Below are 119,496 nucleotides of genomic sequence, written 5' to 3' on the forward strand. Positions count from 1 at the left end.
AGTCATAATTTCAGAAAGTTGTGGGATTGAGAAAGCATTATTTAAAATTCTGAAATTGGACCTATTTGTAACCTTTTCTAACGTTTTGGGCCATACTACAATTTTATAAAATTTTGGGGTCAAACTATAAATTTTAGGAAATATTTTACTGTAGCAAGCGGCTTACCGGATACTGATAAACGGTAGGCCGAATTCGGGGCAGTAAGCACCAGAACGAATCCGGCTTACCGGATTCCTAAATCCAGCAAACCGGTTAGGCAAAATTTGAATTTTGCCTTAACGGTAACATAAATCCGGCTTACCGGATTCCATAAAACGGCAAATCGGATAGCCCAAAATGTGAGTAACGGCTAGTTTTCGAGCTCAAGCTATAAGAACTCAAATCCAACTCATTTTGAAGTTCTCCAACAAGCAAAAACAAAGAGCACACGTGATATCTTGAGCCTTCAACTTGTCAAACACAAAACATTGAATCATTCATTGTTCTTCATCATTGTATATCTACTCATTGAATGAGATTTATTGTAATCTTCATTTCTTCATTTCACTTGTAAGAATTTGAGTGTGTGAAACACTTGAGTGAAGAGATTGGGAGATAATCTCTTCGTTGTAAAGGTTTATTGACACCTCGAAGTCAATTGTAATCGGTTGAAGCCTCAGAAAGGCTTGGATAGTGAAATCCTCAAGCTTGGATTGCTTGGAGGCGTGGACGTAGGCGGAGATTGCCGAACCACGTAAAAATCCGTGTGTTTGTTTCTCTTCTTCCTTACTCTTTAATTATTGTGCCTTTATTAAACTTATCGCTTTCAATTTTTATTAAGGCATTAGATTGTTTGTTGTGTGGATTTGCTAGAATAATTTTTAAATTTCCAATTCACCCCCCCTTTTGGGTTGTACACTTATATTTCATTTGGTATCAGAGCGAGGTGCTCTTATTTAGATTTAACCATCTAGAGCTAAAGATCAATGGCAACTCAAAATGATTCCACATTTAGGGAAGGGCAGTCCACCACTAGACCACCTTACTTTGATGGAAATGATTACCCATATTGAAAAACTAGGATGAGAATTTACTTCCAAGCCTTAGATTATGAGATTTGGGAAATTGTTAATGATGGTTCTTTCATGCCTTTGACTAAAAATAAAGTAGGAGAAGATATTCCAAAACCTTCACGGGATTGGAATGAATTCGAAAAGAGAAAAGCTTCTCTAAATTCCAAGGCCATGAATGCCTTGTTTTGTGCACTAGATAAGAAAGAGTTTCATAGAGTGTCTAGTTGCGAAAGTGCTAATGAGATTTGGCACAAACTTGAGGTTGTCTATGAAGGCACGAACCAAGTGAAAGAATCTAAAATAAGTAGGTACACTTGACAATACGAATTGTTCCAAATGGAACAAAATGAAAATGTGTACTCTATGTATACTAAATTCACAGACATAGTGAACACTCTAGGAGCACTAGGAAAGACTTTTTCAAATAGCGAAAAAGTCAAGAAAATCATTAGGTCTTTACCTAAGGAGTGGAGACAAAAAAGGACTGCCATTGAGGAAGCCAGGGATTTAAATGTGTTACCTATTGATGATTTAATTGGCTCTCTTATTTCATATGAAGAAGATTTGGCAGCTGAAAAAGGGCATGAGGAAAAGAAGAAGAACACTGCTCTCAAGGCTTCAAAACGTGAGAGTGATGAGAAAAGCGAAATGGATGATGAGGAGCTGGCTATGTTGGCTAGAAGATTCAGAAAATTTTACAAAAAGAACAATGAGCAGAGAAAGTTCAGAGCCTACAAGAATAAGAAGGAAAAGAAGGAGCTGATCACTTGTTATGAATGCAAGAAGCCCGGAGACATACGACTGGAATGTCTTCTTCTCAACAAATCCAAGAAGAAGGCTATGGTGGCCACATGGGATGATAGTGATGAGGAAACAAGTGACGATGATGAGCAACAAGAAATAACAAACTTAGCTCTCATGGTCATTGGGGAAGAATCATGTGATGAACTTGATGAGGTAAGTGTTCTTCCTACACATGATGAATTGCATGATGCGTTTAATGATTTGCATGATGAGCTAATGAAGATTGCTAAAAAGAATATAAGTCTTAAAAAGAAGATGATAGAGCTTAAGAATGAAAATGATTCATTTAGTGCAAAGATTACATGCCTAGAATTAGAAAATAAGACATTGCATGATAGTATTGCATTACTTGAGAATTCTAGCACTTCACATGAGCACTTAGAGTCACACATGAATGACTTGAAAAATGAGAATGAAATGCTTAGAAAGAAGAGTAATGAGTTAAATAAAATTGTGTTAAGATTCACAAATGGGCAAAAGATGTTGGACAATTTGCTAAACTCACAAAAATGTGTATTTGACAAAAGTGGCATAGGTTATAAACCGAATTTGAAACAAAAATTTTACAAGAGTTATTTTGTGAAGAATACATCTATTAACAATAAAATTGTATGTCATTATTGCAATCAAGATGGCCATATGAAAAATAGATGTGCAGTGAAGAGAAATGCATATTATGGTATGAAATGTGTTTGGGTTCCGAAAGAAACCATTGCTAACTCTCAAGGACCCAAAAAGATTTGGGTACCTAAAGCTTGAGATTTTCTCTACAGGGCTCAAAGAAGAAGAAGAATAAGTGGTACTTGGACAGTGGCTGTTCAAGACACATGACAGGGAATTATTCTTGGTTTTCAAGCTTTACCAAGATTGAAAATGGTGGAGATGTTTCGTTTGGGGATAATTCAAAAGGAAAAATCATTGGGATTGGAAATGTCGGTAATGTATCCTCTACTCTCATTGAAAATGTGTGTTTGGTTGAAAACTTGAAACACAATTTGCTTAGTATTAGTCAATTATGTGATAAAGGATATAGAGTTATCTTTGATGAATCAAAGTGTGTTATTGAGAATGCATGTGATGGGAAAGTCTTGTTTGTAGGAAATAGATGTGTTAATGTCTATACCATTAATATAGATTGTGCATCAACAAATGAGAAATGTCTTTTCGCATTGCATGATGATGGTTGGTTATGGCATAGAAGATTAGGTCATGCAAGCATGGATTTGATTTCAAAAATCGTAAAAAATGATTTAGTAAAAGGTCTTCCAAAAATCAATTTTCAAAAAGATAGAACTTGTAAAGCATGCCAATTTGGAAAACAAATCAAAACTTCCTTCAAAAGCAAAAATCATGTTTCCACTTCAAAACCACTTCAATTGCTTCATATAGATTTATTTGGACCTTCTAGATATGCTAGTTTAAGTGGCAAGTTTTATGCATTTGTAATTGTGGATGATTATTCGAGATACACATGGGTATTGTTCTTAGCTAATAAGGATGATGCCATTGATGCATTTCGAATTTTCTGTAAAAAGGTTCAAAATGAAAAAGGTTACTCCATCACTTGTATTAGAAGTGATCATGGTGGAGAATTTGAAAATCATGCATTTGAAAATTTTTGTAATGATTTTGGCATTGAACATCAATTTTCATCACCTAGGACTCCACAACAAAATGGAGTAGTAGAGAGAAAGAATAGGTCTATTCAAGAAATGGCAAGGACCATGTTGAATGAAAATTCTTTGCCTAAGTATTTTTGGGCCGAAGCCGTCAACACCGCTTGTTATGTCTTAAACCGGGTGTTGATTAGACCTAATCTTAATAAAACTCCATATGAGCTTTGGAAAGATAGAAAACCCAACATTGGTTATTTTAAAGTTTTTGGATGCAAATGTTTTGTTTTAAACACAAAAGATAATCTTGGTAAATTTGATCCAAAATCTGATGTTGGTATCTTTCTTGGTTATTCAAATTCAAGCAAAGCTTATAGAGTTTATAATAAAAGAACTTTAGTTGTGGAAGAATCTATGCATGTTACATTTGATGAGTCTAACTCCTCATCTATGGAGAAAGTTGTTGTTGATGATAATGCAGAAGAAGAACAACAAGAAGAAGCATCGAATGACAACCAAGAAGTCGCGCCACATGGAATTCAAGAGGAACATCATGAAGAAACAAATGCAGAGCAAAATGAAGGTACTTCACAAACACTCCCCAAGGAGTGGAGTTATGTGTCCTCTCATCCTAAGGATGTAATTTTAGGAGATCCCTCACGAGGTGTTACCACTAGATAATCTCTTAGAAACACATGTGAGTATGCTGCATTTATTTCTCAAATTGAACCAAAATCCTTTGCGGATGCGAAAAATGATGAATCTTGGATTATGGCAATGCAAGAGGAGTTGAATCAATTTGAGAGAAACAATGTGTGGGAGTTAGTTCCTAATCCGGAACATCAATCCATTATAGGTACTAAATGGGTATTTAGAAACAAAATGGATGAATCCGGTGTGGTTGTAAGAAATAAAGCTAGATTAGTGGCTCAAGGTTACAACCAAGAAGAAGGAATTGATTTTGATGAAACTTTTGCACCTGTAGCAAGGCTAGAATCCATTAGGATGTTGTTAGCATATGCATGTCATAAGGATTTTATTTTGTATCAAATGGATGTCAAAAGTGCTTTCTTAAATGGATACATTATGGAGGAAGTTTATGTGAAACAACCTCCTGGTTTTGAAAATGAAAAATTTCCAGATCATGTGTATAAGTTATCCAAGGCTTTGTATGGTTTAAAACAAGCACCTAGAGCTTGGTATGATAGGCTTAAAAATTTCTTGTTGGATAACGATTTTTCAATAGGAAAAGCGGACACAACTCTTTTTGTTAAGCATAAGAACCAAGACATACTTATTGTTCAAATTTATGTTGATGACATTATTTTTGGTTCTACTAATGAGTTGTTGTGTAAAGATTTTTCATCATGTATGAGTCAAGAGTTTGAGATGAGTATGATGGGAGAGTTGAAGTACTTCCTTGGACTTCAAATCAAACAAAATGAGGAAGGAATTTTCATAAATCAAGCCAAGAACGTGAAAGATCTACTCAAAAGATTTGGCTATGAAAATGGAACGGCAAAAAGCACTCCTATGAGCACTACCATCAAGCTGGACAAAGATGAGAAAGGTAAGGAAGTTGATATCAAGACATATCGAGGTATGATCGGATCCTTACTCTACTTGACTGCTAGTAGGCCTGATATTATGTTTAGTGTTTGCTTGTGTGCTAGATTTCAATCTTGCCCTAAAGAGTCTCACATGCTTGCTGTCAAACACATTTTTCGATATTTAATTTGCACTATTAATCTTGGCCTTTGGTATCCTAGAGGAACTCATATTGATTTAACTTGTTATTCAGATGCCGATTTTGCTGGGTATAAGGTTGATAGAAAAAGTACTAGTGGAACATGTCACTTCCTAGGCCATTCACTTGTCTCTTGGGTTAGTAAGAAACAAAACTCGGTTGCGCTTTCAACCACCGAGGAAGAATATATTGCCGCAGGTAGTTGTTGTGCACAAATTCTATGGATGAAACAAGCCCTTAGAGACTATGGTATTAAGCTTGATCAAATACCTATCTTATGTGACAATACTAGTGCTATAAATCTTTCCAAGAATCCCATTCAACATTCTAGGACTAAGCATATAGAAATTAGACATCATTTCCTTATAGATCATGTTCAAAAAGGGGATGTTGTAATTAAATTTGTTTCCACTGAAAATCAACTTGCGGATATCTTTACAAAACCCCTTAGTGAAGAGCTTTTTATAAAGATAAGGCATGAGCTTGGAATGATGAATGTTGAATCTTAATTCATGTTTTAATTCATGGCTTGATATGCTTGTTATCATATGGTTTTATGCTACATGAATTAGATAACTTGATGTGCTTATAAATTTATGATTTTATGATTTTGTGTTTCATGCATTAATGGCCTAGTGAAAAGTTTTAAATCTAAAAAATGATTTAAAATTAATCAAATTTTAAGGCCATAAATAAAATGGTGTGAGTAGTACAAGCATAGGCGCTAGCAAACATTTCATTTCTATTCATCCGGAAAAACATTCTTTCTTATTGATTTCTCTTGGAACAAATTCCGGACAATCGGATTTTCAATCCGGAAAGCCGGATTAGCTTTGGTCGGTCTCTGGACAGCATTCGGATGACCGAATTTTGAATTCGAAAAACCAGATTTGCTAAGCTTCATCTTTACCTCATAACCGGTCTACCGGTTCATCAAATCCCGAAAACCGAATTCACGTGTATGATTTGCTGGAACAAAACCGGATTTCCGGTTCAAGACATCCGGAAACTCGAATTGCTTTTGAATGCCCTCGAAACCGGCCAGCCGGTTAAGGAAACCGGCAAGCCGAATTTCCAATTGCTGGTCTCGAGTTCATTTTCGGCTAACTGATTCTCCAAAACCGGGAAGCTGTTTTCGCAATATGGGTCTCGGGCTCACATCCGGTCAACCGGATTCAAAATCGGCAGACCGGTTTCGCGTGTGTTTGTTGCTGCCCATTAACCGGCAAGCCGGTTAGCAAGATCCGGCAAGTCGGATTCGTGACCCTTTTAAGCTATTCATCCTCTTCATCATGCATTCAGAAAACCGGTTCTTCATCTCTCTAAAACCCGTTTTCTCCTTTCTTGATTTCACTCTAAAATCCATTCTTTTCTTTCATTTTCACATCAAATTGAATCAATAAAATCATTCCCCATCTCATTAAGAACACAAAACCATCCTTGAAACCCGTTTTCAACATCTAAATCCTTAGATCCCAATTCCAACCTAGGTTTTGAGCTGAATTTTCTCTCTCTAGATTTCTCACTCTCAAGCCGTTTTTGATCAAATTTGTTTCACCAAATCACTTCCAATCTTCATCATCTTCATTCTCTTTGGTGTTTTTATCTTCAAATCTATCAAAATCAATATGTCAAGCTCTCGGTCGGCTCGTAGAAAAGGCAAGGAACCGGTTCAACCATCCACACAGCCACGGGAAGCAAGGGGCTCCTCCAATCAATCCACCTTTGAGTCCATTCATTTTCAGAACAAGCAACACTTGATCAAAAGGTTCCATCAAAACTTTCGGACTCGTGAGGTACTTAACACTTTCTTTGTTTTACTGGATGTTTTACATTCTCTCCAGATTAGTCATAGAACTTTATTTCAATTGTTGGAAGATGTTGGTTGGATTGATGCATTGTTGATTGAGGAGAATGTGTATCCCGACTTGGTGAAAGTATTTTACTCGAACATGGATTGTTCCGCGGAGAAAGAGAATCGAGTAATCACCACAGTTGGAGGAGTTTTGATTGAATTTGATGATTCGGACTTGGACAACATCCTAGGATCTTCCGATGATGGCTTGGACATTTTTTCACTTAGGAAACCTCCTGAAATTGATGATTATGTTCATGTTGATGCCGTTCGTAATATTTGTCGGCGTAATGATCTTTCTGTTGAAGACTGTACCATTCATTTCCGTACTCAGTGTCTTTGTCTTCAAACTCGTCTTTTGCTTCGTATCATCCAGTCCATTGTACTTCCTAGATCAGGACATTTGGATGAGGTGTCTCACATGGATGTCGCCATGATTGACTGTATTCTTAGAGGTCGCCCGGTTGACTTGGGCTATTTCATTGTTCATACCATGTTGAGTATTCCAGCCTTGATTACCCGCTCTCTTCCTTATGGTCACTTCATTACCCGAATTCTTAAATTCTTTGAATTGCCAATTCTAAAACCATCTTGTAGGCCTTCCAAGGGTATTGGGGATGAGGTTATTGTTGGGTTAGGCTTTGAGTGGAAGGATGACACTTGGGTCAAATACAACAATAACAAGTTTACCTTTCTAGCCCCAAGTGATGATCGGCCACTTAATGCCGTGATTCCCGCTGATTAGCTTCCAGTATTCTCACTCTCATTTCGAGGGCAGCGTAGACGCCGAGTTTCTTCCACGGTTGCTTCAGCTCCTAGTGCATCTGCATCCGCTTCATCACCTCCGCGACCTCCTACCTCTGGAGATGTTACTCTTCAGTAGCTTATGGATGAGGTGCGGACACTTTCGGTGCGGCAGACCGAGTTTCAGCAGGAGCAGCAGCAGCAGCAGCTCATTCATGGACAGCGCCTCCTCTTCGAGCACTTCGGCATTCCATATCCGTTTCCACCTCCATCCTCACCACCTGAGTAGTATCTTGTGCTTGTACTTGGACACACCTACATTTCATTTACTGCATTGTGTGTTCTTTTATTTTCGACTCTATGGATGGTTATTATGCTTTTCGGTTTATGTATTTGTTTTGGATGATATGGATTTGTTGTGACTATTTATGATTGGATGTTATGGATTTGCTTTTTGAGTGATTATTATGGATTATATGGATTTTCTTCTGCTTATGGATATTTCTTTGTTTTTACTAATGAGCTTATGTTGCTACTTTGATGATTGATAGGGGGAGCTTTTATTCCTTTATTCTTTTTGATGATGAAGGGGGAGAATGATTTAATTTGTGTTAAGAAAATATAAGCATGTATGCAGGGGGAGTTTTTATTAAACTATTTTCAAATCATTTTTTAAACTTGCATTGATTAAGGGGGAGCTTTTTCATAACAAGATTAAAGTTTTGAATGTGCTTTGTCATCATAAAAAAGGGGGAGATTGTTAGCCTATATGGCTATAAATATTTATTTTGATGATAACAAATCACATGTATTTATTGAGTCAAGATTTATGAATTGTGCTTTTATTATAAGAAAATGATGTTATGGAATTAAAGCATTTTGGACTAAAATGAAAGTATTTTTAAAATCTTTGATAGTATTTTAAATTTCAGATTTGGACCTATTTGAAACTATTTAAATGTTTTTGGGCTATTCTATAATTTCATAAAGTTTGGGCAAAGTCATAATTTCAGAAAGTTGTGGGATTGAGAAAGCATTATTTAAAATTCTGAAATTGGACCTATTTATAAATTTTTCTAACGTTTTGGGCCATACTATAGTTTTATAACGTTTTGGGGTCAAACTATAAATTTTAGGAAATATTTTACTGTAGCAGTTACTGTAGCAAGCGGCTTACCGGATACTGATAAACGGTAGGCCGAATTCGGGGTAGTAAGCACCAGAACGAATCCGGCTTACCGGATTCCTAAATCCGGCTTACCGGATTCCTAAATCCGGCAAACCGGTTAGGCAAAATTTAAATTTTGCCTTAACGGTAACATAAATCCGGCTTACCGGATTCTATAAAATGGCAAACCGGATAGCCCAAAATGTGAGTAACGGCTAGTTTTCGAGCTCAAGCTATAAGAACTCAAATCCAACTCATTTTGAAGTTCTCCAACAAGCAAAAACAAAGAGCACACGTGATATCTTGAGCCTTCAACTTGTCAAACACAAAACATTGAATCATTCATTGTTCTTCATCATTGTATATCTACTCATTGAATGAGATTTATTGTAATCTTCATTTCTTCATTTCATTTGTAAGAATTTGAGTGTGTGAAACACTTGAGTGAAGAGATTGGGAGATAATCTCTTCGTTGTAAAGGTTTATTGACACCTCGAAGTCAATTGTAATCGGTTGAAGCCTCGGAAAGGCTTGGATAGTGAAATCCTCAAGCTTGGATTGCTTGGAGGCGTGGACGTAGGCGGGGATTGCTGAACCACGTAAAAATCCGTGTGTTTGTTTCTCTTCTTCCTTACTCTTTAATTATTGTGCCTTTATTAAACTTATTGCTTTCAATTTTTATTAAGGCATTAGATTGTTTGTTGTGTGGATTTACTAGAATAATTTTTAAATTTCCAATTTACCCCCCGTCTTGGGTTGCACACTTATATTTCAATGAGGTGAGAGTGTTTTTTTTTTTTTTGTAAACATTGTAAGCTATTCTTCCCTTAGTAAAAGATTTGTAGTAGCTCCGAAGACGTAGGCATAATTGGCCAAACTCCGTTATCAATTTATGTGTTATTATTACACTTTTATTTTGCTTTCTTGCAATTATGGTTATACGAAAATCTGGTGCTCAACGATTTCCCAACAACTAGTATAAGAGCATTTAGTGGTAAATTTTGTCAAAAGAATTTGTTAGAAACAATCTAGAGGAAACGATATTTAAGTGAGAGCAATGGCTGTAGATGAAGGGAATATAAAAATTGAAAAGTTTGATAATGTGGACTCTGGCTTTTGGGAAATACAGATTGAACATTATCTGTACCAGAAAAAAGCTATATCAACCTTTTTTAGGAAGGCAACTAGAGGGCGTGAAGGATGAAGACTAAGCTCTTCTTGACAGACAAGCCCTCAGAGTTATCTGACTAACATTATCACACAATGTTGCTTTTAACAGAGCAAAGGAAAGTACTACGACGTGTCTTATGGCAGCTTTGTCTAGTATGTATAAGAAGCAATCGACCTCAAACAAAGTTCACTTGATAAGACGATTATTTAATTTGCTAATGGCGAAAAAGATACCAGTGGATCAACATTTAAATGAACTCAACATAATCACAACCCAGTCGAATTCAATGGAAATTGGATTCAATTATGAAATTCGAGCTTTGATTCTCTTATCACATCTATTAGATGGTTGGAATGCGACCATTGGGAAATAATAAATTGAAATTCAATTATGTTTGAGACTTGGTATTGAGTAAAGAAATTTGACAGAGAGAATCGGGTAAAACATTAAACTCCTCGGCTTTACACATGGAATCTAAAAGAAGAAGCTCAGAAAGAAATTCAAATTGTAGTAGATCAAAATCTAAACGAGGCAAATCTAGATAGAGAAAGAAAGATTTTAACTGTTATAATTACGGCGAAAAGGGTCACTTCAAGAAGGTTTGTCGAGCACCAAAGAAAGATATCTACACATAGGAATCTGCCAGCATGATCGAGGAAACAAGTGATGCCATGATTCTAAGTGTTAACAATGCTATTGAATCATGGATTTTGGATTTAGGGGCATTTTTTTATGCCATCCTATGCCCGAAAATCATAGAGAACTACATCAGTGGGGATTTTCAGGAGATTCATCTAGCTGATGATAAAGCCTTAAAGATCATCGGAAAGAGAGACATCTGATTAAAATTTTCAAATCAGACTATTTAAAAGCTACAAAGAGTGAGACACATTTCTGGCCTTAAAAGGAATTTGATCTTTGTGGGACAACTCGATGGAGAGAGTTATTGTACAACCTTCTGGGATCATGAATGAAAGATTACCAAATAAGCACTCGTCATTGTTCGTGGTAAGAAGACTAGTACTCTCTATATAACATCAAACTTAGGGAATATAGTTACAAGTGTAGCTATATGAGTAAAAAAGGGTCAAGACACTTATGTCAAAAAAGGAAGCTGCCAGATCTGAAGAGTGTGTATGATGGACTATGTGAGGATTCAATCTTTGGCAAATGGGAAAAAGTCAGTTTTGCAAAAACTGACAAGACACCCAGAGCAAAAAAATTAAAGTTAGTTCATACTGATATATGGAGACTATCTTTAGTTCTATTTCTTGTAGGCTAACTATATTGTGTCACATTCATTATAAATCTACAAGAAAGGTGTGGGTATATTTTTTGAAGAAGAAATCAAAAGTCATTGATACCTTTAGAAAATGGAAGGTTATGGTAGAAAAAGAGACTAGTTTGAAAGTCAAGCGTGAAATGCAAGTAACGCAACCCAAGAGGGGGGGTGAATAGGGTTTTTAAAATTAATGCAATACGATTCGCACAATAAATCAATCTAACGCCTTAATGAAATAAAGAACAATAAATTCAAGCAAGCGTAAAGATAAAAGAGTAAGGGAAGAGAAAAACAAATACGTGAATTTTTACGTGGTTCGGCAATCTCCGCCTACGTCTATGCCTCCAAGCCAATCGAACTCGAGGATTTCACTATTCAAGTCTCCCAAGGCTTCAAGTTTTTACAATTGACTTCCAAGGTGTCAATGAACCTTTACAACCAAGAGATTATCTCCCCAATAATAATGTTCACTGAAATTACACTTTGGCTTAAAACTTTCTATAATTATACTATGGCCCAAAACATTATAAAACTTGACAAATAGGTCCAATTTCAGAACTTCCTAAGAATAGTTGTCTTTCCCAAACTTTATAAAATTATGATATGGCCCCAAAGATTTTATTATTTTGCACAAAGGTCCTTTTCAACATAATACCCATATTTTTCAAAGTTCTCAAAACCTTTAACTTTAGTCCAAAATATTCATGAATAATAGTATGGCCCAAAACATTTAAAATATTTGTAAAAACGTCCAACTCTGAAATTTAATACTTATTTAAAATCAAAGATTTCAAATCTTAGCATTTAAGTCCAAATTACTTAAATTCACAAAATACTTTTCTTTATAAAAACAAAAAATTTTAGTTTATGAAAAGTATTTAACTAAATTAATTTCTTGAGCTTCTCAAATGCTAAATCAAACATAAATTAAATCATACCGGCTTTACAAGAATTTATCGCACTAATTTGTTCGATGAGCTCTAGACTATTTTTGATGTCGTCGTTGTCCGTTGAATGTCTTTAATCTTCATTTCACTTGATTCACTTGCATAAATATTATCCTTAAAAAACTAGTAAAAATGTGAAATACAATATTTATTAAATCGCTCAATACATATGTTTGTTATCATCAAAATTACATTATGTATAGCCCTTTAGGCTAACAAAGCGATTGCGATCTGACAGTAGAGGAGAGTACAGGGATAGTAAATTCAGAGAATTTTACACAAACAATAAGATCAAGATGGAGAAAACAGTTCCCATGACACCGCAGTAGAATGGAGTAACATAATGCAAAAATCAAACTCTGAATAAAGGTGCCAAAATCATAAGAATACATGTCAGCTTGCCCAGGATGTTGAAGACTAAAGCTGTCAACACTATAGCCTACCTAATCAACCATAGACCCTTAGTTCCCTTGGATGGTGGAATACCGAAGGAAGTTTAGAATGAAAATGAGGTAAACCTTTCGCATTTAAGAGTGTTTGGTTAGTATTTCTTATATACATATAGATTCTGGCAAAAGAAGTAAACTTGATGCTAAGTCTAAAAATGTATCTTTGTTGGTTATAGTATAGATGAGTTCGGTTATCGATTTTGGGATTATGAAAATTGAAAGATCATTAGAAACAGAGATGTCATATTCAATGAGAACATGATGTAAAAAGACAGGTCAACCGCAGAATCAAGCAGCTATAATATTATGCTGAAACAAATGAATTTATTGATTTCTAGGAAATTTTTGAAAATGATGTTTAGATTAGTCCTAAAGAAGTTCAAGAAGAACCAACATGCCATAATTGAGATGCTTTTCTAGAATTCCTAAAGCAATCCAACATTATTCACCTTTTTTGCACTATTTGTTGCTGACTGATGATGAAGAACTAGAGTCTTATGATGAAGCAATGCAATTAGAGGGTTCAGTTAAATGGGAGTCTACTGTGAAAGATAAGATGGACTCACTCGTGTCAAATCCGACATAAGAATTAGTTGAATTACCACATGGCAAGAAAACACTCTATAACAAGTAGGTTTTCAAGATATAAACAAAGCATGATGAGAGCAAGCGCTGCAAGGGAAGATTGGTTGTCAAAGGTTTTCAATAAAAAAAAAAGGGTGTTGACTGCAATGAAAATTTCTCTTTGGTCGTAAAGTTGACTACAATTTGACTGGTGTTAAAAATTGTAGCTGCAGAGAATTATATCTTGAACAATTAGATATAAAGATAGTCTTTCTTTATGGAGGCTTAGAGGAAGAGATTTATATGAGGTAGCTAAAAGGCTTCATAGAGGTAGGCAAGGAAAACATAGTATGCAAGTTGAAGAAGAGCTTGTATGGTTTAAAACAAGCTCCTAAACAATGGCACAAGAAATTTGACAGTTTTACAGGTAGCCGTGATTTCACTAGAAGCCAAGCAGATCATTGTTGCTACATCAAGAAGTTTGACAGTAACTTTATTATTATTTTTTATTGTATATAAATCACTTGTTCGTTGCAGGTTCAAATATGCAAAAGACAAAAATTTGAGGCAAAATTTGTTGAAGCAGTTTGCAAAGAAAGATGTAGGTACTGCAAAGTAAATTCTTGGAATGAGGATCAAAAGAGACAATAAGTCGAGGACTTTGTTATGATCTCAAGCTAAATACATCAACCAAGTATTGTCCAAGTTCAACATGCAAGATGCTAAGCTAGTGAGTACACCTTTTGGTGTTCATTTCAGACTCTCTAAAAAATAGTCACCACAGACAGAGGAAGAAAGTGCACACATGGTGAAGGTTTTGTATACCTCAACAATTGTAAGCTTGATGTATGCCATGTTTTGTTCCAAACTAGATATTGTCAAAGAAGTGGGAGCTGTTAGCAGGTACATGAATAATTCAGGCAAGGTATACTTAAAGATGGCCAGTGAGCGGGCAGGACAGGGCCCATCAAACCAAGGTCCACTAAGGCCCATGGTGGGCCTTGCCGTACCATGCCCAATTTTTTTTTAGGCTTGACATAGCCCACAACACGAGCCTATGCTTGGACCATGTTAGGCGTACTTTTTTAAGCTCACGTGCCTGTTGTGCTTTTCAAGCTCATTAGCCCATGCACTTACAACAACATCATCAACAACAACAACAACAACAATAATTTTTATTCATGGAACAATTAATATTTCATTATCAGTTTATCACAATTTCATAACTATATATTTAATTTTATAATAACCAATTATAATACAATAATATATAAATTTAACTCCATAGATTATAGTAATGATTAATATAAATCTATAAACTCAAGTAGGCAAAATATAAAAATACTTAAAGAAATTATTCAAATTTCATTTTTTTATTTAATAAATTATAAACATAAAACAATTAGGATATTTTTTTTAAACTAAGACTTAAATTAACTTTTAAAAAGCCTATGCTAATAAAATATATTAAAAAAATTTAATTTCAAGATATTTGTAAAATCATAGTATTTTACATTTACTTTTCATTAAAAAAAATTTACTTTGGTATAATTTGGCCCACATACTATTAATGACCCACGGGCTGCGTGTTGGCCCACTAATGAAGCGTACTTTTAAAGTCCACGAGTCTAAAACTCGAAGTCTGACTCAGCCCACATGTTGTGTCATGTCGTGCCGTGCCACGAGCCTTACCGAAACGTGCTTGTATTGTGCCATGCTGTGCCACCTGCCGCCTGGCCCATTGGCCATTTAGGTATACTGGTAAGCAGTCAAATAGATCCTCAGATATCTACAGGATACTACATAGAGATGGCAAAAAAGCCTAGGCTGGCCCAAACCCTAGGCCGACCCGACCCATTCTTGTAGGCTTTAGCTTGAGCTTCCTACATGAGTGTCTGGACAAAGGCTTAAAAGAAAAAGCTCGAGCCAAGTATAAGCCCTCTATATTTTTTTTAAAAATAAATTTATAAATTAGAATAATGAATTAAAATTTAAAAAATAATGGAAAAAAAAGCCAAAGTCCCTAATTCATATATTAATAAGGAATCAAAAAACTTAAAATTATAATATTAAACTCTCTTTCAAGTGTTAATTAATTAAGAGAGTACTTAAATTAGAGAATTTAGCACTAAAAAGTTAAATCTCTAAAGTTTTATTTGCTTCATTTTCTTTATTTATTATTTTATTTTGAAAAAAATATTTTTTTAATTCATTGTTGATTATAATAACTTGATTATTATTAACTCATTTCAAGTTTATAACAATTAAATTTTTTTTTTAAAAAAGTGAAAGCCCAAACTCTGCCCCCAGGCCCATAGTGGGCCCGACCCTTACACTTTCACTCTAGTAAGCTTAGGTCTGGGCTTGAAAAAGTCTAGCTTAATCCCGCATTTTACCATCCCTGGTGCCAAATGCAAGGCACTTTGTTTTAAAGGTGGAAATATGACATTAACAAGCTATGTAAATGCTGACTTAGCTGGAAATGTTGGCATTAGAAGGAGCACTATAGGTATGTCTATACTCTAGGAGGTACTCAATAAGTTGGGTTTCTCAACTGTAGAAGATAGTTGTTCTCTCCACAAGAAGCAGAATATGTTGCTATTACAGAAGCCAATAAGGAGATGGTTTGGCTCCAGCGTTTCTTGGAGAAATCAGACAAGAAACAAAAATAATAATATTTTATATTGTAACAGTCAGAATGCTATTCATCTAGCAAAGAATCCATCTGTTTATTCCAAAACAAAGCACATCCAGTTGGGATATCATTTTATCTGGTCTGTTCTAAAAAATGAGATTTTGAAACTTGAAAAGATCAGTGAAGCTCAAAGTCTAGCAGACATGTCGAAAAGACAGTGACTACTGATAAATTGAAGCCGTGTTCAGCTTTAGTTGCTCTGCAATAGTGGCAAAACCATAGAAGAGTTATTGCATAGATTAAAGTGTGAAGACAAATTTTGATTGGTCTTCAAGTGGGTGACTGTAATTGGTCTTCAAGTGGGTGACTAATGAGCATAATTTATATACATATTTTACCCTTTATTATATATTTGCTAGTTATTTTTATTTTTTATTTTTAATTAATTGTATTATTTTATTGAATAGGGAATTAATTGGAGATTGTGGATAAAAAGGGCATGAAGAAGTTCAAATTGAGAAGGAGTAAAGATTAAATTGGAAGACAAAAATACAGTCAAGAATTGATAGAACCAAGTGGAAGAAATCAAAGCAATTAATCCAATTGAGAAATGTTGAATAATTAAAAGATTTAATTTTTCCAATTGGCAATTGGAGTGCACATGCATGGCATTGCAATATGTGGAAAGCAATTTAAATGGGCTCGCAATTAACTTTCAAAAGTTGGAATTAATGGCTTATGGTGGCGTTAAATTGGAATTAGAATTGTTGGAGAAGAATTCGGTCAACTAGCATTATAAAAGGAGGGCCGCCAGAGGACAAAAAAAGAAAAAGGGCAGACGCAAGGCTGGGCAGAGAAGAAGAATAGCGAGAGCAGCAACAATTCGGCTTCTCCATGGCTGTTTTTATTTGTTTTGTTTCTCCCAATTTAAGTATGTCTAGCTAATTTTCTTATACTAAGGTTAAAGATGAAACCCTGTTCAATAAAATAATTATCTTTTTATTTATTTAATTCCCTATATATGTTCTTTAATGAATATGATTTTTATTTCACATGATTAATTGGATGTTATTAAAATATTTTCATCAATTCTGTCATGCATTATTGATTGTTAGGATTAATATTCGATTAAATCTATACTTGGATCTATAAAGTTTATTCATGATTATCTTTGATTCTATGTCTTTCATTAAATTGTTTACACAGAGTACTTAGGAAAATTTTGACTCTTTGTTATTCAATATGTTTACATGAGACACTTAGATATCATATTGTTAAGCAGAAAAAGAACCTACACAAGATTAATTTTATTTGGGCTTAATTGTTATATCCATGAGATGACATAGATTGATTTCGAGTTGTCACTCTAAAATTGGGGGTTAATGAATATTTAGATAATTATTAGTTGAATAGTGGTGGATTCTGAAACCTTGGTAATTTTTATCTTATTGAATTCTCCTTTATTTTAACTGCTTCCTTAGTTTAATTGGTTTAATTTTCTTAGAAACTCAATTTGGTCAACTAGGTTAGAATTAATATTAATTTTAGATTTAAATTAGACTTTTCAATTTATAACAATCCCTGTGGGATCGACCTCGTTACCACTATTCTATTTCTAGATTCGTGCGCTTGCGAGTATATTAAAAATTTTCACAAGAAGTTTTTGACGCCGTTGCTGGGGATTGTGCCAGAAAGTCAGTCTAATCTTGGTTTATTTGATTCTTCCACTAGTTATAATTTAGGTTGTCTTTTATTTTTTATTTTTTAATTAAAAAAACACAAAAAAAACTTTTATTTGTCTTTAAATTCATTATTTGGTTGTTTGATTTCTTTGATTTTTAAATTTCGTTTATTCTCATTATTGTTGGTTTATTTTATTTTTCTTTCTTTCTTGTCTAGTTAGTTTATGAGTGTTTGGGAACGTGATTTAACAAATCATTTGGTTAAAAGAGAGTCGAAAATTGATAGTAGTCAAGCTAGTTCTTTAGAAGTGATGGATGACCCAAATAGACTATTGCCAATACTTCCACCAGTGCAAGCAGAGAAAACCCTTAGAGAATATTTTTCACCACTTGCAGCCAACCAACCATCTTGTATTGTGTTGCCATAAAATACATCAACGCACTTTGAACTTAAGCCCTCTGTCATTCAACTTTTACCATCTTTCCATGGGTTAGAGAGAGAGAGGTGTTGAGTGTTAGAAAATGCATATTTATAAAGGAGAAAATCGTCATTTTACATTTCAAGTCTTACTAACAACCCTTACTTTTATGTATTTAAGTTTCTTGTAATTTAATTATGTGTGTTTTATTTTAATTAAGTATTTTATGTATTTTAGGGGCATCATGGTCATTTCATAATAAACGAGAGATCAGACGGCAAAACAGACATTACTTTTGAACTCAGGACGGTCGAAAACCTTAGGAGGAGCATAAAAGGAAAAATGACACTATTCACATGTACGGTACTATTCACGTGTACGGTACTGTCTACGTTACTGTTCATGACACTGTTCACATAGACGGATCGATGACATGGCATTGACCGATGATGTGGCATTGACTGATGAGGTGTCACGATCCTGTTGGGCTAAAATTCTTATGTACTGTTGATGATGACGTGGCAGCATATCAGTGGACGAAAAATCTTGCGTACGGTACATGCATCACACAGGATTATTTTCAACCAAACTGCGTCACTGTTCAACCTAGGTCAAACCGTGTTACTGTTCATTCGCGTGGTCAAACTGCGTACTGTTGACTGATGATGTGGCGCAATCCTGAGCGTCCAAATTGTTTTTAATCTGATGGCCATGATTTACTCCATGTCTCTATAAAAAAGGGGGCCTCTCCCCCTTAATTTGATATCTCTGAATCCATTTTTGGGATTCATTTTCTGTAATTCCTTCTCCATCTTGTATTTTCTATGTAATTTAATAAATTTTCATTTTGCCCCTAGTTCAATTATGAGTAGCTAATTTTCTTTCAAGCTTGGGTTGAAGGTGAAGTCTGAACACGTGTCATGGGCTTTATTTGATAAATTTATTTTCTTTTCCCCTCTAATTTTTGTGGATGATTTAACTTTTCGTCGACAAATAATAATAATCTTGTCTAGATACCGCCTTGGTTACACCGGCTCCCTAGTACAAAGTTATTATTATTTGGCACGATAAGCCCTTAGCACCATATTGATTAGAGTGTGGTTCATGAGGTGTGGATTCCCCCCTCATGATTTAATTGGTATTAATAAGGAATATTTAGCCCATGGTGCATGTTAATACGGATCCAGATACCCAAGTACGTCATTTCAATAGACTTTTATTCAACTTATTCTCGCCATTTAAATTCCAATTTTAGGATAATTTAAATAACTTTCACCACAAATCCAACCACCCATTTACAAAATTAATTCTACACACAATTAAAATCCACCTCCTCGTGAGATCGACACTCGTCTCCATTAATCTATTCTACAATAGATTCGTGCACTTGCGAGTTTAATAAAATTTGCACAACAAGTTTTTGGTGCCGTTGCCGGGGAGGTAAGTAATTTTAATTTGTAAAATTAATTTTTATGAATAATTTCTTTTAATTATTTTCTTGTAATATTTTTTTATTAAAAAAAAGAAAAAAAAGTGAATCTACATTTAAAGGTTAATATTTCCTTTTTTTCTCTTCTTTAAAATTCTGTAATTTAATTTTCAATTTATTTTTATTTGTAATTTTTTTAATCTTATTAATTTATTTTTAGTTAATTTATTTCACGTATTTGTTTTTGTGTATTTTTATAGTAAGGTTGTAATAGCGTAATAATGTTAGTATCGTAATTTCTCCCTCTTCTTTATTTTTATTTGTTTTGTTCCCATCTTTATTTTTATTTTATTTGTTTTGCATGCATGGTCGAAGGTCATTATTACCTAATCTTGAACCTATAGACCTTGAACTCGAGAAAACACTTTGCACACACAAACAAGTTAAAAATAAAATGGATTTGCAACCACATGAGAGGCCATTTAAGGACTACTTCAGTCCTTTAGCTAATTTGATCACATTATGCATAAGATACCAAAATGTAGCTGCTAGGAGTTTTGAACTAAAACCTAGTGTGCTAAATTGTCTCCCCACATTCTATGACTTAGAAAATGAGGACCCATATAATCATCTAAATGATTTTCATGCTATTTGTCAAACATTTAAATATGAGAATTTTTCAGATGATAATGTAAAACTTAGACTATTCCCATTTTCTTTAAAGGATAGAGCTCGTTCATGGCTTAATACATTGCCTGCTAAGAGCATTGCATCATGGGAACAAATGGTAACAAATTTTTGAATAAATATTTCCCAGTACATAAAACCAATGCTATTCGTAGGGAAATTTCAGAGTTTACTCAGAGAGAAGACCAGCAGTTTTTCGAAACATGGGAGAAATGGCACCAATACCAATACTTTTTGGAGGGATTACTACCAAATGTGCAAGAATGGCTAATGGCAACAAGTGGAGGAGAGCTAATGTCAAAAAGTGCATCAGAAATTTGGGAATCCTTCCAGCGACAAGCGGATAATTCCCAACAACGGAGTCGATCACTCAGGAATACTAGAAGAATTAAGGGAGTGAATGAGGTTCACATTGGCGAGTCAACTTCAGAAATTAAAGAAGTTAAAGTGATAATTGAAGGTTTCTCTCGACAAATAGTATCGTTATCGACTGCTAAATCAACAGAGCCACATAACCATGACTCATACTCAGATCAAGCCAATGCCATAGGTGTAATGAGAAAACCATCGAATTAAAACCCATACTCCAACACATATAACCATGGATAGAGAGACCACCCCAATTTTTCATGGTCTCAAGGATTCCAACAGAATGGACCAGCAGCTCCAGCTCCACCAATGCAACCAATTCCTCAAAATCCTCAAGCCTTTCAGCCCCCATTTAGACCATACAATCAGAACCAGAATTACTCTCAACACAGACCATTGGAGGATGCATTCCAGAATTTCAAGAATGTAACTCACTCTACGATTGAGCAACAGAATCGCACCATTGATGGACTACGAAATGAGTTAAGAGCAGGCTTCAACTCACAAGCCCAATCAGTTTCAAGCCTCGAGAAGATGGTGGGACAACTTGCTTCTTCAGTTCAGACCTTGGCAATGACTGTTGAGAAAGGCAAGTTTCCAAGTCAACCAGTGCCTAATTTTAAAGGAGTACATGAAGCAAGTACCAGTTCACCACAGCAGCATGGAGAAGTCAAAGTAGTCATGACCTTGCGAAAAGGAAAAGAAGTCGACAACAAAGTGGAGATGCCGGTGACAAAAGAAAATCAAATTGTACCTGTGAATGTTGAGGACTCACCACCGGAGGAGAAAGAAGAAACCAACCCACGAGAATATGTTCCCAAAGGTCCATTCCCCCAGAGGTTAGCTAAAGGAAAGAAGGGAAAATCCACAGGTGAGATTCTTGAAATCTTCAAACAGGTAAGTGTTAACATCCCTTTGCTTGATGCTATTAAACAAGTTTCATCTTATGCTAAGTTTCTTAAAGATCTTTGTACTAAAAAGAGAAATATTTATGTTAAAAAAAAGGCATTTTTAACAGAAAATGTTAGTTCTATACTCCAACATAAAATTCCTCTAAAATACAAAGACCCAGGCTCCTTCACTATCTCATGTAGTATAGGGAACTATACAATTGAGAATGCTTTGTTGGATTTAGGAGCTAGTGTAAATTTGTTACCTTACTCTGTTTTCGTGAAACTTGGACTTGGAGAATTACACCCAACTCCAGTGGTGTTACAGCTTGCAGATTGGTCCACGAAAATACCTCGTGGTATTGTGGAGGACGTGCTTATCCAGGTAGATAAGTTTTATTTTCCTGTTGATTTCATTGTAATTGACACTCAACCAATACAGGATTCAAGGAAGCATATCCCCATTATTCTAAGCCGACTTTTCTTGGCAACTGCAGATGCTTACATTCAATGCAGGACTGGAAATATGCAGTTGTCCTTCGGCAACATGACTATAGAGCTAAACATTTTCAACATTGCCAAACAACCTCACAGTGCAGATGATGAAATTGTTGATGTGGATTTAATAGAAACAATAGTTGATAATACTTTTCTTTCAAACCTTAGTGATGATCCTTTACAAACATGTTTAACTCACTTTGGTTTAGATTTTGATATTGACAGATCGGTCGATGAGGTCAACGCCCTACTTGACTCAGCACCATCCATGGACACTAATAAATGGAAGTCAAGAGTTGAACAAGTAGCACCATCAGAAAAGAAACTCATCACATCATCAGAATCACCACCAAAACTCGAGCTCAAACCATTGCCCAACACATTGGAATATGCATTTTTGGGAGAAGAAAGTACTCTACCGGTAATCATTTCATCATTCCTAAATGACGAACAAAAAAGTAAGTTGTTGGATGTTTTAAAAGAGCACAAAGGAGCATTATGATGGATCATAGCAGACATCAAAGGTATAAACCCAGTAGACTGTATGCATTACATTCACCTCGATGAAAATGCTAAATCTACTAGGGAAATGCAACGTCGGTTAAATCCTAATATGAAAGAAGTTGTTAGAACTGAAGTCCTTAAGCTATTAGATGCAGGTATCATTTACTCAATTTCTGATAGTTCATGGGTCAGTCATGTACAAGTTGTCCCCAAAAAGTTAGCAGTCACAGTAGTTACGAATGCCGATAATGAATTGATACCCACTAGAGTGACTACAGGATGGCGTGTATGCATTGATTATAGAAAGTTGAATTCTGTCACATGTAAAGACCATTTTCCTTTACCATTTATTGATCAAATGCTTGATAGATTGGCAGGCCGTGAATTTTATTGCTTTCTAGATGGCTACTCAGGATATAATCAGATTCCCATAGCACCAAAAGATCAAGAAAAAATCACTTTCACTTGCCCTTTTGGCACTTTTCCATATAAGAGAATGCCATTTGGATTATGTAATGCACTTGCTACATTTCAACGATGCATGCTAAGTATTTTTTCTGATATGGTTGAACGATTTCTTAAAGTCTTTATGGATGACTTTTCTGTCTTTGGTGATTCATTTGATCAATGTTTACATCATCTAACACTAGTTCTACAGAGATGTGTCAAGAAGAACTTAGTCTTAAATTGAGAGAAGTGCCATTTTATGGTAAAACAAGGTATTGTTCTCGGTCACATCATTTCGAGCAAAGGTATTAAGGTTGATAAAGCCAAGGTGGATCTCATTTCTAATCTTCTTCCAACCAAAACAGTCAGAGAAGTAAGATCTTTCCTTGGGCATGCTGGTTTTTATAGACGTTTCATTAAAGATTTTAGCAAAGTTTCTAGACCCTTATGCAATCTACTTGCTAAAGATGTACCTTTTGTCTTTGATGATTCATGTCTTGTGGCATTTGAAAAATTAAAGCAGTTGTTGACATCATCACCCATCATTCAGCCCCCAAATTGGAGTTTACCATTTGAACTCATGTGTGACGCATCTGATTATGTAGTAGGAGCAGTATTAGGACAAAGAGTTGATCGAATTCCTCATGTTATTTACTATACTAGTATGACATTGAATGATGCACAGTTGAACTATTCAACTATTGAAAAAGAAATGCTAGCAGTAGTGTTTGCATTGGAAAAATTTCGATCTTATCTCATTGGTTGTAAAATAATTGTATTCACAGATCATGCTGCTCTTAAATATCTTCTCACAAAGAAAGATGCAAAAGCTAGATTAATTCGTTGGGTGTTACTTTTGCAGGAATTTGACTTGGAATTCAAAGATAAGAAAGGCACAGAAAATGTTGTGGCAGACCAACTCTCTCGTCTCCATTTTGACACAATTACAGAATCATTACCATTGAATGAGTCATTTCCAGATGAACAATTAATTAATGTGGAAGTATTACCTTGGTATGCTGATATCATTAATTATCTTGTTACATGTCAACTTCCAGAGCATTGTACCAAGCAAGACAAGGCTAAATTCTTTGCAGAAATAAAGAATTTCTTTTGGGATGACCCGTATTTATTCAAGTATTGTGCAGATCAAATTATTAGACGATGTGTCCCAGAAAATAAAATTCAGAATATTCTTTCATTCTGCCATGAACAAGCTTGTGGAGGCCATTTCAGTGCTAAGAAAACAGCAACTAAAGTTTTACAATGTGGTTTTTATTGGCCAACTATATTTCGAGACGCTTACACTTTCTGTTCTTCATGTGATAGGTGTCAACGAATGGGGAGCATTACGCGAAGGAACATGATGCCACTAAATCCAATTTTAGTGGTTGAGATTTTTTACGTATGGGGTATCGACTTCATGGGACCATTTCCCCCTTCTTTTGGCCATCAATACATATTGGTTACTGTTGACTACGTCTCAAAATGGGTAAAAGCAATTCCATGTAGAACCAATGATCACAAGGTGGTGATAGGATTTTTGAAAAGCAACATTGTTTCACGCTTTGGATTCCCACGAGCAATAATCAGTGATGGTGGTGCCCACTTTTGTAACAAAGCTTTCAAAGCTCTTTTGACAAAGTATTCAATCACACACAAAGTGGCGACCCCATATCATCCACAAACCAGTGGCCAGGTTAAGATCTCCAATCGAGAAATAAAGCACATATTAGAAAAGACGGTGAGGCCAGACAGAAAAAATTGGTCATTAAGACTTGATGATGCCTTATGGGCATATAGAATGGCTTTCAAGACACCGATTGGGATGTCGCCTTACAGGTTAGTGTATGGAAAAGCTTGCCACCTACCTGTAGAACTCGAGCATCGTGCGTATTGGGCCATCAAGAAATTTAACTTTGACATGCAGCAAGCCAGCTCAGAAAGAAGATTACAACTAGTAGAACTTAAAGAAATTCGCAATGATGCATACGGAAATGCCAAGATTTACAAGCAACGAATGAAAGTCTTCCACGACAAACAAATTATGAGAAAATCTTTCACTCCAGGTCAGAAAGTGCTTTTATTCAATTTTTGCTTGCACCTATTCCTAGGTAAGTTACGCTCTCGTTGGTCTGGCCCATTTATTATACATACTGTTTTTCCACATGGGGCAATTGAAATTAAGGACCCAAAGAACGGTGTCACGTTTAAATTTAATGGTCAAAAATTAAAGCCATATCTAGAGTACCAACCACATGGAAAAAACACTGAAATAAATTTGAGTGACCCACCAGATTTGAATTGATTTTTTTTTTCTTTTCGTTGATTTGATTTTTCTTTCTTTCTTTTTATTATTCTTTTGCTAATTAAAATTATTTTTGCATAAGTGTGTTTGTTTAACTATTAAGTTTTCTCTTATCATTTTTAATCATGAGTACCTTACTTAGACCGTTCCTCCTGAACATTCTTAAACCACTTCAATGTGTCAAAACTCATCTCAAAAGGCAAATTCAATTTTGTAAAACACATCGCATTTGGGCTCTACAGCCACCAGAGTTAGTAGCCTATGTTGAGGGTTTAAAAAGCCAACTCAGAGACATTGAGAGAAATGTTTACGACATCCAATTGGAGCTTGAGGTAAATTCAATAAGAGGACGATTTTAATTTTCTTTGTGTGTTTTAATTTGTTTTTCTGTTTGTGTGCTTTAGTTTGTTATCCCGGTGAAGTGGCGGATAACGATACTCCGTGACAATCAAGGCGGTTACTTCAGTTTCCCATAATAACTGATATTCTGAAGCGAAGGTATGGACAGAAACGAGACTCTAGCGAAGCTTCACAAGTGATTCCCTTCACTTCCTCAGAATACCCACCTTATGATCTATAAAGCTCGATCCGAACGCATGCGATTACTCATGAGGAATAACATACCTGATGACATTCGTTGGTTAATCGATGCTAAAGTACGATCGGCAGGTGAGTTACCTCCAAAATTTATTGCATACATGACTGGTTGTGGTAAAGGAAATTATACAAGAAAACGACGAGCTCGAAGAATTTCTGTTGCTTGTCATAAGTGTGCCAGAATGAGTTGCGATAAAAAACCATGTTCTTTAGGAATGATGTCTGAGAACAGAGAAGATAAGATTCAATTCATTAGGGATGACTTGAATAAAGAGTTATTGGATGATATCCTTCTGTCTCTTGAAACGCATCCCGGTGGATATGTGCAAGGAGCGATTCTCCAGTTATGGCCATTATTCCAGAAAGAGTATGCACGATATAGTCTCGGGAATCTGACTATAAACGACCATGTTTGCCAGTTTATAAGAAAACTGGATAGGAAGCCTATCCTCGACCCATAGAGGGTGTTCAAGCAATTTTTGGACGTAAAACCAGAGGAAGATGTGAGCCACAGTCGCAACTACTTGTAAATATCCTTTTATTTCACTGTTATTTTATCTTTTGCATTATTGTCTTTAATAATTTTATTTTATTATTATTTCTTTTTCTTTTTACTGTTTCCTTTTTGACTCGCGAGCCATGTGCTTTACGCGTTATTTGACACTGACATGCCACCTCATACACAGTTGTGACCCACTGTCACCAAGATTTTTAAATATGAACTTTTTGTTAAGCACTCACAAATTATTTTTGAGAAATATTCCAATGGCAGCTACTCCCAATAGACAATTCAAGAACATTTGTATGCTTTCTGGATTTACCTATGGCAAACATAAAGAGTTCGTTGAGGCAGCCATCGATCTTAGTCGAAGTATAACAGAGAGAAAATTATACTTGGTGTATAGAGGAGGTAACCGAGGGTTATAAAAAATGGTCTCAGAAGCAGCTTTTGTCAGAGGAAGGCAGGTGTTAGGCATCATCCCAAGAGTTCTAAAACCATTGGGCAGTTCGTCTGACTCATCAACTGGAGAAGAGTTAGTCGTTCAGGTATGCAAGAAAGAATAACTGAAATGTTGAATCATGCTGATGCTTTTATTTTTCTTCCAGGAGATCTTGCAACACTAGAGGCACTTATCACACTAGCATCTTGGGCCCATCTGCACATTCACCAGAAACCCATCGGTTTGTTAAATGTCAATAATTTTTATGATGGCTTTATCACATTTCTTAACCATGCAATAAAAAACTATTTCATTCCTTCCAATGCGAAAAAACTTTTTATTTGTGCTCACACTGCTAATAAGCTACTTGATCTGTTACAAGCTTATAGACTGGAACCAGACCCCTGGACCTTTATGTTGGAGCATCCAAATAATAATGGTAACAGTAGCTGCAGTAAGAAGTACAAATTAGATTTAACTCTCCGCCTGTAAGAAATGTGATGACAATGTTTCGTTCTTGTTGGGGGGAGGGAATAGTCGATAATTGTAGAATCTTGGTTAAGTTTTTACTGATTTTTTGTTGTAGAAACTAACTATTGCTAACGTTTTGTGTTGAAGATGGCTGAATATGGAGTGTAGTGACTCTAGAAACGCATCTTCATCGTTTGAAAAAAATATAATAAAAAAAAAATAAAAACAATAAAATAAAATAAAAAAACAAAAAAATAAAAAAAATTCAGACATTTTCTTTTTCTTTATTAAGTTTTTATATTCATTTTTCTTCTTTCTCCTCTATAAATATACATTTTCAAACTTTTTAGCCTTTAAAAAAAAAAAACCATTTTCTTTTTCTATCATTTTAAGTGTAACTTTTCTAATTAGTTTTTCTGCATCATATTCACATTTCTGCATGCATATTTTCCTTTCATGCTTAGAATAGGTTGGGGGGTAGAATGTTGTTTAAAAAAAAAATTGTGTGATTTATTTTAACATTGGATGACATGATTAATTTTAAATTTTAGTATTTGTATTATCTTTGGTCTTAAGTGATGTTACGCTATGTTTGCTACTTTACATGTTGATGTCGGAGACAAATATGAGTTGCTTGAAGGAATGAACATGTCATAAATAAGTGCCAAGTGAGTTGTTGAGCCTATCATTTTCTTGGAGAGTAACCATTTTGCCCATTCTCTATACAGCTTAGCAGTTTATTATTTTATACACGATCTCTAGATTTCTTTTGAGTTAACCCTATAAAAAAAATTGCAAAAGAAAAAAAAAAGTGTGTTGCTACATTGGGAGGCCCATCTAACTAGTAGATATGGATGATTATTTAGAGCCCTAAAAGACGATGGAAATGCCATCTTTGATCCGTTTGAGCCTTTTTAGCCATCTTTTTTATTAAATATCCATAGTTAACCCTTTTGAGCGTTTAAAAAAAAAACCTTTTCTTTGTCAACTTATCATCTTGACCTACTCTAATTTAGAGTATTACCCGATGTCTTATAAGTTCCATTACCTATTTATGTTTGAGAAAATGTAAATAATTATTTTGTTCAGTGAAATTATGCCAAATAAAAGCAAAAAAAAAAAATTCTTTGCATTTTTCTCAAACATACACTTTGTTTTCCTTATTTCCCTTCTTTGTTAGCCATGTCCCTAGCCTACGTTACATCCTAATAAAAGTCCTTCTTGATTTTAGGGAACTATAGTTTGAAGTTGAAGCTAGTTATATGGGCTAAAAAGATGTAGTGGTGCATAATAATAAAAAAAAAAGAGACATAAATAAAATGGGTTGACTAGCATTTTTGTTTGACTTGAGATCGTATTATTTCTAAGCTGAGGGCATATTTCTTTCATCTTGGTGAGAGCGTGTGATATCACTTCTTTATTAGTTTCGCTCAATTACTATTCATTGGAGTGACTATTTTTATTGGGTTTAATTTCTTTGTGAGAGTATCACTACTTCCAGTGAGATTTTGGGGTTTGACATGTCATTCTTGAAAGTAGCTATAACAAAGTCTACTGGGCTGATTCATGTGGATGGTTGATGTGGGTGTGATGTTTCTTTAGACTGGAGATAATGATTATACTTTTATTTGATTGCTATCATTAATCTGATTAAATAAACACGAGTGTTTCTATTAAAAAAAAAATTATTTTGGATTTGAATTTTGTTTTCTCTTTATTTGCTAGGGACTAGTAATAAGCTGGTTGGGGGTGTGTTGAGTGTTAGAAAATGCATATTTATAAAAGAGAAAATCGTCATTTTACATTTTAAGTCTTACTAACAACCCTTACTTTTATGTATTTAAGCTTCTTGTAATTTAATTATGTGTGTTTTATTTTAATTAAGTATTTTATATATTTTAGGGGCATCATGGTCATTTCACAATAAACGAGAGATCAGACGGCAAAACAGACATCACTTTTGAACTCAGGACGGTCGAAAACCTTAGGAGGAGCATAAAAGGAAAAATAGCACTATTCACATGTACGGTACTATTCACGTGTACGGTATTGTCTACGTTACTGTTCATAACACTGTTCACATAGAAGGATCAATGACGTGGCATTGACCGATGATGTGGCATTGACTGATGAGGTGTCACAATCCTGTTGGGCTAAAGTTTTTATGTACTGTTAATGATGACGTGGCAACATATCAGTGGACGAAAAATCTTGCGTACGGTACATGCATCACACAGGACTATTTTCAACCAAACCGCATCACTGTTCAACCCGGGTCAAACCGTGTTACTGTTCATCCGCGTGGTCAAACCGCGTACTGTTGACTGATGACGTGGCGCAATCCTGAGCGTCCAAACTATTTTTAATCTGATGGCCATGATTTACTCTATGTATCTATAAAAAAGAGGCATCTCCCCCCTCTAATTTTTGTGGATGATTTAACTTTTCGTCGACAAATAATAATAATCTTGTCTAGATACCGCCCTGGTTACACCGGCTCCCTAGTACAAGGTTATTATTATTTGGCACGATATGCCCTTAGCACCATATTGATTAGAGTGTGATTCATGAGGTGTGGATTCCCCCCTCATGATTTAATTGGTATTAATAAGGAATATTTAGCCCATGGTGCATGTTGATACGGATCCAGATACCCAAGTACGTCATTTCAATAGACTTTTATTCAATTTATTCTCGCCATTTAAATTCTAATTTTAGGATAATTTAAATCACTTTCACCACAAATCCAACCACCCATTTACAAAATTAATTCTACACACAATTAAAATCCACCTCCTCGTGGGATCGACACTCGTCTCCATTAATCTATTCTACAATAGATTCGTGCACTTGCGAGTTCAATAAAATTTGCACAACAAGAGGATCCATATTTGCACATTAAGGAATTCCTTGACATATGCTCTACATTCCGTTTTCAAAATTTTAATGATGAGTCAATTAGGTTTCGTATGTTCCCTTTCTCATTAAAAGACAAAGCGAAAGCTTGGTTGAATTCACTTCCTGCTGGGTCTATTACTACGTGGGATGAATTGAGTAATAAGTTCCTTACCAAGTTTTTTCCTATGTCTAAAACAAATGCCCTTAGGAAAGAAATAAGTGATTTTTATTAAAGAGAGCGTGAGCAATTTTATGAGTGTTGGGAAAGATTCAATGATTTACTCCTCAAGTGTCTCCACTATGATTTTGAAAAATGGAGACTTATACAATGCTTTTATAACGGTTTAACCATGTCAAATTGTCACATAGTAGAGTCTATGAATGGTGGAAGATTTTTGAACTTACATGAAGGGGCCGCATGAGATTTCTTTAATTCACTTTCTGAGAATTCTCAACAGTGGGATTTTTCAAATCAAAGGGAAAAATCATCTCAAGTTTCTAGAAAGGGGTTATATGAAGTTAAGGATAATTTTGATGTGAAATCCACTCTAGCTACACTTTCTAGGAAAGTAGATGCCTTAGCTCTGAACCAATCAATGAATCATCATCCTAGTGTAGCTAATAAAGTTTGTGCTCTTTGTTCTAACTTGTCTCATACAGCACAGAATTGTCCATCATTACCAGCCTATCCAGAGGCTTATTCTGAGCAAGTACATGCCTTACAATCGTATGAAAAATCCTTCAATAGTCCATATTCATCCACATATAATTCTAATTGGAGAAATCACCCTAATTTTTCTTGGAAACAAAATCAACATTTGTCAAACTAAGGAGGGCAACAATTTAACATGCCCAATCAACAATTTGTCCCTTCTAACTAAGTATATCCTCCTGCCCAACAACCTATGTCTCAATTTGTTGCACCCCAACAAAGAAAGCCTTCTTTAGAGGATACACTTCAAAGTTTCATTCAGTCAACCCAACAAGCTTTTCAGTCAAACACTCAAGCTATTTTAAAGCTTGAACATCAATTGGGTCAATTAGCAACTACTGTAGCGGAGAGAGAAAAAAGAAAATTTTCAAGTCAACCAGTTCCTAATCCTAAAGAAGTGCATAAAGTTGGATCGAGTTCAAGCCATCAGCATGAAGAAGCAAAATTTGTTATGACCTTGAGAAGAGGAAAATTATTTGACAACAAAGTGGAGGTTCAAACAAGAAAGACATCTGAGCCTACTTCTTCAGATCCAGTTCCATCACAAGATCCATCACCAAATGATCCAGAAGAAAGTGGCCCGCCAGCTTACATTCCTAAGGCTCATTTTCCTCAAAGGTTAACAAAGGTAAAGAAATGGACTTCAACAGGTGAGATTATGGAAATCTTTAAGCATGTAAGTATAAACATCCATTTACTCGATGCTATTAAGCAAGTTCCTTCATATGCCAAGTTTTTAAAAGATTTATGCACTAAAAAAAGAAATTTGCATGTCACAAAAAAGGCATTTTTAACTGAACAAACTAGCAATTTACTCCAATGTAAAATGCCACCAAAATTTAAGGATCCTGGTTCTCCTATTATCTCATGTGTTATAGGGAATCAATTAATTGATAAGGCATTATTGGACTTGGGTGCCAGTGTTAATCTCTTGCCTTATTCTGTTTACAGGCAGCTTGGACTAGGTGAGTTAAAATCAACTCCTATTATTTTGCAACTTGCTGATAGGTCAATGAAAATACCTCGTGGTATTATAGAGGATGTGTTGATACAGATTGATAAATTTTATTATCCTGTTAATTTTATAGTTATTGATACTCAGCATGTACGGGATCCTAAGAAACACACTCCAGTTATTCTAGGTCGTCATTTCTTAGCTACAGCTTATGGTCTTATTAATTGCAGAAATGGAAACATGCAGCTATCTTTTGGTAATATGACCATGGAATTGAATATTTTTAATGTTACCAAGCAGCCACAGGAAGAAGATGAATTTTTCAAAGCAAATATGATAGAGGAATTAGTAGAAAATTTATTCATTTATAACCACACTGATGATCCATTAGAGGCATGTTTAACTCATTCAGGTTTATCATTTAATGATGATAGTGCAATTGCAGGAGTCAACGCCTTACTTGATGCACCTCCAATTATGGACACAACTAAATGGAAGACAAAGTCAGAACTACTGCCTCATTCTGAGGCATGTTTAACTCATTCAGGTTTATCATTTAATGATGATAGTGCAATTGCAGGAGTCAACGCCTTACTTGATGCACCTCCAATTATGGGCACAACTAAATGGAAGACAAAGTCAGAACTACTGCCTCATTCTGAGAAGAAAATTGGCCCATCTGCGAAGGCACCACCAAAATTAGAACTCAAAGCACTGCCCGACAGTCTGGAATATGCATTCTTGGGAGAATCTGACACTCTACCTGTTATTATTTCTTCTTCCCTCGATCTTGAGCAAAAAAGTAAGTTGTTAGGTATTCTAAAATAGCATAAGGAGGCAATAGGATGGACCATCGTTAATATTAAAGGTATTAATCCAGTAGATTGCATGCATCGTATTCATCTTGAAGAAAATGCTAAACCTATTAGGGAGATGCAACATAGGCTAAATCCTAACATGAAAGAAGTAGTAAGAGCTGAAGTAATCAAATTATTAGATGCATGAATTATTTATCTATTTAAGATAGCTCTTGGGTTAGCCCTGTGCAAGTTGTTCCTAAGAAATCTGGTGTTACAATAGTTACTAATGCTAATAATGAATTAATTCCCACTAGAGTAACTACAGGTTGACGTGTTTGCATTGATTATAGAAAATTGAATTCATTCACAAGAAAAGATCATTTTCCTCTTTTATTTATTAATCAAATGCTTGATAGACTTGCAGGTCATGATTTTTATTATTTTCTATATGGATATTTAGGTTATAATCAGATCCCTATAGCTCCAGAGGACCATGAGAAAACTACTTTTACTTGTCTCTTTGAAACTTTTGCATATAGGAGAATGTCATTTGGTTTATGCAATGCACCTGCTACCTTTCAAATATACATGGTTAGTATTTTTTCTGATATGTTTGAGAGATTTCTTGAAGTATTCATGGATGATTTTTCTGTTTATGGAGATTCTTTTGATGAATGTCTGCAGCATCTAACGTTAGTTTTGCAGAGATGTAAGGAAAAGAACTTGGTTCTAAATTGAGAAAAGTGTCATTTCATGGTAAAACAAGGTATTGTTCTTGGTCATATAATTTCCAGCAAAGGAATAGAAGTCGACAAAGCTAAGGTGGATTTAATTTCTAATCTTCCATATCCCAAATCCGTAAAAGAAGTAAGATCTTTCCTTGGACATGCTGGCTTTTATAAAAGATTCATTCAAGATTTTAGTAAAATTTCTAGACCCTTATGCAATTTACTTGTTAAGGATGCACCTTTTATCTTTGATGAATCTTGTCTTGATGCTTTTGCAAAGCTTAAGAAATTGTTGACTTCGTCACCTATCATTCAGCCACCTAATTGGGATTTGCCTTTTGAAATTATGTGTAATGCATCTGATTATGTTGTAGGAGCAGTTTTAGGACAAAGATTAGATTGTGTGCCTTATGTGATTTATTATGCTAGTATGACACTCAATGATGCATAGTTGAATTATTCAACTACAGAAAAAGAAATGCTAGCTGTGGTGTTTGCACTTGATAAATTCAGATCTTATCTTATAGGTTATAAAGTGATTATTTTTACTGATCATGCTGCCTTAAAATATTTGCTTACTAAGAAAGATGCTAAGGCAAGATTGATTCATTGGGTGTTGCTTTTACAGGAATTTGACATTGAATTTATATGTAAAAAAAGGTTCTGAAAATATTATGGCGGATCATTTGTCTCGCCTTGATTTTAAATTTATTCCAAAATCTTTACCTTTGAACGAGTCTTTCCCAAATGAGCAGCTTATGAGTGTAAATGTTGTACCATGGTTTGCTGATATAGTTAATTACCTTGCTACAGGTCAAATCTCAGAGCACTGGACTAAGCAAGATAGATCAAAGTTCTTATCTAAAGTGAAGGACTTCTTTTGGGATGATCCCTATTTATTTAAATATTGTGCTGATCAGATTATTAGGCGATGTGTTCCTGATGATGAAATTCAAAGTGTTATCTCATTTTGCCATGAAAAAACTTGTGGAGGCCACTTTAATACTAAAAAGACAGCAACAAAAATTTTACAGTGTGATTTTTATTGGCCTACTCTTTTTTATGACGCTTATGTTTTCTGTTCTTTATGTGATAGGTGCCAACGTATGGGTAGCATTTCAAAGAGGAACATGATGCCACTCAATCCTATTCTTGTGGTTGAGATCTTCGACGTATGGGGTATTGATTTCATGGGACCTTTTCCTCCATCTTTTGGTTATCAATATATATTGGTTGCAGTGGACTATGTGTCGAAGTGGGTTGAAGCTATTCCATGCAAAACCAATGATCATAGGGTTGTAGTGAAATTCTTGAAGAGTAATATTCTGTCTCGTTTTGGTTTTCCTAGAACAATCATTAGTGATGGCGGTACCCATTTTTGCAATAAACCTTTCAAAACTCTTTTGAACAAATATTCCATTACACATAAGGTTGCCACCCCATACTGTTGAGTGTTAAAAAATGCATATTTATAAAGGAGAAAACCGTCATTTTACATTTCAAGTCTTACTAACAACCCTTACTTTTATGTATTTAACCTTCTTGTGATTTAATTACATGTGTTTTATTTTAATTAAGTATTTTATGTATTTTAGGGGCATTATAGTCATTTCACAATAAAGGAGAGATCAAACGGCAAAACGGACATCGTTTTTTAACTCAGGACGGTCGAAAACCTTAGGAGGAGCACAAAAGGAAAAATGACACTATTCACGTGTACGGTACTGTTCACAACACTGTTCACATAGACGAATTGATGATGTGGCATTGACCGATGATGTGGCATTGACTGATGAGGTGTCACGATCCTGTTGGGCTAAAATTCTTATGTACTGTTGATGGTGACTGGCAGCATATCAGTGGATGAAAAATCTCGCGTACGGTACATGCATCACACAGGATTATTTTCAACCAAACCGCGTTACTGTTCATCCAAGTCAAACCGTGTTACTGTTCATCCGCGTGGTCAAACCGTGGACTGTTGACTGATGACGTGGCGCAATCCTGAGCGTCCAAACTGTTTTTAATCCGATGGCCATGATTTACTCCATGTATCTATAAAACGGGGGCCTCCCCCCCTAATTTGATATCTCTGAATCCATTTTTAGGATCCATTTTCTGTAATTCCTTCTCCATCTTGTATTTTCTTCGTATTTTAATAAATTCCCATTTTACCCCTAGTTCAACTATGAGTGGCTAATTTTCTTTCAAGCTTGGGTTGATGGTGAAGTCTCAACATGTGTCATGGGCTTAATTTGGTAAATTTATTTTTTCTTCCCCTCTAGTTTTTGTGGATGTTTTGACTTCTCGTCGACAAATAATAATAATCTTGTCTATATACCGCCTTGGTTACACCGGCTCTCTAGTATAAGGTTATTATTATTTGGCACGATAAGCCCTTAGCACCATATTGATTAGAGTGTGGTTCATGAGGTGTGGATTCCCCCCTCATGATTTAATTGGCATTAATACGGATTATTTAGCCCATGATGCATGTTGATACGGATCCAGATACCCAAGTACGTCAATTTAATAGATTTTCTCTTCAATTTATTCTCTCCATTGCAATTCCAATTTTAGAATTTATTCTCGCCATTTTAATTTAAGTCTTAACATATTCCAAATCATTTCCACCATAAATCCAATAACCCATTTACAAAATTAATTCTATACACATAAATAAAATCTACCTCCTCGTGGGATTAACACTCGTCACCATTAGTCTATACTACAATAGATTCATGCGCTTGCGAATACATTAAAATTTACACAACAAGTTTTTGGCGCCGTTGCCGGGGAGGTAAGTAATTTTAATTCATAGAATTAATTTTTGTGAATAATTTCTTTTATTTGTTTTCTTGTATTTTTTTATTATTAAAAAAAAGAAAAAGAAAAAAAAAGTGAATCTACATTTAAAGGTTAGTATTTCTTTTCTTTTTCTCTTCTTTAAAATTCTGTAATTTAATTTTCAATTTATTTTTCTTTGTAATTTTTTTTGTTTATCTTATTAATTTATTTTTAGTTAATTTATTTCACGTATTTGTTTTTGTGTATTTTTATAAAAAGTTTGTAATAGCGCAATAAGGTTAGTATTGTAATTTCTCCCTCTTCTTTATTTTTATTTATTTTGTTCCCATCTTTATTTTTTATTTTATTTGTTTTGCATGCATGGTCGAAGGTCATTATTACCCAATCTTGAACCTATAGACCTTGAACTTGAGAAAACACTTCGCACACACAAACAAGTAAAAAATTAAATGGATTTGCAACCACAGGAGAAGCCATTTAAGGATTATTTCAGTCCTTTAGATTATTTGAGCACATCATGTATAAGATACCCAAATGTAGCTGCTAGGAGCTTTGAATTAAAACCTAGTGTGCTAAATTGTCTCCCCACATTTTATGGCCTAGAAAATGAGGACCCATATAATCATCTGAATGATTTTCATGCCATTTGTCAAACTTTTAAATATGAAAAATTTTCAGACGATGATGTTAAACTCAGATTATTCCCATTTTCTTTAAAGGATAGAGCTCGTTCATGGCTTAATACATTGCCTGCCAATAGCATTTCATCATGGGAACAAATGGTAACTAAATTTTTGAATAAATATTTCTCAGTGCATAAAACCAATGCTATTCGCAGGGAAATCTCGGAGTTTACCCAGAGAGAGGACGAGCAATTTTTCGAAACATGGGAGAGATTCAATGGATTACTCTTGAAGTGTCCACATCATGGGTATGAGAAATGGCACCAATGCCAATACGTTTTAGAGGGATTACTACCAAATGTGCAAGAATGGCTAATGGCAACAAGTGGAGGAGAGCTAATATCAAAAAGTGCATCAGAGATTTGGGAATTCTTCCAGCGACAAGCGGATAATTCCCAACAACAGAGTCGATCACTCAGGAATACTAGAAGAATTAAGGGAGTAAATGAGGTTCACATTGGCGAGTCAAGTTCAGAAATTAAAGAAGTCAAAGCGATAATTGAAGGTCTCTCTCGACAAATAGCATCATTATCGACTGCTAAATCAACAGAGCCACATGACCATGACTCATACTCAGATCAAGCCAACGCCATAGGTGTAATGAGAAAACCATCTAATTACAACCCATACTCCAACACATATAACCCTGGATGGAGAGACCACCCCAATTTTTCATGGTCTCAAGGACTCCAACAGAATGGACCAGCAGCTCCACCAATGCAACAAATTCCTCAAAATCCTCAAGCCTCTCAGCCACCATTCATACCATACAATCAGAACCAGAACTACTCTCAACCTAGACCATTGGAGGATTCATTCCAGAATCTCAAGAATCTTACTCACTCTACGATTGAGCAACAGAACCGCACCATTGATGGACTACGAAATGAATTGAGAGCGGGCTTCAACTCACAAGCCCAATCAGTTTCAAGCCTCGAGAAGATGGTAGGACAACTTGCTTCTTCAGTTCAGACTTTGGCAATGATCGTTGAGAAAGGTAAGTTTCCAAGTCAACCAGTGCCTAACCCTAAAGGAGTGCATGAAGCAAGTACCAGTTCACCACAGCAGCATAGAGAGGTCAAAGCCGTCATGACCTTGTGAAAAGGAAAAGAAGTCGACAACAAAGTGGAGATGCCGGTGACAAAAGAAAATCAAATTGTACCTGTGAATGTTGATGACTCATCACCGGAGGAGAAAGAAGAAACCAACCCACGAGAATATGTTCCGAAAGCTCCATTTCCTCAGAGGTTAGCTAAAGGAAAAAAGGAAAAATCCACAGGTGAGATTCTTGAAATCTTCAAACAGGTAAGTGTTAACATCCCTTTGCTTGATGCTATTAAACAAGTTCCATCTTATGCCAAGTTTCTTAAAGACCTTTGTACTAAAAAGAGAAATATGCATGTTCAAAAGAAGGCATTCTTAACAGAAAATGTTAGTTCTATACTCCAACATAAAATTCCTTTAAAATGCAAAGACCCAGGCTCCCCCACTATCTCATGTAGTATAGGGAACCACACAATTGAGAATGCTTTGTTGGATTTAGGAGCTAGTGTAAATCTGTTGCCTTATTCAGTATTCGTGAAACTTGGACTGGGAGAATTACACCCAACTCCAGTGGTGTTACAGCTTGCAGATCGGTCCACGAAAATACCTCGTGGTATTGTGGAGGACGTGCTTATCCAGGTAGACAAGTTTTATTTTCCTGTTGATTTCATTGTAATTGACACTCAACCAATACAGGATTCAAGGAAGCACATCCCAATTATCCTAGGCCGACCTTTCTTGGCAACTGCGGATGCTCACATTCAATGCAAGACTGGAAATATGCAGTTGTCTTTCGGCAACATGACTATGGAGCTGAACATCTTCAACATTGCCAAACAACCTCACAGTGCAGATGATGGAATTGTTGATGTGGATTTAATTGAAACAATAGTTGATAACACTTATCTTTCAAACCTTAGTGATGATCCTTTACAAACCTGTTTAACTCACTTTGGTTTGGATTTTGATATTGACAGATCGGTCGATGAGGTCAACGCCCTACTTGACTCAACACCATCCATGGACACTAATAAATGGAAGCCAAGAGTTGAACAACTAGCACCATCAGAGAAGAAACTCATCCCATCATCAGAATCACCACCGAAACTCGAGCTCAAACCATTGCCCAACACATTGGAATATGCATTTTTGGGAGAAGAAAGTACTCTGCCGGTAATCATCTCATCATCCCTAAATGATGAACAAAAGGGTAAGTTGTTGGATGTTTTAAAAGAGCACAAAGGAGCATTATGATGGATCATAGCAGACATCAAAGGTATAAACCCAGTAGACTGTATGCATTACATTCACCTCGATGAAAATGCTAAATCTACTAGGGAAATGCAACGTCGGTTAAATCCTAAAATGAAAGAAGTTGTTAGAACTGAAGTCCTTAAGCTATTAGATGCAGGTATCATTTACTCAATTTCTGATAGTTCATGGGTCAGTCATGTACAAGTTGTCCCCAAAAAGTTAGGAGTCACAGTAGTTACAAATGCTGATAATTAATTGATACCCACTAGAGTAACTACAGGATGGCGTGTATGTATTGATTATAGGAAGTTGAATTCTGTCACACGTAAAGACCATTTTCCTTTACCATTTATTGATCAAATGCTTGATAGATTAGCAGGCCATGAATTTTATTGCTTTCTAGATGGCTACTCAGGATATAATTAGATTCCCATAGCACCAAAAGATCAGGAGAAAACTACTTTCACTTGCCCTTTTGGCACATTTACATATATGAGAATGCCATTTGGATTATATAATGCACCTGCTACATTTCAACGATGCATGTTGAGCATTTTTTCTGATATGGTGGAACAATTCCTTGAAGTCTTTATGGATGATTTTTCTGTCTTTGGTGACTCGTTTGATTAATGTTTACATCATCTAACACTAGTTCTGCAGAGATGTATCGAGAAGAACTTGATCTTAAATTGGGAGAAATGCCATTTTATGGTAAAACAAGGTATTGTTCTCGGTCACATCATTTCGAGCAAAGGTATTGAGGTTGACAAAGCCAAGGTAGATCTCATTTCTAATCTTCCTCCACCCAAAACAGTCAGAGAAGTAAGATCTTTCCTTGGGCATGCTGGTTTCTATAGACGTTTCATTAAAGATTTTAGCAAAGTTTCTATACCCTTATGCAATTTACTTGCTAAGGATGTACCTTTTATCTTTAATGATTCATGTCTTATGGCGTTTGAAAAATTAAAACAGTTGTTGACATCATCACCCATCATTCAGGCCCCAAACTGGAGCTTACCATTTGAGCTAATGTGTGATGCATCTGATTATGCAGTAGGAGCAGTATTAGGACAAAGAGTTGATCGAATTCCCCACGTTATTTACTATGCTAGTATGACATTAAATGATGCACAGTTGAACTATTCAACTACTGAAAAAGAAATGCTATTCAACCATATCTCATTGGTTGTAAAATAATTATATTCACGGATCATGCTGCTCTTAAGTATCTTTTCACAAAGAAAGATGCAAAAGCCAGACTAATTCGTTGGGTGTTACTTTTGCAGGAGTTTGACTTGCAATTCAAAGATAAGAAAGGCACAGAGAATGTTGTGGCGGACCACCTCTCTCGTCTCCATTTTGACACAATTACAGAGCCATTAATATTGAATAAGTCATTTCCAGATGAACAATTAATGAATGTGGAAGTATTACCTTGGTATGCTGATATAGTTAATTATCTTGTTACAAGTAAACTTCCAGAGCATTGGACAAAGCAAGATAATGCTAAATTCTTTGCAGAGATAAAGACTTTCTTTTGGGATGACCCGTATTTGTTCAAGTATTGTGCTGATCAAATTGTTAGATGATGTGTCCCAGAAAATGAAATTCAGAATATTCTTTCATTCTGCCATGAACAAGCTTGTGGAGGCCATTTCAGTGCTAAGAAAACAGCAACTAAAGTTTTACAATGTGGTTTTTATTGGCCAACTATATTTCGAGATGCTTACACTCTTTGTTCTTCATGTGATAGGTGTCAACGAATGGGAAGCATTACACGAAGGAACATGATGCCACTAAATCCAATTTTAGTGGTTGAGATTTTTGACGTATGGGGTATCGACTTCATGGGACCCTTTCCCTCTTCTTTTGGCCATCAATACATATTGGTTGCTGTTGACTACGTATCAAAATGGGTAGAAGTAATTCCATGTAGGACCAATGATCACAAGGTGGTGATAGGATTTTTGAAAAGCAACATTGTCTCGCGCTTTGGATTCCCTCGAGCAATAATCAGTGATGGTGGTGCCCACTTTTGTAACAAAGTATTCAAAGCTCTTTTGACAAAGTATTCAATCACACACAAAGTGGCGACTCCGTATCATCCGCAAACCAGTGGCCAAGTTGAGATATCCAATCGAGAAATAAAGCACATATTAGAAAAAAACGGTGAGGCCGGACAGAAAAGATTGGTCATTAAGACTTGATGATGCCTTATGGGCATATAGAACGGCTTTCAAGACCCCGATTGGGATGTCACCCTACAGGCTAGTATATGGAAAAGCTTGCCACCTACCTGTGGAACTCGAGCATCGTGCATATTGGGCCATCAAGAAATTCAATTTTGACATGCAGCAAGCCAGCTCAGAAAGAAGATTACAGCTAGCAGAACTTGAAGAAATTCGCAATGATGCATACAAAAATGCCAAGATTTACAAGCAACGAATGAAAGTCTTCCATGATAAGCAAATTATGAGAAAATCATTCACTCCAGGTCAGAAAGTGCTTTTATTCAATTCTCGCTTGCACCTATTCCCAGGTAAGTTACGCTCCCGTTGGTCTGGCCCATTTATTGTTCATACTGTTTTTCCACATGGGGCAATTGAAATTAAGGACCCAAAGAACGGTGTCACGTTTAAAGTTAATGGTCAAAGATTAAAGCCATATCTAGAATACCAACCACATGGAGAAGACACCGAAATAAATTTGAGTGACCCACCAGATTTGAATTGATTTTTTTTCTTTTCGTTGATTTGATTTTTTTTCTTTCTTTATATTATTCTTCTGCTAATTGAAATTATTTTTGCATAAGTGTGTTTGTTTAACTATTAAGTTTTCTTTTATCATTTTTAATCATGAGTACCTTACTTAGACCGTTCCTCCTGAACATTCTTAAACCACTTCAACGTGTCAAAACTCATCTCAAAAGGCAGATTCAATTTTGTAAAACACATCACATTTGGGCTCTACAACCACCAGAGTTAGTAGCCTATGTTTAGGGTTTAGAAAGCCAACTCAGAGACATTGAGAGAAGTGTTTACGACATCCAGTTGGAGCTTGAGGTAAATTCAATAAGAGGACGATTTTAATTTTCTTTGTGTGTTTTAATTTGTTTTTCTGTTTGTGTGCTTTAGTTTGTTACCCCGGTGAAGTGGCGGATAACGGTACTCCGTGACAATCAAGTCGGTTACTTCAGTTTCCCATAATAACTGATATTCTGAGGCGAAAGTATGGACAGAAACGAGATTCTAGCGAAGCTTCACAAGCGATTCCCTTCACTTCCTCAGAATGCCCTCCTTACGATCTATAAAGCTCGGTCCGAACGCATGCGATTACTCATGAGGAATAACATACCTGCTGACATCCGTTGGTTAATCGAGGCTAAAGTACGATCGGCAGGTGAGTTACCTCCAAAATTTATTGCATTCATGCCTGGTTGTGGTAAAGGAAATTATGCAAGAAAATGACGAGCTCGAAGAATTTCTGTTGCTTGTCATAAGTGTGCCAGAATGAGTTGCAATAAAAACACATGTTCTTTAGGAATGGTGTCTGATAACAGGGAAGATAAGATTCAATTCATTAGGGATGGCTTGAATAAGGAGTCATTGGATGATATCCTTTTGTCTCTTGAAACGCATCCCAGTGGATATGTGCAAGGAGCGATTCTCTAGTTATGGCCATTATTCCAGAAAGAGCATGCACGATATAGTCTCGGGAATCTGACTATAAACGACCCTGTTTGCCAGTTTATAAGAAAACTGGATAGGAAGCCTATCCTCGACCCATAGAGGGCGTTCAAGCCGTTTCTGGACGTAAAACCAGATGAAGATGTGAGCCACAGTCGCAACTACCTGTAAATATCCTTTTACTTTATTGTTATTTTATTTCACTATTGTCTTATTGTTTGCATTATTGTCTTTAATAATTTTATTATTGTTTGCTTTTTCCTTTTTACTGTTTTCTTTTTTACTTGCGAGCCACGTGCTTTACGCGTTATTTGACACTGACATATTACCTCATACACAACCATGACCCACTATCACCGAGACTCTTAAATGTGATTTCTTTTTTGTCAAGCACTCACAAATTATTTTTGAGAAGTATCACAATGTCAGCTACTCCTAATAGACAATTCAAGAACATTTGTGTGCTTTCTAGATTTACATATGGCAAACATAAAGAGTTCGTTGAGGCAGCCATAGATCTTGGTCGAAGCATAGCAGCGAGAATGAGGTGGAATCCCCAACTTTTTATTCGGGGAGGGGACGGGGATGAGGTGGAATCCCCATCCCCTACCCATTTCCCCATTTTAATTTTTAATTTTATTTTTATTTTTAAAATTACTAATAAATAAATAACAAAATTATAAATATTGTTAAAAATAATAAATATCAAAATAGTTGTATGTTGGGAAAGTGGTCACCCTTTGCCGGGAATTAGTTGAAGAGTATTAATTGAAGTTTTCACCAACTGTTTATTGCTTTGATTATACTGGTAGTAGTTCTTCTACTAGATCTACAGGGGATTCTTATAAGAAAGCAACCAAATGGATGACAGGTTTTAATGATTATGTAAACAATGGAGATTGTGCAGTTGTTGCAGATGAATTAGATTCATATTTGGATGAGAAAGTTATATCTCGGATGGAAGATTTTAATATTTTGAGTTGGTGGAAGACAAATGCTAATAGGTATCCTACATTAGCTCGAATTGCTAGAGATATTTTGGCAATTCCAATTACAACAGTTGCTTCTGAATCAGCTTTTAACACTAGTGGTAGAGTTGTGAGCTCATACCATAACAAACTTCATCCAAGCACATTGGAGGCCTTAATGTGCTGTCAAAGTTGGTTACGAGCTTACAATAGCGGTATGAGTTTATTTTAATATGATTAATTTAAAATCGAAAATAAAAAATGTATTAGACTATTAATTATTCGGGGACCGGGGACCCTCGGGGATCCCCTGTTATTATTCGGGGAGGGGATGGGGATTCTCTCAAGCAATTTTGACGGGGACGGGGAGGGGACGGGGACATATGCAAAACATCGGGGATGGGTATGGGGAGATTGGTCCCCTCCCCTCCCCTCCCCATTGCCATCCCTACTGAATATGGAGTGTAGTGACTCTAGAAACGCATCTTCATCGTAAAAAAAAAATTAAAAAACTAAAAAAAAAATTTCAGACATTTTCTTTTTCTTTATTATGTTTTTATGTTTATTTTTCTTCTTTTTAATTTCTCCTCTATAAATATACATTTTCCAACTTGTGAGTCGAAGATGACTGAATATGGAGTGTAGTTCCTCTAGAAACGCATCTTCTTTAAAAAAAAAAATATTTTCGTTTTCTATCATTTTACGTGTAACTTTTCTAATTAGTTTTTATGCATCATTTTCACATTTTTGCATGCATATTTTCCTTTCATGTTTAGAATAGGTTGGGGGGTAGAATGTTGTTTAAAAAAAAAATTGTGTGATTTGTTTTAACATTGGATGACATGATTAATTTCAAATTTTAGTATTTGTATTATCTTTAGTCTTAAGTGATGTTACATTATGTTTGCTACTCTACATGTTGATGTCGGAGACAAATGTGATTTGTTTGAAGGAATGAACATGTCATAATAAGTACCAAGTGAGTTTTTGAGCCTATTATTTTTCTTGGAGAATAACCATTTTGCCCACTCTTTATACAGCTTAGTAGTTTATTATTTTACACACGATCTCTAAATTGCTTTTGAGTTAACCCTTAAAAAAAATTGTAAAATAAAAAAAAAGAAAAAAAAAGAAAAAGAAAAAAGAGTGTGTTGCTACATTTGGAGGCCCATCTGACTAGTAGATATGGAAGATTATTTAGAGCCCTAAAAGACGATGGAAAGGCCATCTTTGATCCGTTTGAGCCTTTCTAGCCATCCCTTTTATCAAATATCCATAGTTAACCCTTTTGAGCCTTTTAAAAAAAAAATCTTTTTCTTTGTCAACTTATCATCTTAACCCACTCCGATTTGGAGTATTACCCAATGTCTTATAAGTTCCATCACCTATTTATGTTTGAGAAAATGTAAATAATTATGTTGTTCAGTAAAGTTATGCCAAAAAAAAAAAAGTTGTTGTTTCAAAAAATAAAAAATAAAAATAATAGTGAAATCCACCTTGCAACTTCCAAAAAAAAAAAATCTTTGCATTTTTCTCAAACATACACTTTGTTTTCTTTATTTTCCTTCTTTGTTAGCCATGTCCCTAGCCTACGTTACGTCCTAATAAAAGTCCTTCTTGATTTTAGGGAACTATAGTTTGAAGTAGAAGCTAGTTATATGGGCTAAAAAGATGTAGTGATGCATAATAAAAAAAAAGAAGATAAATAAAGTGGGTTGACTAGCATTTTTGTTTGATTTGAGTTCGTATTATTTATAAGCTGAGGGCATATTTATTTCATCTTGGTGAGAGCATGTGATATCATTTCTTTATTATTTTCTCTCTCAATTACCATTCATTGGAGTGACTATTTTTATTGGTTTTAATTTCTTTGTGAGAGTGTCACTACTTCCAGTGAGATTTTGGGGTTTGACATGTCATTCTTAAAAGTAGCTATGACAAAGTCTACTGGGCTGATTCATGTGGATGGTTGATGTGGGTGTGATGTTGCTTTAGACTGGAGATAATGCTTATACTTTTATTTGATTGCTATAATTAATCTGACGGAATAAATACGAGTGTTTCTATTAAAAAAAATATTTTGAATTTGAATTTTGTTTTCGCTTTATTTGCTAGGGACTAGCAATAAGCTGGTTGGGGGGTGTGTTGAGTGTTAGAAAATGCATATTTATAAAGGAGAAAACCATCATTTTACATTTCAAGTCTTACTAACAACCTTTACTTTTATGTATTTAACCTTCTTGTGATTTAATTACATGTGTTTTATTTTAATTAAGTATTTTATGTATTTTGGGCATTATAGTCATTTCATAATAAAGGAGAGATCAGACGGCAAAACGGACATCGTTTTTGAACTCAGGACGGTCGAAAACCTTAGGAGGAGCATAAAAGGAAAAATGGCAGTATTCATATGTACGGTACTATTCACGTGTACGGTACTAACTACGTTACTGTTCACAACACTGTTCACATAGACGGATCGATGATGTGGCATTGACTGATGAGGTGTCACGATCCTGTTGGGCTAAAATTCTTATGTACTATTGATGGTGACGTGGCAGCATATCAGTGGATGAAAAATCTCGCGTACGGTACATGCATCACACAGGATTATTTTCAACCAAACCGCATTACTGTTCATCCGAATCAAACCGCGTTACTGTTCATCCGAGTCAAACCGCGTTACTGTTCATCCGAGTCAAACCGTGTTACTGTTCATCCGAGTCAAACCGTGGACTGTTGACTGATGACATGGCGCAATCCTGAGCGTCCAAACTGTTTTTAATCTGATGGCCATGATTTACTCCATGTATCTATAAAAAGGGGGCCTCCCCCCCTAATTTGATATCTCTGAATCCATTTTTGGGATCCATTTTCTGTAATTCCTTCTCCATCTTGTATTTTCTTCGTATTTTAATAAATTCCCATTTTACCCCTAGTTCAACTATGAGTGACTAATTTTCTTTCAAGCTTGGGTTGAAGGTGAAGTCTCAACATGTGTCATGGGCTTAATTTGGTAAATTTATTTTCTCTTCCCCTTTAGTTTTTGTGGATGTTTTGACTTCTCATCGACAAATAATAATAATCTTGTCTAGATACCGCCTTGGTTTCACCGACTCTCTAGTATAAGGTTATTATTATTTGGCACGATAAACCCTTAGCACCATATTAATTAGAGCGTGGTTCATGAGGTGTGGGATTCCCCCCTCATGATTTAATTGGCATTAATACGGATTATTTAGCCCATCATGCATGTTGATACGGATCCAGATACCCAAGTACGTCAATTTAATAGATTTTCTCTTCAATTTATTCTCTCCATTGCAATTCCAATTTTAGAATTTATTCTCGCCATTTTAATTTAAGTCTTAACATATTCCAAATCATTTCCACCATAAATCCAACAGCCCATTTACAAAATTAATTCTATACACATAATTAAAATCCACCTCCTCGTGGGATCGACACTCGTCACCATTAGTCTATACTACAATAGATTTGTGCGCTTGCGAGTACATTAAAATTTGCACAACACATACCATCCTCAAACCAGTGGCCAAGTAGAGATTTCTAATAAAGAGATCAAGCAGATTCTAGAGAAAACAGTTAGGCTAGATAGAAAGGATCGGTCTTTGAGACTTGATGATGCATTGTGGGCATATATGGCTGCTTTTAAAACACTAATTGGGATGTCACCTTATAAACTTGTGTATGGAAAAGCATGTCATCTGCCAGTAGAGTTGGAGCATCGTGCATATTGGGCTATCAAGAAATTCAATTTTGACATGCAGCAGGCTGGTTCCAAGAGAAGATTACAACTAACAAAACTTGAAGAGATCAGGAATGATGTATATGATAATGCCAAGATTTACAAGCATCGTATGAAAGTCTGTCATGACAAGCACATTTTGAGAAAATCCTTTACACCAGGTCAGAAAGTACTTTTGTATAATTCTCGATTGCATCTCTTTCCAGGTAAGTTACGTTCTCGATGGTCTGATCCTTTTATAGTTCATACTGTCTTCCCTTTTGGATCAATTGAGATTGAAAATCCTGAAAATGGTGATTCATTTAAGGTCAATGGTCAAAGATTAAAACCATTTTTAGAGTTACGAACACCAGAAGTTGAGGAGATGCTTTTAGATGATCCTGTTTATCAGGATTAATTAAGTCCATCTTTGCATTCTTGTTTTATGTTAATAATAGGTTTTTCTTTTCATTGTTTGTTTTGCTTTTCTAGTATTTTTCTTTTCTAATGTTTTCTTTTCATTTGACATTTTCTTTTAAGCTTTTTCAGCCCATCCAGGTGTGTTATCTCCAACTTTCTTTTTTATTATTTATGTTTTTTTTTCTTCTTTCAGTTGTTTGCATGCATATATTTTATTTTTGAAACATTAAGGAAAATGTTCCGAATAAGTTTGGGGGTGGGAATAGTGTTGCTTTGTTAAAAAAAACAAAAAAAATTCAAAAATTCAAAAAAAAATTGTTGTTTTTTGTTTTTATGTGAAAAGCCAATAATAAGAACTTGATTGACAATGAATATAGATCTTAGAAAGGGTTGAATATTGTCTTAGTTTATACTTGATTCTTGTGTTAGTTCCTCTTGATTGAGATTCTTTAAAATATGAGCACTAATATCAATTCTTTCATAATTTTGACTTGAAATTTGAGATTGACGCAACCTGAGTTGAGAATTTTAGATAGAGTAAATGACTGTTTGTCTTGATTCTTATCTCCACAAGAAATAAATACCTATAACCCTTAAGAGTGAAGCTATCCTTGAGTAATTTGGGCTTATGTACCACAAGTATGTAGAGGATAATCTACCATGAGAAGAAGACTACCTTAAGGGGTAGAGTGAAAGCTCCTGACTATGATTAAAAAAAAAGAGAGAAAAAAATGAAAAAAATCAAGTGCATGTGCTAAAAAAAATCAAAAGAAAATGCACATAAAAGCCTGTGAAAAAAAAAATAAAATTGGAGATCAAGACGATAAGATTAGTTTGACCTGCTATTTTCTTTGTTTGAGGCGAAGGCTGTTGATATTGAGGATTTTGGGAATGAATTTGATTGAATTGATTTCACACACACACTACAAGAACTAAAAGAGAGATGGGATTGACTATTAAATTAAAGTTAGAACTTTGCCAATATTTGAAATTTTCTTTGAGCTATATAATTTTTGCAATCTTTGAGACTATTTTTCATGTTTTATTTAAAGTTTTTTGTTCTTTTAATTTAATTTAATTTTTTTTAAAAATGATGTTTGTGGGTATCATCACTGAAGCCCTCACGAGACAACAACTCGTCCACTAGGGCCGCCTATGGGTTTAAAGGCTTATTGCATACGCTAAATGCAATCGCGATTATCTGCGATAGTGGTTTAGTTAGGATTTACTTTTTGTTTTTTTTTTTTGTTTTTTTTTAAGTTTTAGTTTTGCTCGAGGACTAGCAAAATCTAAGTTTGGGGGTATTTGATGAGCATAATTTATATACATATTTTACCCTTTATTATATATTTGCTAGTTATTTTCATTTCTTATTTTTAATTAATTGTATTATTTTATTGAATAGGGAATTAATTGGAGATTGTGGATAAAAAGGGCATGAAGAAGTTCAAATTGAGAAGGAATAAAGATTAAATTGGAAGACAAAAATACAGTCAAGAATTGATAGAACCGAGTGGAAAAAATCAAAGCAATTAATCCAATTGAGAAATGTTGAATAATTAAAAGATTTAATTTTTCCAATTGGCAATTGGAGTGCATGTGCATGGCATTGCAATATGTGGAAAGCAATTTAAATGGGCCCGCAATTAATTTTCAAAAGTTGGAATTAATGGCTTATGGTGGCGTTAAATTGGAAAAGGATTTCAATTAGAATTGAAAAAGGATTTCTTTAGAATTTTTGGAGAAGAATTCGGTCAACTAGCATTATAAAAAGAGGGCCGCCAGAGGACAAAAAAGGAAAAAGGGCAGACACAAGGCTGGGCAGAGAAGAAGAATAGCGAGAGCAGCAACAATTCAGCTTCTCCATGGCTGTTTTTATTTGTTTTGTTTCTCCCAATTTAAGTATGTCTAGCTAATTTTCTTATACTGAGGTTAAAGATGATACCCTGTTCAATAAAATAATTATCTTTTTATTTATTTAATTCCCTATATATGTTCTTCAATGATTATGATTTTTATTTCACATGATTAATTGGATGTTATTAAAATATTTTCATCAATTCTGTCATGCATTATTGATTGTTAGGATTAATATTCGATTAAATCTATGCTTGAATCTATAAAGTTTATACATGATTATCTTTGATTCTATGTCTTTCATTAAATTGTTTACACAGAGTACTTAGGAAAACTTTGACTCTTTGTTATTCAATATATTTACATAGGACACTTAGATATCATATTATTAATTAGAAAAAAGAACCTGCACAAGATTAATTTTATTTGGGCTTAATTGTTATATCCATGAGATAACATAGATTGATTTCGAGTTGTCACTCTAAAATTGGGGGTTAATGAATATTTAGATAATTACTAGTTGAATAGTGGTGGATTCTGAAACCTTGGTAATTCTTATCTTATTGAATTCTCATTTATTTTAATTGCTTCCTTAGTTTAATTGGTTTAGTTTTCTTAGAAACTCAATTTGGTCAACTAGGTTAGAATTAATATTAATTTTAGATTTAAATTAGACTTTTCAATTTATAACAATCCTTGTGGGATCGACCTCGTTACCACTATTCTATTTCTAAATTCGTGGCTTGTGAGTATATTAAAAATTTTCACAACAGTGACTGTTGATTAAACAATTCATTCTTTATTGTGGGAAATGACTTGGCATCAACACAAAGAATTTAATATTGATTTTGGGCGAAAAAATTAGGCCAGAAGTTAGGTCATTGTTTTGGGCAAGGTTTTTGTTATATTACATAATCATGTAACATACATGATTATGTAACAGCTGTTGGATGAACATCTAAAGATTGTGAAAATTTAAGATAAAAAATCATGTTATTTTCACAACCGTTGGATTTTCATCCAACGGCTGTTGCATAATCATGTATGTTATATGATTATGTAACATAACAATCTTCTTTAGGCAATGATGAGGAATCCACAACAAAGAATTTAATATTATTTTTTCGGGTGGAGAAATTAGCCATTGTCTTGGGTATGGCGCTCAGCAGATGAAGGAAATTTTGTAGCTATAAATTGTTTTCTTAGCCTATAAATAGACTTGTTCATAGCAATGGAAATCATCCCCAAACCTCAGCAATCCGAGAGAGTGAATAAAGAAAAGGATTTTGAGATTTTTTTTTTATATGAAAACTTTTGAGTGAAATTCTTGTGAGGTGTGAATGTTTTTTTGTAAACATTGTAAACTATTCCTCCTTAATAAAATATTTGTAACAACTTTAGAGATGTAGGCATAATTAGCTTAACTCAACCAACAAAGTGTTGGCTCCACTGGCAATAGAGTCCCCTTAAGCGGCTTGATTGGGTTTACTCCCCAGTTCGAGTCGCAGGGAAGTCGCCTTTGTTGGAACAATCTGTGTCTCCCAGTTCGAGCGGGGACTTCTAATATGGGTTGTGGTACGGACTTAAAGGTGCCTCCCACAGTTGGGGCCCTTCCCAGGATATCTCGTGGTTAAGACAAAATAATAATAATAATAATTGGCTGAACTCTATTATCAATTTATGTGTGTTATTATTACACTTTTATTTTGCTTTCATGCAAATATGGTTATAAGGAAATCTTGTGCTCAACAATTTCCCAACATCCAGGAAGGAAGCTGCCTCGATTATAAGAAAATTTACAAAATTATTTGCAACACTACCTTACGTATCACATATGATACCCCGCTTTCAAGCTGGATTTCTTGTCTAAATCTTAAGATGAAATTAGGAAAATGTCATTTTCCTTAAGGAACGAAAAAACAAAAAAGATTATGTTGAGTTTAAGTTTTACATAGCCCAGAACGAGTTTGAAATCACACATCAAGTACGAGGATGTACTATTGGAGATTCTTTCGTCGGAGGCATTTCATGCTCTTTCTTGGCTTCTCCTTCATCCCAAACCTTGATATCTTCACAACTCCCATAAGCCCAACTACAAGCTATAAAGTAGAAGAAATTGACGACACTCAAAATGCAGAGAATCCAATAATAATAATCATAGTGAGCCCTGTTAACATTAGTCGAAACCCAACTCACTTTTCCTCCACTTCCAGTCACACGATTAAGAATTGTCACAATTAAACTCCCAACTAAGTTCCCAACGGCCATCCCAAGCGACAACAGAGCTACACCAATGCTGGACATAGTCTTAGGAAATTGAGAATAATAAAATTCAATTTGCCCAATTGCGTTAAAAGCCTCGGCTAAACCAATGAGGCAATTCTGTGGCACTAGCCACATTGCTGTCAATGCCACAACCCCCTCAGGATTATCAGCTAATCCTTCTCTGATTGCTGCGCTTCGTCGCTTCCTCTCAACCAAAGCTGCAACTGCCATGGCCACACATGAAATTGCTAGGCCAATTCCGATACGTTGCCTGTAGCTGAGTCCTCTTGGTCTGTTGGTAAACTTTGAAAGCAGGGGAACTACAACTCGATCGTAGATTGCTACCCATATGGTCAAAGTGAGTATTGCAAACACACCGAAAGAGCCTGGTGGGATTTTCAGCTTCTCACTGAAGATGTGCCTGTCCATGCTTTTAGCTTGTAGCTGAGGGAATGTATATTGGCTTATGGTTACTGCAATCATGATGCCACTAGACCAAATGGGTAGAACTTTAATTATTGCTTTTAGCTCTTCAACTTGTTTAACTGTGCAAAGTTTCCATGGCTCTATAGCCTTTCCATCTAAGTCCAACTCTTTCTCTCGATTTTGGACTACGCAAGCTCTGTTCAGGAACCTGATGGACCAAACACACACTTAACGATATGATCTAGGGTCGTTTATTACTATGCATATGATATAAAAATTCCATCATAGAGTTGTCTACAAAATGATACCCATAGATAAACACTACCGAATTATAATATAGTCAGCTCACCAATTATAAGTTATATGCTACACAAAACTTTTATTTTGTGCGGAAATTAGCATTTTTTAAAAATGCAAATCTTCACCACGTTGTACAAAGAATTAAGAAAAAAATATTATATGTCAAGTTGTATATGTCCAAAATTGCCTGGTAAGGGAATCATTTGAGCTTTTAAATAGAATATAGGTCCCTTCATTTAATAAGATTATATTTATGGATTGAATAACAAAATATTCTAGGTCAAGTCTTGTGACAAGTGGTATTAGAGTCAAACTCTAATAGTCATAATATGGTGGAACAATTAGGTGTGTTGAACGAAAGAACCAAAGCCGGATAGTGGCTTCATATGAGGAGAAAATATCGAGTCATCCCCTAAATCGATTAATAAAAAGGGATCAGGGTTACTTTAGTCTTTTAAGTTTGGTACCAAAACATCCTAGGCCCAGACACTAACATCATCTGTTAACAATAAGATAAGTGGATTACATGCTGCACAATGTTGATATGAAATTACTGAATTATATACCTCAGTTTCTCTGTTGGTGCAGTAAGCTTTGAACCTTTGTAATAGTACCATCTATCAGCATCCGTAGGTGGGAGAGGCAGGTGTCTGTTCTTCCAGGCTGCGGATATAACTTGGCCAAATCCAGTGAATAAGACCTTGTTTGCTTTTGGTTTAATATATAGTGAAGAACCCAGAAGGAACATTAGTGTAGAAAATAACATGAGGCCTACAGGAACTCCAAAACCTACAACCCAACCAGCTTTGTCCTGAATGTAAACTATGAGTGTGATCGAAGCCATATAGGAGAGTCCAACCGAAGCATAATACCAATTGAAGAAGGTCTGCAATATCCTCTCATTATTGGGATTATCAGGATTGTGAAATTGGTCCGCACCAAAGGCTAATGAGCAGGGCCTAATGCCACCAGCTCCAATTGACATAAGCACAAATGAAGAAAAGAGAAACCCCAGTTGCCGTGGCTTTGCAGCCGGACAAATTTCTATAAACGGGTTGCATTTCGGCGGTCTGGCCGCTGGAATAATGGCTGTTAACCATAGCAGAATCATGCCCTGTGGGAAGGAAAGTACGATTGGTTAATTATATGCATCACTAATCACATTAAAATGGAGAAAGCTGTTGAACAAAATAAAATGGCTTACAAGAAGGGCGGTGAATGTTCCGAGTGCAATGACACGGAAGCGACCCAAGAAAGAATCAGAAATAGAAGCTCCAATAATGGGCAGGAAATTTGATATGGCGCCCCACAAGAATAGAACGTTAGCTCCTTCAGGACCACTCATATGATACTCTAGTATCAAGTAGAATATCATATTAGCATGAAGCCCGACGCCTGCAACCTTCTCAAACGCCTCATTTGCTGCAATTTAAGCTCAAATTTACAGAATTTAGCATCACGAATACCATAAAAAAATTTACTGTTAGCACTCCTCTGTTGGCAGAACCCTATACACTGACTTCAGAATAATAATTAGAACTTACCTATTATAAAAGGCATGGTCCTAAGGCCACCCTTTTTGCTTTTGGTCATCTCTTGATTGGTATTCGTCTCCATCTTCAGCTGCAATGAGCACGGGATCAGCACTGAGAGTTACAATAGCTAAGATAGCCAAAATATGGGCAAGTTCAGAAATAGTTTAGGAATTGTAAAGTTTCGCGGTCTCTCTTTTCCTCAGCCTTAGGACGGCTATTTGGCGTTATATAGCGAAATGAGAATTCTAGGTAACATCACTTCAATTTTACAAATCTTGGAATCAAAAGTAATTAAAGTAGGAAAGTTGTGGGTAAGGTGGCAAAACGGGTCTGACAGGGCGGCTGCATTTCTTGTAAGTGTCGCATGATTATGACAAATTTTAGCTTGATACCGACATGATTCGATTAATAATCTTGTTGGAAGTTCGACTAATTTAATAATATATATTCGAAAACATTATTGAACAATATATAAAGGTTCTAAAATGATTAAAATGGACTTATTTAAGTAACTAGTCACATCAATATATATGAAGAAACATCAACGTACCATACATTTTATGTCATCAAAGTTTAAGTTATAATAAAAATATCTTAGCTTTTGACTTTTAACTCTTGGCTTCTTATTATATTTTATTTAAACTACAAAACTATCCTTAAATATTTAAATATACCAAAATCTCACCCCCCCCCCTTTTTTTTTATCGGAGGTACATGTCCTAAATGAATTATCTTGACAACACAACATGAACATGTGAATAAGAAAATCATATCATAAACAGTTGCTGGGGGTCCAGAAATTGAAACCCAAACACAATAAATTTATATTAATTGACTAATATGATTGACTTGATAAGATCTTATCAATTTAAAAAAAAATAGAGCCATTATTTTGTATCACAATCTAGATCGTGAAAAAAAATAACTTAAAAAAAATTAACAAATCATGATAAGATCAGACGATAAAAATACACTGAATTGGAAAGTAACTAAAGCTCTATTATTTAGTGATTGTTCATACCTACAATCTCTAAGATACCTCTGAGTGTAAAATTAACAGTTAAATGGTCGATGTGCGTTCTTCTTAAATCAATTATAAAAGTTTCAATCTGTCCTATGTGAATTGATTCGACAACATGTTTTGTGCCGTTCACCTATGACTAAAACATGCTAAATTGCCCCTCCGCTCAAAAAACATGCTAAATGCATTGTCAAATAAAAGTTCATTTTTTCACATCTTTTAATTTATAACCGTTAAAACTCTCTCATATATCTACATTTCCATCTACATTGCCTCCATTTAGACTGCCGCTTATTGGTAGATCAATTGGTGGCCTCAACAATTGAGGGGATGAGTTCAAGTTCACTCACATGAGACCCTAAAAAATCCCCCAATCATAATTTATAGACTATAAATGGAGATGTCTTTTCAAATATTATAGATGCACACAATCTCTTGTGGGCGCAAATCGTTATGCTATGCTTTTAATAGAGTCTTAATTTATTTAAGATTAATTGTTGGATGTGGTTCTGGAGATGCAACAAGGCATTTTAAACCACATAAGAATTATCTATGCTTTTTATTTTCTTAATTATAATGGTGGATTAGTAATAATTAATTTGTTTAGATGTAAAATCAAATTTTATCTATAAGGGGAAAAAAATCTTTGAAGTTATTCAAACAGTAAATAAATTAAAGAATCTTCTCCGATGAATGAAATATAAAATTAAAACGATGTACATACCAAGAGTTTTGTTGGCACAGTATGCATATTCAGAACAGACCCAAAAATTAGGTTACATAGTGATTATGACCGTTTGGGATTACTTTAAAGTTTAAACAAATAAAAAAATAATTTTAAAACTTTTAAAATTAATTTTAGTATTTAAGAATTTTTTTAAAAAAATTATTTTTGATAAAGTTATTTCGTCTTACCACAGATTTTGAGAAATATCATGGATTTTAAAAAGCAAGAAGGAGTTGCTTTTTAAAATCTAATTTTAAGAATTATTCTTATAATTTACAATTATATATATATATATATATATATATATATATATCTCAAATTATTTTTATTCAATTAAGAAATAAAATCATTAAATTTATTATTGTTATTACTAATTATATTGAGATAACAAAATAAAAATATATAATTAATAAAAATTATTTATTTTAGTTATCAATTGTTATATACACACACACAAAAATTATATACATATTTGCATGTGTAAATAAATTTTATTGAATATTTTGTCTATTTTAGTCATTTATATTCTTATAATATTTTAACAATGAGAAATTATTAAGTACATTCAATTATTTTTTAAATAAATAATACTTTTAAAAATAAATTTAATAAGTATTTAACCGATTCTTTTAACAGCTGATTATTTCTGTTATACAACTAATAACAATTATTTTACAAAGTATTGCATTACCAAACTGCCCGGCATAGAATTAGAAGATAAGAGGGCCAGCCACTTGATAAAAGTTCAGGCACAGTTCATAGACACGATGAGTCATGTATTTGATAAATAACTTAATCTAATTAATTAAGCTCTTATACATAATAAAGTTTCAGCCCCACAAAATTGATAATATAAATTATTAATTATGCGTACCGTTTTTGAACTAGCCGGCTGGAAAAATGGTCGGACTCGGCGATGGTGGGTTGCTGTTCAAAGCTCAAAATTTTTCCTTTGTTTTCAAGTTATTGGGCTGGCCGCTCTCAGCGACTGTGGTTTTGATGAGTACATAGAGGTGGTGACAGGTGAGTTGGTGGTTTTAAACTCTTTGGCCTACAAATGGAACAAGTAATCAAGTGTGCTGAGATGAAAGGCCAAAAAATTCCTCATGCCATTTCTAGACAAAAAATTCCTCATGCCATTTCTAGCCACACATTAATTAACGAAATCAAAACTCACTTGCTTTTATGGCAACCTTAATTCCTCATTAGTACATTTGGAATGTATAAATTATTTTAAATTCCAACTTGGTTGTGAAATTGTAGTTGACGTAACAAGTCCGAGATGCAACCAAAAGGAGGAAAAAAAATGAATGATTTAGATATTATTAGAGGTGAAATAAATAAATAAATAAATAATGTTTTATGTGTTCATTAGGTCTTCGTATTATTGTAGTAAAGTGAAAGAATGAAATCTTAAATGGCATGGGAGTAAAACATAGCTTCACTTGACCAATTTTTTATTTTTTATTTTTTCACAATACAATTTTTTAATATACTTCCTTGATATTATAGCTATCACTTATGACATGCATGGTCGGGATATTTGGACTTAAAACAAACTGAAATATGTAAAATATTAAAAAAAAAAATCAACTTTCACATACCACGATGAATAAACTAGAAACATAAATGTCTTTAATAAAAATAATAATAATATAATGAACATTGACAAAAGGATGGGGTTATATTGACCCATTAAAATACTATATAAATTTTTGAAAAAAAAATTTATAGAATAATTTCACTCTTATAAAGTTGAGATTGCAAATGATACCACATATGATACTGAGTAAATTATTTAAAATATTAATTAATTAAATGAATATCTAATTAACTAATATTTTTAAATGATTTTAATAGTTAAAATATTGTTACAATGAATGTTATGCTAAACGATTAATGATATTAAGTATTAGTTCAATTTAGTCCAATCTAATCGAGCATGGTATCACTTGGATGCGAATGGATATTCTGTTACAAATTCTCTCGATCCAATTACAAAACTACAAATTCTCAACAAAAACAAGGCAATTCAAACCGTTGGTGGCTCTCTAATTCCAGATGTATCTTCATTTCTTTCTGGCATTTTATCCGTCGGCATTTCTGCCACATCCACAGAAGGTCCATAAGCCCAACAACAAACAAGAAAATATCCGAAATTAACCAAACACATGGCCATTAGAAGCCAGTAGAAATAATCAAGATGACCCTTGTTCAAATTGCTTGGTAGCCAACTCTCCTTGCCATGTTTCCTTGTAATCCTATCAACAATCTTCACCAAAAGGCCTCCTAGTAAGTTTGCAACAGCCATTCCAAGAGTAAAAATAGCCATAGCCATGCTAGACATGCTCTTGGGAAGCTGAGAGTAGTAAAATTCAATCTGTCCAATTGCATTAAAAGCCTCGGCCAAACCAATCAAGCTAAATTGCGGTATTAGCCACATAGCTGACATATCCATCACTTTCTGAGGCTCATCAACCAACCCTTGATCAATTGCAAATTTCCTCCTCTTGTTCTCCACAACTGCAGCCGAAGCCATTGACACTGCGGATAGCAGCAAACCAATTCCCATGCGCATTTTTGGACTAAGTCCCCGGGGATGTCCAGTAAATTTAACTAGAATTGGAACGACTGCTCGGTCATATATGGCAATCCAAAGTGTTACTGTAATAATAGTGAATACTGTGAATGATCCTGCTGGGATTTGGAAGCTTGGAGAGATGTGTCTGTCCATAGTTTTAGCTTGGAGTGTAGCAAATGTCTGTTGGTTTAAGCTAAGTAGAATTATGATCCCAGTAGAGCACATTGGGGTGATCCTTAGCAGTGCTTTCAGTGATTCTACTTGGCCTATGCTGCAGAGTTTCCACGGATTTGATGCTGTCCCATCAGGGTTTAAGTCTTCTTCAGGATTTTCGATCATGCATGCTTTGTTAAGAAACCTGCATACGTAGCAGAACATTAACTTCATTCTGTAATAATGAATTAACTAAAAATTAATCACACCTTAGGTTGTCAGTTGGAGTGACATAGTTTGAATCTTTGGCATGATAGTAATTCACAGTATTTGACGAGGGATAAAGGCTTATTTTTCTAAGGGAAGCAACAATGACTTGAATGAAACTGGTGAACAAGCTCTTGTCAGGCTGCACTTTAATGTAAAGATGAGAACCAAACAAGAACATTAGAGTTGAAAGCACCATTAGAATTGCAGGGACACCGAATCCGATTTTCCATCCTAAATGGTCTTGAATGTAGACAATAATTGTAAATGCGAGCATCCCGGATACACTTGTTGAGGCATAGTACCAGTTGAAGAAAGTCTCCAGTACTCTTTTATTTTTGGGATTGTCTTTGTTGTCTAATTGGTCAGCACCAAAGGCAATGGAACAAGGTCTCACGCAGCCAGCACCAATTGATATGAGAGCAAAAGAGGAAAGCAAGATTGCGAATTGAGCTGGTGTTGCGGAGCTGCAATTGCTGCTAACAAGCTGGTTGCATGGAGCAGGCTTTAGCTGCGGGATCATGGCTGTCGACCATAGAGTAGTCGTGCCCTGTGTGTGACGCCAAATTTAGATGAACAATAATAATAACTGATCATAAAAATTAAGAAAGTAAATAATAATAATACACTTACAAGAAGACTAGAGAAGGAACCAAGAAGAATGACCCAAAAGCGACCCATATAAGAGTCAGCAAGAAAAGCACCCACAATAGCCAAAAAATTGGAAATAGAAGACCAAATGGACAACATGCTTGCTCCATTTGCAGCTTCAACATGGTAACCATTCATCAAGTAGAATATCATATTTGGCAACAGCCCGTAGCTCGCAACCTTCTCAAATGATTCATTCACTGAAACGTTTGTTGTATTGGACAAATTAATTATTATCAAATTATATATAAATGAACCTGTATAAAACTTGCGTACATGCATGTAGAGATCATATTTTAATAGTAATATTTTTACCTATGATGAAGGGCATGGTTCTGAGGCCACCCCCTTCAGGTTTTGAAGGTGGTTGTTTTATCTGTTGATGTGGGGAAGCTTCCATTTTCTTCTCTGAATCTCTTTGCGGCTTCATTTCTTCCATTTTATATGCACTTGTCTTATCTTACTACAAACTAACACTTAGCTACCTGCAGCTTTGAGCATGACGGTATTTAAAGAATATATACGCTTGTCTATCTTATAGCACTAGTGCTGCAATTATTTTAATATAGTTTATGACCCGCGAATACAATTTGATGTAAGTGTTGATTATATTTGAAAATGTTTCACTTTAATGTGTGTGGTGTAAATTATACCTCATAATAGAGTCAACAAATGACAGCCTTTGTTTATTAGCACTAAGACCTTTATATCTATGATTAGCTATTTTATATTCCAGAATATATCTGCCTTATAAATTCATGCACATTTTTATTAGCACACGACTAAAAATAAATAAATAAATAAACTAAATTAAAAATTCATGCGCCCTTCCAAAGCATAAGTTGAAAATTGCTCATTCCGTATCTTCTGATTTTATTGCTACACATCAGGAAGAATTACAATGCTTTCACATAGCCTGATATTACAATGGTCCTATACAATGCTACAATATATGTACACTTTACAATACTGCTCCTGAATTAATACAAAGAATGTTATTTGAACAAGGCAAAAAATTTCTGTTAAATTTGTTCTGCTTTCTGTTGTTCCTCCAGCTAAATTCGCTGTCTCAAGTTTAAAAGCATCATGCTCTTTTTAGCTCAGTCCCCATGCCTGAATAAGAAGATAGTATTTGGTACATTTTAATATCTAGAACCAACGTTAAACTCATTGGAATTATAAACATAAAAGAAGACAAAATATAATTACCTGAATCCTGCCATCAGAAGTTCCAATCACCAAAAATTCTTCATTGTCATCAAGAGCCATGCATTGCACCTTGCCGCTTGTACCAGTTTGGAGTGTTTCAATTCTAATTTGCCTTTTCTGATCCCATATTTCCACGGTTCCTCCCTTGCACCCCAAGTAAACCAGTTCTGAGCTTACAACCATGGCCCGAACTTCTGACAACGTTGGGAGTGATCCAACCATATTGTAATTTGAAGTGCTCCACATCTTTGCAGAACAGAATTAGAAATTGTTGGTTCAAAAAATTCCAAGCAGAAGAAATCCGAATTGAAGTAAATGATTCATTTACTTATGCTATAATTGTTTTAGTTTGGCTACATTTTGTGATGATTCAATGTTTCGAAAAACAAAAGATAATTGCTTTGCACGTAGAAATACCTTCACTGCTGCACCATCTAAGCTAGTGCTAGCTGTATATACGAGACCATTGTGAACTTGCAGTGCATGGACAGGATTTGCCTTGCCTAGTAATTTTCTATGACCAGTTTGAATGGTAGCGAATGTCCCTGTTGCTAAATCAATTTCCTGAACACCAAAGTTTATGTTAATTAAAATTTAAATATTAAGGGGGACATTGTTTGTGACAAAGAGCTTTTATCGCATACAAAGAAAATCTCATACCTGAATAGCACCATCCTGGCAGCCGCAGTACACTTTTCCCTGTACAAGAGCCAAACACTTTGGATACTTGCTGGAGTTCAACAATTTTGTTTTTCCATTCCGTAAGTGAACCTAATGGGAAATTGAGAAGGTCAGATTCATATACATCTTCATGCAAGTCGTTTGTCCATATATGGACATAATGAGAGCGCACACAAGTAACCATAAATCTTAATGACGGTTAGAAAGACAAGCTATGAACAAATTAAAACACTGGCTCAATTTACAGAAACGATACACAGCTAAAACTGGAGATAAGATGATGATAATTAAAACTGAAGAAATTCCAACTTCTGTAAACTTTCAAATTCAGACAGAGATGCGTTTGATGGGTGGTAGCATTAGTTGATGGCAGAAAAAAGGATGGAATATTTTATTAGATACCTTGATACCGGCTCCTTGTGGAATGAAGCATAAAATGCTATTAGAAACCGCTAGATTTTGAATTTGATCTTTTATATCATGGACTTGTACGCAATGTATCTCTTCATTGCCAATGGACCAAACCTATTATCAGGAGTAAAAACTACTTTAGTCTACAACTTGAATAAATATAGCATAAGTAAATGAATCATTTGAGCGCACCCTTGCAGTTTTATCCAACGAACCACTATATAGCATTTCCCCTGACTGCAAAATGGCCAGGCCAGTTACTGCCTTCGTATGTTCTCGAATTTGTTGGATGAGATGAAGAATGCTACCTCTACCAGTCCAGACCTTCAGAATTTGAGAAACAAAAGAAAAACTCAAATTTCATAAATTTCACTCCTGCGGCTTCAGAAAAGTTAAAACTCTTTTCTTAAAGTCACAAATGGCTCACTTTAGTTAATTTTTTATTCAAGATTCCTTTTGGCTTAGGAATGAAGAGACTCACCTTTATAGTTCCATCTGAATGGCCAGAAAATATCTTGTCTCTGAAGCAGGCTATAGAAAGCACTTTCCCATTTTCACTGGAATCTACATGAACCAATTCTCTATGATTCCAGAAGTCCTGCTACCAAATAAGCATAAGTACAATACTTTATTCTGTTTGGGGAGTATAACATATAGAAGTGCACTGACTTACAGCGCTGGAGTCGTGTCCATTGGAAAGAACTTTCACCATTTCAAATGCCAAGGGAGAGTATTTCCTTAATTCTCTAAGTCCTTTCATTATATCCTTCATATGGATATTTATATCACGCAACCCCTCTGAAATAAACAATGTCAAGATTCATCTCATTCAGAACTAATTCTGAAAGAAGAACAGGAGTTGAAATGCCGGTAGTGTATAGACCACTAATATCCTCACAGAAAACCTTGCCAATAGGTAAAATGATTCTACAGTATGGAGATATTACAGTGAATAATAGCATAGGGACTGCAAATAGAATCTTTTGTAATTCATAACATCTGAAAATTAGTTAGTTTAATATTAAGTGGCATCGGTTACATGATTCACGAATAATCTGTATAATAGCCGCTTTTTCTGTTTTTGTTTACTCTGCAATATTTCCCACTGTTTGACCTTGTGTTTCTATTACTGCAACCGACAAGAAAGTGGCATGATTTTGGGTTAAGCAGAAATAATAGACAAAAATAATCATTAAAATTGCAACTTACGAGGGTCTTGGGCGAAGCTGTTGAGAGCGAGCAGTGATAGGGCTCTGTCATCAATGTCGTTTGCAGATTTGAATGCTGATATGAAGCGCTTAAGTAAGGAGACCCTTGCTGCTCCAAGTATACCAGTGTCTGGAAGAAAATTGAGCATGTATATGAGCCATGTTGCTGACTCAAAGCATGCAGAATACAACTCTGCGAATCTACTGTTTAAGCCTTCTTCTAAAGCCTCAAACAGCAGACCAAAATCATGGCTTACTAGAACCAACGCCATTTTTCTTTCCCAATCATCTGCTGTTTTCTCTTCTTCCTGGAGAAGAGAAATAAAAATTAATTGTGACAAATGATAAATAGCACAAATATCTTAGTATCAGCTAGTCCATAAAATATGCAGAAACTATAAAACAGTAAGCATGAGTTTTAATCTTGAGACAATGTCGAAAATTTTTCAAACGACTCACAGAAGTATCATCATCCTCTCCACAAATATTGCCAATCTGCTCCGTTCGAGTTAGATTTTTGTAACTTTTACCAACCCCTGCACGTTTTAGAAGCATAGCCCTTGTAAGGGACTTCCCGGAGGTAGTGAATCTCCCTTGCAGTGACACAATTGTCTTTGCAGCTGCTAGTTGGGTAGCTGGGTAGTCAGAATTTCTGAGGCAAGAAATAAGAGTATCTATTGCCTCTTCACGGTATATACTCATCTTTCTGGGCTCAGCCTACAAACCAAGATACCAGTCATTAACTATAAGTACCACAGATGAACTTAACCATCCAAGCAATTGTCGAGAAGTAAGCAATAGCATCATTCAGTAAATTTGATATCTCGCTATTCAGATATCAAGACAAAGATAGATCCAAACCAGCAAATCAAGCTGAAGCAGAAGACCCGCGACAACAGGGCATTGGTCATGGTTAGCTGTTTGTAGATAAACAAGGAGGGTGTGCATTGAACTGTAAGTGCCTTCATCCTTAATAATGTGGAGAATTTGCTCATTAAATGTTCTCCTGGAGAAAACGAAACACATTAATCAACCATAAAATTGGAAATATACGAGGTATGAAGGCATTCACATACTGATAAATAAATACCTGTTTAATTTTACTAACTCAGAGAGAAAACAAACAATCTCAAACCGTTCTCCATCGCTTGCCGCCATGAAGCTTTCCATAACAGGAGCCAACTCAGCTTTATCAGCAATGGAGTTTCTGCACTTCCCATCCTCCTGCATGCATCTCAATAGGATTCCAACTGCTGCAATCCTTTCCTCCGCCCATTCGGCTTCCAAGCTGCTAATAACGCTTTCAAACACCTTTGATGAAACAATTGTATTAGCAATTGAAGACACGATGCTTTCTTCACTGTCCCCAATCATCTGCCCCAACAAAAGTACTGAAATTGATTTGGGCTTCAAACACATCTTGAGAAAATCCTCTTCTTTCTTCTTAATAACCGTCATTAAGGATTCCATCATGTCCATCTCTATTAAGGTCCTAGTGGATGGTCTCAATAGATATATCAACACAACTGCCTCAAGCAAACCTTTCTTGAAAAGAGCCACAATACACTCAACATCGGATTCAACTCTTGTAAGTGTGTGAATCACAGATTTATCCCTCGACCCCAGCTCAGATAAGAGAAATATTGTCGCTTCCAGTACCCGAGGATCAACAGAATTGAAAAGAATCTCCACGAATCCATTGATAACCGCGGGCTTGGAGAGCATAATTTGAATATCCAGTTCCATACTTGCTTCCAGCCAGCACCTTTCAATTTGAAGCACAGCCATTTCAGACTCATTCAGAATCTCCGACATACAAAGACTAGTAATCGCATGCTTTAGCTCAGTGATTGTCCCATCAATCGTGGCTTGGCTTATGACACTGTTAGGAGAATTCGAAGGCACAATTGACTTCGACATTGGCTCAGAGTGAGACAAGTCTAAACCTCCAGGGTTCTGTTCTTGCCAACTTGCAATTAGCCTTTTAAGTACATAGTTAGTTTTTGGTAGCTGAGTACTACTCAGCTTCTGGCGTGTAATTGGGCAACTTGAGTTTCCCCTTTCAATCCATTCTTGTATTGCTCTACGCTCATAGGTCTGCCCTGTCTCTAGAGTTACAGGATCATCAAAGATGTGTGTAGTTATGGGACAAACAAAGTCCTTAGGAGGTGTATGCTTTCCAATGCCAGGAGGGTTATCAGCATCTGCCATTATTAGATGATCTGGAGAACTAATAATAATACAAAGAATAATCCAAATATCAGAAACATAAAAATACACAAATATAAAAGATGAGGATGAGTTGTTCTCAATGACATATACCAACTCGATTCTACAAAAATGGGCTGTTTTTGTTTCCGAATTTGTCTCTGTCTAGGCTCCAACGATGCCATTCTTATGTTCTTTTGCTACATGACAAGAAAGACATCATTTTAAATTAAGATTACAGCATAGTTAAATCAGTCTAGAAATGAAATAATTTTTTTCTTCTTGTTACTACCGACTAATTACCTCGTCAGTTGCTTCGGCGTCAGAATCTGAAGAAGAATAAGAAGAATTATTCAAATGCTTGTCCAATGAAGACTCAATTTCAGAATCAAAATGTAAACCTGGCGATGTTTTCAATTCCTCAGCAGCTGCAGCAGTATTATGGGACTCTGCGTGGCTGCTATTTAGAGGCACTCTTTGTGGATAAAATGAATGAGAGTGAGACTTGGATTTGATGCTGCCACCGTTGAACGTGAACTGAACTGATGACTTTTCTCTTTCAGACCATATTGGCTGCACCATTGAATTCAGAGACACCACCACGTCAAACGTTTCTGTCAAGTAAGAACGAAGACTTTTGGAGCAATTATTTTCACGTGGAGTTTGAATGATTCAAAGAATGTAATTGACACAATAATTATGTTCAAGGTGAAATACAGGCGTTTAGTTTGACCTCATTGACTTCTTGTGTCGTTAGCCTATTGCTTATAATATATTCATTATAAAATCATGCAAGTTGGAGGAGAGAATCCAATCGCATTTTTCGTGCAAATTTATTTTCTGGCGTTAACGAATACGACACTTGTTGGAACTAAAAGCCAAAGAGCTCTAAGGAACCCACTAGTCAAAAAGTCCAAAAAAGGATTAATCACATCAACTCAAATAATTATTTAATTATTTTTAATATGAAAAAAAAGTTAACAGGTTCAAATTAACTTTAGTGAAAATTGAGGAATGCGCAATAGAAAAATACTAAAATTTAATGCCAAAAATGAATATTTAGATATTGAAATTACAAATTTATCTTAATAAGAAAATCATGGGAGGAAAAAAGGGTTAAATAATTTGTTTAAAAAAAAAACACTAAAGCATTACATTATACCGTCCGTTTTCCAATTGGAGTTCCTCCGATTTGATATTTTCATCTTGTTTCTGATGCAATTGATCAGCACCGCCAACTTTCTCAATCTTCCTTAAAACTACTGATGGTGGAGTAACAATAATCAATCCGCTATCATCACTATTTTCCAAGACTTGTTTAAAGTAACTAGCAAAAACCCTACAATTCTCGTCAAGAAGCTCCTCATAATTTCTCTCCAACTCTTTCAACTCCGAAGCTTGACTCCCACTCATTTTTGACAGTAGCTTTGCGCACGGAACAACCACAGAAACATCATCACTCATCGAATTCTCATCATTGCTTTCATCATCATCATGATCATATGATGACTGCAAGGACGACAAAGAAGATGATAAAATACTTGATCGTTGTTCATTGTGCCAGTAAAGAACAGGAAGAAGATGGACAAGAAACAACTCCTCGAAAAGCACCGGCGCAATCTCTGATCGAGCGAGGGAAGGTTCTAGAGAGAATAGGTTTAGTAAAGTGAGGGATGCGTTGATGGGTTGGTTGCAAAGATGGTGAATGAGGGATACGAGGAAAGAGGAGAAGGGGTTTTGTGGGGGGTTTGATGATGATGATGAGAGGAGGAGGCGTTTGGCGAGGAGGAGAGCGGAGGATTGGATGGATGGGCTTGCGGTGATGGTGGTGGTGCTGATGGCGGTTTCAAGAGTTTCAGCTGCCAATATAATGTTAGATTGGTTTGAGGGTGGGATTTTGCTGCGGAGAGTGGAAAGAAGTCTGTGGCAGAGCTCGGGCTGGGCAAGGGTTTTGGAGATAAACGTTGCGGTGTGCTGGAGGATTTCTGATGAGGTGGTGGCGGCGGCAAAGGCATCCATGGTGGTGGTGAAAGTTTTAGGAGGATTACGGTGATGGGGCAGGCAGTGTGGAATTGGTGAGTTTTGGGAGTGATTTTACAGATATTATTGCACCTATTTTTTATGCTGGCGCGAAAACTGTGGGACGGCGCTTGTGAAATGACTAATTTGACCATTTCAGCTTTTGTTGTTAGGTCTAAGAGTCCTCTTCTAATAATAATTAGGGTTCCTACCAACGTTACAAACTTCAAAACACGAAATTATGGCATCCAAGTGTTTAATTCTCTTGTCTTTTAATATTATTATTTAACTCTTTGTAGTTTGGTCAATTGATTTTTAAGTAATTTTATTTAACTGATCACATAAACTCTAATTTAAAAAATGTAAAGAGTTAAACAATAATTTTTAATATAAATTAAATAATCTATTAAAATGAAGGGATCTTTCATTGAAAAATCTTTTTATTTTTCATTCTAATTTTTAACAAAATAATCGGAAAATGAAGAGGGCAAAACTGTAATTATACTGCTTTGAATTTTCACTGCAAAGTGAATCCAGATAAGCAAGAAGAATGGGGCCTGTTGCCGCTCAGGCCGGATTGACTTTACGTGCGTCCTTAAGTCGTGACACGTGGAATACTCTATGGACTACTATGCATTAATTAACTCGGTCTGCTAAATAATTAAGTTGAATTGGTTATGCCTGAGAAATTTAAACAAAAACGTAAAATTCCTTGCTTGCTTCTTTTGTCTGAATTCATTTTTTATTATAACAAAAGCTCACCTAATGTCGATTGGATTTAGAGCTATAACAAAAGTTCTGTTTCAAAATCACAACATTGTTGATCAATTTGTTTTATTGCACGTATTCATTCAATCAAATTCATTAAAATCATCAATAATTAAGATTATCATCAAATTTATTTGAAGATTGAAGCTTTAACTTTAGTGTTGAGCAAAAGTTTTTTTATTGAGATTTTTATATTATTGTTATAACAGGAATAAAATAAATTGTAATTAAATCTTAACTATATACTTATATAAATGCACTCATATTTCATTATGAAAAGCTCAACTCAATTCTAGATGCAATTCTTGGCGTGAATTAACTAGTTCGAACTGACTCATTTGAGATATAAATAGTTCTGCTTTTGCTAGTCTTTGTAATGTTGATTATATTCACATGGAAAGCCGCAATCACAACACAAGTGTTAGACTATTGAGCTTACCAGCAACATCATACATTAATTGACTAAAAGTTCGTAATAGGGATTTGTATAAACTGTTAGCAAACATGTCTCTTTTCTTAATAAAGATTTGTAAATTATAAGTCATAGGGTATTTTCTTGATTTTTTTTAATAATTTTCTTATTCAAGAGGATTTTTATTTAAAGAATAAATAATTTTTTCTTTAGGATTTAACTTATTAAATGAGCAACACAACTAGTATAAGAAAAGAGGTATTTCTCCTACAAGAAATAATCATTATCAATAAGAAAGTTGGATTTATTTCTTTATATAGGATAACACAACAATCAATTCTGTGTGAGTAGATAATTTCAATGTAAGAAAAATTGAAAGTCTATTGAGAGATTGAATGTTATTAAAGTTTTGAGTGTGAGGAAAAGTACTAAAGTGGTTTTAATAATTTTTTACATTGTGAATTTTTCTCTAGTCATCTTTTGTAGCTGTGGTTTTTTATCAATAAAGGAATTCTCCAAGTAAATTCTTATGTTATATGATTAATTTTATTCTCTATTTTTTTATTTATTATTTGTTTGATATTTTTTATTGCAAAATCTTGGGTGGAATTAAAATGCTCTCACATAAACAAATAATATCTCACAGCTCGCAATAAGCTGGATCACAGAACAATGATGACGAAGAGAATAAGGTGAGAATCCAAGCATAGCAGCAACTCAAAACCCCCCCAAAAAAAAAAGGGGGGGGGGGGGGGGGGGGGGGGGTTGGGGGTTGAACACGGCAGCAGAGCCTCCACAACCTAACTCAAACAGTGAACGAAACGCAATAAAGGGGACGTTTTGCTGGTGACATAGAAGAGCAACTGCTGCAGTTTCCATGTTAACTGCAGTAGGATTTCAAGAATTTTCGACATGCTTTATTGTCAAGAAAGACATTAGCACTAATTCCCCTTTCGACACTCACCACATGAGGTGGTCTTGCCAAGCAAGTTTTATTCACTAGACACTAATTTAGGATTGGGAAAATTTGGGTCCGGGTCTGGGTATCGCAATGTCCGGAACTAGTCCAAATGTAATTTTTAGATACACGGACCGGATTTTAATCCGGGTACCCGGATTTTTTATTTTTTAATATTTTTTTTTGTAATTTTATAAGTCTAAAATTTATTTCAATAAATTTGCCATGAAAATATAAACTTTAAGTGTTTAAAAATTTAGATATGTGTAATATATGAGTCAAATAAATATAAATATTTAAAATAATAAATATTTTTTAATTTTTTTAATAAAATCCAGGTTCTGATCCAGGTTTCGAGTTTATCAAGTGATGCCTAAGAACCAGCCCGGCTTCATACTCGGGCCAAGTATTACCCAGCCCACAATGCCCGGGCTAGCTCATTGTCAGGCCCATCTCCATTCCTCTGCTTATATTACATATTAAGGATCGAGAAGTCTAAGAGGAGAGAATTTTAGCATTTGAAACAAGGAAATTTATACTATTTTTATTGTAAATTTCTAAGTGGTTTTTTTTGTGATTTAATTGTTAGGAGTATTCAGAATCTAATATGATCCGTTCAATCCGTCAGATCCGTAGAAATTCGATCCATAAAAATCCAATCTGTGGATTGGTGGATTGGATTGGAATGAAAATTTAAAAATCCGCAGTTGGTGGTAAAATCCGCAAAAAAAAAAAATATTTATTTAATAAAAAAATAAAACTTGTAAATATGGTATTATACTTGCTAATAAACAAATAAGTTAAAATATAGTTATATTAACACCATATTATATCTTATTTGATAATAATATAAAATTAAATTAAATAAATAAATAAAATAGCTTCCTACGCAGTTAATTTTCATGCACTGATCTAAACAAATGAATTTTTTTCTTTTTAGTGCGTTATATTTTAAAAATTTGAATGTATTTTCTAGATTTATTTAAACAATTAATTTATTTAAATCTTATTTAATTTTGAATTTGATCGGTAGTAAAATTATTTTTATATAATTTTTTTATTTAGTTAGTTTGTGGAGTTTTAGCCTGCAAATCAATCCGCAAAATGGTGGATTGGATATGGATTGGGTTAAATCCGCATCCGCTCTACAAATGTATGGATTAGATTTGGATTGAATTTCACCAATCCATGGATTAAATTAGATTAAAAGTTTATAATTCACAAAGTCATAAATCGGATATGAATTGATATTCAATCTGTAAAATCCGATCCACAAACACCCCTATTGATTGTTAAAGTAATAAAACTACATAAGAGATGCCACTCCCCAATGCAACCAAGCTGGTGCAAGTTCGAGTCTTTAACTTATGATTGAAATTTTATTTTCCTTCTCATTTAGTAGGGGTGGAGCAGATAAATCCCAGAATATAAGTGGAGTTAATAGATTTAATTTAGTTTAGTTTTGTATATTCTAGATTGTAAAATATATGCAAATTTTTAATTGTAGAAACATATTACTATTTAAAAATAATAATAAAATACAAAAGAAAAGTTATAAAATTTAGGTATCTGCCAAGTCCAAAGTCTTGTATGGGCCCACTATTGGGGGATAGTTACGTCTCCAATTTGAAGCTGAGGATTTTAGGGTGGGCAAAAAAGCTCAGGACAGTCCATGCTCGTTCAGGTCTGCAGGCTTCAGCGACAAGGGCCCAAGAAAAAAAGCTCGGGCCAGGTCCAGACCTACTATTTAAATTTTTTTTAATAAATTAGAATAATATAATTAAAATTGAAAAATAATTTAAATATAAAAAATAAAACTTAAATTCTTAACTTATAAATCAATGATGATTCAAAAAAATTAAAATTATGACATTAAACTCTCTCTTTTGTGTTAATTAATTAAGAGAGCGTTTGAATTAATTAAAAAATTCAGAATAAAAAAAAATTAAAGTTATGAGCTTTTATTTGCTTTATTTATTATTTTACTTTGAAATATTCATTTTCTTTAATTTAACTATGATTATAATAACTTATTGATCATTAATCTATTTCAAATTTATAATAATTTAAAACTTTTTAAAAATAAATAAAGCTTATGTTCAGCCCAGACCCTCTCGCTAACTTGGGCTTGGGCCTGGGCTTGAAAAAGCTCAGCCCAAGCCCACTATTTGCCATCCCTAGAGGATTTGCATTTCCAGCAATTCCATGTTCCTTTCACCTATAAATAAGCTTAGCATTAACTGTGTAGCTGTGCTTACATTAAGCTATTCATAATTCCAATGACAATCTTTATAATTGGTGTTAAGAGTAGGGTTATTTACATTCTAAAAATTAATTTAAATATTATTATTTAATAAAAAAATTATTATAACAATACTCATCAGCCGAATTATTATTAAGGACAATTTATTATAACTTAATAGTACATAATTATTTTCAACATCGGTATAACACACGCATTATTGAATGTACAATTCTCATATCTTAATCAATACCTAAATGAACAATGAGGAAATCAATATTAAAAAAAACTTGACTAAAAAGTATGCGTAATAATACTCTTGTTTTTCAAAAATAAAATAAATATCCATTCAAAATTTTGAAATAAATGAAAATAAATATAAGTACAATTCTCTTCTTCTTCTTTTGATTTTTATTTTTTCTGATAGTATTTATACAATTATTATTATTATTGTTATTATTATTATTATTATTATTATTATTATTATTATTATTATTATTATTATTATTATTATTATTATTATTATTATGTTGATGTTGTCATCGTCGTCGTTGTTCTCATTGTAAGTTATTTGGTGTGCAAAATTTCAATATTGAACATAAACGAATAAAATTCATAACTATAATTGTGTTGGTAATTTTTTCACAATTTGACTTGATTATGTTGTTGTAAGTATGGTTAAATCTATTAAAATTAGGTTATTGAATAGTTTTATTGGTGTCCTAAGTGATTAAAGTTAATTAATTTAAATAGTTTAAGTAAGAAATTTGTATAGAATTCTAAAGAGTGTATTAAGTGAAACTTATTTTTTTAAAACTAGTATAAAAGTATATAAAGTAATAAAGTATTCAAAATAAATTTATAGTGCAAAATAGCCCCACCTTCAGTGTTAATAGTCATAATTATGAGGAATTAAGGATTATCCATATAATGCACACAAACCATGCTTAGTCCTATCATGACAATAGATAAAAATCATCTCATGATCTGAGCTCTCATAAGTTTTTAAAAATCTTATGTCATGTGTCTTTAAGTGATAGTGTATAGATATGATTTAACTTCTTTATTTTCTTTATTTATTAACTACCAATTACCTACATGTATTTTTGCTCAGGAAGAGATCATATCAGAAGATAATCTTGATCCCATGACAATAATGATTGTCACATTACCCAAACGTCAAATTCGAAACCTTCCTCTCGTAAAATAAAATTAAAAAAAAATCTTATACCAGGGGCAGACTCAAAACTATTTAATACTTGGTCTAATTTATAAAAAAAGTAAAATGAATGTCAGTGTATATAAAAAAAGTAAAAAAAATCACATGTCAAATAACGTAAAATTAAAATACTTAGTACAATACATATATTTAATAAAAGATTGATAATAATACAATAAATAAGTTTAAATATAAATTATTAGAATTGTACGATAAAAAATTATTTTTGAAATCCTTTTTAATTTTATTAATTAAGAATGTGAAATTTTTAAATAATTTGATATAATAAAAAAAATGAGCAAGTATGACTGTAAAGGAAATAAATTATGAAATTATGAAAGTGATAATTTTTAAACGAAAATCAAAGCGTCTCGTTCCTGAAATCTCAATCACCGGAATGTTGCACGCTATAAGCTTGCTCATGGCTTGATCTAAGGAATGGAATCCGACTTAAGCAAGTTAATAATAATGCAGGCAATCCTTGAACGCTGCTTTTAATCCCACATATTAAAAGACTTTAAGAAAGAATCCCAACAAACCTAATACAATAAGAATAATTACTATTGACGCCTAATTTTTTCCCACCTAGGGTTGAACCAAGTGTAATAGATGGAGGTATACATGCACACATAATAATAAACAAAAAGTAGTGAAATAGAACTGAAAGAGGGGGTTCTCGGTAATTTCACTACGATGTTAGTGAATTTGAGTTAAATCATAAAATATTAGAATTCAATTTTAGTGAACCCACCTTTCTTTGAGGGAGTAATGTATTATTTATAACATACCACATATTTAGGAGTGTGGCCCCCTTATTTTGGTGAATGTGAGCAGTTATTGACAAAAAAAAGTATTCCTAGCCCGAATCGGCATATTCTTTTTTGTGTTTTATGCCTCGTAGCTCGTCCTCAGCCGGGCTTATGAAGAATAAGAGAGCAAGTATCAGTAGCATAGCAAAAATGCGTTCCTCGTCGACACTACTGGAAGGATTCCCTTTGGATAATAGGAACTGTAACTAGTTGTGATTGGTTTAATAGACATTTTTTTTATGGTTCATATTCTGGATCAAATTCATCCTTGTAGTAATCGAATGAACTGCATTATAGATGTTGAGTGTTAGAAAATGCATATTTATAAAGGAGAAAACCGTCATTTTACATTTCAAGTCTTACTAACAACCCTTACTTTTATGTATTTAACCTTCTTGTGATTTAATTACATGTGTTTTATTTTAATTAAGTATTTTATGTATTTTAGGGGCATTATAGTCATTTCACAATAAAGGAGAAATCAGACGGCAAAACGGACATCACTTTTGAACTCAGGACGGTCAAAAACCTTAGGAGGAGCATAAAAGGAAAAATGGCACTATTCATGTGTACGGTACTGTATACGTTACTGTTCACGACACTGTTCACATAGACGGATGATGACGTGGCATTGACCGATGATGTGGCATTGACTGATGAGGTGTCACGATCCTGTTGGACTAAAATTCTTATGTACTGTTGATGGTGACGTGGCAGCATATCAGTGGACGAAAAATCTCGCGTACGGTTCATGCATCACACAGGATTATTTTCAACCAAACCGCGTTACTGTTCATCCGGGTCAAACCGCGTTACTGTTCAAAGTCGGGTCAAACCGTGTTACTGTTCATCCGCATGGTCAAACCGTGGACTGTTGACTGATGACGTGGCGCAATCCTGAGCGTCCAAACTGTTTTTAATCCGATGGCCATGATTTACTCCATGTATCTATAAAAAGGGGGCCTCTCCCCCCTAATTTGATATCTCTGAATCCATTTTTGGGATTCATTTTCTGTAATTCCCTCTCCATTTTGTATTTTCTTCATATTTTAATAAATTCCCATTTTGCCCCTAGTTCAACTATGAGTGGCTAATTTTCTTTCAAGCTTGGGTTGAAGGTGAAGTCTCAACATGTGTCATGGGCTTAATTTGGTAAATTTACTTTCTCTTCCCCTCTAATTTTTGTGGATGTTTTGACTTCTCGTCGACAAATAATACTAATCTTGTCTAGATACCGCCTTGGTTACACCGGCTCTCTAGTATAAGGTTATTATTATTTGGCACGATAAGCCCTTAGCACCATATTGATTAGAGCGTGGTTCATGAGGTGTGGATTCCCCCCTCATGATTTAATTGGCATTAATACGGATTATTTAGCCCATGATGCATGTTGATACGGATCTAGATACTCAAGTACGTCAATTTAATAGATTTTCTCTTCAATTTATTCTCGCCATTTCAATTCCAATTTTAGAATTTATTCTTGCCATTTTAATTTAAGTTTTTGCATATTTCAAATCATTTCCACCATAAATCCAACCACCCATTTACAAAATTAATTCTATATATAATTAAAATCCACCTCCTCGTGGGATCGACACTCAACACCATTGATCTATACTACAATAGATTCGTGCGCTTGCGAGTACATTAAAATTTGCACAACAAGTTTTTGGCGCCGTTGCCGGGGAGGTAAGTAATTTTAATTCATAGAATTAAATTTTTTTTAATAATTTCTTTTATTTGTTTTCTTCTATTTTTTTTAATTAAAAAAAGAAAAAAGAAAAAAAAGTGAATCTACATCTAAAGGTTAGTATTTCTTTTCTTTTTCTCTTCTTTAAAATTCTGTGATTTAATTTTCAATTTATTTTTCTTTGTAATTTTTTTTTTTATTTTTTTTATTTTATTAATTTAATTTTTAGTTAATTTATTTCACATATTTGTTTTTGTGTATTTTTTTTAGTAAGGTTATAATAGCGCAATAAGGTTAGTATTGTAATTTCTCCCTCTTCTTTATTTTTACTTGTTTTGTTCCTATCTTTATTTTTATTTTATTTGTTTTGCATGCATGGTCGTAGGTCATTATTACCTAATCTTGAACCTATAGACCTTGAACTAGAAAGAACACTTCGCACACACAAACAAATTAAAAATAAAATGGATTTGCAACCACAGGAGAGGTCATTTAAGGATTACTTCAGTCCCTTAGCTAATTTGAGCACATCATGCATAAGATACCCAAATGTAACTGATAGGAGCTTTGAACTAAAACCTAGTGTGCTAAATTGTCTCCCTACATTCTATGGCTTAGAAAATGAGGACCCATATAATCATCTGAATGATTTTCATGCTATTTGTCAAACTTTTAAATACGAGAATTTTTCAGACGATGATGTTAAACTCAGATTATTCCCATTTTCTTTAAAGGATAGAGCTCGTTCATGGCTTAATACATTGCCTGCCAATAGCATTGCATCATGGGAACAAATGGTAACTAAATTTTTGAATAAATATTTCCCAGTGCATAAAACCAATGCTATTCGCAGGGAAATCTCGGAGTTTACCCAGAGAGAGGACGAGCAATTTTTTGAAACATGGGAGCGATTCAATGGGCTACTCTTGAAGTGTCCACATCATGGGTACGAGAAATGGCACCAATGCCAATACTTTTTGGAGGGATTACTACCAAATGTGCAAGAATGGCTAATGGCAACAAGTGGAGGAGAGCTAATGTCAAAAAGTGCATCAGAGATTTGGGAATTCTTCCAGCGACAAGCGGATAATTCCCAACAACGGAGTCGATCACTCAGGAATACTAGAAGAATTAAGGGAGTAAATGAGGTTCACATTGGCGAATCAAGTTCAGAAATTAAAGAAGTCAAAGCGATAATTGAAGGTCTCTCTCGACAAATAGCATCATTATCGACTGCTAAATCAACAGAGCCACATGACCATGACTCATACTCAGATCAAGCCAATGCCATAGGTGTAGTGAGAAAACCATCGAGTTACAACCCATACTCCAACACATATAACCCTGGATGGAGAGACCACCCCAATTTTTCATGGTCTCAAGGATTCCAACAGAACGGACTAGCAGCTCCAGCTCCACCAATTCCACAAAATCCTCAAGCCTCTCAGCCACCATTTAGACCATACAATCAGAACCAGAACCACTCTCAACCTAAACCATGGGAGGATGCATTCCAGAATTTCAGGAATGTTACTCACTCCACGATTGAGCAACAGAACCGCACCATTGATGGACTACGAAATGAGTTGAGAGCAGGCTTCAACTCACAAACTCAATCAGTTTCAAGCCTCGAGAAGATGGTGGGACAACTTGCTTCTTCAGTTCAGACCTTGGCAATGACCGTTGAGAAAGGCAAATTTCCAAGTCAACCAGTGCCTAATCCTAAAGGAGTGCATGAAGCAAGTACCAGTTCACCACAGCAGCATGGAGAGGTCAAAGCAGTAATGACCTTGCGAAAAGGAAAGGAAGTCGACAACAAAGTGGAGATGCCGGTGACAAAAGAAAATCAAATTGTACCTGTGAATGTTGAGGACTCATCACCGGAGGAGAAAGAAGAAACCAACCCACGGGAATATGTTCCCAAAGCTCCATTTCCTCAGAGGTTAGCTAAAGGAAAAAAGGGAAAATCCACAGGTGAGATTCTTGAAATCTTCAAACAGGTAAGTGTTAACATCCCTTTACTTGATGCTATTAAGCAAGTTCCATCTTATGCCAAGTTTCTTAAAGACCTTTGTACTAAAAAGAGAAACATGCATGTTCAAAAGAAGGCATTTTTAACAGAAAACGTTAGTTCTATCCTCCAACATAAAATTCCTCTAAAATGCAAAGACCCAGGCTCCCCTACTATCTCATGTAGTATAAGGAACCACACAATTGAGAATGCTTTGTTGGATTTAGGAGCTAGTGTAAATTTGTTGCCTTATTCTGTATTCGTGAAACTTGGACTGAGAGAATTACACCCAACTCCAGTGGTGTTACAGCTTGCAAATCGGTCCACAAAAATACCTCGCGGTATTGTGGAGGACGTGCTTATCCAGGTAGACAAGTTTTATTTTCCTGTTGATTTCATTGTAATTGACACTCAACCAATACAGGATTCAAGGAAGCACATCCCCATTATTCTAGGCCGACCTTTCTTGGCAACTGCGGATGCTCACATTCAATGCAGGACTGGAAATATGCAGTTGTCCTTCGGCAACATGACTATAGAGCTGAACATCTTCAACATTGCCAAACAACCTCACAGTGCAGATGATGGAATTGTTGATGTGGATTTAATTGAAACAATAGTTGATAACACTTTTCTTTCAAACCTTAGTGATGATCCTTTACAAACATGTTTAACTCACTTTGGTTTGGATTTTGATATTGACAGATCGGTCGATGAGGTCAACGCCCTGCTTGACTCAGCATCATCTATGGACACTAATAAATGGAAGTCAAGAGTTGAGCAACTAGCACCATCAGAGAAGCAACTCATTCCATCATTAGAATCACCACCGAAACTCGAGCTCAAACCATTGCCCAACACTTTGGAATATGCGTTTTTGGGAGAAGAAAGTACTCTGCCGGTAATCATCTCATCATCCCTAAATGACGAACAAAAAGGTAAGTTGTTGGATGTTTTAAAAGAGCACAAAGAAGCATTAGGATGGACCATAGCAGATATAAAAGGTATAAATCCAGTAGACTGCATGCATTACATTCAGCTCGATGAAAATGCTAAAACTACTAGGGAGATGCAACGTCGGTTAAATCCTAATATGAAAGATGTTGTTAGAACTGAAGTCCTTAAGCTATTAGATGCAGGTATCATTTACCCAATTTCTGATAGTTCATGGGTCAGTCCTGTACAAGTTGTCCCCAAAAAGTCAGGAGTCACAGTAGTTACGAATGCTGATAATGAATTGATACCCACTAGAGTAACTACAGGATGGCGTGTATGCATTGATTATAGAAAGTTGAATTCTGTCACACGTAAAGACCATTTTCCTTTACCATTTATTGATCAAATGCTTGATAGATTAGCATGCCATGAATTTTATTGCTTTCTAGATGGCTACTCAGGATATAATCAGATTCCCATAGCACCAAAAGATCAAGAGAAAACTACTTTCACTTGCCCTTTTGGCACATTTGCATATAGAAGAATGTCATTTGGATTATGTAATGCACCTGCTACATTTCAACGATGCATGCTAAGCATTTTTTCTGATATGGTTGAACGATTTCTTGAAGTCTTTATGGATGATTTTTCTGTCTTTGGTGACTCGTTTGATCAATGTTTACATCATCTAACACTAGTTCTGCAGAGATGTGTCGAGAAGAACTTGGTCTTAAATTGGGAGAAATGTCATTTTATGGTAAAACAAGGTATTGTTCTCGGTCACATCATTTCGAGCAAAGGTATTGAGGTTGACAAAGCCAAGGTGGATCTCATTTCTAATCTTCCTCCACCCAAAACAGTCAGAGAAGTAAGATCTTTCATTGGGCATGCTGGGTTCTATAGACGTTTCATTAAAGATTTTAGCAAAGCTTCTAGACCCTTATGCAATTTACTTGCTAAGGATGTACCTTTTGTCTTTGATGATTCATGTCTTGTTGCGTTTGAAAAATTAAAGCATTTGTTGACATCATCACCCATCATTCAGTCCCCGAACTGGAGTTTACCATTTGAACTCATGTGTGATGCATCTGATTATGCAGTAGGAGCAGTATTAGGACAAAGAGTTGATCGAATTCCCCACGTTATTTATTATGCTAGTATGACATTGAATGATGCACAGTTGAACTATTCAACTACTGAAAAAGAAATGCTAGCAGTAGTGTTTGCATTAGAGAAATTTCGATCTTATCTCATTGGTTGTAAAATAATCGTGTTCACGGATCATGCTGCTCTTAAATATCTTCTCACAAAGAAAGATGCAAAAGCCAGACTAATTCGTTGGGTGTTACTTTTGCAGGAATTTGACTTGGAATTTAAAGATAAAAAAGGGACAGAAAATGTTGTGGCGGACCACCTCTCTCGTCTCCATTTTGACACAATTACAGAATTATTACCATTGAATGAGTCATTTCCAGATGAACAATTAATGAATGTGGAAGTATTACCTTGGTATGCTGATATAGTTAATTATCTTGTTACAGGTAAACTTCCAGAGCATTGGACCAAGCAAGATAAGGCTAAATTCTTTGCAGAGATAAAGAATTTCTTTTGGGATGACCCATATTTGTTCAAGTATTGTGCAGACCAAATTGTTAGACGATGTGTCCCAGAAAGTGAAATTCAGAATATCCTTTCATTCTGCCATGAACAAGCTTGTGGAGGCCATTTCAGTGCTAAGAAAACCGCGACTAAAGTTTTACAATGTGGTTTTTATTGGCCAACTATATTTCGAGATGCTTACACTTTCTGTTCTTCATGTGATAGGTGTCAACGAATGGGGAGCATTACGCGAAGGAACATGATGCCACTAAATCCAATTTTAGTGGTTGAGATTTTTGACGTATGGGGTATCGACTTCATGGGACCCTTTCCCCCGTCTTTTGGTCATCAATACATATTGGTTGCTGTTGACTATGTATCAAAATGGGTAGAAGCTATTCCATGTAGGACCAATGATCACAAGGTGGTGATAGCATTTTTAAAAAGCAACATTGTTTCACGCTTTGGATTCCCTCGAGCGATAATCAGTGATGGTGGTGCCCACTTTTGTAACAAAGCATTCAAAGCTCTTTTGACAAAGTATTCAATCACACACAAAGTGGCAACTCCGTATCATCCGCAAACCAGTGGCCAAGTTGAGATATTCAATCGAGAAATAAAGCACATATTAGAAAAAACGGTGAGGCCAGACAGGAAAGATTGGTCATTAAGACTTGATGATGCATTATGGGCATATAGAATGGCTTTCAAGACCCCGATTGGGATGTCACCCTACAGGCTAGTGTATGGAAAAGCTTGCCACCTACCTGTGGAACTCGAGCATCGCGCGTATATGGCCATCAAGAAATTCAATTTTGACATGCAGCAAGCCAGCTCAGAAAGAAGATTACAGCTGGCAGAACTTGAAGAAATTCGCAATGATGCATACGAAAATGCCAAGATTTACAAGCAACGAATGAAAGTCTTCCATGATAAGCAAATTATGAGAAAATCGTTCACTCCAGGTCAGAAAGTGCTTTTATTCAATTCTCGCTTGCACCTATTCCCAGGTAAGTTACGCTCTCGTTGGTCTGGCCCATTTATTGTTCATACTGTTTTTCCATATGGGGCAATTGAAATTAAAGACCCAAAGAACGGTGTCACGTTTAAAGTTAATGGTCAAATATTAAAGCCATATCTAGAGTACCAACCACATGAAGAAGACACCGAAATAAATTTGAGTGACCCACCAGATTTGAATTGATTTTTTTTTTCTTTTCGTTGATTTGATTTTTCTTTCTTTCTTTTTATTATTATTCTTTTGCTAATTGAAATTGTTTTTGCATAAGTGTGTTTATTTTACCATTAAGTTTTCTCTTATCATTTGTAATCATGAGTCTCATACTTAGACCGTTCCTCCTGAACATTCTTAAACCACTTCAACGTGTCAAAACTCATCTCAAAAGGCAGATTCAATTTTGTAAAACACAACGCATTTGGGCTCTACAACCACCAGAGTTAGTAGCCTATGTTGAGGGTTTAGAACGCCAACTCAGAGACATTGAGAGAAGTGTTTACGACATCCAGTTGGAGCTTGAGGTAAATTCAATAAGAGGACGATTTTAATTTTCTTTGTGTGTTTTAATTTGTTTTTCTATTTGTGTGCTTTAGTTTGTTACCCCGGTGAAGTGGCGGATAACGGTACTCCATGACAATCAAGTCGGTTACTTCAGTTTCCCATAATAACTGATATTCTGAGGCGAAAGTATGGACAGAAATGAGATTCTAGCGAAGCTTCACAAGCGATTCCCTTCACTTCCTCAGAATGCCCTCCTTACGATCTATAAAGCTCAGTCCGAACGCATGCGATTACTCATGAGGAATAACATACCTGCTGACATCCGTTGGTTAATCGAGGCTAAAGTACGATCGGCAGGTGAGTTACCTCCAAAATTTATTGCATTCATGTCTGGTTGTGGTAAAGGAAATTATGCAAGAAAACGACGAGCTCGAAGAATTTCTGTTGCTTGTCATAAGTGTGCCAGAATGAGTTGCAATAAAAACCCATGTTCTTTAGGAATGGTGTCTGATAACAAGGAAGATAAGATTCAATTCATTAGGGATGGCTTGAATAAGGAGTCATTGGATGATATCCTTTTGTCTCTTGAAACGCATCCTAGTGGATATGTGCAAAGAGCGATTCTCCAGTTATGGCCATTATTCCAGAAAGAGCATGCACGATATAGTCTTGGGAATCTGACTATAAACGACCCTGTTTGCCAGTTTATAAGAAAGCTGGATAGGAAGCCTATCCTCGACCCATAGAGGGCGTTCAAGCCGTTTCTGGACGTAAAACCAGAGGAAGATGTGAGCCACAGTCGCAACTACCTGTAAATATCCTTTTACTTTATTGTTATTTTATTTCACTATTGTCTTATTGTTTGCATTATTGTCTTTAATAATTTTATTACTGTTTGCTTTTTCCTTTTTACTGTTTTCTTTTTGACTTGCGAGCCACGTGCTTTACGCGTTATTTGACACTGACATATTACCTCATACACAACCATGACCCACTATCACCAAGACTCTTAAATGTGATTTTTTTTTGTCAAGCACTCACAAATTGTTTTCGAGAAGCATCACAATGGCAGCTACTCCCAATAGACAATTCAAGAACATTTGTGTGCTTTCTGGATTTACCTATGGCAAACATAAAGAGTTCGTTGAGGCAGCCATAGATCTTGGTCGAAGCATAGCAGCGAGAAAATTACACTTGGTGTATGGAGGAGGTAATCGAGGGTTATCAAAAATGGTCTCAGAAGCAGCTTTTATCAGAGGAAGTCAAGTGTTAGGCATCATCCCAAGAGTCCTAAAACCATTGGGCAGTTCGTCTGACTCATCAACTGGAGAAGAGTTAGTCGTCTCAGGTATGCAAGAAAGAATAACTGAAATGCTTAATTATGCTGATGCTTTTATTTTCCTTCCAGGAGATCTTGCAACACTAGAGGCACTTATGACACTAGCATCTTGGGCCCATCTACACATTCACCAGAAACCCATCGGTTTGTTAAATGTCAATAACTTTTATGATGGCTTTATCGCATTTCTTAACCATGCAATAAAAAACTATTTCATTCCTTCTAATGTGAAAAAACTCTTTATTTGTGCTCACACTGCTACTGAGCTACTTGATATGTTACAAGCTTATAAACCGGAGCCAGACCCCTGGACCTTTGTGTTGGAGCGACCAAATAATGATGGTAACAGTAGCCGCAGTAAGAAGTACAAATTAGATTTAACTCTCCGCCTGTAAATATTTTCTTCTGTGTTGCACCACCTAGGTGATGTCTTCTAAACTCTACTTCTTTCATTTCACACATTGAGGACAATGTTTCGTTCTGGTTGGGGGGAGGGAATAGTCGACAATTGTGGAATTTTTGTTAAGTTTTTACTAATTTTTTGTTGTAGAAACTAACTGTTGCTAACTTTTTGTGTTGAAGATGGCTGAATATGGAGTGTAGTGACTCTAGAAACGCATCTTCATCGTTAAAAAAAAATTTAAAAAAAAACTTAAAAAAAAAATTCAGACATTTTCTTTTTTCTTTATTATGTGTTTATGTTTATTTTTCTTCTTTTTAATTTCTCCTCTATAAATATACATTTTTCAACTTTTGAGTCGAAGATGGCTGAATATGGAGTGTAGTTCCTCTAGAAACGCATCTTTTTTAAAAAAATATATATATATATATATATATTTTCGTTTTCTATAATTTTACGTGTAACTTTTCTAATTAGTTTTTATGCATCATTTTCACATTTCTGCATGCATATTTTCCTTTCATGTTTAGAATAGGTTGGGGGGTAGAATGTTGTTTAAAAAAAAAAATTAACATTAGATGACATGATTAATTTCAAATTTTAGTATTTGTATTATCTTTGGTCTTAAGTGATGTTACATTATGTTTGCTACTCTACATGTTGATGTCGGAGACAAATATGCATTGCTTGAAGGAATGAACATGTCATAATAAGTACCAAGTGAGTTTTTGAGCCTATTATTTTTCTTGGAGAATAACCCTTTTGCTCATTCTCTATACAGCTTAGCAATTTATTATTTTATACACGATCTCTAAATTTCTTTTGAGTTAACCCTAAAAAAAAAATTGTAAAAAAAAAAAAAATTGTGTTGCTACATTAGGAGGCCCATCTAACTAGTAGACATGGATAATTATTTAGAGCCCTAAAAGACGATGGAAAGGCCATCTTTGATCCGTTTGAGCCTTTCTAGCCATCCCTTTTATTAAATATCCATAGTTACCCCTTTTGAGCCTTAAAAAAAAAAAACAACATTTTCTTTGTCAACTTATCATCTTGACCCACTCCGATTTGGAGTATTACCCGATATCTTATAAGTTCCATCACCTATTTATGTTTGAGAAAAATATAAATAATTATTTTATTCAGTGAAGTTATGCAAAAAACAAAAAAAACAAAAGTTGTTGTTTCAAAAGAATAAAAATAAAAATAATAGGTGAAATCCACCTTGCAACTTCCAAAAAAAAAAAAATCTCTGCATTTTTCTCAAACATACACTTTGTTTTCCTTATTTCCCTTCTTTGTTAACCATGTCCCTAACCTACGTTACGTCCTAATAAAAGTCCTTCCTGATTTTAGGGAACTATAATCTGAAGTAGAAGCTAGTTATATGGGCTAAAAAGATGTATTGGTGCATATAAAAAAAATAATAATAAATTGGGTTGACTAACAGTTTTTATTTGACTTGAGATCGTATTATTTCTAAGCTGAGGGCATATTTATTTCATCTTGGTGAGAGCATGTGATATCACTTCTTTATTATTTTCTCTCTCAATTACCATTCATTGGAGTGACTATTTTTATTGGGTTTAATTTATTTGTGAGAGTGTCACTACTTCCAGTGAGATTTTGGGGTTTGACATGGCATTCTTGAAAGTAGCTATAACAAAGTCTACTGGGCTAATTCATGTGGATGGTTGATGTGGGTATGATGTTGCTTTAGACTGGAGATAATGCTTATACTTTTATTTGATTGCTATCATTAATCGGATTGAATAAACACGAGTGTTTCTAAAAAAAAAAAAAATCATTTTGAATTTGAATTTTGTTTTCGCTTCATTTGCTAGGGACTAGCAATAAGCTGGTTGGGGGGTGTGTTGAGTGTTAGAAAATGCATATTTATAAAGGAGAAAACCGTCATTTTACATTTCAAGTCTTACTAACAACCCTTACTTTTATGTATTTAACCTTCTTGTGATTTAATTACATGTGTTTTATTTTAATTAAGTATTTTATGTATTTTAGGGGCATTATAGTCATTTCACAATAAAGGAGAAATCAGACGGCAAAACGGACATCACTTTTGAACTCAGGACGGTCAAAAACCTTAGGAGGAGCATAAAAGGAAAAATGGCACTATTCATGTGTACGGTACTGTATACGTTACTGTTCACGACACTGTTCACATAGACGGATGATGACGTGGCATTGACCGATGATGTGGCATTGACTGATGAGGTGTCACGATCCTGTTGGACTAAAATTCTTATGTACTGTTGATGGTGACGTGGCAGCATATCAGTGGACGAAAAATCTCGCGTACGGTTCATGCATCACACAGGATTATTTTCAACCAAACCGCGTTACTGTTCATCCGGGTCAAACCGCGTTACTGTTCAAAGTCGGGTCAAACCGTGTTACTGTTCATCCGCATGGTCAAACCGTGGACTGTTGACTGATACGTGGCGCAATCCTGAGCGTCCAAACTGTTTTTAATCCGATGGCCATGATTTACTCCATGTATCTATAAAAAGGGGGCCTCTCCCCCCTAATTTGATATCTCTGAATCCATTTTTGGGATTCATTTTCTGTAATTCCCTCTCCATTTTGTATTTTCTTCATATTTTAATAAATTCCCATTTTGCCCCTAGTTCAACTATGAGTGGCTAATTTTCTTTCAAGCTTGGGTTGAAGGTGAAGTCTCAACATGTGTCATGGGCTTAATTTGGTAAATTTACTTTCTCTTCCCCTCTAATTTTTGTGGATGTTTTGACTTCTCGTCGACAAATAATACTAATCTTGTCTAGATACCGCCTTGGTTACACCGGCTCTCTAGTATAAGGTTATTATTATTTGGCACGATAAGCCCTTAGCACCATATTGATTAGAGCGTGGTTCATGAGGTGTGGATTCCCCCCTCATGATTTAATTGGCATTAATACAGATTATTTAGCCCATGATGCATGTTGATACGGATCCAGATACCCAAGTACGTCAATTTAATAGATTTTCTCTTCAATTTATTCTCGCCATTTCAATTCCAATTTTAGAATTTATTCTTGCCATTTTAATTTAAGTTTTTGCATATTTCAAATCATTTCCACCATAAATCCAACCACCCATTTACAAAATTAATTCTATATATAATTAAAATCCACCTCCTCGTGGGATCGACACTCAACACCATTGATCTATACTATAATAGATTCGTGCGCTTGCGAGTATATTAAAATTTGCACAACAATAGACATAAAAGCGTAAGAACTCAAGGTACCCTATCGTTCTTGTGTTTGTCTGATTCAAGAGGTAGGGTCGGGGCCTCTTGTGTTCTTAATAAACATAATGTTTTGTTTTGCTCATATAAAAGGAAAAAAATGTATCACTTTTTTAGATGCTTCAAAGAAATCCATTTCATTTTTTTCTGCTTTTTTATTTTTTTGATTAACTTGATTAATTGATTCATAACCATTGCTCCCCAAGAATCTCTGTCGATACTTTCAAAGTTACAAAAAAAAAAACAATCATTGAATTTATTTTTTCTGGATCATAAAATAATAATATATATCTATATCGACTTATCGAGCAAGTATCATCCAAATCCCTTCTATACTAGTATAACTTTAGACTATTTATTTTAGTTTCTCATCAATTCAAATTGTTTTCTAAGTTCATGGAAGAAGTGTCATTTGTTCAATGACTTTTATTTCTTTTTTTGTTTACCAATACTTAATAGAACTCTAAAATAAAAATCCTAAAAAAGTTCTAATAAACCTAGAGTGCAGTACAAGAAATCCTCATTATTTGTAACAGTTCTTACTTAGGAGATTCGAATCTTTTCATTCCATACGTACTTGTTCCTGGCCTGCTTGAAATAAATAAAGCGGATGGAATATTTGGAACGACAATTGGTATCTTTATTACATTAGCTAAAGGTTTTTTACTCTTGTTCATTCCAATTGCAACAAGGTGGACTTTACCGAGACTAATAATGGACCAACTATTAAATCTTGGTTGGAAATTTTTTTTACCTCTTTCTTTTGGTAATCTATTATTTACAACTTCTTCCCAACTCCTTTTGCGATAAAGATAAAGAAAAAAAGAATCGCTACTTGTCAAAAAAAGGAGAAATAAATAAACTCAAAACATCTTTAAATATTCACAATATTTAGTTGGAATGAAGGGCTGATTCACAGGCACTTCGCCAAAATAGATGTGGAAGCAATTGTTAGAATCTCTTTGCCAAGGAGGCCAATGAAGGATGAAGTAATTTGGCATTACGATAGGAAAGGTCAGTACTCGGTTAAGAGTGGCTATCAGATTGCATTAAATCTGAAATTTCCAGCCAAGCCAACGAGTTCAGCAGCTTCTCAGAACCAATGGAATGCTATATGGCTACTCACCTTACTTGAGAAAATCAGAATTTTTGCTTGTAGGGCTGCAAAAAATCTTCTTCCTTCGGCTGAAAATCTCTGAAAAAGGAAGGTGATTCAGGAGCCTTTATGTCAGTTTTGTAACAAGAAGCTGGAAACCATTTTTCATGCTTTAGTGAGCTGTAAGGTGGTGAAGAAAATCTGGAAAATTACCAGATTTGAGAATGATCTGAAAGATATGGTTGATCAAGACATGCTAAGCTTGTTGATTGGTTTGAAGCTGAGAAGAAGTAAAGATGACATCGAGCTCTTGGTTACAATTTTATGGATGATATGGAATGCTCGAAACAGCTGGATTTTTAAAGGAGTAAAAGACAGCCCCCAAGTGACAGTCTCTAAAGATGAAGCTGTGTTGGAAGCTTTCCGAAGAACCCAACTTCCAGCAGCTACCCATATAGGCGTCCAGAGTTCTTCGAAGTTAAAGGCATGGAATCCTCCCCAAAGAGGCTACTTTAAGGTCAATGTAAATGCTGCCACCAATTCGGAGAAGCAAATTGCTGGTTTAGGAGCTGTAATTCGAGATGAAGTTGGGAATGTGATTGCTGCTGCTGTCAAAGTTTCCAAATTCTATGGTTATGTGTTTATTGCAGAGGTTGAAGCAATCGAATGGGGCCTTCAACTTACAGGGAATGCTTGTATAGAGTCCTTGATTGTGGAATCAGATGCGCAAGAGGTTGTTAAGTTAGTTAACAACAGTCGAGGCTGCAGATCCGAGATCTTCTGGACCATTTCAGAGGTGCAGAGAGTTTTGAAGAGTTTTAGCTCAGTTTGTGTTCAATATTCTCATAGATCTTGTAATGCAATAGCCTACTCTTTAGCTAAATTAGCTTTAGAGAAGCTCGAAATAATTGTTTGGTTGGGTTCATACCCTCCCTACTTGTTGTACTTGTTTTCTTCTTTAAGATGAAATGAAGGTACTTTCCATTCAAAAAATATATATATATTCACAATATGTTCCCTATGGTAACCAGTTTTAAGAAATACGGTCAACTAACAATACGAGCTACAAGGTACTTTGGTCAAAGTTTCATGATTACTTTATCCCAAGCAAATCATTTACTTGTAACTATTCAATATCCTTATGAAAAATTAATCACATCAGAGCATTTTTGTGGTCGAATCCATTTTGAATTTGATAAATGTATTGCTTGTGAAGTATGCGCTCGAGTATACCGTATAGATCTACATGTTGTTGGTTGGAAATTTGAAATAGATATTCAAAAGAAATTATTACTAAATTACAGTATTGATTTTGGAATTTATATTTTTGGTGGTAATTGCATTGAGTATTGTCCAACAAATTGTTTATCAATGACTAAAGAATAAGAACTTGCTACTTATGATCAGATCATGAATTGAATTATAATTAAATTGCCTTTAGGTCGTTTACCAATGTCAGTCATTGAAAATTTTATAATTCAAACATTCTTTAATTTGCCTCTACGAAAAAACGTCTAAAACGTTTTAATTTCGAATTACTAAGGTTCAGTTTTGGTATAGTTGGTATAAAAGGATTATGCTGTTTTTTTACTTAGTCAATAACTCCAAATCCTAACTTTTGATTGGTTGATGAGAAGTACAACTAAATTTTTATTGAAATGATATAATATATAGACAGAAACTTTTTCGAACTATATATATATGGCTTCAATTTCAAATTGACATTTAGAATAATGAAAAGAACGAAATTGATCCTAGAACTGTATCCGCATCATTTCCCACTGAGTAGATTAGCATTTCATTGAATTGGAATTGAGAATGTCTCATAAATAATTTTTCCTAGTCAGCTTAGTAAAGCCATGAAAAAGGTTTCGATTTATTTATCTCTTATTTTAATATAATGGATTTGCCTGGACCAATACATGATTTTATTTTAGTTTTTTTGGGATCAGGTCTTATATTAGAAATTCTCAGAGTAGTATTATTTACCAACCCAATTTATTCTACATTTTCCTTGGGATTGGTTCTTGTTTGTATATCATTATTTTGTATTCTATCAAATTTCCATTTTGCAGCTACCGCACAACTCCTTATGTGGGAGCTATAAATGTTTTAATCATATTTATTGTAATGTTCATGAATCACTCAGACTATTCCAAAGATTTTCAGTTGAATATTTGGACTATTAGTGATGGTCTTACTTCCCTACCGCTATACCGAATCGTACATGAGATTTTCACCTCATATAACTCTTCATTCAATTCCTTCGAAAGAACTGGGTCCTTTTCCTCCTTAAATAATCTCCTCCCTTCTTCCACTTCGTCCCCAAAAGTAACTAGCGCCAATTCAATCACGTTTTCATATTCCAATTGAAAACTTTCCATTTTTTATTATTCTCAAAGGAGAAGAGAATTTTTTTACCAAACATCTTCGGATCCAATCACATGATCTTATAATAAGAACAAGAGATATTTGCCCTTCATTCTTTGAGAACCAGAAAGAACATTTTCAAGTTTCAAATTGTTCATTTGGAATCTGGGTTCTTCTACTTCATTTTTATTTACTTATTTCTTTATTATTTTTTCCTTCTCTTTTCTTTTTTTATTTCTTTTTTTTTAATTTTACTCTCTTCCATTATTCCTTAAGTCCCATAGGGTTGATCTTATAGAATTTATTCCATTTTCTTATTAAGCAAAGGGTACAATATAGATCATATTGATTTTTCGATCAAAAGTACTATGTAAAATCTTCAATTTTTTCCTCTCTCTATCCTTATCTCATATGTATAGCATTTGAATCAATAGAGAACTTTTTTTTTTATCTATATGAATCGATATTATTTCGTTCTAATTCCTTCCCAATACCTCCCAAGGAAGATCCCGAATTGCATCCTAAATTGACGGGTTAGTGTGAGCTTATCCATGCGATTATGCATTGATATGGAACTATTAATGATTTACCAAATCTTATTGTAGAAATTTTCAGAATCACCAATTGGACCATGAAAATTAGAAATACCTTTTCTTTATTAAAAGGAAAGATTACTTGATTAATTGTCATATCCCTCATTATATATACAATAACTCGGGCATAAATTTTAAATGCATATCCTATTTTTGCGCAACAGAGTTTTGAAAATCCATGAGAAGCAACTAGTCATATTGTATGTGCCAATTGCCATTTAGCTAAGCAGTTGTTGGAATTCCTTATGATATGCAACTAAAAAAAGTGCTTGCTAATGGTAAAAAAGAGGCTTTGAATATTGGGGCCGTTCTTATTTTACCAGAAGGGTTTGAATTAGGCCCCTCGATCGTAGTCGCCATTGTGGAAATGAAGTGATACATAACAATTATGACTTCATCTTCTTTATTTTAAGAGATTGTGGGATGGTGGAGTAGCTGCCATAATCCAACCCCTAGAATGATGGAAAAAGAAAATAAAGTATATTTTTAGGAGTGGGGATCGTGCTTCTCTTTTTTGGGTGTATGTTGGCCTTGTAACTAACTTCCTTACCCACTTTCTTTGTGTTCTTGTGATTCTTTCTTAATAATAAATATTATTATGATATTTAAGCCCTGTTGGGTCGGTGTTCTTAACCAAATCAAAGCCTCAGTCAGAGTTCTCTACTTCCAACCTTGAGGGGTCCTCAATTCCCACCTGCTAATTTACGTTCATGCTTTCGTGGGAACTAACTTTCCCTCCTGAAGACCCTAACCCCGTTGAGGTGGTATAAGTGATTAAATTTCATATCAACATAGGCCCATAGTTCATGATAAGAGTTTTTTAAATTTAAAAATCTCTTGTCATGAACAAAGTAAATAGTTAATACATGTCAATGCTTACTTTCCAGACATTGACCATTTAACGCCTATGTTTACATGAGAAAATCCTTTTAACTTGCTGGTTTTATTTTTCGTGATTTTTCTTTTGCACTTTTCATGTCTACTAGAAGAGACATTCCTTATCGCTTGAACTTGAATAGCTCTTAAGAGATTTTAAAGCATTAAGGTCTGTTCTAGCATTCCAATAGAGCTGTTTTAAGTTATATTGTTTTGACGGTATTGACAGTGACCACTTCTCAATAAGACAAAATACTTTGATGATGATATTAGAAGTTTCATTGTTTAAGGGTGAGTGACGAGGTATGATAAAATCAGATTGCATATGGTGTAGTCTTTAGCCAATAACCAAGTGATGCACTGATGTAACACATCTTTACTCCTTAACAGTCTTGATTACTTGTTTTAAGTTTTCCTTTTGAGCAATTCCATTTAAGAAGAGAATTTTTCCTCGCTCAACTTCTCATTTCTTTTCATTAGATGTCGTAATTTCACACGTTGATGGCTTGTAGGTATGTTCAAGCGGTGCGCTTTCGCTTTTGGGTAGATCAATTATTTTCTTAAATGTTATTGTGTGCCAATACTTAGGCATTCTTTGATCAATAAATTTTATTGAATCTCACTATTCTTTTTGGCTATCTGATTTGTAAAGATTAATTATATAACTTCAATATCTTCCTCCTTGTTGAGCAATTCTTTACACTTGTAGCAATTTATAAACACATTTATCTCCTGTTAAGCATTTTTCTATAATTAAATTTCTAGTGGCGATTTTCCATTGGTAATTGCATAGCTTTGTCTTAATGCCTCTTCAATTGGCATTCCTTGGATTATAAGATGACATTCATTGTGCTTGCATACTTACTTCTTTTGCTGCACTTGTATTTGTCACATTTGAGGCAAGTTAAATTGCCTAGATGACATATGTATGTTTGGTGGTACAATTAGATGGTTATCGCATCTAATAATACATCTCAAAACATATTTTCTACAAGCATAAACATATGACCACTTGATGTGGCTTATACATACATTCTTTCTGGAGAAGTTGAAATCATCCACCTAAAGTCGCACAGGTGGCAATCTTTCGTGCTAGGATGCACATTTGCTCATATGGGAATTATACATGCTCGAATGCTTCTTTGCACAAATGAAAACTATTCATGCTTGAATGTACTTTGTTCTTATTACGATAATTTTGTGCTTCTTCTACATGTTATTTTGATGACAATAACTTATGTTTAACTAGCAACTTATTCTGATGGCAATAATTCATGTCTGGTTGGCACATTATTCTGATGGTGATCATTCATGCCTATCTTGTTTAGATGCGTGCAATTCATGTGTGTTTATGCTTTTGTTTAGATGAGAAAACTTGCAATTATCCATACATTTATTCAGATGGCAATAACTTGTGCCTAGTCGGCACATTATTCCAATGGCAATAATTCATGCCTATCATGTTAAGATGCGAGTAAGTAATACATGTTTGCACTTTCACTCATATGGCAATAGCTTGTGCGTGATTGCACCTCTAATCAGATTATGGTAATTCACAATTATCTGCACATTGGCCAGATGGCAATAATTCGTGAATATCCATATTTCTACTCAAAGAACTAGGAGTGTTTAGAATCCAATCCGATCTGCTCAATCAGTCTGATCCGTGAAAATTCGATCCGTATAAATCTGATCTGTGGATTGATAGATTGGAAATTTAAAAATCCGTAGTCGATGGATTAGATATGAATTTACTTCTGTAAATCCGCAAAAATCCGTGAATCCGCAAAAAAAAATTATTTATTTAGTTAAAACAATATTATAAATTTAATTAAAAAATATTATAAATGTGACATTACATAGTTATATAAGCACTATAACATATCTTAGTCATTACCTAATAATAATATAAAATAAAAATATTAAATAATCAAATATACAAATATAACTTGTAAAAATTGTAAAACAAAAGAAAAGCAAAATCACACGCGCTAGCAAAAGCAACCTAACATAACGCTAAGTTACCAACAATTTGCAAAGCCACCTAAAAGCAAAGTAACATAATGCAAGTCACCAACAATTTGCAAACAAAAAACCCTAAGCTTCCCCATCGTCACACGCACTAGCAACACCCAATATTGATTCGATACACTCTCAACACTAATTTGAAGGACGTCGGCCGCGTGATTTCGACTAGAGCAAGCCATCTTCTTCCCCAAGTCCATCGAGCCACTTCACAATCACTGGTTCCAGTCGAACAATTGCACTATCACAACCTTTAAGATCACCACCTGTATGGCTTCTCCTGGTTCCCATCATTGACGGCTCCATAATCACCACTTTTCGACAGGCACAACAGCCCTGGTGAAGGATCAGACTAGGGATGGCAATTGTACCCGCAAACCCGCCCAAACCCACCCGCCAAAACCCGCCCGTTGCGGGTAATTTTACCCGTTGCGGGCGGGTTTAGTATTATAAATTAAAACCCGCACATGGATGCGGGTGGGTTTGGTATTAACCTTATATCCGGTGGATACCCACATGGATATCCACCAAACCCGCAATATTTTTTTCAAATATTTTTAATTTAATTTTAATCTAAAAATGTATAAAGAAAATAATGTCATTAATTAAATTACCAAATAGCCAAAGGTTCAAAGTTGTGTATGTGTGTATGTGGCCTATATCCTATTCTAAAGTCATAATCTAAAGAAAACTAAAGGCATTTTCCTTCGAATTAGTATTTGAAAATATTAATCTTAATTATTATTATAGGCTTTGTGTTGGATGAGTGCTTATGGTGGTGAATGAAATGAATATCTTCTCTTGGAGCTTGTTTTAAATGATAATATGAAATGTAATTATTATTTTTAGATACTAGTTTGTGTTTTTTAAATGGATTTGTGTAATTTATACTTAAATTTGAGAATTTGTGTTGAATTGATGTGGAAATTTTAATTTTTCATTTACATTATTTAAATATAAAATTGAGTATGTTATATGGAATTTGAGGTTATTATTATAAATTTATATATTAAACATTTGTGATTTTAAATACGGAAACCCGCAAAAAATCCGCCGGATACCATTGCGGGTTTGGTAATTGTTAAAACCCGCTGCGGGTGGGTTTTTGTAAAAAAATTAAAACCCGCTGCGGGTTGCGGGTGAGTTTGATAATTTAAATTTTGTGCGGGTTTGGGTTTGGTAATGGCAAATCCGCTGCGGGCGGTGCCCATTGCCATCCCTAGATCAGACTGTGTTTGGTTTCAGAAACTTCACCATTTCAATTAATTGTGGCTTTATTTGAACAATTAATTTTGGTGTTATATTAATGTATTATTGTTACTTTATTTGAACAATTAATCTTAGTGTGTTATATTTTGAAACTTTGAACGTATTATTGTAGTTTATTTGAACAATTAATCTCGATGTGTTATATTTTAAAACTATGAATGTATTATTTTATCTTTATTTAAACAATTAATTTATTTAAATTTTATTAATTTTTAATTTAATTAGTAATAAATTTATTTTTATATTAGATTTTTTTTATTTCATTAGTTCATGGTAGGGATGGTAATTTGGGACGGGATTGAAAAATATTTTTGTCCCATAAAAAAATTTAGGAACGGGACTAGGACATTTTTTTTATCCCACTTGCATACACAAGACGCGAGTGAGATTGGCAAATTTTGTCTCATCCGTCTTATTACCGACTAAGAATGAGAATATTTTCAATTGGGACGGGATCCCGCAGGATCTCATCTCTTTTGGAACGGGATTGGAACATATTTTTATCCAAAAAAAAAATATAGGGACAGGAGTAAGACGTTTTTTCATCCCACTTGTATATACGGGACGAGACTAAAATTAGCAAATCACATCCCATCTCGTCCCATTGCCGACCCTAGTTCATGGATTGAAGAGAACTAAAATTTTTAATTCGGAAACTAATGCGCAAAATGGTGGATTGGATATGGATTAATTTAAATCCGTATTTGATCCGCATACGTATGGATTGGATATGGATTAAGTTAAATCTGTATTCAATCTGCAGATGTATGGATTAGATTTGGATTGAATTTATTCAATCTGTGGATTAGATTGGATTGAAAAATTACAATCCGTAAAATCATGAATCGGATATGGATTGATGTTTAATCCGTGAACACCCCTACAGAGAACAATATAGTTCACGCCTTAAAGGACAATATAATTTGTGCCTCGTAGGGCAATTTAATTTATGCCTCATAAGGCAATTTAATTCGTGTGTAGTAAGGCAATTTAATTTATGCCTCGTAAGGTTATTTAATTCTTGCCTTGATTAGGGCAATATAATTCATGCCTTGATTAGGGTAATATAATTCGTGCCTCGTAAAGCTGTTTAATTCATGCCTCAATGGGCCATGTAATTTGTGCCTTGTAAGGTAGTATATTTCACACCTTGTAGGATTGTTTAATTTATGCCTTGGTGGGCCACATAATTTGTGTCTCATAGGATAATATATTTCACACCTCTTAGGGCTATTTAATTCATGCCTCAATGCATAAAATAAGTCTTGTCTCTGGGGCAAGTTTCGTTTGTCTTGTCTTTAGGGCAAGTTTAGTATAAAGTGTTTTTTACTTGATATTCCTACTTTGTGATGGCCAACAATGAGAGACAATCGGATTTTAATATTAATAACGGATATGCCAGCATGTCCATTGACGACGAGGAGGATGATGGGCTGATTATTGCAGGAGAGGACATTGATGATGGGAACAAGGTCAACATCGATTACCGGTGTTGTTTGGTGGGCAGATTTCTGACAGATAAGGTGATTAATTTTGCTGCTATGAAAAACACAATGGCTTCTCTTTGGCGGCCAGGAAAGGGTGTCTGTATCAAGGATTTATCACCTACGCTGTTTTTATTTCAATTTTTTCATGAGATTGATATAAATCGAGTACTGGAGACAGGACCGTGGACTTTTGACCAGCACATTCTACTGGTTAAAAGGCTAGATGAGAACGAACAGCCGCATAATGTTCCCCTGTTTCTTGCAGATTTCTGGATTCAAATATACAACCTACCCATTGGTTTCATGTCTGAAAAAATTCTGAAAAATATCGGAGATTATGTTGGCATGTTCTTGGGCTCCGATGAGCATAATTTCATGGGAGTTTGGAGAACCTATATGCGCATTCGGGTATCCATTGATGTGAGGAAGCCCCTTAAGCATAGGATGAAGCTTAAAAAGGAGGGTGGCGAATGGATCTGGATAGACTTTAAATATGAACGATTGAATATTTTTTGTTTCATCTGTGGTTTACTAGGGCACACAGAGAAACAATGTCCGAAGTTGTATGATTGTCCGTCGAGTGAGATTGTGAAGGTTTATGGTCACTGGCTGAAAGCGCCGAGCAGGAGGAGCCTGATGAATTCCGGGGAAAAGTGGCTGAGATCAACGATGCCGGAAGAGAATAATAATGGAAAAGGAAACAGCGAGAAGTTTGCTGGTGCAATGGCGGTTGATTTGGTTATTAACGCAAATTCTGGAGCTAATATGCGTAACACAAGGGATTATAGTATCAATGCGGGGATTGAGGGGATCAATAAGGAAAGCAACAGCTTGATAACAACCGGGAGACATTTGCATATCAATGAAAAGTCAACAATGGGAATCATTAATGATTTGGGCGGGGAAAAGATCTTTGACGAGGAACGGGAAGCTGGACTAATTGTTAATGAGTCAAAGAGAAGAAGATCTCAAGGTGGGCTTCGAAGTTCTGTGGGCTTTGAGGATACGGTAGCTTCTCCGGAGATGGATATTTCTGTGGAAGGAAAAAATGGGCAATCGGTGGGACTTGTGATCAAGGCCCACCGAGAACAATGAGTGTGTTAAGTTGGAACTGCCGTGGGCTAGGCCACCCACGGACAGTTCAAGTCTTGATTGAGTTGGTCAGATGTAAAAAACCTGCTATTATTTTTCTCATGGAAACGTTGTGTGGTAAGGATAAATTAGAGAGTATTAAGAGGAAGATGGGGTTTGATGGGCTTTTTGTGGTTGATCGCATGGGCCGTAGTGGGGGGCTTGCTCTTCTTTGGGATGCCAATACAAATGTCTCTTTATTGAGTTATGCGAGGAATTTCATTGATGTTCATGTGGAGGTAGCTGGGTTGGGGGATTGGAGGCTAACTGGTTTCTACGGTTTCCCTGAATCGAGTCGTCGTCGTCAATCTTGGGATTTACTTCGATTTCTTTCTTCTTCCTCAACTGCCCCATGGGTTTGTCTTGGGGATTTTAACGATTTATTGGCAGCAAGTGAGAAAAAAGGTAGACTTGAGCATCCTCAGTGGAAATTGCAGGGATTTAAGAAGGCTATTTCTGATAGTGGATTATTGGATGTTGGGATGGAAGGATATCAATTTACTTGGGAGAGATCCCGAGGATCAGTGGATTGGGTGGAAGAGAGGCTGGATATAGTCCTAGCCTCAGCTGAATGGCTTCATCGTTTTGCTCGGGTTAAAGTTATGAGCTTAGAGGCCTCTTGTTCTGACCACTTACCTATTTTCATGGATCCGAACCCTATTAATACTACCAGTAGGCATAAGCGATTCCGTTTTGAGAATTTGTGGCTGCGAGAACGGGATTGTGTTGAGGTTATTACAAATAGCTGTAACTCTTCTTCGGGCTGTTCCATCCAGCAAAAGATTTCGCGGTGTGGTGCTGACTTGTTCCAGTGGGGGGGTCATTTGGCTCGTGATTTTCGTAAGCGTATCTCTGATTGTAAATGTCTTATGGCTCGGTTAAGGGGGCGGCGTGACCAAGGGAGTGTGGAGGCGTTTGTGGAGGCCAGGAATCGGTATAATGCTCTCCTCCATAGTCATGAAGTCTTCTGGAAGCAGAGAGCAAAATCCCTTTGGCTTAAAGAGGGAGATAGGAATTCACGGTTTTTTCATGCTACGGCTTCAGCAAGGAAGCGTAGGAACTCTATTGAAAGATTGCGAAATAGACAAGGAATTTAGTGCTCTAATCAAGAGGAGATTGATGGGATGATTGTGGATTATTTCAGCACGTTATTTCAAACTGAAGGTTGCAGTAGTGAGGAGGTTTTAAGATGTGTAGAGAAGAACATCACCGAGGATCAGAACATGATGCTCTTGGCTCCATTCTCAGCTGTTGAAGTTAAAGATGCCTTGTTTGATATGCATTTGGATAAATCTCCAGGGCCTGATGGTATGAATCCTGCCTTTTATCAAAAATTTTGGAATATTGTTGGTGAGGATGTGGTGCAAGCTTGCTTGAACTTTATTAATAGTTGTTCCTTTCCAGTGGGACTTAATGATACATCTATTATTTTGATTCCGAAAAAGCAGCAGCCTGAGACCTTAGCTGATATGCGGCCCATTGCGCTGTGTAATGTTCTGTACAAGATCATATCTAAAATGCTTGCTAATAGAATGAGGGCAGTGCTTGCTTCGGTTGTCTCTGAGGCCCAAAGTGCTTTTATTCCCGGCAGAGCAATCACCTACAATATAATTATCTCGGCCGAAATCCTCCATTTTTGGAAGAGAAAGAGACAAGGGAAGCATGGCTGTGCGGCCCTTAAAATAGATATGTCTAAGGCATATGACCGTATCGAGTGGAAGTTTCTCCAAGCTATAATGTTAAGAATGGGGTTTGCGGAAAAATGGGTGGATTTGATAATGCTTTGTGTTTCAACAGCGCAATACAACGTGCTTCGTAATGGTAAGGAAGTGGGGCCGATTATTCCTAGCAGAGGACTACGCCAAGGTGATCCGTTATCCCTGTACTTGTTCATTTTGTGTGCTGAAGGGTTGAGCTCCCTGATTCGAGTAAATGAAAAGGCTGGTTTGATTCATGGTGTGAAGGTGGCTAGAAGTGCTCCAATGGTGTCCCATTTATTTTTTGCCGATGATTCTTTTCTGTTTTTCCGAGCAAACCAGCAGGAAGCAGTGCTAATGAGGGATATTCTAGCTTCATATAGTCGTGCTTCTGGGCAAAAAGTAAATTTCAATAAATCTTCGATTTCGTTTAGTGCTAATGTGCTTGCTGATGTTGCTAGTCAGGTATGTGGGGTGTTGGCTGTTAATGTTACCTCTGATCATGGGGCTTACTTGGGACTTCCTTCCTGCATTGGACGAAATAAGAGGGCCGTATTTCAGAGCATTCGAGACAAAGTCTGGCAAAAGCTGCAAGTATGGAATATAAGGCTGTTATCTAGAGCCGGAAAAGAAGTTTTGTTGAAAACAGTGGCTCAAGCAATGCCTAACTATGTGATGAATGTCTACCTTCTTCCGCTTGATCTTTGCAAGGAGCTTGAGATTATGATGAATTCATTTTGGTGGGGTGGTAAGCGTAATGGTGGGGGTGGAATTAATTGGATGAAGTGGGAACGCATGTGCAAACCGAAGGATTTTGGGGGGTTGGGTTTTAAGCAAATTCATATTTTCAATATTGCAATGTTGGGTAAACAGGTGTGGAAACTGTTGACAAGCCCAACTTCTTTTGTTGCAAAGGTGCTTAAGGCTCGTTATTTCCCTCGATCCTCAATCCTTGATGCTAATTTGGGTTTTAACCCGAGCTTTATTTGGCGATCCATAATGGCTGCGAAGGAAGTGGTTTTACGGGGTAGCAGAATTCAGATTGGAAGCGGGCAGCAGGTTCTTATTGGGAAAGATTCGTGGCTCCCTGATCTTGAGGATGGATTCACTACTTCTGAGCTGCCTGAGGAAATTGTGATGGCTCCAATGTGCAGCTTGATGGTGGCTGATGAGCGTCGGTGGGATTTTGATGTTGTCACTGATTTATTTAATACCAGGGATAGAGACCTCATTTTGAAAATTCCCCTTAGTGTTCGTAGGGATCGTGATATGTGGCACTGGTTGGCTGATCCAGGGGGTGTTTTTTCAGTGCGTAGCTGTTATAAGCTGATGACTTATGATGCTAATACCTCTACTTTGAGTTTCTGGCGACGGTTGTGGAAATTGGAGGTGCCGAGTAAAGTGAAGAATTTCCTTTGGCGTGCTGCTACAAATGTGCTACCTACGTATGATAATCTACTTCGGTGTAGAGTTCAGGTACTGCCTCTTTGCGTTGTATGTAACACTTGTAATGAATCTATAATTCATATTTTGGTGGACTGTGGTTTTGCCAAAGCTTGCTGGATTGCTTCTCCGATAGGATATATTGGTCACATTTCTTCCTTTATGGAGTGGCTTGGCATTATATTTAACCATTGTAGTAAAGAGGAGTGTGAGCTTGCAACTATGGTTTGCTGGAGGATTTGGGTTCAGCTTAATGATAAAGTTTGGAACAGCAGGTGTGGTCGGGTTTATCAAACTCTTAACTCAGCTGGTCACCTTCTTCACCAGTGGCAATATTGGAGGAAACAGATTCTGTTTGATGATGCATTTGGGAGTAGTTTGAGGCATGGGGCTGTGTGTTGGGAAAGACCTCATGATGGATGGTTTAAGTGTAACGTTGATGCTGCTGTGTTTTCATCTCAGTCAAAGATTAGCTTTGGTTGTGTGGTTCGCAACTTTGAGGGTAATTTCTTGGCTGCAAAATGTGACTGTTTTGCTGGAAGTTTTGGGGCTAGAGAAGCAGAGGCGCTTGGTGTTAGAGAAGCTCTTAGCTGGTTGAAATGTTTGCACCTTCCTCGTGTGATTATTGAAGTGGACTGTCTGCAGGTTTTTAAGGCTTTAACTGAGAATCTTTCAGGTCCCAATGGCTTTGGCCTCATCATTGAAGAATGCCGTTTCTTAGCTCAGGAATTAGGAGAAGTGCAATTCTCTTTTGTCCGTCGATCTGCGAACGTTGCTGCCCATAGAGTCGCTAGGGTGGGGGGTTCTTTGTCAGATCCTAGCGAGTGGAGTGCTGTTCCACCTCGTTGGTTATTGAACAATTTGTAATCGCGTTTATTTAATGAATTTATCTTCAAAAAAAAAAAAATTCATGCCTCAATGAGCCATGTAATTTGCTCCTCGCAAGGCAGTATATTCCGTACCTCATAGGGCTATTTAATTCATGCCTCGATGGGCCATGTAATTTACGCCTCATAAGGTAATATATTTCTCACCTTATAGGGCTATTTTATTCATGGCTCAATGGGCCATGTAATTTGCACTTCGTAAGGCAGTATTTCTTGTGCTTATTTGTACTCTACTCATTGGGCAGTAATTATCCATCATATGGGGTTAGGATCCTTTAAATGGTAAGGCCTTCGAGAGATCATCCAATTTCACTTCAGTTAAGGCAGTGACTGTCTGGACAAGTGTGTAGACTTCACGAGTCATTACCCCTCCTAGGTTTTCTACGTCTATTAATCTTACCTCATTTCTAACCTAAATTAGTTTTTCATAATGTTGAAATCTATACTATATAAAAAATTATATCTAGAGCAAGAAAATTAAATTGTATTAAATAAAAGAACTTGGTAATTGTAGATATAGGCATTTTTCTTTCTTTGATCGAACATTACCATTCTCTTTTCCATAGTTGTCTCCATGTTTGAATTAGCAACCCTCATCAAGTTTTTAGCTAGTGATTTTTCTTTAGGCACTGCATTTGATTATTTTATAGTACTTTTCATTTTTGTCTAGTTGTTTTGTCTCATGAAAACTTTATATTATTATTTCTTTCCTTCTTCGCTTAGCTCTCATATGTGTGCACCTTGTTGTGACAAAATTTATCATTGATCGTGTCATGAGGTTTTAAGATGAATCTTATAATTCACTGTATTTGAGATCACAATTGACCCTTGATCTTCCATGTGGGCTTGATGATGCTAGCTTTTTCTTAAAGATATAAGTTCGTGTAAAAAAAATCATTCGTTTACTAAAGAATATAAATATTCTAAAAAGCAATACGTTTAATAAAGCTAACATGATAATTAATTTCATATTTCCATGTAAACAATAAGTATAATAGGCATATAATACTCCCTAAACTGCGTAGGTTTGTTCTTTCATCTCAACTGGGTGTACGTGACTCAGTTGGTGATTATTCTAACGTGATATATAAAAAGTAAATATTTTAAAATAACTTCCAAGTTAAGTAGTAAACATATTGATTTCTCAAGCTTGGATCTCATTAGCACTTATAAATTCAATCATACTAGAGTTTGATTTTGTTGATTTCTATGTCACCTTTTTTTTATATAAAAAAGCTTTAAGATTCAATCTATTTGGAAGGTTCCATTTCTGAGTCATGAAAGATTTATTGCGATATTCTCATGTGATCTCCTTTTTGTCTAACCTATTGCAAGGTGGAAATTGTGACTATCAAGGTAGGATGAAATTTAATGATGGAATTTCCCTCAATAAAGATGTATAAGCTCTGTTGTTGTAGTTTCAACTTTGTAATGGAGCCAGTCATTATAGACTTCTAGTTTTGAGTTCAGGCATAGCTTTTTCATCATTCTCATCTACACTCTAGTTGCTTGTATTAAGTATCCAACACTTGGAGAAATTATTCTTCCTTCTTCTAGGAAGTATCTTATCTTAGCAGTACACCTTGTTGGTCTTTGCTTAGATGAGGCACATTATTTGTACCTGTGCTTTTTTCACCCCTTAATAATGAGAGATTATTCTATCAAGCAAATGTTAGTGATATATAAAACATATGATTTTAGTAATATTCACATTAACATACCTGATGCAGCTCCGAGTTTTCTGCCTTTAATCGGTGCTTAAAATTAAGCTTAGTGAATATTAAGATAAGTTAGAATGCTTTTAAGCAAACAAATAAAGTTCTAATGTTCCTTCTTTAATGCTCTCATGTCACATGCACAATAACAATAACATACATTGCAATTGGAGATCTTAAAATTTCAAGTGTGAGATTTATACTCTTATAGATAGCTAACCTTATTGGTTTCTTAAGTGATTGGGAGCAGAGTTCTTACTCCACTTCAATCAGCGTTATAATCCCCCCATTCCCTTGACATCCATGAATTATTCACAGTTAAAATTGTAAGTGGCTTTACGTGGAAATTTTGTCACCCTTGAGTAGATAATTTGTTCTTCCAAAAGTTGGGCTTAACAACACATATGCAAAACAAATATTGGTGATAATGATTTCTCAACTATATTATTGGTTAGCAACTTCTATCCCTTTTAGCCTTAGTTTACATACTATATTTTCACAATTTATCCTATATCAAGCATAGACCATCATATATTTTTACCCCTATAAGGTGTTAAAAATTTAAACTTTAGCAGGTAAGGCGTTTAAATATCGCACTTCAGCCTAGAAACAAACGTTTACCCACTGAGAGTGCCTGAACATTCATTTTATAAATCTAAATTTTGAGTTGAACTTTGAACTTTAAGGTGGCATGCATTATGCATTCGGTCACAAGGTTATCATAGTCCTTCACATATTAAGATTTTTCATGCGATGAAATTTCCTGACTTGAAGCTATAAAATACAGGTAGTGAGCATTGTAATAAATATTTCATGTAAATAAAAGACATACTTTTATGCATGTGCACTTGTTTCAAGTGTTCTTCTGTGCTAATGACGGTTACTTGAATTCTTCTTCTTCAGTTATTCATTGATTAGTTGCGTAATTTTGAGGTAGATATGTGAACCAGCTGACCAAGATTTCTGGTGACCACTAAGGAGGTCGTGATGCTTAGTTGTCCAATGCAAAGCTTGGCCGAGTGGTGAAGTTTCCTGACTGGTATATTTGTATTCTCCTCATGAAGCTAGGGTCGCCGAATTATACGCTCTCAAACGAGTTCAAGTATGTCTTTTACTTTCCTGGATATTTATGTTGAAATCTCTTGTTGTCTTTACACTTTTACTTTTTCTGATTTGAATGTTTATTTTGTGCGTTTCTGCAGTGTTGAGTTTGTCTAGCCAGAGATATTTTTCAGCCCTCTAGATTGGTAGTGTCTCCTTCTTAATCTTGTTGGAATTTGGTGAAGTTTAGGATGATTTGTGTCTCGGAAGACATGATCAAGTCAAAAGTGAATCGTTACAGCGAAATTGATGATTGATCTAATCGTAATTAATAACTATGTTGGCAGAAGCCTTCTTTCCAGTACCAACTATTGACGCTTTATTTTTTTCCCGCCTAAGGTCGAACTAAGTGCAACAGATGGAGGTATACCCGCACATATAGTAACAAATAAAAAACAGTGAAATGGCACCATAACAAGAGGTTTCCAGTGATCCCACTCTGATACTTAAGTCAGTGGCTGGAGAATTTGAGTTAAATCATAAAATATTGGAATTCTAGCGAACCCACCTCTCTTTGATAGAGTAATGGAATATTTATAATATACCACATATTTAAGAGTGTAGCCCCCTTATTTTGGTGAGTGTGAGCAGTTATTGATCTCATCCATTGTGGGAATGAAGTGTTGCATGGTGGTTATGGTTTTATCTTTTTTATTTTAGGAGGTTGTGAGATGGTGGAGTAGTTGGCATTATCCAACCCCTGAGGTGATGAGAGAAGAAAATGGAGCATATTTATAGGAGTAGGGATCATGCTCCTCCTTTTTGGGTGTGCTAGCCTTGTGACCAACTTTCTTACTCATTTTCTTTGTGTTTTCGCGATTCTTTCTTAATGACAAACATTATCTCGATATTTCAACCTTGCTGAGTTGGTGTTTTAACCAAATCAATGCCTCAGCTGACAGTTTCCTACTTCCCACCTCGAGGGGTCCTCAATTTTCTACCTAATAATTTATGTTCCTGCTTTCTAGGGATTTAACTTTCCCTCCTAAAGACTAAGACCCCCTTGAGGTGGTATGAGTGATTAAATCCTATATCAATAGTTACATTATTTCCTAATTAAATAAACTAATCTGTCATAAGATGCCAACACTATAAAGACTCAAGGTCTTGACAAAATTAATTTTCCAAAATTAAATGATGAAATTATAAGAAAACTATTTTTTTTCTTTTTTAGTGTAAATAACCACACCCTCTAAAATATCATTATGTGAGATACCAGAGCATACAGGGTTCATCATAGTGTTGTAATCGGCGAAATACCATGGAAGATAGTGGTAATCAGATAATTACTCCGGTGGTTTTAGTAAATACTTAAGGGGATAAAGGCTCGTGTTGCCAGGTTGGGCCTTACAGCAGTATCGCCGTTTGTTTGGTTAGCAAGACAAAATGTGATTATATGAAGAACATTACCGATCGATGCTTATAAATTTTTGTACAATTGAATTCGAATATTTTAGCCTAAAACTTTCACATAGGTTTTTGCTACTCTCCATTTGTTTTCAGATTGATCATTGTAGCAGATATGTTATATCAAATTTTGATAGAGCTGATTAACTGTAATGATGAATAATCATTTCAAAGAGATGAGTTTGGATTTATTACATGTATATTGGATGGAGTAATCTGTTGAATCTTTAATCCAATATTATAATAATGTGTGGGTTGTAATGAAATTTTTGTTCTCTTTGTTTCAGAATGAAAAGATAATTATTAAACATGCCACATTACTACAAGTAAAAAGTGCTTGATTGTAAATGCAACTCTTCACGTCAAGAGTTCTATGAATTTAAATTTGTCTTTTCAAAGAATTGCTAATCCCATTTTTAGTAGAACGGCATAAGTCCAAAAGACAATACTAATTACTACATAGAGAATAAACGATAGTGCTGCGATATTTTAATTACTAAATCATTCTAACTTAAAATTTACATAAATCTTGAACCATTAATCTTATTCAATTCTCGTAGTAGAGATCAGGAGGATCAATGAACATCGTTAATTAAATTTTATTTTTTTGACTTTAAATATTTATTTTTAAATTACATGGTGTCCATCAATGTAGGTAGGGATGGCAAAAATCCCCATGGGGACGGGTACCCTTGGGGATTTTCCTCATTCGGGGAGGGTATATGGATAATTTCATACTCAATTTCTTATTCGGGGAAGGGATGGGGAAACTTTTTTACCCAATTTCTTATTCGGGGAGGGGATGGGGATGAGGTGGAATCCCCATCCCCTACCCATTCCTCCATTTTAATTTTTAATTTTATTTTAATTTTTTAAAATTACTAGTAAATAAATAATAAAATTTAAATTATAAATATTGGTAAAAATAAAAAATATCAAAATATTTATATTATTAAACTTTTGGGTCTAATTAACTAATTAAAGTTCTAAATTTTTATTTAGGACATTAAAAAGACCGAGTAGATTCTATTAGCCCAAAATTTTTTAATTTTAATATTCTTTAAATATTTTAAACTTAAATCTATTTTTTTATTTATTTTTAGATGTTATAATTGCCCACAGCGAATCATAATTTTAATATCTAATCTAATCTAATATAATATTTGCTCTTGATTTGCTCTGATTTAACTATTGTGTTGTAAAGGGAATAGTCCACATTTATAAAGTGTCCACGCCACTATTGAAAAAGTTAATTTTGAATCTAAATTCGATTTTATTTGTAACAATTTTGTATTAGACTATTAATTTGTTAATGATAGTATGTAAAAGAAGTTTGTATCTCTTGCATGTTGTGTTACTTACTAATTTAATGTATGTGACTTTTGTAATGGATATTAATATAAGATATATTTTGAACTTTACTTTTATTTGAATTTTTTATTTTAATATGATTAACTCAAAATCGAAAAAAAAAATGTATTAGTTATTCGGGGATCAGGGAGTCTCGGGGATCCCCTGTTATTATTCGGGGAGAGAATTGAGATTCTCTCAAGTAATTCTGACGGGGACAGGACATACACAAAATATCGGGGATGAGTACGGGGAGATTGGTCCCCTCTCCTCCCCTACCTATTGCCATCCCTAAATGTAGGTTAAAATTTACGTAAAAAGTTTAAGTAGAAAATTTAATTTAAAGTTGCAAGTACCTCTCGTTCTTTGGAGTACTTCTGTACCAATATAATCTCGTGATAGAGCTATTGTCAAGTACAAAAAGAAAAATTGCGGCAAATTCTTCAAATTAAAGCCAGTCTTCTTTACTAATTTTTTTTGAACTTTCAAAGCGTGATAGAATCATTATTGTTGCGAAATATATATGCAGACATTTTTGCTTTTTTCTTTCGCCTTTCCCAATATTTTCTACTTCTTCCCTTCCTTTTTTTCGAAATTTGATAAAGGTCTTCATTGGACAGGACTGAGCATGCAATTTGTACCTCATCTTCTCATTTTTCTTATGTGCTATTTTCTTAAGAGCATTAATCAATTAACTTCAATCTCTTAAAGATTATAAAAACTAAATATGTTGTTAATTAATTATGGTAATGCATTCACTTCCTGGAAGGGTATGCAAACATTGAATCTCTCCAATGCTCAACATGATTAATGGAAATGCTGCTTCACATATAAAAAATTATACAAGCAGCATTAAAAAGTTTAATTGATGATCATACTAGAACTGCATAATGCATATACATTAAATAAGCAATTAATTAATGTTGTAGCTGCAGCTAGCTCGCTGGTTAAATTAAGGAGAGAAAACAAATTAAATAAAGCTTAATTGTAAACTAGAGAGTTTTATGGACCTCTAAGTCCCAGCTAGAGAGCACACTTATAACTTAAGCAAACACAAAGAAAAGATTTTGTATAGCATCATGAGCAATCAGCCTTATATTTTTAGCAGAGTGACTGCTCATGATGTTATATCGATTCATCCTCTCAATGCCTATATAAGTGTGCTGCCGTTAATAACTCTATTCATCCATCTACCGGAGACCTCCCCCGCCGAGAGCCGGTGCCCAATAATCTGCCCCGTTGTCGCTCCCAACTTGCAGCGTGCATGATACTGGAACCAGACACAGCCCTCTGCTCCTCAAGCTTTTCTTTACTTCTTCTTGTGATTCCTAACAAAATTAAACCAAAAGAAAAGTAAAAGAAAGAATATTAATTAATGAATGAAACTATGAAAGAAGAGTATTATTATTGATGTATAAAGTTTAAGTACCTGATGATCAGAAGTTCCTTTCCTCTTCATGCAGTTGTCATTCAACAGCTATATAATCAAATAAAGAAACAGAATCAAATAATTATTCACACTTTAATTGAATTGTACGCGTCAAGACAACAAGCATGTATCCCCTATATTCCGAGTGCTACACACACACACACAAACACACTAAGAGAATCGTAATCAACACTTTAATAATTAATCTATCTTAATTAACGAGAATTAAAGTAACTATCTATAAAGCTGAACACATTGTTCTTTTAAGGGGACTTTAGGTTTACAATAAACTAAGTAGTAACTTTTATAAATTTCAAGTTCCTCCACAAACCCAGCTTTAACAGGCAACAATATATATGGATCCAATAAAGCTCAAGTACCTGACCAGGGTCTTCAGGAAATATACAATTCCTCTCACCTTGAACCTAACATTATTATTAAGAGATCATCATCATAATCATTAATCGATTAATGTCACATAATTATTTTATTGAGATTCTCATGCACATGTTCTTGCTTCGGGAAGTGCGAGATATTAATGGAATGACAATTAAATTAAAGTTGATCTTCTTACAGGGTGCTGGGAGTGTTGTTGTTGCCTCATAGCTGCTGATCCACTACTGCCCAAGTACGGCAAGCTGAGGGCCTGCATTTTTTAAGCGAAAGGAATAATATTTTAGGACTTCAATAACTAAAAGAATGTTAAAGAGAATTAAAAGAAAAAATTGAAAGAGGAAACATCACCTCAATTTGACTCTGCAGGAATCTAATGTACCCAATTGCTTCTAACAAGACTGAAGCTGTGTCAGTCTGCAAAAGAGAAAATTAAAAAAAAAATTACCACACCACAACCGGCCAAAGCATGCATGTTTCTAGGCTTTAATTTTTTAAATAGAGAGTGAAAACTGAAAACCCTATTTAAAAAAAAAACAAATGAGAAAAATAGATCAAAGGAAGCTTTTATTTTGGGGAAGAACTTTCTTTATATATAGTTTCAAGTTACAATATAAAAGTTTTTGAATGCTTCCAAGATCTAATCGTTGGAAAGGCTTATAAATAGATTAATTAATTAGGTAGTTACCTTTCCAAATGGAGAAACTAGCTGATGAAGAGCTGTGATTCGGTCTCCAAGTTTTTCTTTCCTCACCTGGATTTGTATTGAATATGTAAATTAATGTAAGTGATTAATTTTTTATTAATATAAGAAGTTAATTTGTTGCTGAGACTAGTAAAGTTTATTTTTCACTTAACTTAACCACTATTTGTGTTGTCTTCGGTACAAAGTAAAAAAGAAGCTGGTTTTTTTTTGGCGCGGGGGGGCGGGGGGGTGTGGTGGGGAAGAGACTGTTGGAGGGGAGGGGAAGGGAAGAGATAAAATCCTCGTATGGATGAGATGAAAGATGATAATTAAAGAATCATGATGGTATAAGAAAAGGACAATTATGAAAGACAACAAGAGTTACCATCACAAATGTTTGTGCTTGTGTTCGAGTCTGTATGTATCCTAGTGTGATTGTTAGAATCAGTGAGAGAAAGAGACAATAACAGCAACAAGTGAGAGAGTTGTGTTATCCTGATGAATCATCATCATGCACGCATAAGATTATTTACCTTGAAGGTTGATTGAGTTGACGAAGAAGAAGACGACTGAACCCTAGCTTTCTTGGCCACCCCACCACTTGCAGTGCTGTTACACTAAACCAAAAAAACAAAAAAACAAATTAAGCCACCAAAACAAAAAACAGAAGCAACAGCTATCAGAAATTAGTTATGGTAAAGTTTCGCAAGTTAATATTGAATAATTAATCATAAAATTAAGACATGATAAATAAATAAAATCTCGAAACCCTATCGCTGTCACTCATCATCATCATCACCTCAGAAGATCGATCTGGGGGCGGATGCCTTGCATCTGCTTTGGTGCTAGTGAAATCCAACATGTTGCTGCTGAAACTTGTGACACATGACTTATTATTAGGAGATGAAGCAGCAGCAGCTGGAGGCATGACTTGAGACCAAGAAGTAGTTTTTGTTGCTGCTGATGCTGCAGCCGCCTGGAAATGATCATCATTTGCATGTCCATAAAAGTAGCTGTTTGCTGCAGGATTAATTTCTTGCTTCACATTTACAACAGAATTAGCACTTGATGAGCTGTGATGTAATATCTGTTCTTCCCAGTTCTCCACCTTTTTGGTCTGAAAATGGCCCACCATACCACTCTTATCTTCTTCGTCCACCATCCGGCCCCTAAAGGAAATAGTTAAATCCAAGAAAATGTTAGATACAAAAAATAGTAATAATTCAGAATATTTTGGCAAATTTCTGATTGTAAATATCAGTAGATTGCAATGTAATTAAAAAAAAAAATTAGTTAGAGCAAGAGAGATTTACAGAAGGAGTTGGCTCCATGACTCAGGAAGCTGTTCTTGATTATCATAACAAGAAGGATATTGTGGGAAAAGATTATTAGCAGGAGGAGGCAAGAAAGGGGAAGCTTGAGGAGTAGGCGGCCTCATGCTATTGATATTCCACCAATTAGGGTTTCCGGCCATCATCTGCTGCACCGGTGAGCTCTGCAAGATACCTCTATTCATTCCTCTCTCTCTCTCTCTCTCTTTCTCTGTCTTCTCTCTCCTTGACTAGCTACAAAAAACTTGATTAACCTTTCTTTTTCTCTTTCACTTTCACTCTTTTGTATTGTTGTATTATTTTTCTTTTCTTTTACTTGAAGCTCCCAAACAAGTCGTCGTTGAAACTTTAAGAGGTCTTACTAGGAAGGGTTAAATAGAGGGGGAAGCCTAGCACCACCAAGCCAATGCAAGCAGTCCTATTCTTGAGAGAATTTTTGAATCATCATAATAGAGGTTTGAGAACCCTTTGTCTTTGTTTTCTCTCTTTCCTTATAATTTTTGCTTTCTTTATTGCTTTGCTTTTTTCTTTTTTGTTTTTCTTTTCTTCCTTGCTTTTTCGCTGCTTTTGCTTTATCTCAAAGTGGGACAGAAAAGGTGCTAGCAATTCTCTCATTAATCAAGAAAATCAACCGCCCAAAAAAACGGAAAAAAAATTAATAAGAAAGATTTTTATTCAATGACCATTGGTGTACAATTTTTTCCATCTGTCCATCCATGTGTCACACTTCTATTGCTCTTCTGTCATTTGATTATTTACACAATGCATTGGTGAAGATTAAAGAGAATGATTCTTAAAAAATTATGACCCTTTACTTACATTTACTTAACAAAGATCATATTCTTTGAGTCGTGTAGCACTTCATTAGTATATATATTGATTTCTGATAATGAATGACGCAAGCTCCTCTCTTCAGTAAAGGTATATATGTATGATTTTTCTTTTTCGGAATTTACCATTGAATAAATTTGCCATATCCGAGCCTGCTAATTTCAGTTAGATCCTGTATTCATCTTGGCAAACACATAGATGTAATTCATGGTTGAAGAAAATAAAGAAAAAATTAAAAATTTATATATAACTAATAATTTACACAATGTGCAAATAAGTTATAAGAAAAACTCACATGAATAGAGGATCAATTTTCATTACTTTCTTTTGAACTTTGGTTCGATATAGAGGCATTTTTAAATTTATCAGTATAGTTCTTTTTATTTATTTATTTATCAGTATAGTTAAGAAGCGAATTACAATAACTTCTTTAAGTTAAATTTGATGATCATATGTTGCGGACGATGGGAGCTCGGTCCTTTCTCTTTTAGTAGCTTAACGTTTGAAGAATATTCAATAAACGAAAGAGAAAGAAAGAAGGAAAATATACTTAATATAAATTAACTCCATATACAAGCAATATATTGCATAAGTTTAGTAAAACTCAATGAGCAAAACCTGGAAATTGTCCCCTATCTAATAATTACTCTATTGCATCGGTTTCTTTTAAGAAACTCTCACCAAGATTAGAATAAAGATGATTAGATGAAATTAATTATCAAGTAACACCAAAATAAATTAATTACAATATCTGCAATGTTAAAGGAAATACTTCTAAAAAAAATTGCCATTTAGGTTAGTATATTTGCTAGTGCTTAAACAAGGAAAATATTAATTATATACTTCCTTCTTTTTCTCCGTGTGAATCTTTATTATATTTGTTTTTCTAATTTTATTTTTTAGCTCGATGGAGTTACGTATCATATTTCTCACAACCTTGATCTTCATTCTTTTCATTTTTTTTTTTGGGTAGAGATGATATTTTTATCCCATTTTACAAATTCGTTCCATCATTTTGTGTTCTCTCTTCAATATCACTGACCTCGTATTTATCTTAAACTTGTTCTTGTAATTAGATTTTGAACACAAATAATGGAATAAATCGAGGGCACATTCGCCCACCAAAATGAGGACGACTACATACTAACGTCATGATGATGGAATTAAAACATAGACTCTAGTGACCGGTGAGACCCTTCAATATAATGCTCTCCTATGTACGTAAACAAGAAAAATAATTATAATGTTTACTGCCTTACTGGTGCTTGTAAGAAACCTTTCTTAATATATAATTAATTAATTAATTAATTAATTAGCTGCCTGTAAAGGGTTTTAATATACAATGAAGATGTTTAAAAAAATGTGATATGATTAAATTTTATGTGAACAAGATGACCCGTGAGAGATAACCGACACACAAGACACATACAAACGCCACATTTATCGAGTGGTCAAAATCTAGGGTTTGGAGATCCCTAATCTCAGCCCTCAGGTCTCCAAGGGAATGATTACCATTTCCAAGAACATTATTTTAGCCTACAGTCTAGCTTTTCATCATCATTATTCTTTTTTAGGGCACATTTGCCCCAAAATTCTTTTTATATAGAGACTTTAAGGACACCTCTGCGTAACTAGACCACAAAGTCAATAAAGTTTCAGCTTGCTGCACAAGTCTAGCCATTTCTAAATTCTAATTACTAAATGATTAAAAAAAAAATTATCCAGATTTGTATAATGAGGATTGTCATTACTATAAAAATTTAGGAATCTTTGTATATTTAGGTACATTTTCTTTTGGTCTCTGTTAACTTTCGTATTCTAAAAATAAGTATAGTTTTTTTGTGTAAAATGTTGTTAATTTCTGATTAATTTCATAACTAAAATGATGTTTGCTATCCCTCAACCAACAAATTTTTTTTATTTTCAAATAATAATATTTAATTCTAATAGAAAGAGTGATAAAAATATTCAGATCCGCTTTAAAATACGAGAACCAAGGCAAATGTTAAGTTACATTTAATTTAACTTACACCACTCACATGAATAATGTGTGAATTCCACACCATATATTGTTTATGTGAGTGAATGTAAGTTACATTAAATATAATTTAAGAGCTCCCCGAAAACTAATTAAGAACCAATGTCTTATCTTATGGACTTTAAAAAAATTTACCGATAAAATAAAAGTCTATTTATTAAAAAAGCAACATTTATTTCACAGTGAGTGTATTTGTACACATTTCATTTTAAAATTATAAAAAAAAAAAAAGTTGGTGAAACCCATTGTAAGTGATTTTGAAGGCTATACCGCTAAGTAGTTGTAGTGCCCATTGATCGAAGCAATTTTCTTCTTACAAAATTAAAACATTTTAAAATTACGTAAAAGAATATTAAAACATAAAGTACAATAAAATTATTCCAATATCCTCATATAATAATATTCTTACATTCCACAGTATACATTCCCTTAAGGAGCATTTCGATGTTAGAAGCAAACAAAAAAAACCCTTAAATTTCGAGCTAAAGCTTAGGGTGACCAGTAAACTAATAAGGAACATATGTACCCTTGTTTTTCTTTGAGGATATTAAGGGGTAAAAAAAGGGGGGCATGTCTGGTTTGTTGGTTGTGCCAAAATCTTTGTTGGAGGCGCCGTGTCTTTTCCCAAGCACACCCTTTGCCTTAATTCATTTCTTATTTTATGTTCTTCCATTATTCCATGGCACTCTCTCATCTTGCCACAGAACAAACAGCAACCAACATCTCCTCCTTGTCCTCATCTTCCTCTTATATTCTTCTCTCTCCTTTTGTTTATTATTCTAAATATTAGAATATATCGACCAAAGTTGGTTGGTGTGAGTGGTTTGACACTCTCACTTTTTCAGAGAGGTCATGGAGGGCCGACCCGATGCGAGCGAGGATTAGTCTGGATTGTGGTGTGGGCATAAAGGTGTCTCCCACGGTTATGACTCACTCAGGACCACCTCGTGGTTCAAACAAAATATATATATATATATATATTAAGATACATCAATGAGACTATGACAAGATGTAAATTTTACATCCAAAACTCACTTGATTACCGGTTTCCATCCCACTAAAATCAATATATACTACTTACTCATTATTTTTATAATACTGACTAATTCTCTTGACATCATAATTTAATGATATTACTCTTATTTTTAAATACATTTTTATTTATATTGATTATAAATTAAATATATCATATAAAAAACATAAATTCTAATGTGAATAAAAAATTAATAATAAGGTATTTTTCTTGTACCTTTTGTTATTTTTAAACATTTTTTCTTTTAATAACAAACTATTATTTTATATTCTCAAGATAAAATATCAAGCAAACGACCCCATTTCCTCATTTTTTTCCCTTAAATTTTTTGTGTTAGGGGATTTTTGAATATTATGAAAACACTAGAGGTAAGTAGTATATATTTATTTCAATAGGATAAAACTAATCATCTTCATCATTATCGTTGTCGTTGTCGTCGTCGTCGTCCTACTCCTCCTCAAAACAATAATAATAATAATAATAATAATAATTTCATAAAAATTGCTCTAATGAGCCATTTGATCGTTGCTTATCAAACATGCCCAACTTTTAAATTTTTGGGTAGAGGTTTATTTTAAGCTTTTATTTCGTAATACCTTAATATCAAATGGAGTCTTCATAAAATAACTTTGAAAATATTGATAATTTTAATTGCATATAATATAGGTGTAAGCGGAGAAGAAATATTTAGACATAACTATACTTTGCAATTGTATTTTTTAATTCTTTTCGATTTTTTGGGCTTACCGAATATATGGATATTTATTGTTTTCCATAGGTAGAGATAAAAATCAAATTTAACAAAAAGATGTTAATATTTACAACTCATTAAATAATGCAAAAAAGAACTTTGGGGGGATATATAGAGGACCTATAACAATATTTCAAAATGAAGAAAATTGATGAACACTCAACATGTTCACTAAGTGCCATTTTTTTTATTACTCTATTATATTGGTCAGCTCATGTTTTGCATATTACTAAAATTACATTAGCCATCGCAGCAACAAAAGCCTCTCTCACAAACAAATAAATCAAGTGACTCACTTGATTTTGTCTTTTGTTAACAACACTAAGAAAAGAATTAATGATGCCGACACTCCAATATTGAATTAGCATATACATACGAGTCAAGCAACTAATCTTGTTAATTAATTTGTTATTCAATATTATATTTATGTAGTGATACTATTCCAACAATCGTAATCAAATAATTATATTCTAATTGTATATGGAATGAAACCAGACAATCTTGAAATTTGACATGTCGTTTCCTTGAACAGGAATATTACCCATCAAAGCTTGTGTGTTGTTTTTGTGTCATCTTCGTTCATGCTTCTTCATCGGATTCCTCATCACATGCTGAATTTAATATTAATAAGTTCATTTCATTGTATTAATCCATAATTCCTCTTCAATGATACCAAGACGGCTTTACAAAACCCCTAAAACGAGTTAAATCCTAACCAAGTTTCTAAGTTTAAACGCTAATTATCAACTAATTAAGCAAGAAAATAAGGACTAATTTAATGCCTACAAGTAGGTAATTGCAAATCATTTTCTAATAAAGAAACAGTAAATTTATTAACTTAATTGCTTAATTCAAAGTTTATTTCAGATTTATATTTTTTCAATTTTAAAGGTGCTTCAATGGAAGTTGTATGAAGTAATAAAATATTGTAAGAGTGACCATAAATTATTAGTAATGGGTTGAAGCTAATCCTTAATTATTGACTTTTAGAATTACATAATTTAAACCAGATAAGAAACCATTGAATTAATTATTTGCAAAAGTATCCTTTTCTGAGCATACGAATTGACACAGGCTCGCATCACAACGAATTGTAAATTATGCCTTTTTCCCAAATTCAACTTGTTCAATCTCAAAAAATAACTAACGATGGAGTCTAATTTTTTTTTTTTCTTTTTTATAGGTGATTCACATCTTCAAAATGCTTGGGAACGAAAATTCGAGCCTCGCATGCATGGGTTCATTTCGATTTTTTTGTTAAAAAATGTGGATTAAAAATATTTTTTTTACTGATTATTTGCAAGAATAGATTTCTGAGTTAATGCTTGGCTGATATCTAAGCTACTTAATAAATATATATAATCCCAACAAATTTCAAACCCTAACATATATGTAGAATTGTAGATAGGGATGGCAATGGGCACCGCCCGCAGCGGGTTTGTCATTACCAAACCCAAACCCGCACAAAATTTAAATTACCAAACCCACCCGCAACCCGCAGCGGGTTTTAATTTTTTTTAAAAAACCCACCCGCAGCGGGTTTTAACAATTACCAAACCCGCAATGGTATCCGGCGGATTTTTTGCGGGTTTCCGTATTTAAAATCACAAATATTTAATATATAAATTTATAATAATAACCTCAAATTCCATATAGCATACTCAATTTTATATTTAAACAATGTCAATGAAAAATTAAAATTTCCACATTAATTCAATACAAATTCTCAAATTTAAGTATAAATTACACAAATCTATTTAAAAAACACAAACTAGTATCTAAAAATAATAATTACATTTCATATTATCATTTAAAACAAGATCCAAGAGAAGATATTCATTTCATTCACCACCATAAGCACCCATCCAACACAATGCCTATAATAATAATTAAGATTAATATTTTCAAATACTAATTCGAAGGGAAATGCCTTTAGTTTTCTTTAGGTTATGACTTTAGAATAAGAGATGGGCCACATACACACATACACAACTTTAAGCCTTTGTCTATTTGGTAATTTGATTAATGACATTATTTTCTTTATACATTTTTATATTTAAATTAAATTAAAAATATTTGAAAAAAAATATTGCGGGTTTGGTGGATATCCATGCGGGTATCCACCGGATATAAAGTTAATACCAAACCCACCCGCATCCATGTGTGGGTTTTAATTTAGAGTAATGATACAGCCACAAACTCTTGTACAAACTTATTTTGTACAAACTGACGTGGCATTAATTCATTGGTTGAATGAAAATATAAAATAATAAAAACAAATCATATGGGCCAAGTGATATTTAATTCAACTAATCTTATCATGCCACGTCAGTTTGTACAAAATAAGTTTGTACAAGAGTTTGTGGCTATATCATTACTCTTTAATTTATAATACTAAACTCGCCCGCAACGGATAAAATTACCCGCAACGGGCGGGTTTTGGCGGGTGGGTTTGGGCGGGTTTGCGGGTACAATTGCCATCCCTAATTGTAGAATTGTAACAAGTTCAAAAATAATAATAATAATAATAAATTAAATCAAATGAAAATCAATGCAGATTAATTGAATGTTAGAATCAATATTTAGTTGTCGATTATCTAATCCTAGTGGCTAATTAAGCTAGCTAGGCATGTCATAGGCATTTTAGGAGAAAACGATGTTTTGGTTCAATAAAATATATATATTGAGCCGACACGTCTCACTGAAATGGCTTTGCGTGCACGCATTAATATTTTGAAGGCATATTTCCATCAATTAAGCTTATCCAGATATGTTTTTGTTTCATTACAAGTACGTTACATCAATCGATCAATCAAATTCCACAGTTATATTCTCCCTTTCTCTCAGGTTCTTATTTTTTTTCAGATATATATATATGTCTTTAGTGTTTCTTCTAATGTTTCTCCACATATTTAATATAACATTAGTTTTTAAGGAATAAATTTATGATTGGTACTTTGTTTCTAAATTGGTGTCAAGTGGGAAAATGATTAAAATCCTTTTGTAATTTCAATAAAGAGTTAGATTCAATGTTGAATTGAAATTGTTATTGACATTTTAGAGAAAAAAATATAATTGATAATTATTGAATAAGAATTAATATAACAATATTCTAATCTTAATCATAAGTTGCTATAAATATACGCATGGCAAAAACTTATGAAATGAAAAGGTGAACATATATCACCTCAGCTTAGCAAAACATTGATTTAAATTCTTTTAATAAATAAATTATTTCTTCTTGCTCGTTTCAAAATCTATCAAAACAACAAAACCTCCCTATGTGATAATATCTACTAATGATTATTGATTTGAAAAAATAATAAAGGGTAAAATAGTAAAAGACATATAATTTATTTAATAAATATGTATTTATTAAACAATAATGCTAAGAATCCTAATATTTGAGTTCTAATTTGGGTCACAATATTAAATATTGTTCATTTTATTGAATGATGAATTTTATATTATTTTATCATTCAATAAATGAATGTTACAGAAATGGAGACTCACTCAAATATTGGAGAGATTTTAAAGTATATTAGAAGTATTACATCTAATTAATGTATAAATACTATATATACATTTATTTTGAAAAATCATCATATAATTATTAGTTATATTTAATTAAAATACACATATCATATATGAATTAATTAAATATAGTACCTATGATATATTATGAAGTTTCTATAAATATACAAATCCATAGCATTTATTAAAACAACTAGGGTTTCTATTACTTTTGTTTTGGTATGATTATGAAGCTCGAGTATTTAAAATTTTTTTAAGATATAAAAAACAATAAAAAAATGTCGAGCGTATCTCAGTAGATTATAAACAAAGCCATCAATCATTCTCGGTAGGAAATAATTAATTAGGTTT

General features: G+C 34.7%; 6 protein-coding genes, 2 non-coding genes and 1 pseudogene across 10 annotated transcripts; 3 read left to right on the plus strand and 6 right to left on the minus strand.

Annotated features, from left to right (window-relative positions):
- The first annotated feature begins 23,777 nt into the window (after positions 1-23,777).
- Positions 23,778-79,872, plus strand: LOC112101590 (annotated as a pseudogene).
- On the minus strand, positions 37,006-37,109 carry LOC112095962. Its single transcript, XR_002904122.1, has one exon. It is a non-coding gene; the product is annotated as a small nucleolar RNA R71 (small nucleolar RNA).
- Positions 51,528-57,070, minus strand: LOC18055970 (protein NRT1/ PTR FAMILY 1.2). Of its 2 annotated transcripts, none has more exons than XM_006451140.2 (5): positions 56,984-57,070; positions 54,371-54,449; positions 54,031-54,248; positions 53,393-53,940; positions 51,528-52,734 (listed from the first exon to the last, which is right to left on the minus strand). In XM_006451140.2, exons 2-5 carry the CDS (start codon positions 54,441-54,443, stop codon positions 51,816-51,818), a joined length of 1,758 nt encoding a protein of 585 aa, XP_006451203.1. In that variant the 5' UTR covers positions 54,444-54,449; positions 56,984-57,070; the 3' UTR covers positions 51,528-51,815. The 2 variants fall into 2 exon arrangements, with proteins under 2 accessions (XP_006451203.1, XP_024048066.1); XM_024192298.1 differs by lacking the exon at positions 56,984-57,070 and adding an exon at positions 55,383-55,413.
- On the minus strand, positions 58,142-60,200 carry LOC18055971 (protein NRT1/ PTR FAMILY 1.1). Its single transcript, XM_006451141.2, has 4 exons — positions 60,077-60,200; positions 59,744-59,961; positions 59,113-59,660; positions 58,142-59,048 (listed from the first exon to the last, which is right to left on the minus strand). The coding sequence occupies exons 1-4, from the start codon at positions 60,198-60,200 to the stop codon at positions 58,142-58,144; spliced, it is 1,797 nt and encodes a 598-aa protein (XP_006451204.1).
- LOC18055972 (putative E3 ubiquitin-protein ligase LIN) lies at positions 60,600-67,512 on the minus strand. The gene is given in 15 exon segments (XM_024192299.1): positions 60,600-60,874; positions 60,971-61,216; positions 61,388-61,534; positions 61,631-61,741; positions 62,054-62,176; positions 62,255-62,386; positions 62,544-62,660; positions 62,736-62,860; positions 63,272-63,578; positions 63,730-63,987; positions 64,132-64,276; positions 64,361-65,602; positions 65,718-65,770; positions 65,773-66,051; positions 66,634-67,512. Coding segments are annotated over 15 exon segments (4,167 nt in total). The 5' UTR covers positions 67,498-67,512; the 3' UTR covers positions 60,600-60,856.
- Positions 76,444-76,547, minus strand: LOC112095943. Its single transcript, XR_002904103.1, has one exon. It is a non-coding gene; the product is annotated as a small nucleolar RNA R71 (small nucleolar RNA).
- An 8,135-nt stretch (positions 79,873-88,007) lies between the features above and the next one.
- On the plus strand, positions 88,008-88,736 carry LOC112095586. Its single transcript, XM_024177690.1, has one exon. The coding sequence runs from the start codon at positions 88,008-88,010 to the stop codon at positions 88,734-88,736; it is 729 nt and encodes a 242-aa protein (XP_024033458.1).
- A 7,515-nt stretch (positions 88,737-96,251) lies between these two features.
- Positions 96,252-97,484, plus strand: LOC112095587. The gene has a single exon (XM_024177691.1). It carries the CDS (start codon positions 96,252-96,254, stop codon positions 97,482-97,484), a length of 1,233 nt encoding a protein of 410 aa, XP_024033459.1.
- A 10,496-nt stretch (positions 97,485-107,980) lies between these two features.
- On the minus strand, positions 107,981-111,454 carry LOC18055974 (transcription factor bHLH68). Of its 2 annotated transcripts, XM_006451146.2 has the most exons (9): positions 110,941-111,454; positions 110,427-110,796; positions 110,161-110,244; positions 109,631-109,696; positions 109,294-109,359; positions 109,124-109,195; positions 108,930-108,974; positions 108,550-108,597; positions 107,981-108,448 (listed from the first exon to the last, which is right to left on the minus strand). In XM_006451146.2, the coding sequence occupies exons 1-9, from the start codon at positions 111,141-111,143 to the stop codon at positions 108,311-108,313; spliced, it is 1,092 nt and encodes a 363-aa protein (XP_006451209.1). In that variant the 5' UTR covers positions 111,144-111,454; the 3' UTR covers positions 107,981-108,310. The 2 variants fall into 2 exon arrangements, with proteins under 2 accessions (XP_006451209.1, XP_006451208.1); XM_006451145.2 differs by lacking the exon at positions 108,930-108,974.
- Positions 111,455-119,496: the final 8,042 nt, after the last annotated feature.

The sequence above is a fragment of the Citrus clementina genome, unplaced genomic scaffold, assembly GCF_000493195.1.
Source record: "Citrus clementina cultivar Clemenules unplaced genomic scaffold, Citrus_clementina_v1.0 scaffold_1, whole genome shotgun sequence".
Lineage (NCBI taxonomy): Eukaryota > Viridiplantae > Streptophyta > Magnoliopsida > Sapindales > Rutaceae > Citrus > Citrus x clementina.

Bases quoted from the DNA above. Each gene is read 5' to 3' on its own strand.
- LOC18055970 (XM_006451140.2), bottom strand. From the start codon at position 54,443: ATGGAGACGAATACCAATCAAGAGATGACCAAAAGCAAAAAGGGTGGC. The intron at 54,249-54,370 runs GTAAGTTCTAAT...CTTAAATTGCAG, and splicing joins GACCATGCCTTTTATAATAG to CAAATGAGGCGTTTGAGAAG. The intron at 52,735-53,392 runs GTATATAATTCA...TTGGTCCATCAG, and splicing joins GCACCAACAGAGAAACTGAG to GTTCCTGAACAGAGCTTGCG.
- LOC18055971 (XM_006451141.2), bottom strand. From the start codon at position 60,200: ATGGAAGAAATGAAGCCGCAAAGAGATTCAGAGAAGAAAATGGAAGCT. The intron at 59,962-60,076 runs GTAAAAATATTA...CAAACGTTTCAG, and splicing joins AACCATGCCCTTCATCATAG to TGAATGAATCATTTGAGAAG. The intron at 59,661-59,743 runs GTAAGTGTATTA...CGTCACACACAG, and splicing joins GTTCCTTCTCTAGTCTTCTT to GGCACGACTACTCTATGGTC.
- LOC112095586 (XM_024177690.1), top strand. From the start codon at position 88,008: ATGGTTGATCAAGACATGCTAAGCTTGTTGATTGGTTTGAAGCTGAGA.
- LOC112095587 (XM_024177691.1), top strand. From the start codon at position 96,252: ATGGCCAACAATGAGAGACAATCGGATTTTAATATTAATAACGGATAT.
- LOC18055974 (XM_006451146.2), bottom strand. From the start codon at position 111,143: ATGAATAGAGGTATCTTGCAGAGCTCACCGGTGCAGCAGATGATGGCC. The intron at 108,975-109,123 runs GTAAGAAGATCA...TAATAATGTTAG, and splicing joins AACAACACTCCCAGCACCCT to GTTCAAGGTGAGAGGAATTG. The intron at 108,449-108,549 runs GTACTTAAACTT...TAATTTTGTTAG, and splicing joins AAGGAACTTCTGATCATCAG to GAATCACAAGAAGAAGTAAA.